The sequence below is a fragment of the Atractosteus spatula genome, chromosome 26, assembly GCF_055471065.1.
Source record: "Atractosteus spatula isolate fAtrSpa1 chromosome 26, fAtrSpa1.hap1, whole genome shotgun sequence".
Lineage (NCBI taxonomy): Eukaryota > Metazoa > Chordata > Actinopteri > Semionotiformes > Lepisosteidae > Atractosteus > Atractosteus spatula.
Genome location: NC_142731.1, coordinates 2,157,562 through 2,261,209, shown reverse-complemented (window position 1 = coordinate 2,261,209; position 103,648 = coordinate 2,157,562). Strand labels below are relative to the sequence as shown.

The following is a 103,648-nucleotide window of genomic DNA, read 5'->3' as shown; positions in this document are numbered from 1 at the left end:
CTTAAACTGCAGTCTGTGTTTCCATAATCCTTTATTTAGCATTATTTAGCAACAGAAAGAAAGAATTGCAAATCTGTCCATTTTCATTCCAGGCACCTTTCGGAATTATATTCATTTGGCTAATGTTAATTGAAATGTTCTCATGGAAATGAACATTGGACTATTATCATGGACCATTGATTGTATCGACCCTAAGGACTGAAATACCCCTCCAAGGAGCCAATTGCAGACCCCTAGTCCAAGCAGAGTGCGCTCCGAGAGCCTACAACCTTCTCCCCCTCTCCCCCTCTCCCCGTCACGCCACAGCCCCGTCCCCCCGCTCTGCCCAGATGAACGGGGGGAAGGCGGTGAGTCAGTGGGGCTCTGCTGGCTCGGTGACAGGCGGTCTCCTGTGTGCGCTCCACTTCAAAGCCCGCTGAAACCTGACTAGCTCCTTGTAAACAGTGTCGGCTGGCCTGGAGGCCCGTTTCCTGAGCTCCCTCCGCTTAATAGCAGGCTTGTTTGGTTTTTCAATGGAGCAGGGAGAGATGGTGGGGACTGGAGTTTCAGGAGACAGCTGGGGGCTGAGCTGAAGGAGAAGGGGTGATGTGAGGGTGTTGAAGAAAATTCTCAGATCTTTTTAGCTTCTTTAACCAGGGAAGCAGAATACTGTTTTTTTTTTCAGAAAGCTCCAGAAAAAAAGTCTGAGAATCTGTAAAGACACTAAGCAAGGGTTTACCTGATTTTTGACTCATCCAGCTAATCTGAAATGGACCTTCATTGTTTTTTGATATTCCCTATACAGTATTAATTAATATATGTACAGTATGTCACAAGTAATTGTCTACCTGTATTTTACATTAAAAACCCTCAATTGTAAAATCTACTTAAGTCTAATTATATCATTTTATTATACCATGAAGCAGGTTAGCTAAAATTTGCATGTCTGTCTTATAAGATTTTACTGTTATTGAGTTGTTTATTACTGTTATGAAGTTCTTGGCTGACAGAAAATTAGATGATTTAGGTTGCAAAAGGCAGATTCACTCATATGTACCATTGTTAGTCATGAAAGGTTAGTTAATAAAATGAAGCCAAAAACATTTAATTCAAAAATCCTTTTATTTTGGATGGAGTGATACATTTCTTGTGATGTATACATTACACTAGTGGGGTTGCTTCTGAAAGTTTTTTTTTCCTTCTTCTTTACAGATACTATATCATTGCCTTTGAAAATATTTGAGAGAAAGTGACCAGATTGATTGCTGACCTCAAAGGAGTGTTGTACAAATGGAATAAACATTTTTAGTCTAGCAACTAATAAGATAAGTCAAATGGCCACTTCTTTCTTGTAACACTTCTAATTTTTTAGCAATATTCATCTATCCACTTTACATGAGCATCCTACATATCCTTTAAACAAGTGTTCAATACACACATTATAAATTAAATGATAAAAAAATTCAGTCAATCTAAATTAGAGCTCTGTCATCCTAATATGCCTTGTGGAAATTGAATCAGAAGCTGAAACAGGACACTGAAAATAGCATTCAGTTTTTAATGATATATTTAGTTGAGTTCTGTTTAGTTTTCTTTTCTCTGAGTATTAAAGAATACCCACATGGACACAATTGTTTCCTCAGCTTTTGCAGACAGCGTGTTGTTATTTGTATTGTTTTCTGCTTCTTTCTCTCTGTCAACTGCCTGGCAATCAGACAGGATATCCAGAATCTTCCGGCCTCTAATGTCCTCAACGTGTATTGCTTCCGCCAGGGGAAGAAGACCAGTCAGTGCTCAGGGTCAGACTGTGTGCCAGGCAGCATGGGTAGCAAGGAGATGTTTTGTAAACTCATCAGCTTCAACTTCAAGCCAGTGATAATCTGGTTGGCAGTCAAACTGGAAAGTTTCTGGTGCGTCTTGTCACCCTCTTGAAGCTTGAGGGAATGATGGAGTCCTCAAGCTTCAAGAGATGGAGCCCTGATGGTATTCCAACCAAATATACTGGTGCTGCTGTAGAGGACATCTCACAGGGTTAGAATTTTAGACAGACATCCAGGAGGTTTTCTTTCAGTTTACTGTTCTAAGAATATTTTGCAATATCTCTTTCTGCAGATGGTTATCATTCAAGGTGTGTATTTCTTTTTGGTTTTCAGCAATGACAAGTCAGCTCAAGATAAACATGATCAATTGAATCCCTCAAAGTAGCAACTGTATTTGTGCATTTAATGTTAATTTGTCATGTTGTTCTTTGCATTTTAGGTTTTTAGCATTTTAGGTGTCCAAGATTCACTTACTCTCCTAGCATAGTGTTTAATTCAGTAATGTTTCATATAGTTTGGATAATGGAACTCAAGACACTCTTCAAAGGCATTAAAGAGAAAGAATATATCAAAACAGCGCAGAATGCAAATATATACAGTAATTCCTTTGAAGGACTGAACTGTTCTATACATTTTTTATTCCCATTATTTTGCAACGGACTACTTTTTTGATATGACTAAACAACTGCAAAGTCTCAAGCACAGTAAGACAAGGTAAACAGCACAGACTCATAAGAAATGCGCTTGGACAGTGGTCCACACACTTCGTATTGTGACAAGGTGTGAGGTCTTGTGTGAAAGAGAACAGCCAGCTGTTCTGCTGTGGCTGAGTTGCAGCTGGAAAAAGAATAATTAGCTCTATTTTTGCACAATGAGCAAAGTGCACTTTTTCTTGGAGAAAGCCTCTATAAACCCAGCTATGAATACGGCACCCACAGACTCTAGAGCTGCTCGGCAGTTGCACTGACCTACTCTGACAGCCGAAGAGCAAATATTATCAAACCTCAGTGCTCCCTGTCTGGGATAAGGATTTTTTGTCAAGCGGTTGGGAAGGGTAATTGCTGGCGAGCTTTGAGCTGTGTGCCACTTTGAGCAAACAAGTTCTGCTTCTAAGGCAGAAATTGGCACAGTCCCGAGAACACTGCAACAGATTCCCAGCTGGCCATCAAAATGTGAAAACCTTGACAGAACAGCATGTTGGACCTGTTTCTGTAGACTTACTGGTAGATCAGTTCATTCCTTTGGCCACAGAATATGGCCATGTCAAGCCTAAAGCAGCCAGTCTGTATTTTCACAGCCCATTGCCATTATGCTACTGAAAAAGTGTCATTAGCACTGTTGTGGCAGCATCCATCACACTCCCACTGTACTTCAGATGCAAGAGGATGGATTCATTTTTTAAATCAGGCCAGAAAGAGAGATTCCTGGATTTTGATGTTCCCAATGAGGAGACTGATCAGGTTTTTATCAGGAAGCACTCTGTGTGTGCAGAGCTCTGTTTTCAGGAGAGTGAGAAGTGACACATCTCAGAGTGCAGCGCCTGCCCTGCAGTCACACACTGCAGCCCCACTGCCTGCTCCAAACCCCAGCCTGCTCATTATGGTACGTCTTTCAGGGCTGGGCACGATTTGCTGAGGTCTGGGCACACCCTTTTAATGACCCAACCATGAGCTCAAATCTCTCAATTATCTTGAGAACTCGTTTATGTCTTTCAAGGTTTCCTGTTATTTCCGTTTTATGTCCAGTCTAGTGCGTTCTGCCCAGCGCACTGTGCTTTCTGCTGAGACATGCCAAGCTAATATAACAGCCCTGAAGGAAAAAAAAACATATTTTGTATATCCGGCCAGCAATATCCGTTTTGAGCACATTGTAAGCAATTTAGGACTAATTCTGTACTATTTGGTTCGGCTTATGTTTGGTATACTGTTAAACTATTATTATCATCACTGTAACTACTCTTACATATGGTAATCAGCTGTATAAAGAAAGACATTCAAAGGAAAGGACCCACTTCATTCATCTCCACATATCTGGATGATGCGTGGCAGCTATTCTGTGCCAGCAGCCCCATCACACAGCTGATCAGGAAAAGAAATGAGGTATTACTTCTCCGCTGGATACAAGGGGGCACATTTCAGAAGGGCAGACTGAACAAGCTTGAAGTGAAGTTTAGTCAGGACCATGGGTGACACCCCTACTGTACCAGGACATCTTTACTGACCAAGTATGCTGTACCTCAGTTAAACATGTCATTCAACAGCCAGTACCTACGATGGAACAGTGTCTGCAGTCACCAGGTTGGTTTGGAATTTCTGGTCCAGAGGGATGAGTGTCATCAACCGATCCACCAGGACCACTTCTACCAACAGCCTCATTGTTCCTACATGTCTAGCATCCCAGTGCTGAACAAGTCCAGATCTGGCTGCTTTCAGGATTCAGTGGATTCTGGTTGGCTGATGGATCTGCTTTTCCTTGACTAACTGCTTGATAAGACAAATGTCAGACACTACAGAGCTCTCTACAATTACAGAGGCAAGTGAGCAGAAGGGTACAAGCTTATGCACTGTCCTAAATAATAGAGAATGTTCCCCTTGAAAGTAGTCAGAATAGACCAGCACGTGACATGTCCCATGATGTATGAGGTCTATAAAATAGTTCCAGACCAGACCAGGCACTTTTCTTATTATGTTCTGCAAGGGGGAGGAAGGTATATGTAAGTAACCTAACAAGAAGAATGATTCTTGGTTGAAGCAAAGGCAAATGCAGACATGGCTTGGCTGTTAGTTAAAACAGCTGCTGTTTACAGGTAGTTATTGGCACCAAAAGGAAACACAACTGAAGCCAATGAACTCCTTCCTTGCAGAACATCATGAGCTGCATCTGTAGGAGATGCACTTTTGTTTGACTGGTGGAGTGTCCTGCTTTATGAATAGTCTCTATTCTTTGGGCTATGGCAGTAGATTTGGTGATCGCTGTAGTACCGCATTTTTGCAAACAGCCATGGCTCAGTTTTTGGTTGCATCCTCCCCATTCCTTCTCAACGTCAGCCATTGAAATCGTCATCAGCAGCTCAAGACCGGGCTGCAGAAAGCACACTGGAGCATTGTTCTAGCAATGGAATGGAAATGTACTGGTACAGGAGAGGGGAAGGGGGAAGGAGGAGGGGGAGACGTGATGTTCGCTCGACAGTTGCTTCTCTCCCCTTTTAATTTTGCTTTATAATCACTTCCATCTGTGTGCTGTGTTAGAGCCCTGCTGGTGGAAGTTCTCAGAGGCGAACATGACTCACTCACAGGCAGTTTCAGAATGAGCTTAGCTTTTTCTTCCAGGCCCCACTCACTCCAGCCTACCTTTCCTGTGGTAAAAAAGGACGAAAGGCTTCGGTAAGTCAGGACTGAGCGGGCTCAGAGTCCGTTTGCCTTCAGAAGGCTCTCCATATCAAAATGTTTGGTTTAGCTGCTCAGGGTGGTATTAAATTATGGACATACACTGCATATAAGGTCACATGCTTCCACTAATTGACCTCTCATCCACCTCTGTGCCTTCCAACACAGAAATAGTTGTCACAGCATGGACACCAGTTACTTGCCACCACCCGCTACATAAGATGAGACTGCATGTACATTTGGATGTGTATGCTAGCTTCCTGATCACTATAAATCTTCTTTTTTTACAATCTGCTATTCGGCCATTCTGTTTTATAATCTCACTCAATATTTCCAGATGTTTTTAAATGTGTGTTACACTGTTTTTTCTTGACCTTGTGATATATAGTAGTGTATTACCTTACAGGTAACTAGACTATTATGCTTAATACTGCCCTATGTACTGTACTCTAATCTATTTCCAGTCATCTCCAGTCATATAGCTGGTTCCAAATGTATTAATGCCCTTGAAAAATCATTTGAAAATCCTGAAACCTGAGAATCAGTTTTAAAGATAACAAGATGCGAGTGATCATTCAGTATTTTTGCAGATATAAAAACCTAAAATATTGTAAAATGCAGCAAAAACCAACCTGATTACAATAATTATATATTTTTCTAAATACAAAATTCAGACTTATGACCTCCCAGCAGGGCAGTGCGTAATTTGTCTACCTTTGACTTTGATAATGTAGATGTGACACTAATATACCACAATACCACAAATTTGCTGCTGGACTGAGGTCTGAAGATTGAGATGGCCAGTCAAGATTGCTAGTCTTATACTCCTGTAACCATTTGTCAATTGAAATTAGCATAAGAAACCAGGTATTAGGATAAAATATCCCAATAATCTTGGAAATTCAACAATTTCCAAATTTGCCCTTTGATGTAAGTTAGTCTCCAAAACTACTGTTCAGACCATATTTTTAAGCAAAATTGAAATCCTAGATGATGTTATGGTTGAGATTGGGATGTTCAACTTCTTGTAAATTTTATGGCAAAGATCCAACTTGTGGGAGCTAATAACCTTTATCCTGAGGCCTTCTGACAATTCTCTCACATGTCATTAATCATGATTAATAACACTGACTGGATTCCTACACAAAACGCCCTTTTATAGCTTGTGGCAACCACATTTACTTACAGAAGGTCCCAAAACTGAAAGGTCCCATCTCTGGCATATAGGGGTTTCACCCTTTGAATTGTTTAAAGCAAGTGACGAAATTCTTTTCTCTTGGTATCTCAGATTGGCTATATGAATGCTAAATGCCAACTAATGGCACATATTAGGTGAGAATAAATATTTAATTTGCACCCAAATTCTTCTTATAATTATAATTGGGCAATGTTCATGGAACAAAACACATTCTGGACATTCAAGCGCAATGGTTCTTTCAGGACATTACATTAGGAATGAATTATAAGTGAGTGCCACCTTCTGGTCGAGCAAAACCCACACCCTCAAGCTCAGGAGAGAGTATTTACGGCTGAAATAATCCATGATAATGGGGTCATGTTGAGCCTGAAAATTCAGATCTGACTGGAAGGTTGTGGGATGAAGCTCGTGGCGCTGACACTGCTAAAGGTATTCCAGTCCACACAGCAGCATAAATGGGTGATTACACTGCTGGTGGTAAATCTGCAAAAGACAGGCATCCTATCAAGGAATGACACCCACAACCCCAAACTCCTTGATGAGCCTCTGAGCTTGAGTATTCTCCTTTTTCACCAATACCTGTTCTAATAATTTTCATCAACAGTAAAGATGGTTGTATTAGTTAACATACAAGCCTACGAACAGTATTATCACATTTACAGTAAGTGTGGTGAGTGTGGGCACTGATATACAGGTTTGGACTACGACCAAGCCAGAAAACGATGAGGTCAATTTTCTCTCCACCCCATAAAAATCTATTCTGGAATCCCTGCTGTAAACTACTGACAGCCACAGTAGTGTGTGCTGGTGTAAGGATTTTTTTTTACAACTTTCCTCTTTTGGCCAGTGAATCATTCTTCTTGGTTTCTTGGTGTTATGGGATAAAAAACGCTGTCAGCTGTCCTTCAGAGAAAAAAAGTGCTAAACACAATCTCGCTCCTGGCTGTAGCGTGTGTTTTTATGCAGTTCTAGTTCCTCAAAGCTGTGTTATTTTGCTGCTTGTTCTGAAGGGCTGTATTGAGCTGATTTTCTCCAAGTCTGCTTTTTGCTGGGCTGGAGACCAGAGACAACTATGAGAGGGGTCAGAGGTCAGAGGCCAGCCGACATGCTACATTCTTCCAGGCGCCTGCGAAGACAGAGGGGGGCTATGGGGGCTCGTAAAAACATGAAATGTATGTTTGTCTTCTTAAACGCTGCTTAGAGTGAAGAGGACAGGGAAACCCAGAGACCTGTTGATGTTTTCCATGATTTGCAACACTTTTTCTTATCAATGACACCTTACAATTTACAACATGTTTTCATTACTGAAAACAGCTTTCCATCATCTACTGATACCCAAGATTTAAAACTCCTGGGAACGATTTCAGAAACTCAGAGTCAATTAAGCACATCATACTGTAGCCTGGACAACTTATAAGAATAACTCTAATAGCAGAAATATAAATTTTATACAAATTATTCCAGCAAAGCCAAATCTAGCACATGAAAAATAGACTATATTAAAATATCAGTTTCTACTTCATACTTGAAGCAGAGAATTGTAGAACAAAACATAACATAGTAAGTGCTATATTTATAAAAGTACTATATTTAAATGTTTTAACTACTGATAAAAACGCAGAACTAGTAGAATTAATGTAACAAATGACAGCTTATCTTTTTCTGAATCACCTTCATTAAAAACAGCAGCAATAATTAACAGAAACACTTCATCAAACACTAGCATCTGTAAGAACAAAACAAGAAGCAGTTTTGCTAGATCTACTGTATCCTGAACAGAATTTTTCAAAGTATCTCCAGCTGACATGTTGCACATGCATTAGTTACAAGCACTGCAGGTTTCTAATAACCACCTCAGTAACATAATCAGGTTATCCACAAACTGTGGTGCTAGGCTAGTAGTGTTTTTCCTTGGGTGGTCTGTAATTCACCATTTGGGACATGGGTCAGGAGCCTCACAGTTTGGCTTTATGGAACTGTACCTCCTGATGATGAGGGTGTCTAAACTAAGGAGAAAGAGTCCTTCCTGTCACCTGTTCTCTCTTAGCCTGGCCCCCCTGGCAGTGCTGTAGGTGCAGTATTAATACAGACCATTTGGGGGAAATGAACCAGACTGCACAAACTGTGAAAGAGCCTCTCTTCCTCTGGTAGGAAGTGAGCAATCTGCCCTCCTTCACTGCCAGAACCATTCCTTGGAGATGACTAACCATACTGGAGAAACAATCCTACTTGTTTTGCCAAGGGACAGCTGTGTCTGCCCACTTTTCAAGAGCCTTCACTGCAAGTCGAAGTGGCTAACCACTCTCTTTCATTTAAGCTTTGAAAAGCACTTCCTTTAAAGGATTTCAAATGAAAACATCATTTCTGCATATACAATTCAAACGCAAACCTTAAAGTTACTGAGACATTTAAAACCACAAATCATGAAGTGTTAGGGGTTGGCCTTTTTGTACCAGTACTGCAATATGTTGGCAATTCCAGTATTTTCTGTTCCACTCCTCTCCGTTTTGGCTTTCAAGATGACTGGTGAAAACGTTGAAGTTGCCCAGCAACAGCTGTGTTAATGCTGTATATGTATTGTGTCATCCACGAGACCTAAATCATATCTCCTCCCATGCTTTTAAATCTATAACCTTTCTTATGCATAGCAGACCGATAAAAAAACTGCCATTTTAAATGTGGTAACTAAGTATCCCAGCAGACATTTATGAAATGTTTTCACAAGTCCGAGTCAGTAGAAGTAAATTTCTTTTCACACCCTGATTAGACTTCTGTATGGGTGCAGCCTGACGTCATGCAGATATTGGCTGAGCTTTTTCACACCCCACAGGTTCAATGTAGGGTCACAGAAGCAAATACGCCTAAACAAAGAGCAGATGCAATAACATTTCATGCTCATTGCCACTGCCAATTCTTTTGATGACAATATCTACACTGAATGTGAAATCTGTGTGATTCTGCTCCCACCAGGCTGTAAACAACATTCTGGAGGATCTATCTGTTACAGATGCATCCACCCAAATAGGTTTGTTGTTGAATTTTCAAATGCCAACAAGAGCTGACAAACAGTAACAACATGCAATAATAATAATAATAATAATAATAATAATAATAATAATAATAATAATGAGTCACAACAGCAGTGTATAACATCAGAGAGATCTCATTTTCACCTTTCACTTTTCACTCTCTGGTTTCTTCACTTGCTGGTTTCTTGGGTTCTGACAAATCACCACTAATTATGGCATTACAGTATCAATATCTATAAACAGCAAAAAGCATTGACATTACCCTTTGCAAAGCACTGGTTTGCAAACCTAAAAAACTGAAAATATGAAGGATTGTACCACAGGAATTTTCAGATGACTTAAACCATTTGAAATGTGTGAATTGTGCACAAAACACCACAGAGAACTCCAATTTCTCATTTATTTCTGTCATTGAATATCAAATCAAAAAGGTGAATAATGAATAGTACCCATGACCAGTTTTCAGAGAATCATTGGTTTGTACTTGACTTATGCTGAAGGTGCTGAAGGTAAATGTTAAAACATCTTTAACATTCACCTATTTATCTAGAGCATTTCTGTAAAGTTTGATTAACCCACCTTATATAAAACTGGTACAGCAGACGAGCTTCAGATTTGAGAATCTTTGAGATTTTAAGCCAAGGCCCTACTGTGTACTTGCAAAAGTAGTGCATAATTCACCCCTATCACAGGTCTCCTACTTCAGGCTGAAAGAGCCAAAATATACTCATAGTATGTTGACTGAGGTGTAGAAGGCCAACAAGGTGTCCATGGAATGATTCATAGAACCCCATTTGTTGGCAGAGATGTTATTTAGGTTTGCCTTGATAAACTTATGATTTCTCAGCAAGTTTGTACTTTAACTGTGGATGTACTATATGTTGCCATGGTTTAAACAGGCTTTCACTATTCCCTACATCGGTGGATCATGCAAGTATCATGAAATACCATGAAAAATGATCAAGGAACACTTACTAATGTAATCATGGCATCCATAATCATGGTACTGATCCCATTATCCAATAAAATAAGGCACAATGAAATTATGTTAGAAGAAAAGGAATCCACCTCTAAGTTACTGAGTCTTTTTCCACACTGATCTATCAGTTAGATTCAATGATGACACTCGAGTACAAATCAAGAAACAGTCAAACAGTTAAAATAGTGGTTGTAAATTCAAGAATAACTTCCAATTAAACAGACATGAAGTTATAACATGATACATGATGACACTGCAGCCTCAAAAGCAATAGGTTGGTCTCTTGTCTTGAAAACTGGAAGAGAATGTTGTTTCACAGGGTGCATGTGTGTGTGTGCATACAGTACGTGTGTTACATGTATGTGTATGTGTATGTGAGTGTGTGTGTGTGCATGTGTGTTACAATTACAGTATGTGTATGTGCAGGTGTGTATGTTTTAGTTTGCTTGATAGTCCAGGCCTACATGACGTCATAGCTCCCTCTTCTGAGGATACTATGAAGCAGACACACGCCCAGCACAACTCCCAAAATCTGGAAAACAAACCAGCAAAAATGTGTCACGAGCCCTTCTGCACTAACCTTAAACTTGCAGGTTGTATAATAAATAATGCTCTGGTAAACACAGAGAGACTAAGGCACTATTCAGGCCTGGGAAAACACATGCACTTTAAATGTTATTAAAAGAAGTGGAAAAAAAACAATGGAAGGTAATGAATTTGAGTTCTTGGTCTGCATAGCGCCTACCAATCAAAAGAGCACGATTGTCCAAAATACCTTCCTTTCATTTGCAACTGTTGTTATTTTCTCATGCCCTAATGATTTTTTGTTGGTTTTCCCTTTGCCTACCCAATTCTACCCAACCTAACTCTGGTGTCAGGCTAGTTCATGATCACAAACAGGACAATTGGCCAAAGGCAGTGAATGGCAAAACCCAGACTGACCACTCTAGGTAAACTCTAGGCTACAGGCTGTATTCTGCATGGTTATATTGATGAGTTAATGAGACATTCCTTTAGCATTGCTGGGAATTGGAATCGACATACTGCTTTCCATCCTGAATATCTTAAAACACTTTCAGTTCAAACATGATGTAAAATGTGAGGTTTTTACCTCAACAAGCCCAAGTGCAATGCATGCTGCTCCAATCCACACCAGGTTCTTCTTTAAGAACTCTTTGATTGACTTCACACAACCCTGGAATTAATCAATAAAACAAGTCCATCTTTTAATAGAATCAATAAATACATTCTACAACGGCCAAAAAAATAATAAGACAGATGTTTTATTGAAGCTCAGCCTTACTTCATTTAAGTAACTGGGTGCTAAACAGGGAACAAAAAAGATAAGATAAAATCTAGATGGCTGAACAAAACTCATAAAACTTAGTGTTATGTAGAAAAACATCACCTGGTTTTGTTGTTCCTGTAAGCTCCATGAGGTTTATCTCAACACCAATTTCTTTCCTCGTCTCATTAATTCTGATCAAGTTTTGTCTGCTTTTGCAACAGTTAAGCTAATAACCTGGTTGGAATGAAAACACTGGGAGCTTTAAGAATCAGGGGTAGAAATTCGTGGGGAATGACCTTTAGGTAGATGTTGTCGCTCGTAATGATGTGCCCGCAGTCCTCAGACTCCAGGCGGCAGCAGGAATCAGGCACAGCATGGTGGTTCTTCCAGCCTTCACTCACAAACCAGTCAGTGTAGTTCTCGGCCCCGCAGCAGTGGAACTGGAAGAGCCACACCGCCACACACAAGAGTAAACACACTCTAGAAATGCAGGGGAGATATCCAGCCCATAACAAAAAATATCACGGAATGGACATGATTCTCACAAGTCCTGACAACTGTACTTTCTACAAATTCCAGATTGCCATCAAGCTGCTTATTCCTGGCAAGGGTCTCCACTAGCTGCCCAGAACTTAAGGGAGAAGAACTATACCCTGCCCTGTACAGGAACTGCAACATACACATTAACATAGCGAGAAAATAGTGTCCATCACAGAGTTTTTTCCATGTAATGCTAGTTCCCATTTATATTGGGAGGAAAATCCTATTTATATTTGGTGGATTGGGTTAGAAATTCTATTTCATACTGGGTGGAATGGAGAAATTGAGGTAAAGTACCTCAACCAAGGTACAACAGCACTATTTACTGTACAGTAGAGACATGAACCCTCAGCCCACCAGTTGTGAGTCAAGGGAATCACCTGGTTTACCCCTGTTCTTACACAATGAGCACAAAAGATCTGATTGTTGGAAACAGTGTCATAGTTTTAATTTAATCTTATGTTATTTTTTTCTTTCATTCATCTACGCATCACCTTATGGTTTTATAAGAATGAATACAGTATTTTCACTACAGATTGGTTGCCTCAGATGTACTAATATTTGTATAACACTTTCAAATGGCCAAGAGGATGCAAGCCAGTCACATGGCTTTACAGAACTGCAGTTCTGTAACATACGATTAGTGTTTAAGTGTAGCTCAATTAAATCAAACATCAAAACATATTAAGCCTTCCATTTCTTAAGGAGTGTTTTGCTGAAGAACACAGAAAACAAAAATCCTATTTTGCGACTGATTTCTTTTAGTTGTGCAGTGCTTCACAGGTATCACCGTAACATAACCGCACCTGGTCCTGGATGTCATCTATGATGGCTCTGTCCCGAATGTCATACTTTTTAATCACCTCCTTGGCTTTCTTTGTGATCTTGCTCTCTACCTGTAGAGGATGAGAGAGAAGGAACAATATTAAATAACAGTGCTGGGAAGGCCCAGGTTACTCTTACAAGCTGCTCAGAGTCTTGGTTAATCTAAAAATTTAGAGTCTGTGACACCCAGATCATTTCAAGATGGATGGGAATGATATGAAGTGCTTCCTCAATTCAGGATTCATCCTTCCATTTTCTAACTGCTTCTACCAATTCAGGGTCATAGCGTGAGTGAGCAACAGGTGCAAGACAGGGTACACTGTGGGTGGGACTCCATTCCATCACAGGGAGACAGACAGAGACACATGCACACTCACACTAAGGCCACCTAGGGCCAACCCACACAAACATGTGGCAAATAAGAAAACTCCACACAGATAGCACACTGGTCTGAGATTAAGCCCTGGACCCCAGTGCTGTGAGGCAGAAATGCTAACCACTGCGCCACCATGCCACCCTCAATACACGATTAATTTCATAAACATCTTTTCATTTTTGAGTTATTTAATTGCTGTGGTGATAACATTTCTGCAGTTTCCTCATTTAAAATAGATTTCAAATAATACAATATTAGGTCTTTTAATAAACAGAAACCATAAACAATTCAAGAGCCTAATATCTCTCCTCCATAGTGTGCCCTTGTAATTCTTTCCAAACTTTGAAAAAAACATTTTGAAGTACCGGAAGGAAACATTTTTTAACAAGTGTTCTGTTATGTTCACATGTTCTGTTCCCTGATCTTTGGAAATAGGTACTTGATTCAGCTTTATAAATTCAGCTTTATAAATTAAGCTGTATAAATTCAGCCGTATACAGCTTTATAAAACTCCTCGGTTAGGCCTCCTCTCAGATTTTACAGTGCTTTTTGCAAGGTACTGTATACAGTACAACAACGAACAATTACAATGAGTAGCTTGTGTTTTTCCTGTCTCACTCTGTTTTATCCTAATATCCACATTAAAAATCAGCCTCTGGAGTGAACAGATGTTAGACTGTAAACTGCAGAGCATTTCCTTATTTTTCTAACTAAACCTTCAACTGAAGGGCAGGCAGGAGAGGTGACACCAGACTTTCCTCTGCACTCTGTCTTACCTTGGCTCTGAAGACGTAAAAGAGAATGCCTGCTACAATCTCCAGGGTCAGTATCAGGATGAGAATGCCTGTGAACTACAGAGGTAAGAGGATGAGCCTACACAATGATGACATTTATTTAGGCTGGGAAACAATTCATTCAAATTTAAGCAGCACATAAATCTCAGAGAATTAAGTATCTGTATGCATGCTGTAAAGAACATAATTTTCACCTCTTATGAAAGACATGATGAATGTTGTCAAAAGGTATTTTAATTTCTTGTTGCAGCAGACAACACTGACAATAGAAGAACACATCCATCATATATAGTTTGATATTCACCTACAGTTCATGTACTTTTATGTTGGGTGGTAAAGATAAATTAGCTTTGGTGTGTTTGAATCAATTTTACTGTCATTCTATAAAACGTCTGTCTCTTTACTGTCACATTTATAAGCAGAAATGATTTGTCAAATGTCTCTCCATCTCCTGTGATACCCTCAACCTCTGGTTCATGTGTTTACTGTTCTTGTGCAATCTATTTTTTAAATTCAGGAAATTAATAGTTTTCCTAACTGGTTCAGAAAAACAAAACAACAAAGAAATTAATGCTTTGAATTTATAACAACTGTTGGACTCCTCCAGAAACAGAACAACTCAGTCTGGTCTGTACGAATTCCCATCTAGTTTTTATGGTTATCCCTGACCTCAGTCACTGCTCCTGAGAGCTCCACAGACTCATTTACTGGGTTCGGACTTGAGAAAATCAAGAGAAGTTGCTCTCTCTCAACAGGAAGTTAATCCATAGGAATAACACCGGAAAAACTTGGCTCTCCCAAGATTGAGGTAAGAGGATCCTCTTACTGGAATGTGAGCTCAGTGGGTGTGTTTCACACAAAAAAAGTCATAACAGATGCCATATTTCTATGGTATTTTAAGATCATATCAGTATAAGACAGTATATCAGCACACCGTGAATACAAGATAAAGAGCTGCGGTGCAAATTGAAACACATACATCTCACCTTGTACAGCTGTATGATCCATTTCACTTTGTACACATTGCAGGTTCTTATTTAAACCAGGGGCTGGAGTCAATAACTGAAGTTTGCTTGAACACACGTTTGAAGTTAAAATCACATTAAACACTCCGTGTGTGTTTGCTTTCCTCGTGCCTTTGTATATTTTGTACAAGAGCTTGCGACTTATTATAGGTGAGCTAGACCCAAGTCCTGTGCAAGAGCTTGGGGTTTACCTCTTTAACTCCAAATAAGTGAAATCTGAAATCCCTGCCACATGCGGGACTTTCATAAGGCAGTCAGTCAGATGCTCCAGTCCTCCAGTCCTCCAGACCCCCAGTCCACTACTCACCAGCCCCAGCAGGATGCTGCTGTCCAACCATGCGCCCAGGCAGCCCAGGGAGGCGGTGATGGAGATGGCCACGCCCACCACGATGAGGAGCACAGCAATGTGAGAGAGCCCGCCCCCCGTGAAGGACTCAAACTCATTGTAGGAGGTGCGAGATATTGCCCCCACTATGATCAGGGTGATGCCCGACACCTGAAGCAAACAACAGGAACCTCCATAAGCCATAGAGAGCAGACGGTGGGATTCCCAAACACATGGCAAATACACTTTCCCAAATTAGGATTCATACCTGCAATTCTCCTCTTCACACTTAAAATATCTGCAGTCAAAGACTGTGCCATTCAAAGATGTCTTCCCCAGGGAACTGCTGTTGTTTAGGAGCACACTATTATACTTTGCCCTTCAGTTCCCTCCAGACAAACAAGTAAAAGGAAACAATACGAGGGCTTTTGCTTATGGTGACACAACAAGCAGAAATAATTATGTCGCAGAAAGCACTTCCTAGATTTATTAATGATTTGTGGAAGAGACCGAAGAGTCTACAAGGAAATTATCACAGCCCTCATCCTGAAACATTCTTGCACTGTAGAAAATAACTCTTGTCCTGGAGTTCACTGTGAAATGACATATTTTTCTATTTCTGTCCGGAAAAGGAATAAAAACACTTTTTATTGACTCATACCACACACTAGTCACTAGTCAATCTTCCTGTTGAGTTCAAGAAAAAACACTTATTATACTTTCATTTATAAAAGGAGCCACATATTTGGTGTGGAGAGCTCTTTTAAAATAATATATGCTGTCTTTCAAAGCTTTTTGCTCAAGTGCACAACATATATAAATAGATATATAAACAGATATTTCTGCTTTCTTTATCAACAGTCTCTTCTTAAATTTGTGCTTTGGAGTTTTGAATTACTGTGTTGAGAACGTTTCAGCGGAGCAGATTGCGTTACAAATCCCTCGGTGCACGGATACTGATTTTCTTAGAGGGAAACCATGAGCAAACTCACCCAGAACACACCGTTGAAGACGAGGAACAGACACCCGAGACAGCCCAGTTTCTTAACCATATCGTCACACTGTTTGGAAGAACACAATCATGCGGTATTTAAGATATTCAGAGGGGAAGCACATTGCTGCCGTCAGTTAAAAAAATCCCCGAATTAACTCGTAATAACAGGATAGTTTTCTCTTTATTACGGGATAGTAAATTATCTCGTAATTGCGAGATAGCAACTATCATTAGTGTGCATGAACAGCCTTTTACATTGTGCAATAAAACAACACCTGGATAGCTACCGATAGCTCAGCTACAACTGTGGGCTTAGTGTTGATAGTGTCCAGCGCCGCAGAATGTGCACGGATGTACTTTCCACTGGGGTTTATTAATAATAAAATCTTACAATTTGTACCTAATATGAACAACACTTCAACCATGTGGACACTCACGTGTATCCTTAAACAAAGAATGAGTGTACCGTGGAATTCCACTACTTAAAACCGAAAGTCAACGAGTGATGCAGGTATTATATGACAATGGTGCTATTGTGTGATGATCGTAAAAGTACAAGAGAATTTACCATCTCGTAATTACGAGATCATTTTCTCATAATTACGAGATAACTCAGGGTTTTTTTCCCCTTGATGGGAAAAATGCGCTTCCCTACCATGGATCCAAAACAACTTACATTTCAAACAACAGGTGTCATTTTAAAATTATGCAATGCCGTCGTTAAATCGCAGAAGAAGTACACGGCAGGAAAAAAAGGCGTTCTAATTCCTGGTCTGACAGACTAAAGGAATTATTATGTTTATCTAGGTGCACAGAAGACTACAGGAAAATGTGATTAGGGTTTTCAAAATTTTGAAAGGGCACCTACTAAGTCAGTTCAAAGACCCCAAGACACAATAAGAAATGACGTTTAGGAGCATTCAGGACATAAAACAGGATCCGGTTCTTTACAGAGTTCTGCAGGTGTAAAACGAACTGACAAACTTTGTTATAGGGTCCTTTAATAAATGACTTGATGGAGTTCCTAGGACATTAAAGTATTAGTAAAAACTCAAGCAAAATATCACCGTCTTTTATTTGTAAAATGTCCTATGTTAATAAAGTCAACAAAAAGCTAGAGGAAACATTTCATTAAAAGCTACTGTAGTAGCAGTGACTACATCCTCAAAGAACAAACCGTCTAAAATAATATGGTATTCAAAGCACTGCTATCTTGTCCAAAAAAAACAAAACACTAATTCCACATAAAAACTAACTCTGCAAAGATTGATGGTATAATCTATAGACCTAAAAAAATAATTTCACACCCAAGAAAAGAACCAGAATTCTTCAACCCATGTAGGAACCTTCGATTACAAAACGAGAGAAGTAACAAGGTTAAAAGCTTGGCTGGAAGGAAAACTCGCGGCCAGTGGACTGTCCAACATCCGTAGCGCCTGCTGTACAGTAGAGCCTACCTTTGTAGTTAGCGAGTTCGCATAGTGCAAGCATACAGAACTTCCCATGCAACAGACATTTACAACAGAAGCTTGGTCATTACAGTATTCCGTTCTGGAACGTATGCTGAAACCTCTATGAGAATTTGTTAAAGAATATTACCCCCTATCATCATGAGCATTTAAATAAAGTACACAGAGATTTGCTTAACATCACTTGTGAACAACTACAGGCAATTTCGTGGTTTTCTGTCCAGCAGTTCACGACTGTTATAGATCAGGTCGTCTCTTTTTTCTGTTTCTAGCGATTCACCTTCCAAACCTATTTGCCATTCAAGCGAGCTCCTGTGTCTTCAGTTTTGAATCGACCTATGCTGGAGTTTCTGAAAAGATTATGAAGTATGCAGATATTGTATTTATTTGTATTTATTCATTGCCAATACCCTTTATGGGTTCAAAGGGCGCAACGAAATCGATTGATTTTTTAACTTCCAAGATCAGATCCCTGCACATGACATAACCTACCGTTGCAAAGGAACAAGTAATAGGTTTATTCCCTGCTGAAAAAAAGAAGAAAGAGAACACAACGTTTCGGCCGTGGAGCCTTCTTCAGGTGTCACCTGAAGAAGGCTCCACGGCCGAAACGTTGTGTTCTCTTTCTTCTTTTTTTCAGCAGGGAATAAACCTATTACTTGTTCCTTTGCAACCTACGCATGCTGACGCAGCTACCCACCTGAACTACTATAACCTACCGTTGACTAGCTGATCAGGTCATTTATGAATACAGAAATTTTAAAATTACTCGATAAACACAATATAAAAAAATAATAACCTTTGTCAGAAATATTCATTTTACCTCGTGTTTTGCTTAACAACTTCTAAAATACCCGTCTTTCGGAAAGCAAGTCTTCTCCGCTAAGACATCCTCCGATTGGCAGCTACATTCCTGTTCAATTGTGTTTTTCTAAAAGCCAAATTAGAATACGGTTCTGCTGCGCTGAAAAGTTCTGTCTCATCGGTCCTAATATGCAAAGACGCAGACTACAGTTCTCTGCATGAAGCCCACAGTCGCGCCATGCTTTGCTTATCGTCGCTGGACCGGTGGAGTAGATATTGTTGGACAAAGACCTTGTTCACAGCAAGGCACAGAAGCCGTTCTCTTTTTTCAGCCACGCATAGACACACCACAAAAACAATTTCATCCCGAAAAGTCCGCCCAAATGAAGGTGTAGGTATGGTCTCGGTTTTGCTTGTTTTTTCATTGGTTCTCGTTTTTCGCAGTGTGAATTTTGCAGTTTACTTTTTTTTTAAGCAACCTGCCATGATTATTTTTTATGTGAGACCGCTATGTTTAGTATGATCATATGAATATGAACAAAACGGTCTCTCCTAAACTGTGGCTTAATCTCGATACCTATAGGTCAGTTTGGGAACACTGCGACGGAGCAAGAGAAATACAATTCACAAATATTTAAAACATTTACCATCTTTTCAGATCACCCAGACCTTGTAATTTGCACACATTAAGGCAATTTCAGCAAAAGACTGACTTCTGCCCCTGCCTCCGTCACCGACGCACTCGATGTCACAATAATCCGAAAATGTGACGTCACAGTGGTCTGCGGGTGCGTCGTCAGCGTTTAGCAATTTAAACGCTGGCGAGAGGAGATTGTGCTTTCGATCATAGAAGCGAAGCAGCAGACTGAGGGGAAAGAAAAGAAGGAGGTGCAAGAGGAGGAAAGCCGGTGGCCTCGGCTCCGGACTCCGGGCTTAGTCGTCATTCCTTAGAAATATTTTCTCGCTTCTTAAAACAACTTCGGAAATAGTAACACAATGACTCGACACAGTCGTCCCAAATAATGGAGGAAAGCTCTTCAGGAGGTTGGCAGTTTATTATTGTTAGGTTAACAGCATTAATAGTAATAGTACTAAGATTAGACAGACTAGACAGTAGAAGTAATCCAGGGTTTTCCTTACTCGTATTTGCAATATGTGTGAAAACGTTTGCACGCAACTGATACTGATTTTCTAACTGTAGTAACTCAGTTTAAAAAATCTGATCTAATTGTGTTGCTTAATAACGTCGTGTTTGGCTAAAGCTTATTAATGTGTAAAAATCCTTCTCTGCAGGCTTCTGGAAACTTCTTTCCTGTCTGTGTTGCAGCAACCACTCTCCAAAACATGCGTATGAACGTAAAGAAAAACTGTTCATACTGCTTGGGTCAAATATAAGTAAAAGTTTTTTACTGATTTCTCAATTTAAAATAATTAGAGCCTCATTAATAGTTGTCGTCTTCTTCAAATACACATATTCCTATGCAGCCATTGTTTCGTAATTCAAAATCATAAACTTTGTGGGAATTTTTAAACATTTGACTGGTTCATCGTGTGTAGGCAGCTGAATGAGCTGCTGGAAGTGAACCTGTACAAGACTGTGCATCAGGCTATTGCCAATAGGCGTCAGAGCAGTGCGCCACATAGTTTTGCTTCCCTGTCCTGCCTCCTTGCATTTGGTACCAACAAGATTTTCTTTTCAAAGTACGTTCTAGTCTGTAATTACAGTCAAGCAAAAGTCACAACCAACAATAAATGAACAGCTCTGTGTTCCTGGACTGTGGTCCTGGACAGCACTGTTTACAGGATTATTAGATGGTAACATTTTTAGAACTGAGAAAAGAGTTACATAGATCCTGTATGTCTGGACAATGTCTCCAATGGTATTTGGTGAGTGACAAAGCAGAAATCCACAGCAAGATCTTCCTGAAGGCCAGAGCTGAGGAACACTGTAATACCTGCAATCAAGAAATGAAATGAAAGGAGATCATGCAAGCTGCTCTTTCAATAACAACTCTTTCTGTTCTCTCTCTCTGTCCAGATCGTCTCGGTCTGATCCTCAGTGTTCAGTGTGCTTCAGTGCTTTTTGTTCTGGAGAGTGAACTTGCAGCCACCTTCCCCTTTGCCTGACCTGCCTCTCCCAGCTCTGACTGAAGAGTTAAGGCGCATGGTGCAGAAAGCAATGCAGAAGCCATTCATGAAAGAGGAGCCTCTGGCCCTCGAGACGCTAGACAGCCAGACAGAAAGTCCCAGTGAGCCCAGAGAGCGAGTGAGGCTGGATAGACAGTCAGAGCAGAAACTGGACATGGACAAAGGGAACAAGGAGGACAGCGAGGAGCAGACCAGTGGGAAAAAGGTAAACATTTACAGAGGGCTCGAGTGCAGTGGTGACCAGCCATCCGGGCAGTGCTGCAATCGTTCTCTCTCCTCTTTGGCCATCAGTGCCATTTATAAGAGCATCATCCTCCGTCTCCACTGGGGTGAATTATAACTGTGACCCAGTGCCTCAAATCCATAAGCTACAGAAAACAACTTTGCTGCCCCCCCCACCACACACACAAAATCTATTTAATTTTTAAGCAAGTGGAAGGCACACATGTTTTAAGTTTTCTTTTCCACTCCTAGAATTCGTCTCTTGTTAGATACAAACTTTTGCACCTTAAACCCTTAGTTCCTTAAATCCATGTGTGTTCGTTTAGACCAGAAGTGAATTTCTGCTTTTCTTTCAACCCTGTTAGGAGCTATACATACAGTATGTTGTAGTTAGACAATTGAAACAAAAGACACCATTCTCAAACAGATCTTACTGGTCCACCTTATCATTTAAATCCTTACAGGACAGCTGGGTGACAACCCTGAAGTTGGGCACCTGGTCTTTCAAAATGGCCTTGGGCTTTGACAGAAAAGTCCACAAAATTAAAGGAGAACAACAGAGCAGCTGTCCAGAAGCCACAACTAGTGCTGAACCCGGCTCTCTCATTGTAAGTTACGCTGAAGAAGATGAGAGTCAGGAGAGGGGTGAGTCAGTCTGCACAGCAGAGGCTACACACGCAGCAGAAACCACTCAAGACAGTCCTCTGGAGCATCCAGGCAGCAAGCAACAGGGTGACAGAGATGATAAGAAGCCTGCTGTTCAGCTGATCACGAAGAAGACTGTGTCTGCAAAGGGGAAGAGAGATGAGAAAAAGGAAGTAGATACTGCTGGTAAAGCCCCCAAGGCCATGGGAAGCAAGGCAATAAGGAAGAGCACAGATAAAACCAGTCCCAACAAGCCAGTGCAGCCATGCACAGAAAAACCCACTGCACCCGTGAGAACAGTGATAGTAGAGACAGAAGCACCCAGACCCCAGGACAGAGCCAAGCCCTGTCCTGAAGACATCTCAGAGAGCAAGAAGGCACCCAAACCCCAGCAGAGTGCAAAGCCCAGGCTTGAAGAGGACTCGGAGAGCATGGCACACGAGCCCCAGGAGAGAGCCAAATCAATGCCTGAAGAGATCCTGGAAAGAACAACAGCTGCTAAACCCCGGCAGTGTGTCATGCCCAAACCTGAAGAGGTCTCGCAGAAAAAGAAGGCTGCCAAACCTGGCCAGGAGCAGCGCCCGGAGCCCCAAGTTCTTGGAGAAGCTCCTACCATCCAGACGTCATCGGCAACAAATCCAGAGGATAAAGAGGAAGAAATGCATGCAAAGTGAGTAAGAGAGATTCATAGAGGGCAATGCTGTAATGATCTGAGCAGTAATATTGCATGTAGGATCTCTTTTATGTATTGCATGCTGCATGGTGTGTTTTTGGGGCCGAGTCTCAGTTGATGATGGCTTCAGTTATCTGGTTCTTTGCCTTGACTGTGTCAGATAAAGCACTTTCTGAAATGCCTTTCAAGATCCGATCAGAGTGGGAAGAGAGGTGAGGAAAGATGTACGTGTCACACACTAGTGAAGATCACAGGTGAAGCACCATACAGGAAGCTTGCACTACTGTCATTCCCCGTCCTACTACAGCAGTGTCGTTTCATTCTGCTAAAGTCTGGTGTTTCAATTAGAACAGGCTAGCCTGTGGTGAGGGTAGTCTAATCAGTATGATGTCCTTAGGGAGATGTCCCGTTTTGTCACAGAAGACTGGGCAGCTGTAGGGAAGGAAGAGTCGCTCACTGAGCCACAAATCCAAGGTGAGTTAAGGCAGCCCGGCCCTGTGCCTGCAGGCATATGATCACGGACTACTTATTTACTTTATTTCTCGTAATTACGACTTTATATCTCACAATTGCAACTTAAAAATCTCAGAATTACAACTTTATATCTCGCAATTGCGACTTTATATCTCAGAATTGCGACTTTATATCTCAGAATTGCGACTTTACTGTATATCTCAGAATTGCAACTTAAAACCTCAGAAGTACAAATTAAAATCTCAGAATTGCGACTTTATATTTCACAATTGTGACTTTTTATCTCACATTTGCGACTTCGAAATAGCCCCAGTTTCATTGTCTGTCCTTTTGTTATTGTAACGGATTCGGGTTCTAGGGCTTGTGCCCTCGGTGCTCCCACCCTAGTTCATGCCTAACTGCATGGGCTCGAACCCAGGTCTTTGGGTATAATAAATATTAAGTCGTAATTCTGAGTTTTTAAGTCACAATTGTGAGATATGTCGCAATTGCGAGATATAAACTCGGAATTCTGAGATATACAGTCGCAATTGCGAGATACCATAGCGCGTTTTGGTTTTACTCTCTGGCGGAAACGGGCTTCCATAGCTTAAATCAGTCAACAGTCCATAGGGTATCATGGTTTTTAGATGATACAATTTTTTTTAAAGCTTGTACTCAGTGAAACATCAATAGTTGGGACGTGTAGCTCTTTTGCATCTTGATTTCCATGTGTGGCTTATAAAAGCCTCAGTATTCAGCAGGCCATTGGAATGTCACAGTCTGATCTGATACGGGCCCCCCTGGTGTAATTGTTTTCACAGTACTCTGCAGGTGTTAGTTCAGAGCATCAGTAATACATCTATATACAAATCAATATTGATGTGAACGGCTGTAGTGCTGAGCTCTGATGGTGGCACACTGCTTATGCATTTGTTTGTGGACCCGGCTCTATACAGTTTGAATCTTACTTTTACTTTGCTTTTAACTCAAATTAATTTTTCATTTGTATTAGGTTAATGTGGAAATCTTTCATTGTGAATACTGATAACCTATCGTTACTGATTGCATTTGCTGACTGTATGGGAATATTAGAATATTATTAAATTATTAGAAGGAGACCATTTTTATAGACGTTCATTTTGTTAGCTTTTTCCATGGATGTTAGGCTCCTATGACTAGTTGTGATTGTCAGTGAAGAGCTCTTGCTGGTGTGCATGTCAATTTACCATCCATAATGCTTATCTATGGTCAGCAACAGCTGTTCCTCTCCTCTGGGTGTGTCCACAGCCTTCCAGGAGGTGTTTGAGCTGTTCACAAAGAACGAGGACGGCTACATCGACGGATCTGGTCTGAGGTCCACTCTGAGTGCTGTGGGCATTAACATCAGCAATGATGTGATGGACTTGGCATTGAAGAGGGCAGATTATGATGGTAAGATCTCAGTCTTAGTGGATTTAACCATAAATGTTAACCTGAAAACCTGATAGCAGAAATTCAGTAAAACAGGACTTGATCGATACAGATGTTACAGGAATGGTAAATCAATAAAACTGTTGGAGCTGACCTGGACTCCCTTCCTGTACTTGCATATCAAAGCCTTCATTGCCCAGTGCAATGAAAGAAAGGATTCTTACACTGGTGCAAACTACTTTTGCACCATGCACAGCTCTTTGTAATCACAAGAAAATGCACACATGCTTGAAAATGCCTTAAACTGTTCCTTAATGCCTTAAACCTTTAAACTATAAAACAGGCAATTAGATGACGTTGTTTGCAAAATGTAGAAGGTGGCCTTCCGGGACTTTTTGTTCCAAAGTCCATATAGGTTCCCATTTAAATCGGCTGCTGTGAAAGGGAACAGTGCGTATAACAGCAATGCTTTCATTGAGTGCAGGGGATGGAGAGGTGGGCTTCCAAGACTTTCTGACAGCCATGACGAATGACAGGAGGTTTTCCAAGTGTATGAAAGGTAAATGTCAGCACACCCAGACTAGAGCACTGCTGGTCCTGGGGACCCACATTCTTCATGGTTTTCATTGCAAATGGTCCATCGGTCCATTTTCAACCACTTCTTCCAATTCAGGGTCGCAGGGGAGCCAGATCCTGTCCCAGCAAGCAATGGGCACAAGGCAGGGGTTACACCTTGGACAGGACACCAATCCATCGCAGTGCAGACAGACACACAAACACAGACACTCCCACCAGGGCCAATTTACTCAGAGGCCAGAAGTGAGAGAAGCTTAAGTTACTTCTGGAATGCAATAGTTAAAATCATCCTCCTACGTGGTTAGGAAGTGCAAACAACTAAATAAACCCACAGCACAGAACATGGATGAGACAGTTTCTTTTCCTTGAAGTTCATTCTCCAAGCTCTTTCTGTGGGTGTTAGACTCCAGCGTAGACATTTTTAATTTGGGGGGAACTGTAGACTTGAACAATCTACGAGTGATTAAATCGATACAAGTATGGAGGGAGTAAGTACTATCAGCGACAATTTCAATTTAAGCAGCTGTCCTGAGCAGGACTGATGGTGCTGTTGTCTTGTGTTGTCTGTATGCTTGTCCAGCGGAGGCTCATGCCAGCAGCCATGCTGAGGATGTGGCTGACACCGTGTTCTTCAGAACGCTCACCAAGATGCTGGGAGTAGGTACCCTTCCCTACAAGCACACAGGAGAGATCGTGAGGTGAGACTATTGGTTGTATCTCTTACATTTTTTTTGTTTCTGACATTATTACACAGTGTTTCAATCTTTAGCATATGCAAATCTGGCATTATGGCCTTTATAGCAAAAGCATCCAATTCAGTACAGTTCAGTTTATTGTCCTATGAACAAGTGTAATTAAATGTTTATTTGCATTTATGCTCCAATACAAGGACATTAAGAAAACACCAAAAACATAACATAACATAAGAGTAGGAGGTGTGCTCCTACTCTGTCCTGTTCCTAGTTTCCCTGTGTTTTGCTTGTCCTTCCAGTGTGTCTTTGTGTGGGGCTATATATTTCCGGGTCACCCTTTTCTCCTTGCTCAGCATTGAGGGTTTGGATGTCTTGAGACCCGCCTACCACCAGGTTGTCTCCTCCCCGGCCTGAGGGCATAGGTTTCTACCTGACTTCATCTGACCTGCTGAGCCCGGGCTAACTCCCGTTTTGCAACTACGCATAGGGTCTTTTTTGCCCTCCTGGCCATTCTACGGCTTTCCCTTTCTGACATTTACTGACTAATCTATTATTGGACATTCAGTCAATCGCACGTGACACTGCAGCATGAATATTTACCAAGAAGTTACCTGTAAAGTGGTTAATTTGGTATAAAATATATCAACAAAAAGAACTTTCTGAAAAAAATCTGATAAGCTATAAAACTGTACAGTATTTTGCTGGCATTATTGTCATGCTACTCACTAGTCACTTCACAATTCTGTAGTCCTGGAATTGCTGTGCTAGTTGCTAGCATGGACTTGCAAGGCTGCTTTCTGTCCTGCAGGTACTATCACAAGAAGTACTCAAGGAGACTCAGGCGCAAGGTGACTAAGCATGACGGCAACCATCTTATTGGGTACTATACCAAAGGAGCCTGCCTGCTGGGATTGTCCGGAAAGCAGCTCCTGAAATATTTAGTGCCACTGGGTGAGTTAAAGCACCTTCACATGTCTGCAGTGTACCAGCGTGTCTCCAGTGTTCCGGTATTGTTTTTCTTTTTCCAGTAAATATTTGTAGAATAAATATAGTCCTGCATTTTCCATGTCCTCTTGGACGACTATAATTGTCTGCTACATCAAATTCAGGGTCTGTCCTGGCAAGCAAAGGGCACAGGACACCAGTCCATCGCAGGGCACACACACAGACACCAACACTCACACCAAGGACAGTCTTCCCAAAAGCCCATTAACCTACCAGAATGTCTTTGGACTGTGGGAGGAAACCGTAGCATACAGAGGAAAATCACACAAACACTGAGAGCACAAATTCCACGCATGTAGCACCCCAAGTCCGGAATGAAACCCAAGCACTGTGAGGCAGCAATGCTAACTGCTGTGCCACTGTGGTGCTTAATCCCCATTCATTTTACAAGAAATAATAACCGTTAAAAATGGGACCTTAACCCTGTTATTATCATTCCTAATTATTAATCATAATAATTTCCCAGGTGCATAATAACAGGGATTCTAAACCACCTGGTAATAAATGCAGAGCTTTAATACCACTTCATACTGCAGCTTGAATGTGAATGTATAGAGCAGCTGTTCATACTGAATAAACGCTGAATGAAGAAAGTCCCGCCTCAGCATTGCAGCATGTTGTATAGCAGGCTCTTTATTACCAGCCTCAAAGCTGTTACAGAAAGCAGCAGCAACTTCATGTGTCGAGGAAATGAAAATATGGATGTTACTCCCTTGTGATTAAAACTACTGTCTTTCATTTACTCAGTATGAATGGCATTTAACAGTACTAAGTGAGGGCTTTGGCCCACAAAGACAACCTCACTCTTTCATTTTCTTTTTATTCCTCCTACTTATGGAATGTATTTGGAATTAATATGGACTGGAATTTTTTCCACAAATGCTGCTGCCCAGACGTCTCCACTGTTGGTTTTGGAGGGCTTGTGTTTGTAGCTTTTCATTCCAGCTCAGATATTGATGTTCTAAATCAAGTCATTAGCGGCTTAATTCTGCCAATTTAATAACTTCTTCCAACTCTTTAGGCACCAGTGCTGTAAAGAATCAGCTGATCAGCTGATGCCATGATCCAGGCTTGAACCAGCAATATCTGCATCCTGTTTGAGCCACTCAAGAGACTTCAAGCCATTGTTTTTCAGTATTGCAAATGCTCTCTATAGAAAGTTTCTGTTTGTGTTTTCTTTGTGTAGATATCTTTTCTGTGCTTGTAGAATTAGGTAGCTGCGTTGCTGTGGTTTAATGGAATTGACAGGCCTGTGACTCTAAAGCCTGTCCTCTACTCTCTCTGCCAGACAAGACAGACAGCCCCTATTCCAAGATGCCCAGTCTCAACAAGGAGTCATGTGTTCCAAAGCCAAGGCTCTCTGGATTCTCCAAACGCAAACCCTTCAAGTTTCCGGCTCAAAGCAGGCAGCTGACAACCCAACAATGCAAACTCATGGTGAGGACCAGCCCTTGATTACTGGAAAACAGGTACACAGGGATTTTCAAGGCTCATTTTGGTACAGAGCAAAGTTTTGGGCCCCGTTTTCAGATGAGTGTGTGAAGGTGTGAAGTGCATTGCAGGCTTCCATAAAACCTTGACTGACATATAAATCTATAGGCAAGTATGAGTAACTCCTGGTAATAATAATTACCTGCACTTGTATAACACTCTTTATCCAAGGGTTTCATAATATTTCACACATAGGAGACAACCTACTTCATCCAATGAACAATACAATGAGGTGCAGCACCCATGTCAGTGATGGGGTGATGTAGGACAGCTGTTCTACATCAGCAGCACCATTGCACAACAGATAAAGTGTGAAAGTGAGAAATCACGTCACCTAGATTTAACAGATCTGAAGTGGATTTAAACCAGGACACTAAGGTTAAGACCTGTACTCTTCTGATCACTGCCATGGAATCCTTAATAACCAAGCAGTCAGGACTTTGGTTCAACTTCTCATCAATAGAACGGCACCTTCTGGAGCACAGTGTGCCCTGTCACAGCTGATTCGATTTGCCAAAAACTCCGCCACCTACTGCTCTACAAAGTTATTAATAAATAAATCCACCACAATGGTAGAGTTCCCCCCTTTTCATTACAACCCAGATCTTAACTGTGCAATCGACATAGTTATTTGGATAAGATCAGTGACATGTTTTTTAAGCTTTAAGCAGTAGGTAATGAGAAAGCACACCTCTAGGATCCCTGACATATAAATATATACACATATTTCACTCCTGCACAGTTTCTACATTTCCAGTATCAGATTTTTGCAGATCATTTCAGAAAGGTAGAAAAAGCCTTGAAAATCCTCCTCTTTAATATACTGGGAAAATCAGATCATGGCTCGATTTATTAACAAAATAACTGAGATGTACCAGTAATAGTACACATTGATCCAGTTAGTAATGTCTGCACCAAGCAGGAGGTAAATGAAATAACTAGAACGGGGTTACCAGGTGGTACCTGAGGGTGAGGATGAGGACAGGGCTGTGCAAAAAGGGAAATTAAATTCTGCAAGATCACCCCTTGACCAGGTTTTACACTGTAGGTCTCTTTAATCTATTACCTGTTGAAGACCCGAGAAAGACGGTGACAGTGACATTAATGTTTTGTTGCAATTCAGAGTCCTCAACAATAATCATACTGAACATCGCATTGTATAAATTAGCTATGAATAATTTAATTCTTAATATATTAAAGTACACCCATTTATGCATTTACCCCATAGGTGAAAATAACTATAAAGTATTTGATAATCAATGATAAAGGACCTGAGATTACATTTCTGCATACAGTAATCTGCTACTGTGTGACTTATGAGGCCATTTTTACCCATTATTGTTCATGGTGCAATGGGAGTGTTTCCACATAGACCTCCAAGTGGATCTGTGGAACCACAATGAGCAATGCATCAGTGATGTCAGTAGAAATACTGCTACACATGGAAAGCATGACTCATGAGGGTACAGTAAGAAGAGTGAGTTTTTAATTTAGTAGTGTGGTATTATTCAGAGGTCATATTATAATGTAATGGTCTGAAAATTCTGAGAGGTCTCTTTTCCAAAAAAAAAACAAACCCTCAAGCTATACTGAAAGCGAATCTCCTTTCACCTGTTCTTTAAAGACTGTCCCGAGTGTCTCAACCACAGAGCCTTGGCTCTGAGTGCAGGTTGAGCTTTGTGATCCAGACATGACAAGTTCAAGACAGGATTATTTCACTGGCACTGATCCCCCAGGTAGCAGTGAACACTTGGCTCAGCTCCACCAGTGGGATGGGGTGGCTTGGGACAACTCAGATCAAAACACTGACCCCTGAGACTTTCCAGGCATGTGCAGACTCAGGGTGATATTACCAAAGGGACAGGTCTCTTTCATGGCTATAGAACGTGAAGCCTGTAACAGACAAGTGTGTCAATGGGCCGGCAGGGCACTGGTGCCTATCTGCTCTGCTGCAGCCCCGAATGAGACTGTTACTGTGAGCCAAGATGTAACATCTCGCTTGACAATTCCAAATAAAGTCTCAAATTTATTCTGAGCTGCTCTGTAGCAGACAGCGTATCATAGGCTTTTAGTAAAATGTTGTCTTCAATTATAAATATGATGAACCAAAGTCCCTTTAGCCGTTTCCTAATGAATGTACAGCAGTAAGTGCTGTGCACAGTATGAATGACAGAGGGCAGCATTGCTTAGACTGACACACACCCCTGGTGTAGAATCGGGCTGGGGAATTAATCACCCCTGTGTTTTCTATGATTGGTTTTCTATGATTCTACTGTATGAAGTATGATTGATTGAAGATACTTGGATAGTGACAGACACATTTATATTACCCTACCAGTTACACTACCCTATCAAATAGACTCTGAGTAAGCAACTGGATGCAGGTATTTATAGTATATTCTAGGTATCAATTCAGATTTGGCAAATCAAGCTTATATGGTATATTCTGCCTGAAAGGCTGCTGGCTCTGCCACTGAAATTTAGGTATCTCAGACCTTTGCAATCATTAACATATTTAATTTAAAATTTTAAAGTTGACATGCTTCTCTACCGAAATATTAGAGAATAATATGTTTCACTGGAGTGACCCTTCCTCTCCAAAGCATGTGGTCTGTCCCATGACCCAGCAGACCAGGCTTTTTTCTCAGTGTCCTGTGGGAAAGCTATTGGTGATCTGGTTAATACTTGAGTTCAGACAGCCTGAATAACTACCAGACTGTTTCCTGCACTTCATGCACAGATGTGTCAAATGCTGTTGATTGTGCTATTCATTGCAAATATAATTGACACTGGATTGACCTGCTATTAGGAGTATTCCCTAATATGACAGAGCAATTGATAGACTATTACTGGAAATATAGTGTCTCAGGACTTTGTAATATCCTAGCACTACCTTTTCTCCAGGTCACAGGTAAGCACCCTGGGGTGGAGACCAAGCAGATGATCACCCCAGTGAAGATCAAAGTCAAACTCTCAGCTGAAGAAAGAGCCAACATGGACTTCAGCATGATTTATGACGTACGACAAAAGGTACAACACAGAGGTTCAGCCCAGACAGGATGTTCAAGTATGGGGACGTCATTAGTAAGTCATGACTGGGATTCTGTTAGTGGAAGCTCAAAATCAGTCATGCATTACCAAGGTTGGCCCTGACACAAGGGATCGGGGTGTCCTTGGTATGACCCCTGTGACCTCTGAAGTAATGCACATAAACTGCAGTTTTATGTGCTGTTACAGAGAGAGCTGCATCCCTCCTACACTCAACTGTAGGCGCTTTGGAGCTCATGTGAAAAATGGAGGGTGACCTGGCAGAGCATTTTTGTCAGAAGGAGCACAGTCACATCTTGGCCCTGCTAGTAAGATGCTCACGGCAATGAACTGATTGACCACTACCCATCCATCCATTTTCTAACCACCCCTTCCCATTCTGTGTCACAAGGGAGTCTGGGCATATCCTGGCAAACAATGGGAGCACAGCAGGATGCACCCAGGATGGGACGCCAGTCCATTGCAGGGCACACACAGACAGACACACACTCTCACCAGGGCCAATTTACCCAGAGGCCAATTAACCAATATGTCTTTGGACTCTGGGAGGAAACTTCCACACAGGTTCGCCCTAGGTTTGGAATTGAACCCAGGGCCCCAGTGCTGCGAGGCAGCAATGCTGACCACTGTGCCGCACAGATTGACCACTAGCTTTTATTTAACCAAATTTTTGTTTTCAGTTTTTGTAAACAAAACATAAACACATTGTAACAAATACATAGGGTAGAAAAAAATGGGTTCAGATGAAAGACAAAAAGAGAGGGATGAGGCTGTACAGTACTTGTTGAAAAAAGTAATTGACTGAATACAGGCACTGTGCTGTATAGCAACGCTTGTCTCCATAAGAACAAATCCTGAAAATGAATGCAACCAGGTGCAGTTCATTTGTGTTTCAGTCTCCACCCAGCTTTGCAAGTATTTTTTTTTTGCAATAGTTTGACTCACTAGCAAAAAGACAGTGTCCCTGAAGACCAACTGTGAGCAGTTTTTTTTCTTAAACCAGCACAGTGGTGCATACACTTTATAGGCAAGTTGAAAATGTATTGACTGTGTGCTGGGGGTACGCTCAATTTTATATTGTCCCAGATCCCATCTCAATCATTGAACATTCTGTTGGCTATTTTAATTTGGAAAGTGCAAGCACAAATTAAAGTATTTCAAATGGAAAAAAAATCGACAACATAGGCACGTGATGTTCTGTTTTCAAAGGGAGGAGCAAAAACTCAGTTTTCAGTCTTCACGTGTACACATGGATGTTATAAAAGATAGCCAGCATTTCACTTTTAAATCTGAAGGTGCTGAGAAAGAAACATAGCCTTTTAAGTGTTCTACGTTCAGACACCCAAACATGAAAGCTAAAGAGTCCTGAATGAGAGGACTCAAACTACCTCACCACACAGAGGGTGCTAAATAGTTCCTGCAGGGGTCTTCTCAGTGAGGTATTTCTGGACCATAAACCTGCTGTTAAATAAAGCTGGGTGACCTCACTAAAAAAAGAACTAACATAACTTGTCTTCTGCAGGTGCTTGACATGCTTAGCTGTCAAGCCATCCAAATGTCTGATGGGCCAGAATGTTTAATGTTTGCAGACTTAAAACCCTTTTTTTCATGTCTTTAGAACCTTAACGCTGAGCCTCCGTAAACATCCCGCATGACTCCTGCAAATATCCTGCAGAATAAATTCAAAAATCTTGCAGGATTTGTCTAAATGTATTTTGCAGCTTTTTTTATTCAATTAAATACAGAATACTTTATTCATCCCTGGTTGGGGGGGGGAATTTAAGACAGGAATACCAATACTTTAGACAAGTGTTCTGTGTGTTGGTGTGGCTTATGATGGTCTGTCTGTGTGTGCAGACAAAAGAAGGCCTAGACTCTTACCTGAAGACCCTGGTCCAGAGCAAACATGGGGACACCTGGCAGTACTGGGGGAAGCTCGGGGTCCGATTCTCCCCAGAGAGCCTGGCCAACTTCCACGAGACCTTCTCCACTTACACCTGGAGCTGGACCGGGTACCGCAACCTGCTGCAGCCCCGAGATTTGCAGAGGGGCGGGGAGTTCTTCCCCTCCTACACCCAGCCTCTTGACACCCCACACTCCTCTCCTGCCCTCCCTGGGCTCCTGACAGATTCCCACTGACCTCTCTGAGCCCCTTTCACTTTAGTATCCCGTTTGGTCTCCTTTTAATAAAGACATTCCTCTCAGTTGAAAGTGATCCAGTTGTCACGTCAGTCATTTGTCTGCTGAACGGACCAGAGATTTCTGTAGCCGCTGTAGCAGTCAGGCCTCCATACACTTAACTTGAGCTCGAACCCTAGCAGCAGGTATACAGACCATGGAGCCATGGTTATGGGCATATTTGTGGAGGCTTTTCTGGTAGTCCTTTTGCCAGCTTTGGGTTAGTGCTTTCTTGTGGCGTTAGTGATGGTAGGTATGTATTTAAAATAACATTAGAGCTTCATTTCCACATGTACCCTGCCTTGTGCCTGTTGCTTCCTGGGATAGACTCTGTCTCCCCTTCCACCCTGAAATGGCTGAAGCGTTTAGAAAATGAATGTAGTGTAGAGGTTTGCATGTATTTTTGGCACTAAGGTTTATCTTTAGCACTTTAAAACATCAATCTTGAAAACATTTGCATCTGAGGCTGTGCTAAACTGTTATTAACAACAGTCCAGGACTCAGACTTACTGACTTACTGTGGGTTGTGATCTAACATACTGTAGGTCTTCGTAGTCGTATTAAGCAATCTTGTTGAAGAATCGTCACAAATCCAGTCTTTACAATTTCAGACTTTCTTTTGTTTTAATACAGAGTAAGCTTCATGTACATTAGCGACAAGGCAAAGGCTTTAACGGCCTGATAAGAGGTCTTCAGGTGACAAAAAGTAGAAAGATAAATAGTAAAAAAAACTTTTGAACTAGAAAAAGATAGGGAGTATGTAAACTGAGCTGAGCTGGCCTGTCATCTCGGGCACAGGCACAGATACAAATTCATTCAGATCCGTGAAGATGTCGGGAATATAAGAGTCCATTGTACAAAAATCCAAACAAGTTTGGAGAACACTATTCGGATTGTTTGGCTTTTGTCTGTCCAGGAATTGTTCAGATGCCCGCTCTGAAGAATGACTGCGGAGCCCGGCCTCTTTAATGACATTATTTTATTCACTTAGAACTGCAGCGGCTGTGCCTTTGTGTGGATACAGGTGTGGTTGAGACGACACTCTCCGCTCTCGCCGAAACTGTGAGTATGATGCGGGTTGTTTTGTACTTGCAGCTGGGAGAATAATATCGTTATCAACCACCTTCAGCAGTGAATTCTGCCCGTGTCTTCACAATGTGAGTACAGCCTCGTGGGAGATTCTGTGTGGACCTGCGTTGCGGTCCGGTTTGTGTCCATTCATGAGATCAATTTCACCTGCAGAACTGAGGTCAATTCAACATCTGAGGCAGGGGGCAATAGAATCTGACGCGTAGTGTGTGTTTTGTAAGAAGACGCAACAAGTTACAGATCCGATCATCATGTGCAGGTCGAATTTGCTTAAATGTTTCAGCTTCTCTGATCTTTTGGTGAGTAATTTGAAAAGATGCAGTCCGAGACCTTAGGAATCGGATCAAGAGACCATTTCTATTTGCCTTGAGTAAAGCCTTGAATTGCTTTTCTAAGATTTGTGAAGTGAAACAAAAAATGTGTTTTCTTCTTTCGGACGATGTAGTGAAAATCTAATCAACGGCTTGGATGAATTAACTTGACGTCATTTATAAATCAGTCATAATATTTAGACATCTCTACCTAAATTAACCTAACAGGCTTGTTGAGTTGCGTAAAGAATGTATTGCCTTGTATTGCCTTGTACCAATCTACAAAGTAGTGCTGTAAGTCATTTTTTAATGTTTTTGAAAAAGACTTTTCAGATTTAGTTGTGTTGTGACCTTTGTTTTTGGACTTTAGTGTTTAGTATCTTTAGTGCAATTTGTATGACTTTTTTTCACCACCACTGATTTAGAGCAAAGCTGTTTAGTGGCAGTACCATGAAGTGCACCATGTTTACATCATGTTAGTGACAAATTGCCAGTTAAAGTATGAAGAATAGTGACATTTTCTTAATTGACCTGTATATCGCAGTGCAGTTTGTGAATTGGCAGGCAGCTCCTTTAATGTTAATTTTATCCAAATGAAAGCCTTAATCTCCATGTAGGGATAGCAGACTGTAAAAGAAAGGAAATTCAGCCTTTGACAAAAGCAATGAAACTGGTAAATCCAGCCTGACTGTTACATCACTGTCACTCTATTCCTGTCCCCACCTTGGCTACAGAATAAGAGAAAGATGCTCCTTTCTTTACTTTACTTCTTTTTCAGGTCACTTGAAAATTCCACTTTAAAGGCAGTTTCACAAGGCGTCTGAAGCTGCTGGCAGGAAGAATGTTGTACACTGCTTTGCAGGCCCAGTGCCTCTGTATTTAATGTTGAATATTGAGTAACAAAAAGCAGGGACCTTTGACAAAAAATAAAGAATAACAAAAAAAAACAAACAGGTAGCAAACAAGAGACGAAGGAACCCATTCCACTCATCAGCTGCAGGTCAGCTGTTGATTACAAACACTCTTCTTTAGAGGTTTGTTCATAAGGTTATGTAATGAGGCTTGAAATCAAAAGGTAGTTTTTTTGCAAAAGGTCATTGATGTCTGTAACAATGCACCCAGCAGAACTGTTGAAGCACTATCCTTTGAATCATGGATTGATGTAGTGTGCATAGATGCTCAATATGCCAAAGGGATCAAATTTCAGTATTTGACTAGGTGAGAACACACTAACCAACTATAAGCTCACTAACCCCGCTGGGGCCTGGCCGGATGTCTTTGGATGTGGCGGGTCTAAATTCAAACCCGTTTTGTACGCCAGGAGTCAACAGGAGTGGGATTCGTCAAGGGAATCTTGGCTCGACTTTTGGACAAACAGCATCTGCTGAGGTTTGCTCTCCTCCTGCACTGAATCAAGTCGAGTGATGAGAGGCTTGTATGTTAGAGGAACTTGCGTACAGTAGCTGAATCTTTGTGTTTACGTCTGAGTCACGGACAATGATTTGATTGCCAGTTATTGACTCTGTCATATACTGTTGAAAAGTCGGAAGTTGTTCCTGCCATTTCTTGATTGATGCCAGGATGTTAGTTTCAATTACATAGCTGTGGTTCTTTTCAGTTTCAAATGCACCCTCCCTCAGCTTCGACTTGTGATCTTTGTTTTGTGTTTTACTGTAGAGGTCCGTTTTCATTGTGTTGGCCTTATTGATGATTTCGAAGACTTTGCTTTTTGTGCTTTTCTCTGTACACCACAGTAAATGTTTAACAAATATCGGTTTATTGAAGAAAAACAATTACTATAAATCCATCCATCCAGTCTCAATATTCAGTTACTACAAGATAGGAATCCGCTATAAAGATTTATTCCTAGGGTGTTCTGGAGCAGTGAGGCTGTATGAAGTGTGAATTTAAAGAGTTATACTCTTACAGACTATATGTTTCTTGTACTTTCAAATATGTTCATTTATACTTTAATCAAATTCAACACGGACATACCACATTTGTGACAATGCAATTTTATGATGACCACAGATCACAACAGAAAAGGAAAAAAGACAGAGAAAATATGATGAATAAAAGAAGGGGCATAATTTTAATACATTTTATTGGGTAAAAAGCAGGGTGTGTCTGTGCGCAGGTGCAGCACAGGTGATTGTCAGAAACTCTGGTTGGCCGGCCTGCAGAATCTGGGTGTTTGTGCTCTTTATGGAAAGTTCTTTTACAGAAAAGCGTGCAAAAACCTATTCAAGCTCACACAGGAGATGCAATAAAGGTTTTCTGCTTTGTCACAAATGTGTCACTCTTACTTGTTTGCCCGCTTTTTAAATTCTTTGAAACACATGTGAGCATTTGACAATTGGCTTTCTGTAAGTGAATGTGCACCGCACTCATTGGATGAGCTCCCATTAGCCATTTCGAGATGATTCTAGTCTAATTTGAGATTTTATTAAAAGAATTAGTTACAGTGCATCACATGATTACAAATTGAAGCTAGGAAGAGAAATGAAAACCACAAAATGATTTTGTAGCCCACCCAAGAACTGAAGCTGTAAATCCCTGTGTGAAATCATTGGTATTTTAAAGCCTGGGGCAATGTCTTTAATTAGTCCAATTAAGTGGATCAGTTTAACTATTCTCCATAGGCCTGGAGCCATAGCTGCTGATCTTCTTGGTCACATCTTTTCCTGACCAGGACCAGGAACCTAAGTTTCAGCCATACTCGTTGACTTGTTCTTAACAGTCTGAACCAGGGGTCCCAATGTGGGTCTTGTGTCTGTAGGCTTTCATACACCTCAGTTGTTCACAGCCTAAGTTATAAGCAGAGATTAATAAACTCATTATTATCTTAACACCTTCTCTCCCCTATTCAGATGTTGTAGCTCTACCCAAATCTAGGAGCAAGATTGCAGACCTTTGATTTAAATAGAAGCAGCAACAAAGTGTCCAGCAGAACATCACGGTACCCTATCAGTAGTGTGAGAAAGAACATGAAGAAACGGTGGACATAATTTAAATAAAGAGAATACATGTTTTGTGGAACAATTTGCAATCCAATCTTGCCCAAAGTCATTTTCCTACAAGCTGATCGCTGATAGTGGTGAGTTGGGGCTGGACTCACCACAGTTCAAGTCAGAGCTGACTTTGACACGCTGGTATCTAGTCAAATGTAATTGCCAAATAAAGGCATGTATTTAAATAAAGGTATAGGTTTCATAGAGCATACATGTTTCATTCAAATCATCCATAGTACTGCACAAAATAGGTGTTTATCATTTAATATATATGTTAAAAAGACACTAATGGTCGCTTCATTTGCCTTTCCTAAAAAAGAGAATCTTTTCAGTCTTTTTTGCTTTTCAGTAAGTTAGTTGCTTTCTCTTTAAACACTTCACTTGGAAAATGGATACTATGGTTAAAAAGCTACATCACATGAGCTGGTAGTAGCTGACGTACTTTGTAATTTTGTAATCAGCCTAAAGAGGTTGGATTGAGAACCAGGTCTGTCATTTTTTCAAATTCAGCTATGCTTTTGTGCAAGATTTTATTGATGATGACATAAAAGATCAACAAGAGGAAAAAGTCTTTGGGGTTTTTTGCATCAGTTTACATTCCTGAAAGATAAATAATATTGAAACCTTCTCAGGTAAGTTCTCAAAGGTGCCTAGTGCAATGATTTCAAACAGCTCACCGTGGCTCATAATTTTCAGCACTAACTGGTTTAGGAGTGAAGAAATGCTGTATTTTTAATTTTATATCTAATCTAAATTTTCTTCTAGTGGGTTTCACTTTATATACTTTGTATAAAGTAGTCATATTCTAATGATTTTCAACTACAACATTATTTTACTATCATAAAGACTTCAATACCCTATTAGAGATATTAATTTCTTTAAGATAGCAAATCTATAAATACTTTAACACCTTCTGGAGCAGGCAGACAAGGATTGGTACCCTGTATATATTAAACTATGTATTTCACAAGATCTGTTTGAAATAATTGCCGAGATGAACACATTGCCTGGTGAAAAATACATTTAACCAAAAACTACTGTGAAAAACCTTTCAGATAGACAGTAGAGTGTCAACATGTACAGTATGTCTACAAATGGATAGTTCTGGTTGCCTTTGTTTTGGTCTCTGCTGTCTCTGTTCTTCTGTCCTGAGTCCTTGTGTCCTTCAAAGTAGGGTTTACTTTATTCCCAATACAGCCAAACCCAGGCCTTACACTCAGTACTCTGGTTTTCAGCTGGAGTGCTCGGTTAGAGGGCTGCACTCGTAGGGCATCAGCCCAATAATGATAAAAACCATGGGCACAGGACAGCTCTTTAAATGCGTTATAAAGGAAATTATTTTTTAACATCTCGCCCCTTACAGATTAAAAATTGTGTTGCACAATGCAATAGATTTGATTTTATTTATTTGATTAATATTTCATTTATTTTCAATCTGTTGTTTTTAATGTTTAACAGTGGCTGATAGTTTTAAATTTGCTTCTCACTTGCTGTTAAGAGATTTGCACTGTCTCTCCCTGGTCAGATAAGCGGTACTGATGAGTTCAATCTCGCAATCAGACAGATGAGTGATTGGCTGCTGTCCCAACACTGATTGATTACAATTCTCCTGTTACTGATTGATGACCACGGTCCTTGCGTCAATTAACATGTTTGTTATGGTCTTGTACTACAGTTTACTGTGTATTTAACTAAGGTACAGTGTGCAGACTCGATAGGCTCACGTCGGGAGGCCCGAGTTATCCAGTGACAGAGCCTAATTGCATGCTCCCCATCTCTTCCCAGCAAAGTCCCAGGGCTTAGACGATGTCAGGGGTCAGGAGGGGTCAGAGACCAGCCTGCCGGTCTGAAGCTCCCTTCTTTCTGCTGCCACCCCAAAACTCGGCAGTCCACCAAGGAGACACAGCAACGTTCTATGTGAAGGTGAGCAGAGACCGTGCTGGACATTAAGAAATTGTTGTGCCTCTCTTCCCTCTCTGCCCAAGGCTAGGAAATGTGAGAAAACAGGCTCAGAAAGAGCTGTTTTAATTCAGATTGCAACATTAGAGTCATGGCCAAAAATATAACCAAACGTCTAAAAACAATGTATGCAGTATGCGTGTTTCTAGCTCGTTGTGGAATTACAGTTGCAGGAACTGCGTACGTGTATCAACACTCTGTATCTGGAAAAAAATGGTTATCAACAAGGTTATTAAAGGAAGATTTGTCGCTTGTTAAGTATTCTTATTGTTCCAAGACACAACTTCGAAATGAGTGATTTATACAGTACAAATTATACAGTGACCATTCTTCTGTCTGTCTCTTTCTACATTCTCAGTAATTACCGAGGTTGAAATAAGAAATTCTTACTTGTCAGAACCACAATAACTGATTTTTTATTTATCCTACTAAAAGATGCTCTTCATCCAGGAGTCACAGGTATCTATTGCTACAGCTGTCACGCATTCCGCACGCGCTCACAAACGCCGTGACATTCCCACGCTCACGCCGCAACATCTTCCCATCGCCTTTCACTCCCGTCACTACTTTAACCCTCCTCTTTCCCCTGCCCATCGCTCACTATTTGGGATTCTCCCTGGAGCGTCTTAGTGTGCATACCTTTCTTCCATAGCTGGTTCCATTCCTTACTTCCTGGCTCTCGCACGTTTCTGCCTTTGCGCTTTTGGATTGTTTGCCTCGCTGTGTTGTCTCCTCCCGGTATTGACTATCGCCTGCCCTTTGGATTTCGGATATTAGGACTTGTGCTTCTTTTTTGGTAGCCTTTTCTATGTGGATTTCCTATTGCTACTCGGGGAAATAAGCCTACTTGGACCCACAGGGTCCTTTTTTTTTAATTGCTGAGTGTTAGGAGGAATATATTGGTCCCACAGATCTGTTGCAGAGTCCAGATCTAATACTGGACCTGTTCCCATCCAGAGTTGGGTTCCATGTGAAGGGTCTGTTTCTGTGTCCCCTGGGATACTGGCAGTGATAGTATCCATCAAAGCAAGGCAGAGGCAGAGCTAGGGGAGCTGCAGAACAGGCTAGGCTTCACAAAAATAGAATGACTTGGTGTTAAATACTGGCACACAGCCACCCTCAAAGCCTGTGTTCCTAACTTGTTAGACTCGAACCCTGGTCCTGATGCGTGTAATCCAGTTAGTCTCATAGGTCATCTTATATTGGTTTCTTTTTATATTAGAGTCAGCTGAAAGTAATTGATCAATTAAACAAGTAATTTCCTTTAGTTACAAGAATTCTGGTCCTTGATGGTTGAAACATATTATGATTTATGTTCAATTGATCTAAATCATCATTTAGAACAATTGCCATCATCAATATCTGACCTTCCTTGATTTAGGAAGTCATCTGTTGAACTAATCACATCTAATTTGTTCTATGAGATGGGTGATTTAATGTTTATCACTAGGCTGTACTGCTCAGGAACAGAGGACCCCTCTTCTTACTTCTGACACTTACAGTGGCTACCAAAAGTATACAGAATCGGAGTCCAGCTCTGTTTGAAAGTAACTTTTGTATGAACTGGCAGTCAGTAAATTATTTGGTTACTCTCAATCGCATGTCATTGCTGTCCTTTTCTGTTGTGAGCATTTAAAAAGCTATAGCGTAAAGGGGAGGAGGTAGATCTGGCCCAGGGAGAATGGACCATGTGGCAGAAATAGAAGGAAGAACAGCAGCCAAGTGTGTCGGCGTGTCTGTAAACTGTATATCTCTTAGGCAGTCAAGTCAAAAGGATTATAGCAGAAACATGATTAAGGTTTTTAGTTGTTAGTATGTAGGAATGTGTGAGGGGGTGTTTGTCTACTTTCTGCACCTTTCTCTTAAGAATATTTAAAAAATACATTGGTCTAAACATTGTGGTTTGCGCATGGCACTGACTGGTCTGGGTCTGGGATTTGAGTCCTGCCAGTGAGGAGTGCACAGATCCCTCCTAACCCGTGACAGGAGTAGCTCTGGTCTCTCTTACCTTCCATGACTCCAACAGGATTTATAGTACTAAACCAAACACATTTGCAGTTGTTGGTTTTCCCAGCCTGTTGTTTCTGCTCCTCGGGGCTCAAATCACATTAATCAAAGTTCGAGTGGGCATACTTTTATAAAGCAGCCTGATTGTGCCTGTCTCGGCCTTGGCACATTGTTCTGCTCATCTGACAGCCTTGTGACTGTGAGAGCAGCAGCCTCGAATGAAAGTGTGCAGTTCCTTTGGTGTACACAAGGGGGCGCCCAGGTGTGGATTTACTCACTGTTGCTTGGGCATCCATCAAAAAGCAGTTGTAACTTCCAGTTTCCCTTGTTTCCTGTGCCCCGGTCGGTTTGTTTAAGGTTCTAATTATTTGCCTTCGATTTCTCTTTAAACTGTCAAATATGGACACATTTTCATATTGCTCTAAAAGGTTTGTGCTGTTGAAAATCTTCAAAGCCAAAAAAGAGGAAAAAGACAAAACTTGAAAGTTCCCACTGTGGTAAAGTGATATAAGAGAAAAATACAAATTATACATAAGATTATGGTTGTTGAGTCTTCACTAGTACAGCCTTTCTTTCTTTTCTTTGTAACCATTGTGAAAGCCTGGTTTACGATGCAGAGGATGTCTTTGATCATCAAAGGGGAATAGCACACAAACAGTCACGTTATGATTCCAGCATGAATGAGAAAGCACTGGCCAGTGTATTTTTTTTTTAAATCAGGAATGATACACTTTGACACAAGACCACAGAAGGTTTTTAAAATTAACCCCAGGAGCTCCCTTTAGTTCTGCCCTGGATGAGGAGAGGGTGTTTTCAGAACATGGGAAAGTCCAGGAGGACTGGTGAGTGATCTTGTCTAAGCTTTTTAAATGTCAAGTCAACATCGACCCTCTGTACCCCGTGTGTGTCTGGGACACAGGTGAAAGGAGACCCTGATCCCACGGTGCTCTGGTACCGAGATGGGGAGCCTGTATCTGAGGGAGGGTGCTTCCACTTCCAGCGGATGGGCGAAGGGGTCTATGTGTTCACGGTCACGGATGTCAACTCTGAGAGCGCCGGCCGATACCTCTGCCACATCACCAACTGCGCTGGCACCGAGCAGACCACCGTCCGGCTGGAGCTCAGAGGTGAGCTGGTACACAGGGGGAGGGCAGAGAGCAGGGATCTCCACCCCTGCCCCCGTCCTGCAGGCTTCGTAGGGAACCATTAGATCACCAGTTCCGGAGAAGTGGAATAATTCCAGTGTGAGCAATTAGGCAGACTGTGAATGAAGTAATTGAGAGATCATCCATCCATCCATCCATTTTCTAATAATTTCATCCAGTGCAGGGTTGTGGGGATCCGGAGCCTATCCCAGCAAGCAGTGGCCTCAAGGCAGGGTACATCCTGTACAGGACCTCAGTACATCACAGGGCAGACACACAAACACTCACACACTCACATCAGGGACAGTTTTCAATTTTCCAAGTAACCTACCAGGATGTCCTTGGATTGTGGGAGAACACCAGAGCATCCAGAGGAAACCCACATGAACGCAGCGAGAACATTCAAACTCCACACAGACAGGAGCCCAGGTCCAGAACTGAACCCAGGGTCCCTGCGCTGTGAGGCAGCAATGCTCAACTATTTCTCTCTTTTATTTAACTATTGTTTGTTTCTTTTTAGACCAGCTGAGGCTGCCAGGAGGGAGTCAGAGTAGCCTAAAGTAAGTAAAATCCTTATATGAAGCAGGAGGGGGAATCAGTGCTTAGCAAATGGATCTACACCTATTCATTTCCTCACCACCCCTCTGTCAGTCTGTATATTACATTTGTATTAAGTATATGTATTTTGAGTACTTTAACAAATTCATCTTAAATTAAACCAATTTTAAACAAAAGACTAATTCTCAGAAGTGTTTCCATGCTCATTATCTTCTAGAATTTCGATACTCTGACCAAGATCTTTCTTCTCAAGAAAAGTGCTAAACACTAAAGTACACTAACACTATAGCACAATTTTATATACTTTGAATATGTATTGCTTTTATAATTTATAAACAAGAATTACACTTGGAGTGTTACTGATTTACTGAAAGTTACTGAAAGTAATTTGATTATTTCTCCTGTTTGGTATCTGAATTGACTAATTTTCTTTCCAGATGAAAACTACAGATGCAATAGAATGATTTAGTAAATATCTTTAAGTGTAACATATATATGTGTGAGCATTTCAGTATAAAATCTAAAAAGTTTTTTATCTCTTGTCTGAATTGCTGCAGTGTTTTGGTCCTGTTTTTATCGTTAACAGCGGGTGTGAAAATGTTTTACTTTAGAGTACTGTAATATCCAGGAAAAAACAATTCTACAAAACATTTTTCTGGGCTTAGTTCGTTAATCGGTTTAGATTCCCAAGGCGTTAGTACCATATATGCCCTGGGAATCTGTCGTGTCTGTGAAACATCCTCTAAGGATTCCTGGAAATTGTGCTCAGATTGTTTCACTTGTTTTTGAGTGCATATTGAATAACCGTTTCCCAAATAAGCATATAAAATAAAGCCAACTACACCCATTTCATTTAACCTTAGTGGGAACATTCATGAGTAATCACAAATGTTTGTGTTTGTTGGTGTTTTGAACACAATCAGGAAAAATGCGCACGGTAAAATAATGGCAGTGTTTACATTAGGCCTAATCTACATTACCTCTGCAGAAGGAGGAAATCTTGGGGAAAAAAATATTACAGGGCGTCGAATCCTGCATCCACAGAGCCGTGTGACTATGCGTTTTCATTCCACTACAGATTAACTCATTCCTGTCTAAAATGGACCAGTTTCACAGCTGGTCCCAGCTCTTCCATTACCAGTGCTTAAAGCACCTCGATAACCAGCAGACGCAACATCCCTGCAGGGCATGGAGTGGACACCCCTGCAATAACAGGAAATCAGTCATTGGCGTCTATCTTATTACATCCCATACTGACAGAGACCTTGTGAGTCACCAAGTTTGACTCGCAGATCTTTCTTGTTTGCCTGTTCATAATGTATTGATGAGAAGGCCCCATCCAGAAATTTATTGAAGATTCCCACATTTTGATATATACCACTAAAATCCTTTTTTGTGATTTTCTTTTTGGTAGATGTGTCCCAGGTCGTGATGGCATGTATATATTTGTACATCATCTTTGTTGCCTCTAAAGTATTTGCAAACAGCAGTCTCTGAATAACCCCCACTAGCACTGTCACGACTGTTTCCTAAACAATACACAACATGATAGACCAACACCATCATTGCAGAATCCTTTGCAACTGTTGGTGCAAATTACGTTAAAGCCATGAGATTATTTAGTACAGTTCATAACGAGATTTACATTCAGCTAAGAGCAGATCTCCAGGTAAGAGGAAGTCAGGTGAAAATGTATAATGTTTTGTGTAATGTTTATGAGGTATGAGGGTGTTTTTTTTTACAATCATTCAAGTAAAACATTTCTTTAATTGAGCACTTTATTTAATTGATCAATAACTTAGAAATATTTCCTATCTTTCCTGAATAGGAGGTTAGGATCCTCTGCTCTAAAATCTGCAGCAGCCAATTTCATCCAAGTCACAGCACCAAAGTAGTTTCACAGCCAGAGCCTGAAATCAAGCTGCTTTCTCAGACCCACCACTGAATGGATCATCAGACCTGTCCATTGCCACAGGAAGTTGAAATACTCTTCAGAATCAACATGGAGCAGTAGTTTAGAGGCACCACTGGCATAGGCTCCTATTAAGTGTATCAGCAGATTGATTTGTTCATACTTTTATGTTTCCATCCCATTTTGCATTGGTCTGCAAATAGAGCTCATTGTGTGCCCCAAGTGCACAACTGCTAGAAAATAACCATAGATACCTTACCCTCACATCCACCCATCGACTTCCTAATACACCCTGGACACAGACCACGGCCAGTTACTTCAGAAGTCAATTAACTTACTAGCATGTCTTTGGACTGTGGAAGGAAACCGGAGCCTCCAGAGAACACCCACATAAATCCGGGGAGAACATAGAACCCCCCACACACCCGGCACCCCAGGAATTGAGCCAGGGCCCCAGCACTGCAAGGCTGCCCCATGCTTCCCCTCCCTTACTGTAACACGTGCTGCGATATTCCGAGGTGATGCGATGCTGGAATGGCAGGAAGTTCCACACGGGAGCACACATCCTGTCTGGGAATTGCTGTCTGTGTAAGTGATTACCGTCCTCTCCGTGTGTCCACAGGCGGGTCCGCAGCTGGGGGGAGAGCCACCCGCGCTTTGTCACCAAGCCCTGCAGCCAGACTGTGAGGGCGGGCGAGACCGTCAGCTTCCGGACCAGGGTCACCGGGCGGCCCGCGCCCCTGGTCACCTGGCTCAAGGTGTCTGCCTGTCGGTGCCGTCCGCGAAAGACATTGTGCAGAAGGACAACAAGTAAAATCAGAATGAGCTCAACACATGAATAAACGTTAAGAAAAGAACATTGCTTTCCTATTGAAAACAGCAGCACACCTGTGTATGTACTATATACAATATAGGATTCCGTTCACACTCTAAAATCAAAATATTCATCTTGCCACTTACAACCAGGCAGCTGCAAGGGCAAACAGGAGAAAACAGTGTGGGTGGGAAAGACCACCATGGAGTGTGGGCTGTGAGGAGGCAAGATTACAAAATGAACCAGGCCAAGGTTAGCAAGTTAGCCTGGGAAACGGCAAACCTTAGAACAAGGACAACACCACAGGAAACCGTCAGATCCCCTACTTGTGTTTGAAAAATGTTAGCTGCTCATTTAGCAGATTATTATCAGAGCCCGAATGAGTAGAATAGAGCATTAAGATGGATGCTTGGCCTCTGGCCAGAGGTTATTTGTCCAGGGTGGCATGTAATAGTTAACATATTCCATTAATGACAGTTCTGGGCTCCAGAGACATTTAAGAATAAAAACCATTTGTTTTTAACGCACCAAAAATAAAATGTTCTCTTTATAGGAATGAGGTGCTCATTTCATCTCAAACAGAGTGCACCAGATTTGATTTCAGGCTGGGGTGTTTTCTGTGGGGAGTTTGAGTGGTCTTCCTGTCTTTGTGCAAGTTTTTTTTGGGAGCTCAGCCTTCAAAAGTCACGCTGGTTGGGTTGATCTGTCTGTGTGTCCATATACTGTGAAGGACCTGTATCCCACCTAGGACCCAGTTTCAACTTGCATGCTATGTTTTAAAGATAGCTACAGTTCTCCACCAGTAAAAAGCAGCTTTCTGAAACTGGATGAATCTCATAGGAAGTCACAGGCTGTGTTGAAGTGTGCAACACTGATCACTTTACCAGATGTTTACAGAGGGGAATTATATTGGTTCTGCACAGCTTATCATCATTTATGAGCCTGATTTGGCAGTCTAATAGAGTTTTAAAGCAATGTGATTATGACTTAAGTATTGTGTTGTATACAATACAATACAATACAAGAACCTTTTATTGTTTTAGGTTTGTATGAATCTTGCAGTTCAGACGTAATTGTATTAACTACAACACTGCAAAATTATATACAGTATATTGCAATATTTCTTGAATAAGCATTTAATATTTCTGTTATTAATATTGCAAACAACTGTAGCAGGATTATGTCAATGGTAAAGGAATCATAACTGAAAAGTGCAGAGGTGAATAATAAATGTTATCCACACTTTTACTGCTGTCAGTTGTGTTCCAATTAGGACTTCAAAGTGGAGCCCAAACAAAATTTGAGCTGGCAGTGTTGTCAGTGAGAGCTGTGTCAGTCCTCCATCTGCTACATCTGTGGGTGCTGGAGCTATGTGCTTGCAGTGTGAAGGAAGCAGATGTTCTGACAGGGCATGTTTAAGGGGTTGTAAAAGGAAACAATTAAAATGATTTCCTGATTTTGAATGATTCTGATAATTGATTAATCTATTGGTCATTCAAACAATTAATAAATACATATAACAGAATGTCTAATTAGAGCACAACAGGTCACATTATTTTTAAATGCATGAAAGGTGATATATTGTTATACTGTACAAGTATTTTAAATATTGTGTAATGAATGTGGTCTGTTGGAATAATATGAGGCTCAGAGACAGATGACTAGCATGGCTGTTTCCAGTACTTGTGTAATTCAAGGGTTCAGTGCACATTCAATGATTTGGCTCTTACCCCTACACTAGTAAGTACATGGACCACAAAATAACTTCCCTTCATTGTTCTCAGTCACGTAGTGCAGTTGCCGTCCCCTAAATATGGGAACAGTTCACATTTCTGAGGATTTCTTAAACCCCCCCTTTCTAGCCTTTCCTGTTTTGAATTCCTGCCCAATTGCTTGGTATGTAACAAGCCTATATCTGATAGCTCGGAGGCCATATCTCATGGACGAGGGTTTTAGAGGAGGTGGGCGAACGAAGGGGACTGAGACAGATTGAAACAAGCAGGGAGCTGAAAGGACAGGGGAGCCTGATGCACTCACAGCCTTTGGGATTTTACTCTATATGTTCAGAAATGGCCACGTATGAACAATAAAGCCTTTTACTAGATTTACTGGGTGTGAAAAATGGAGCACGGGGCTCTGTTCAAACGTTGGGGAGGAAAGCTTTTGCAGTGTCCTCAGTCATCATGAGTTGGTTCCAGAATCAAGCCAGGTTCATGAATGTTTGGTTATACAGAAACTTGGGAGAAAGTTCTCTTCCAAATTTTAAATACACATATTTCTAACACGAATAAAGGAATCATATAGATATCAAATGGTAAACAAATGGAAAAATAATTCTATTTGTCATCAGTAGTTTTATTTACGTATGGAAAGGTTGAAGATGGAATCAAAATTAGGAACAATCTGTTACAAAAAGTACAATGCCAGTGCAGCACTGATGTGAAATTGCACCTTGGACAGTTATAAAAAACCTTTCCTTACAAGCCAGTTGTTAGGGTTGGAATATTTGTTAAGACGAGCAAAAGCACAGCAGAGAATTGTTGAGATCAATCGGTAAAACAGGGACATGGATAAAATGCAACAAAGCAGCAACTGGCATACAGTAAGCTTGCTGTAAATCTGAATTGCTCAGGTACAAAACTTGATGTACCTGTAAGATTCAGCAGAAATATCAATAGCCATTAGCATTTGTGTTCGAGTTCAGACTGAGTGCTGTAGTGCACTCGTTGTTCAGACACATGCCGTCTCGTGACTGTGTCTCTCCTCTTTGCAGGACTCTGGGCCACTGGATGCCAGCACCACAGCCCAGGATTTCCACTTGGCTGGGTACTATGTGCTGGAGCTGCGGAAGGCAAGCAGCAAGGACGAGGGCGTTTACACCTGTGTGCTGACCAACCTGGCCGGGCAGACTAGTGCCAGCGCTCAGCTAACCGTCAGAGGTGATTGCCGCCAACACAGCCTGCTCCCTCTGCGTCAATGTACTTTGCACCCCGTTACGCAATGACCCGTTATTGCAGGGCACACACGGTCACAAACACACACACTCACACCAAGGTCAGTCTTCTCAGAAGCCACTTAAGGTATACAAACACACGGAGAAGGCCCCAGCGGTGCGATGCAGCAATGTTAACCACTGTGCCATCTGCTAGAACAATATGTTGACTGAAATTCTGAAGTGGTCACTGCACCACTAAGGATGATCATTATCAGAGCAGAGCTCTTTCTGCAGTGTCTCAGGCATGCACGCCTAAGCTTCAACAGACTTCTGCAAAGGCAGAGGCTTTGTTTTGTATTTCTGTGTTTAGCACGTTCAAGCATGCTTTAACAGTACTGGAGATTCCCACCTGTTTGTACTATTGGTCCAGGTTTCACATCCATAAGTGACCCTGTCATACCACAGTAATTTTCTAAAGTAATTTTCCATGTTTCCGATTTCAATTAGTGCTTCCGTCTCAAGCATGTTGCAATCCGGCAGTGTGCTTTAGTGATTAGGAGTAAAACCATCCTTTCAGTAAGCTTTATGCCTTGCAAGTACTGACAGAGATAAAGCAAATATCACTGGGCCATTATTTTGAAAATAAAACTGCAGTTGGCTAATTAGCATATAGAAGTTCGAGTAGCTGTGTCAGCATGCATAGGCTGCATAAGAACAGGTACTGTAAAGGTTTGAAGAAGTCTCTACAGCTGGAATGTTATATTTCTTTTCCTTTCAGCATGGAATAAACCTAATTAGCATATACATACTGTATATATCAGTAATCACAGTGATCCCATTTATAAATTGTCTTTTGAGTAAATACTTCAATGCTAAAACTACAGCCTCTGGAAAATATAGCTGTAATCTGTAATACTGTACATCTGATCTTTGGCATGTCAAACATTTGATGACACCATTATGTTGATGTTATAATATAAATGTTAGCTTTTGTAATTTGCAGTACAGTAACTTGTAACTAAGTGTCCTGAATAATACCGGCAACCTTAATGAATGTCCCCGTGTCAGCAACCTCTAACAAATCGCAGCATCAAACTGAATCTCAGAAACAAATATTTAAATAGTATGCTAAGAAATTCAGGAGTGGAATCACTTAAATAGTGATGCTTACATGTGATGAGTCAATCGCACAGACAAGATTTGAACTATGAGCCTTGCAGGACACAGGACCTCACAGTTTTCAGTGTCCCTGTGCCATACCTGCTCTCACCAAAGGCCTCGGCATTCCATCAGGACCTCTCCATTACCACCCGTTGTGGTGGAAGATCCGTCCCACCCGCGCGCATGCAACTCTGGGCTCTTTATAATCCCCTTTTGCATTGCCTGGGAGCTCAGTCATAGGAATTAATTGCTTGTCTCATTGTTCTCATTGTGCTCTGATCGTGTTTGCTTGACCTAGGATTCCCGGATTTCCCCTGCACTGGTTGCCGAGTGTCCCTGGCCTTGGACTTGCTTGTACTCCTTGAGTTCTGTCTACAGGTCTCCCTTTGGTACTTTAGTCTGTGCTTTCCTGTTTCAACCCTCTGCCTGCCTTCGGATTGCGGTTCGGGACTTTGTTTTGTTTTCACCTGCTTCTCTCTCACCCTTGCTGCTGATCACCTGCTGCTGGTGCTTCTCCCCTGACAGAGTTCTCGCCATTGCTTGCATCTGGATCCAGCCTTTAGTCTCTGATTGCTGCATCATAATGTAAGTACAATGATATTACACCCTGTGAAGCTGCTCCTGCTCTAACAATCTGCCCTTCTCATGATCTTTTCAGATCCCAGCCCTCCAGCCAGCCCAGCCCTCAACTGTACCAGAAAACAGTAAGTACACTACACAGTTGTGCATAGTTTGTTAAGCCATAAAAAACTGCTGAAGATTTCTAAATGGGTTTCAAATGCAGGAAATTATGAAATGTTTACCAGCACTTGAAGTGGAATTTGATAGCATAACTGAATTTGTCTCTGATCATGACAGTTACATCATCGAGGCATTCAATGGCATTCTTCAAGGCCTGTTGCCATTCTGGAAGATTTGTCTTACAGTCCTCTCACATATTAATGGCGTGTCCCTTGCCATTAATATCTGGGACAATTACTTACTGAAAGCAGGCTGTACCACAAGGCTGTACCACAAAGCTGCCACTTGAACCATATACACATGTTGAGTCATTTGCTGTTCTCCTGCTGTATTTTACTTAGTCTTTCTAGAAAAGGAAGTAAACATATTTCCACCAAATCATGTGGTATTTAAGGAGCTCCAGAAAGTACTATAAAGTAGTGTGAAACTTAGTGTTTTAAACCTCAGGTCTTCTTGACTGTGACGCATGGCAAGAGACTGGTGGATTTGATACAGGGGTTTGCAACCAGTAAAGTTAGAATCCACCAAATACACAATAAGCCCATATAAGAATGAAAACATACATCCTGAGCATAGGTACAAGAGGTCCTCAGATATCCCAGTGAACATTGTGATAAAGTCTTCATAAAGTTTATGAAAAATCACCTATTTCACCTATTCCTAATCAGTTTTACAACCCAGTCTAATGTAAAAAGAAACCACCCTTTACTCAATTAGCTCATGTCTTTCTGAAGGCAGTGAGCATAATTGACCCACAAAAAGTGTCTAGCTTTGATGTGAAAGCCCCACTCTTAGTTCCTGAACCAGTGATATGGAAAGGAAAATAGGAGTGGAATCTTTGAATGAATTTTGGTTTAAAACATAAGAATTTTCCATAATTTAACTTGAAAAGATGGAAAGGAGAAATCTCTTTAATATAATTTTAAAATTATCTTCTATTTACAAATAATATATTTATTATTTATGATTTGTGAAATACTATTGAATCGCATATGTTACAAACAACTGGATGTCTGATTAAATACCTCAACAAATATGTGCACCACTCTGGTAATCAAGGTGCAAATGCATGTCATTTGTAGTAAAAGTATAACTAATCAGATGATTTCAGTAAGACAAATTGAGATTGTAATTCAGTGCTTAATTGTAAACTGGTGTCTTAATGATGCAACTGTATTGATCTCCTGGAACTCACATATAGGTTACAGAGCCAAGTCATGGTAAACATTGTGACACATTGATAACTTTTATACTAATGCATTGTTAATGGCTCTACTTGATTTTGTAAATAAGTAATATATGACTTATATATATATACAGAAATGTGCAATGTGAGTAAATGTGCAATGTCATGATGAAGAAAGATAAGATTACTATAGGACTTTAGTTTGATCTCTTTTCAGTTTTGTTAGCTGATAAAGCAGAAAAGCAATATGATTAAAATTGATTTGACTTCTTGTCAGTCTGTCAGTATAGAAATACTCAAAATAATATAGCTCAAAATCTCATTTAAAAATTATTTTATCTAAAGGGGTCAGCATCTTATAAATTGAACTGTGCAATGGGACATAAACGATCAACATGGATTCGAAAGGAGATTATGCATTATTTAAAAAAAATATTACAAATACCCAGTAGATCACACCTCCTGGATTTTTTTGTAGTTCTAAACAAGCTTGGGGGAAGACTGCATAGATATGCTGATGATGCTAACCTTAAAGTCACATAGTTTAAATATGGGAAAGACATCTAGAACACATTCAGGTTATCTGGGTGATGGAGCAGCTGATTCAATAAAAGAATCTCTTTTAAAGTACAGGCTGTTGGAATGCTTGTCTGTTCTATACCATGGTAGCTGGCAAGCCATCTAGATAAACTCTTTTATACGAAGAGATCTGTGAGATTTGCCTTTGTCTGCTACAGTGGTTAGGAATGTGGGTTTAGGGTATATTTTAAAGGTCACTTAGATCTTAATCCTAGCTGGAAGCTGTGGAGTCTTTCTTTCAGCCAGGGCTTGATTGAAATGGTTTTCTCCTCTGTAATCCTTTAAAACCCACTGATAAGAGAAAACACAACACAACAGGAGGCTTACCCATGTGTGAAAACACAAACAAATGTGAAGATCTGAGTGGATGAAGAATGTTCTAAAAATGTGCAAGAGCTGTATCGCGTACTGTACATGAGCAACTAAGAAACACGTAGAGAAATAAGCATTGTGCTAATTATTCAGTTCTATTTGTTAAAATAACCAAGGAATTTTGTTTGCTAAGAGCCCAGGAAAGGGTGAGAGGTGGTCATTGGAGTTATCAAACTTGTTTGGTTACTTATAAAAATGACATCAGTCATATCTTGAAGGTTCCTGAGAATCAGCTTCAGCCTCAAGGTTTTTTAGCTATGAAATGCCTCCTGTTCTGAGTTAAAAATGTACTTTGTTATTTGCAGATGTGTGCAGGTGCTTTTGTTTCACTGAAAGTATGAGGTAATCCATTGAGTTGATTTGTCAATACCTTTCAGGGCTTTGAATAGTTGTATCGCCTTGTAATGTCCTCTATTGAAGACTCCTCTAATGAGTGGTGTGCTTTATGTTGCCTGTGGACGACATTCTCTTTAGACTTATTATTCTGGGTGATCTTATTTAAACTCTTTTTAGGACAGAGATGTTCTTTTCTTAGTGTAGCGACCACAATTGTGCAGTCTACTCAGTGAGGTCTAACTAATGTATTGTATGATGCTAATCCCTTAAGCACTTTCAATATGACACACCCCAGGACCAGGTATATTAGACTCTCTTCCTTTGAAAAAATAAAATTTCTGTGGAGTTTGCAATGTTTTTCCAGTGTTTGTGTGCTCTGGTTTCCTCCCATAGTTCGAAGACATAATGGGACGTTAATTTTCATCTGTAAAATCGGTTCTGGTGTGAGTATCTGCCCTGGGAGTCCCATCCAGGGTGTATCCCTCCATGTGCCTGTTTTTCCCAGGATAGGCTCTGCACCACGGGGACCATGAATTGGAAAAGGAGTTATCGAAAGTGATGTGATGATGAATATTTTTCTTTGTATTTTCAAAAACATGAAAAGACACATTCTTTGACCCCAAGGCCCTATCCTCCACCTACAGAATGTTTTATTTTTTGTGAATGTAATGATGTTTGGATGAATTACAAAGAGACCTTTTTTCTTCCCTTTTCATCTGTTCATTTGTGAACTTATTCAGTGATATCACATGAGGCATCCCCTACATTCATGTTTTAAACCTTTACCATGAAGTACGGAGCTCCAGTAAGACCAAACTTGAGGTGCATTTGAGGATCATAAATGTGGGATCTTGGTTCCAGATTGCACTTAAACTGGAGCATGTTTATATGATCTTAGTCCTTAAAAGGTTAGAGTTAGATTACGTTTTTATTGATCCCATATTGTTGGCTGTTTTTATTGTGTCTTCAAGTTGTCTTGATTAGAAGATGACAATGAGTGTCAATCGTCATTGTGAGCAGTGTATATGAGTCAATATAAACTCCTAAGCTCCTCTTACAGGTTGTTTGTTCTAGGTCAGTGGCACTCATGTGTTATTTATACAGGATAATTTACTGTCTGCATGTCTTACTTTGGACCTGTCTACATTAAATGTGGTCATGTATATGCTCAGTTTTAAACAGTTTTTTTATTTCCTTAAGTGCTTGTGTTTCTTTGACAGTTCCTAAAAATAAGTTGATTTTCCTGACTGAAACCTTTGCCATACCAATACAAATAATTTTCCAGTTTCACACTATTTAATCTAATTAGTAACTTTCCATATAATAAAGCTAAGACTTACTGGTCTACAGTTGCCTACTCCCCCTTTCGGTAGACAGGTACATTTGTACTATAACTCCTCATTCACTCCTCAAAACTCCTTTTCTGAATGACCATTTGACCCCTGAAAGCTCCTAATGACACCAGTTACCAGTATGTAGCAGTAAACAGACAATTTTCATTGAGCTTTCTACTCATTAGGCCCTCAGGTACCTTATAAAGAAATGTGAGCCTCACGCTCGTTAGTGCAGGATTCAACACAGCTTGTGAATACGTTGAAATGTTAGCGCATGACTGATCAATCGTGTTTAATAATGATGCAATTAAAGCAAATCCTTCTGAGGACAGAACATACATTTACAGATAAAACAATGGCATATTGAAAAGTTTGGAGTCTACTAAAAGGGCTTCATAATTAAAGCAGGGGGTCTTGCCTTCCGTTAGTTTTACTGGTGTGTAATCAGGATATCCTGATCCAGATCCAGACACAAACACGCATATTCTTCACAAAGCAGCAACAATACTTAAGATGTGAGGAGGGTGATTTCCAAAGCAGATTTTCCTCTCTGCCATCTGACAGTAACTCGAAATGTATTAAATAAATGATTACATTTACTTATTAAATCACTGAATAAAATGGAACAAATAGTAAAAAAATATATATTTGGAAGCCATTGTGTGGTTAAACTTCTACTAAACTTCTATCAATTAAATGCTTAGTTCCAATGCCGAAAAAATGTTAATTAAACACCACCCAACCCCAGCAGCGCTTCATTAACTTAGCTCGATAAGGCATCCTGGTTCACATACGAAAGATTTTTATAGAATAAAAAAACATTAGGCTTTATGTTTCTTTTTAGCTGTGCATCGTGCTTTAAGCACCAATAGTGAATTCACAATTAATTTAATTAAGCGCTTTGAGAAGCCACCATTAAAGGCGCTATATAAGTTTATTATTATTATTTGTTATTAATAGTTTAAGCCAGCAAACTCAGTGCTTTCAGACCTGCCACTGAGTGATTTGAATTGGCATTCTTTCCATAATTAAATAGCACACACTGCAGCTACTGTAGTTAACCAGGCTTGCCTGCAGCACTATTTTTGGACTTGATTGTGGGATCAATAAATTAGGAGCGGGTGCACCTTTGAAATAGTTTTACAGGTTTTGTATGCTGTGTTATGAACTCCTCATGAAAACAGGGGAGAGAAACTTCTCAGTATTAACAACAGTTTCCCAGCTATCCCCTTGTAGAGCGGTGTGTGTTTCTCTTTCAAAAACCAAGAGACCTTGACTGAGAAACATAAACATTACATCAACACCCTTATTTAAGAGCTGCGCCCCTGACAGGGTTGTGTGTGATTAATGGTCTGCACTGCCGAGCAGAAGGGAAGTGGGGTTTGTAAAGGAATTCCGTGTAAAATTGCCGGAAGGCTTTAACCGAATATCAAAGTTATACCCACTATTTCATAGCCTTTCCCAATTGGAATTCAGTACACTGTTCCTGGAAATCATTACCTTTTCCAGGAGGGAGTGCAATAACCTTGTCTTCCTTGCATTCCTTACCCATGACCTACTGTATAGTGTTCAATATGACTCCTGCCCCCTAGACGTAAACTCAGGAATGGTGTGAATGAACTGATGTCTTAAACGTCAGTGTGAACCTTGTAATCTTTAGCTTGTTAAACCTAAAACTCTGCTTTACCCTTTTAAATTTGCGTATCATTCTCTTTTAAATAACATCTCCAGCTGTTTGTAGTGTGTACTCACAGTTGACAACAGTCATTCTTATATCTCACTTTTCCAACTACAATATATGTAACTCTACAGGCAAAAACGAGAACTGCTGAACAAGGTTCAGTGTCAAGCCTGTCCTGTAGCATGCTTCAAGCACTGTGGTGCATTAGAGGAGAAACAGCACCAATTCAAGAAACATTGCGTCTCTTATCGACATCACTGCAAGTCTGCAGGTGTTCAAGAAGTCTCTGGAGTCACTGTTGTACCAAAAGACCACAGAGCTCAGCCAGTGCTCTGAAGAGGGTCTGTATCATTGAGGCACTGAGCGACTCTGCCTCTACAATGCTTTTATCATGCTTTCCATCTAGAATTGACATTGTTTTCAGTGTAATTTTTGCTATGCTCCTATACTAAATACTTTATTAGAATAAAGTATTCAAAGACCATGATTTTCTGTAGTTCAGGAAACTAATATAACATGGCTCTTGAATGTCTTTATCACGATGCACTGGAGAGATCAGATTCAGCATTTTGTAAATGGCTAAGGGCTCTGGTGTTTCAAAATAAGTCTTGGTTTATGATAGGTTCATGTGGAATAAAGACAATCGCACAAAACAATATGAACATATTACATTAGTATAACATGCTTGCTCTAACTGTAAACTGTTACCCTACTTGAATAAGTTTCAGGGCACTGATTTTATATAAACTGCTTTCATCTGTTTAGGGAGATGTTACATTCTAAATGTGAAAAGCTAACAAAATCATTTCTTTGACCATCACAACAATACAGGCAGCTTTTGTATTACTGTTTTAACAGCCTGTGTAATTATCTACTCCTGCAGGAATTTTGCATGCAGTTACCAGTTACCAGTGACTCCATCCTGGGAAAGACTTTGCTCTTTACATTTGTCACTAAATTAAAAACAAATATATGGTAATCATAAGTGAGTGAGATGTTGAGCTTTTCTTGATTCTAGCAGCAGTATTATATTGGTGTTTTATTTCAGTTACTCATAGGAACACTATACATGTTTTACAAACTGGCTTGCAGAACTAGTGAAGAAACATTTCTGAGAATTGTTTATATGTTTTCATCAAAATGGTAGTATTACAGTTTGAGAGACTGAGCAGGAGTGAACCTGTCTCAGAAATGCACTAGTTCCATGTTGTCAATATATACTTTTTGGCACCCTGCTAGTTGTTGTTAAGTTGTAGTTATTAAGCAATGAAATTGGTACCCAGGTTTGAAATTTGAAAACCTATCCCTGAATCAACAGCAATTTCAAATGCCCTGTCCTGAGAGACCGTGAACAGCCTGCTGCATTCCAGTGTGTGACTGAAGGTGCTTCACTCACTGGCTGGGGAGATCAGAGGCCTCTGTTTATAGCCTTGTTTTCAAATGCAGCGTCTGGTTATGAGACCTTCTGGCTGTTTCCTGGGCAACCTCCTCTGAGGGCAGCTAGGATAAATCCCAGCACACCTGAGGGAGACACAAGACAGACGGTCCCTGGAGTGTGTGAAAGAAAACAGAGATTGCCGAATCTCCTGTCCCAATAAAGGCTTATTTCTGATCTACCTCCATCACAGCTCTTTGTCTAAAAGACAAAGCCTTAGGAGGCTTGTGTTTTTTACACAATATTCATTAATTAATCAATTAATTCAACATATTTGTATCTAACACAAATTCCATATAATAAGCCATCCTGTAATGGTCATTCTTTAAGAGCGAAATAGAAGTGAATTATTATTAACAATATTAAAAATGTATCTCCAGATAAAATCACCAGTACTGGAAAGCATATCACTTTTCTCTGTGTGAAAAAAATGTTGTTTTCTGACTAAAATACTGTTTTCGCTACTGCATTTACTAGATATAGACAGACCTTTTCCTGGATTTAGTTTCTGTGAAACCAAAGATAGAATGCTAGTGAATGCCACTGAATCGGTTTTGAATGAATTCATAATTCTTTCTTGATATCGTGTTGCAATGAGAAGTGTGATGCCAGTGACATATTTAACAGATAACCGGCTTAGAGGAAGGAGTCTGCCCACAACTCCTCATTCTTGTGCTACAAAAACAAGTCTCCAGCATCTCTGTACTGTATGTTGTTTTCTACTCTGACAAGCATATTGTCCTCACATACCTTACTTGCATTCATAAAGGAGCTGTTTTGCAAGACATATGAGATTCCTCAAGAGCTTAAAGGCTGGTCTGTGTGGAATGCTCCACACAATGCACAGACCTCATAAGAAAGCATGAAGCTTTCAGAAATCTGGACCAGTACTTCAAGGCACCAAAGACTGTGAAGCTGAGTGTTTTTCAGGTAAAGGCGTGACTTCATGAAAGAAGCAATAGGCTGCAACAGAAGATTTGTTTCCAGTTGTGCAGAGATCGAAAGTAATCAAAATGTAATTCCAAGAAAAAAACATTGTTACATAAAACGTCCAAAGCAATGTCAACTGTAATTAGTAATTGATAAATTATAACCCTTCCCCTGCACGATGAGTAACATGCAGCACAAAACTCTCTCACATTATGAAATATATTCAACGTTCATAGTATACATCTGTGTAACTCATATTATACAAAGTATTATAAAATGTGCACGTATGTAAAAAAAAATCCATTGTAAGGGGGACTGTGTGCAAGACGATTTAAAAGGAAGCATTCCTGACAGCCTTCAGTCCTGCTTTGTCATCCAAATCTTTACGCACCCTGGGACTTCAAGATTCAAAATGACACCTTCCAAAGGAATTTGACGTTTTACAGAAAAAGATCCAAAAATGCGAAGAAAAAAAAGAAAAAGCACAGAACACTGCATCCCTCATTGCAATCAGGTGTCAGCTCCACACAGATAATTCCCCGCAAATATATTTTGCCACGGTAACAATTCGCCGCTGGACCTTGATCTTAGTTGCTGCGCTCTTAACAGCGGGCGTTTTCCTCATGCTGAGCGAATAGTTTTGGAGCAGTTGCAAATGCATCCTAAGTGTATGGAGTTCATGGGGATTGGGTATGTTCTCTCCACCCCCAGCAAACCCGGTGTCGCCGTGCTGCGGCTCGGCTCTTTCTGCCCCACGGACCTCGGTAAACATGCAGCTTCCTGTCACAGTGAAGAGCGCGACTAGTGTGACCGACAGTGTGAAGCGCTGCTGAGAATCTTGTGTCTGAAGGGGGGATCGGGAAGCGTGCAATAGGAGGGGTGGCGGGGGGAGGGAGAGAGACTGTATAACTGTCGCTCTCTTCGCTTTAGAGAGCCAGTGCCTTTCTCAGGCGGTTATGAGCAAAGACGGTCCAAAAATGAGCTATGTGTCCACTTTAAGGATTAACCTGAAGCCCCCAGAAGACAAAGGGATACCGAGAGCCTTTGGCAACGGAACTCCAGCCACGACTGTCTCCAGGAAAACCCGAACGGACGGCTCTTCTGCAGCAGGTAGGACCGTGCGCGGCGCTGGTTAGGTGAGGATGGAGCGAGCTGGCAGCCGGTCAGTGTTACGCGCGGTAGTGCTTCGGAACAGCAGCACGACTTCTGCGCTGGATTTGCAGGTCCATGGTGTCAAACTGCTGCAATTTCGTGTTTACTTTAGTTTTTGTCCACTTTTGCATGGGTAGTCTATAAAATGCAACCTCAATTTTTTTTTTAACCAGAAGGAATATTTTGCTTTAAGCATTATACATACTGTATTACTGAAATTCTGCGCACTGTCCTGGTTCTTCTTTAAATACGACGTACTGTATGGTTCAAAGTGCTGAAAAAAGTTAACTGCTTTCACTTTCATTTTTCAATCTTTAAATAGAAGTTTTCATTTAGTTTAAATAGAGTGCTTGAAATATTATTTTCTTTAACAGTTGTTCGCCGACAATTTACAGAAAACGTTAATACAGTTGTTATTCATATTGCGTATAGCATACATACAATATTGAGAGCTTTAATAAAGAATATCAATTCAATGTTTAGCTTTGAACATGTACTAGGAATTACTTTAAATGAATGAATGACACATCGAACTCCTACCGTTAGGCATTTCTTAATTTTCTAGTATACTGATATCTGAGATATTAATCAAGATTGAACTTTCTGCCTGCAATGGCTTCTTTATGTTTAGCAAGTCAAACACCTATAACCCTTAGCTCTTGTCTTTGAATGTACAGTTTTTAGAAACGAGTTCTTTCTGTGAGCTGAGGGAATTTGCGAAAGTACCAGAGTCGCTACAAAACTAGCACCAGTGTTCTCTAAACATAGATGAGCCTATGAACAGAGTGTGATGCTGCCGCAAAATGTTAAAACTGAGATGATATGACTTACTAACATAAAACTAAAAAGAAAAAACTATAAAGAAAAAAGGGACTGTACCTAGGGAGTAATTAAACATAATTTATTCTCCAAACATTTCCTCATACTTAGATATTTCAGATCAAGAGGATCTTAAATAATTTGCTTTATGAATCTGAAACAAACCCTTCGTCACCAACCATTAACCTGTTCCAAGAAAATCATGTAAATTTTTGAAGGCTCTAGAAAAACATGTGCCTAGTTTTATTTCCTGTTTAAATGTTGCTTTTGCAAGTGGTTAATTATTATTGATGAAGACTGTGTTGCCAAAATTTTGAGGCATTATTTTAGTTACTGGTGTGCTGAATTCAAGCAATGCCCAGATTGGACATCTCACATTACAAAATAATGATTATTTTTTTCTCTATGTTCATACAACACACCTGCTAATCAAAATTCAAAACACACGATGGTATTTCTTGGAAGTGTGTGGACGATGTTATTATCTTCTTGGAATATGAAATTCTGTCCTGCGTCAGCATGTGCAGGCTGCAAAGAAGGCCCGAAGAAGACTCCACAGCCGAAATGTTGTGTTTCCTTTCTTCTCTTTTCCGCATGGAATAAACCTTTTACTTGTTCCAGCGCTCAGCATGGCTGTCTCGCAATGCTGGGGCCCTGGGTTCAATTCTGGGCCTGGGGTGCAGTCTGAGTGGAGTTTGTATGTTCTCCCCATGTCCGGGGGGCCAGGTGTGAGTGTGTGTGTAACTCTGTCTATGTGTGTCCTGCAGTGGACTGGCGTCCTGTCATCTTGCGCCCATTGTTTTCTGAGATAGGGTCTGGCTCCCCCACCCTGAACTGGATGAAGTGTTTAGAAAATGGATGGCTGGGTTTAAGGTTCCTGTAGTATTGCAAAGTGCTGCACTGGGGGCTTTGAGGGCTGGAGTTGGCTGTGTAATGTATTCTGAGGCACAAAATGAATACTCATATTTTTCCTTTTATTCCTTTCCAATTGTTTTGTTCTTTATACATTCAATTTTATAACCCCCAATCCTCATACAAATATACAGACCTCCCTTGAAATGTCTGCCTCCTTTGAAACTGCATGTCCCCATTGCAGAATCACAGAGTTAGGATATAGGACAGAGGACTGGTGCAGATCCCACTAATCTTCCAACATTAGAATATCCAAGACTCCCAGCAAGATTTAGGGATCTGATGTTCAGCAAACTGAGAAAATCTTCAATGGATTAAAACCCATCTACACCTGACTTCTCTGGCAATTTGTAACGTAGTCCTGGGAGAAACCCAATCACAGTTTACTAAACATACAGCCTGAATTAGAACCTGTGATATCTACAGTACTGGTCTGATCTGCACTCCAGACTGAGACCTGAACCTTCTGCAAACATGATTTTATATCCTCATGTCAGTCAATGCACATACTGTACATTCATAATGAGGTAACATGCAGAAAAAAAACGTGTTGCATCTAATATCTGAAATTGATTAAACCACTTAGAAATGGAAGATTTGATCACTTTCATCCCCACAAAGATGTATGTAAGCTGCTTTTATATCATTATAATCTAGAGTAAATATCAGGTCATTCTTTAGACCTATTATTATAAAGGTAAAATATAGGAGTCTGTGAGCATTAGTGGAAAGCTGGTCTATTGACTCTTGAGATTTACATAGAAAAAAATGTTTGTCCATGTCTTAAGCACTTGGCAACTTAAAGCCATCTGTAAACTTTAAAATATCACAATGCTCAGTAGCACCTCAGCACAGAAGGATTAGGTCTATGCTGCTTTTTAAAGTGTTTTTATCATGAGGGCTTCTGAGCATGTGGCAGTTTTATTACACACATGTTTTATTGACACATTTCAGCTGCCACACTTGCCTTTTCACAGCACCCAACAAACGTGTAGGATTTCTGCTAATGTGTTGAGCTGCATTTCAAAATGGGATTCAGTTTTCAGGGAGGCACGGTGGTGCAGTGGCGTCCCGTCCAGGGTGAGTCCTAGCCTGGACTAGGCTCTGGCTCCCCCACAACACTGTATTGGATGAAGGGGTTAGAAAGTGGAGAGGTGCATTAAAATGCTACGAATATGTTGGTTTGAACAACATTTGTTGTTCAAGAAATTTGAAAATTCTAATAATATAACCTTGAGTCTCATTTACAAAATAGTGAAATGGATGCAGGAATTTTGTTTATTACTTATTACGCCCAATATATAGCCGCCATTTGATGAATACTGCATTGTGTTTCATGTGCGGAGTAACATACTTACTGTTATTAGATTATCATGCAAACGTAAACAATCTGGTGATTGTTGAGACTTATTTGGAATCTTGGCACAGATACATGCCCTCACATTTAACATGTGACAGCTTTATTGCAACAAAGTATAGACTAGGTACATTATGATTCATCAAAGTGACTGGATTGATTTCCTAAGAAAAGAAAATGCTTCAGACAAAAACAAAACAAACAAAACATTTTCCATGGACGGTACACCTGGGATTCTTGTGGAATTGTGTAAGTTGTATGTGCACTGTAGGAATATGGAAAGTGACATGATTCCTGAATCCACAGTTGGTTTATCTCCTTTATAGGTTTCTTAAAGTGAAAGTGCTCTAGTTTCTCTAGAATCTTGGCACGGTCATTATGTTCTTTTGCCAGACTTTGATCTAACCAATACTTTACTCGGCAATCGTGCTGAAATACGTATTTGAACCTTGACTACAGATTAAAAATTAGTCCAGGATTCCCTGATCTCAATGCTTTAGAAACACATTTCAGCAGAGTTTCAAAATTGCTTCACACCTGAGGAGAAGAGGTAAATTCATTCCAGCTGTATTTGGACATGTTTATCTAATTTTCTCAGAAAAAACTATATAATTCTAAACTATAATTATTATGACCCTATGGAACCAGAGTGGCTAAAACCGTCTAATTTCAATTGAAGAGAATGGAGGATGTCCTTCTGCTGTGTTTCAGAATAGAAAATGAATTGTTGGATGCTTTTACTGAGCTTTTAAAGAGAAAATGTTTTTTTCCCTGCTTAGAGCACATTTTATGTATCAGATTGCAGAGCACAGAAATATGAATGGACCTCTTACAACTACAACTATCTGCTGAAAGCAGAGCAATGCAAAACTCTCTGCCATGGTTAATATTGTGCATTGTTGATACTGTACATAGTCTTGCAAATAACAAGATTCTCATTTTGCCTTTGGGGAAGGAAGTAAAAGTACCCGTATTGTTGGTACACAACTAAATAAACTTTGCTTAGTGTGGAATGAATGTTGCACAGAGGATCATTTTTGCAAATCATTAATGACCTCTTGTATGCCACAACTGAGGTTTTATCAAGATCAGAGTCAAATTAAGCACCAATATGTTTCAGGACTAAAATTGTTTATTGAATTGTTTAATGTTTGGAACTATCACGGTAAATATCCATGGTGTTCAGGTGAACGAAACTCCAGCATTTCTGGTTCTGTCACGTTATTTAAGCAGCTTTATTATGGTTAAGGGCCTACCCATTACACACTATAACACTATAACACTATTCCACTCTTTGGAGACTGTGTTACACTAATGACTTTTTACCAAATGTTTGAAAACAACAGAGCTGTGTAATCATCAGTGGTGTCTGTTGGGAATTTTTCCCCTATGAGGCAAAGGTGAAACTCCAGCAACGTAGCTCTTACTGGTGACGGCAGAATTTGTGATAAGGGAGAGGAAAAAAAAAACAGATTTATTAACTACTTCATTTCTGTAGAATAAACCCACCTTCTCTTTGCTTCACAGGCAAGTGTATTGCATTGTGGGGCTTTGGAGTTTAGCACAAGTAAGCTCAAAGATGTGCTGAAAGGCAGAAATCTACAACTCCTTCTCTTGAAGGAGTCCAGAATGGCTTAATTGCTAAGGTGTTTCATACAAACTCCATGCATATAGCAACACGGGTCCAGAACTGAACCCAGGACCCCAGCACTGCAAGGCAGCAGTGCTGACCACTGCTCCAGTGATGCTGACGTTTCATATTTTGTGTTACATAGCTGGACTATCTTAAATTGGTACTCTCGTAATCTAATCCTTTAATCAGTGCAAGCAAAAAATGTTTCATTTTTCAAGTAGAGTTGTGTTTACACAGTGCAGTGAATGGGTGTTGATCTGTAAGAGGAAAAAAGGCCACATGGAAAAAAGGTGAAGACACTGAAGAGATGTCAAGAGTGTAGCTCAAGAGCAGCTTTACTCTTGGGTTATTACTCATTCTCTATTTGTGTCACATCTGGTTTATTTTCCTTAGGTAGGAGCCTTGATCTGTGGTTTGGTTTCACGCGAACCATTATTTTTGTATGTGTGTTCATTGCTGATTTCAGTTTTCTGTGGCATGGCTATCAGCAGGAGAGACCATGCATTACTGTTATACTGCATCTTTGGTTTTCGTACTGTATTTCTTTTAACATTTCCCTCTGGAGACTCTTCCTTGTACCTCTGCTTTGAGAAAATGAGTGGCATCCTGGGAGCATCAAGATTTCAGTGACATAAAAGGTAATACCTATTCAATGTGTCACGCCCAGTTCACCTTGAGGGCGCTCCGCTTCTCTCCTGTTCCTAGTTCCCTGTGATTATTCATGTCTTTCTGGTGTGTCCTGTTTTGTAGCCTATTTACTTCCTGCTTCTGCTCTGCTCCTTCGCTCAGCATTGAGATTCGGACGTCCTGAAACCCGCCTAGCACCAGGTCGCCCCATGTCTGCTACCTTAGGGCATAGGTTTCTATACGGCATTTCCTGAACAGCTGAGCCCGGGCTAACCCCCGTCTCGCCGCTACGCATAGGGTCTTTTTTCGCTCTTGTGCCATTTCACGGTTCGTCCTCTCCCTCATCCGTGACACAATGCACATGATATATTAACTCACAGGTGTATCATCAGAAGAAGGAAACGCAGGTCCCTCACTAGAGTGTGCCAGTCAAAATTGCATCATATAAAATTGCACAGTAAATGAAGAAACAGCTGAAATAATTACTCCATGAGGTGCTTTTTTTATCCGTCCTTACAGGCCGGATCAGTTACATCTGCATCGTTTGATTGGCCCGGTAGAGGAAAACGCATTGTTATACTAAGAAAAGTGAAATAAGATCCTGAGAAATTTAGTTTAAACAGTATGAGTATGAGTATTATGTATGAGTATTGATACTGTATGAAATATACAGAGTTCTCTTCTTCACTAGAGAAGCTGATTAAAACGTGAAGCGGGTCAAATTGCTGCACAATGGAAATCTTTCATGTTTTGTGAACTAAGTTTCATTTCATGCTGAATAAAAGAGACTCATGATTTAAATTGGTTTCATAGGTTTGAAATTCTTTTGGTGTGCTAAATGTGACAGGGTTAATTTTCAAGGTTGTTTCCCTCAGAAACACATAATTGTTCCCCGCTTTCTGAATGAATACATATTTAAATTTGTTCAGGTGGGCAGCGGCGTCAGCATGCGTGGGCTGCAAAGGAACAAGTAAAAGTTTATTCCATGCTGAAAAGAGAAGAGAGAAAACGCGACGTTTCGGCTGTGGAGCCTTCTTCGGGTGTAAGAAAGATAGGGCAGTCAGCAAAGATAATATAGCATGGGAAAACACAAGCCAGGAGAGAAACTCAAAGTGCAGATGGATCATTTAGAATGGAAAGTGCTACAGTATATGAATGCAAAGAATCATCTACCAGGTTTCATTTACCCTAAAAAAATCTAGTGAACACAATATAATCTCTCAGCATTGAAATGAGAAGCCTCGGTGAAAATTCTGTTTTCGTTAGATCCTTGTTTGGACAGTACGTTTTCAGTTTATACAGTTTCGGAGAACAGCATGGGGCAAAATTGACTCGAGTGAAAGAAGCTGGCCTGTGTGAGCATTTTCTCTTGTTTATAAGCAGTACAGCCGTGGGGTTCATGTTGCCTGGAATGTAGTTTCAGCAAGTGGCAGCATGTTTAATCATTAGCAGGCGAAGACAGACAAAGGTTGGCATTTGACTATTTAAGGTCTTCTCATACCATATGAGTTCCATTTAAGTTTGCATCAATTAGTAATAAACATTCATTCCCAGGAAAGACTGAAAAAAACCAAGTAGTATGTTTTGGCTTGGCCATGTATGGTACATTGCTTTCTTTAAGCTGAGTACTTAAAGTCAAATATTTACTGTGCATTGTCATTTCACACTCCCCTGCACAATTATTCTGTTTTGAAGGTCTTGATTGTGGTTATTAACTGAACTGGTTAGTAAGACTGTAATGGCTGACCGAATTATGGACCACCTTTGCTCCTTAAATTTGGCACTTCTGATTATATGCTATGTGAACCTCCATTGATAATTCATGGCAGAATTCAATTTCAAGAGCCTAGAAACAAAGTCATGAGGCTAAAGGCAAACTCCCAGTCCATTCGGCTGGACTAGGTTTCTGTTAACATACAGTACAAGATTACATTGATTAAAGCAGCCCGTCCTTCCCATGATTCATCGCTTCACTTCCCTCATTGCTAGCAGGCCTGCGGTTGATTGTCCCTGTGGCCAGGTTGTTATGACCTCAGTTGGAATGGCATGATACAAGGAGAATTTCTGTTTCTTTGGAGACCTGTAAATAGCTCACTGGAATACATTTAGGTCTGGGATGCTATCTGCATCTTCTGTAATTTGGCAATAAAACAGAATTTGTTTTGCAATGCAGGACAGAGTGTTTCTCCACATTCTGCTGACAAGGCGTTGAGGTTCAGCCTCTTGAAACAGAAGCATGAGTTATAATCTTGTTTATATTAAAGCCAAGAACCAGAGTTCTAGGGAATACAGATACTGCCGTTTCTAACAAGTTGTGAAGAGGTACTGGGATTAGCAGGTTTCTTCGCTGGTGAGTGAAATCAGAGGGGCTATCACATGAAGAAATTGCGCTAAGTTATCCAATAGTCATTTTACCAGCTGTTATCATTTCGGCATGTGCAGCTAATGTGGAGTGATGAGTAAAGTGTGTCAGAGAGAAAGAGGGCTGTGCAGGTTTTCCGTAAATCCTTTGATTAGCTACTTTTCTTGTTGCTGGTCACTGCTGCCAGAGCCCATCCAGGAAGCACAGGGAATGTGATAGGACAGGGGGCACAGGAGTGCACTTGCCGTGGATGTCATAGACGGTAATCTATGACATGGCCATGGAGGACGGGACAGTCCGGTTTAACTAGCATGTCGCTGGGAGGAGGGGTGCTAACGTGGTGAGAAAATGCAAATTCCACACAGAACTAACCACCACCCCACTGCACCATAGTGCAGATTTCATATAGAGACCAGGAGTGCTCCACGTTAAAGTGTCAAACTATCTACCAGTGGAGCAGCTAACCATGAACTTGTCCGGTGAAGGATTCAATAACCCTATTTTCAGCTGTGCTCAGAGTTCAGACATGCAGTTCAACTCCAGCATCTTTGTGAAAATCCAGTGTGAACAGATTATAATCTTAAAGCATACTGTAGTGTCGGGTTCCTACAAAGCTTCCTTCCTCTATTCTTTTACCTCATCAGTCCCTGCCTGCATCTCACATACAGTACGCAGAGATCTGGGTTTCTTGAGCTGCCTTGTGTTCCGTCTTGTTAGAACATGCGATGTCTTCTGAAATTAAGATGCTGTAATTGAACAAATATTTTAAATATAGGCAAGTTTCAATTGTCCTGTTTTACTGATGACCCTGCATTAAATTGAAAAGGTACCCACAATGAAAATGAAATCGTTTTCATCAAGATGGAGTGTATTTTTTAAAAATATGCAACATAGTGTAATGTTAGTTTTAATAATATTTTATAGAGGTTTATAGAGAGTTAAATCCAGCAAATGCATCAGGAAGCAATGTACATCTACTTAAAACTTGATCAAAAATATTTAACCTTTGCCCTCCTGGAACTTATTAGGCATGGAGGACGGTTCTCTTTGGTCTGTCTGAATAAAGGTTTGGTGTTTAGAAGTAAGCAGTGTTAAAATGTAAGCTTTATTTTAGCTTCAAGAACAAATTAAAAAACAAATTCCAGCCCAGTTATCAATATTCTTCCAAACACTGTCAAGGGGGCTGTGCTCCAGAAATTAACTTTGTGTTTTTCATCTGAAGTCCAGTTAATGACTATACTGGGTTCACAATCTTAGGTTTCACTGTGCTGGAATGAGTGCAGGCCACCAACATCTTTTATCATCATTAGCAGACTTCAGCTCATTAAGGAGAGTAAAAGGCTGTTGTTGGGGTTAATGATCTGGGTGCTTACAGCCTAATAAGTAGTTTCTCTTCTGCTCCCCTTTCCCAGATCAAAGATAGCTAATTAATGAACTATAAAAGCTGTTTGTGTTGTGTGAACTGACCATATATGGCTGAAAAAGTCTGTTCACTTGTTCCTGGAAAGTTTCAGGGAGGTTTTTCAAACTGTCTCTATTTTTTCACAATACCCATCCTTGGAACACATTGTAGCTTTGTAATTGTCATTGGCTGCTTGCGGTTTCCCTTGCAGTCAATGCAGTTTTTATTAATGTTCTCCTGTTTGATAAAGTCAGATTTAGCATATGTAGTATAATGAGTGAGATTAATGAGACTGATTCTGTGAGCTGCTGTGGTTGCTGTAAACGTTACAGAGGGAAAATGTAGTGGGTTCTCTGCTACAGAAACATAACTCGAAAAGCCTCTCAAGAACGTCTCAAAGGCCACTTGGTGTGGCTGGAATGGTGCTCTCTTTGGATCTTTTGTATGAGGTCTCAGAGATGTGAAGTGCTGTTCAAATGTAGGGTCTGACTGTATGCAGTAAACTTCTGTGTCATACTGCTGCAAAAATTTAGATAAACTCATTAGAGAAACACACATCTCAGAGCTAAATATGGAGACTCTAAAATTTACTCTAAAAAGGTAAAAAATCAGGCTTTATTGCCTGTTTTGCTTATGCTGGTTATTAAGCATTAATCATCTCAATTGTATTTGTATTATTGCAGTGCTTGTCTTTGTCTTGCTTCATATCTATGTATATATTTGTCTGAACGGAAAAAAGTGTTGCTTCTGGAAAACATGTTTTGCATGGATGAAGAGGAAGAGAAATCCAGAGAGGCATTCGTCAGCGTCACACAGGATTAGGCTCTCACCCTTCAGTGATGGGCTTCAGAGCACAGTCCAGTGTTGACTGCTTCCTCAGAAGATTTTCTCTTTGTTTGCTTCCAGATGTGTTCCTGGAAGAAGAATTTTCTCTGGAAAATTTAGTGTGCAGGAAAAATAATGATCAACAAAACAGAAGCAGGGCACATATAAAAGTGCATACTTGGCTATGGGAAACAGTCTCAAGGAAGATGGGAAATTTAGCATGGTAATTTTCTCTCACGCAGTGATGTTTTGATTACTCTTATTACTGCTGAAATTCAGGAAGGGATTTGTAGACATGTCTGTAGATGGTCATAATAAGCCCCACAGTAAGGAGTGTGTCCCAAGGAATTTGTTCTTTTCTAGTTGTATATCCTTAGTGCCACAAAATCCTTTGGGAACTTTTTGCTATTCATGAGGGAAATTGGAAATGTCCCTAGACATAAATTCCATTATCCAGCTTCTTTCTCAATTGCTTAAACTTTGTCTTTGATGAGACTCACTTGTTTTCCTCTCCTCTGTGGGCAGTTTACTGTCCACCAATGGCATGCCCAGAATCCTGAACTCAACAATAAAATATAGCAAGAGCGAAAAAAACAACATTTATTTAATGTAGTATATGCCAGGCATATTTTGGCTGAAGGATTCAGTAATATCTTTAGTAAATTACTGCAGGAAATATTTGAACATTTCACTGCTTTTTATTCAGTGTTTCGGTTACTGTTTGAGAGCCTGGTTCTATTTGGCATAACAGTTTCTCACTTTTGACATTATTATTATTATTTCTGCACAGAAAAGGACCCTAATAAAATTGCTTACTTTTAACTGTTTAATTATCCAGAACAATGAGGGCTTAACAATTTAAAAATATACCACTCATCTTTTAAACTTAAGAATATGGTTCATTGCATTAAATGCTTGCAAATTAAATATTTACAGAGGGAAAAGAAAATCCCTTTCTGATGCATGCACTCTGGTTGGAATTTGAGTCAGTATCAAACCAATAGCAGGAAAATCCTCCCCGAAGAACAAAGCAGACCAAGGATCAAATCTGCAGGTGGTAACATTCCACCTGTTTATCAACTATTCTATATGTACTGTAGGCAAGGTGTAGTCACTCTAACCATTACGTAACACCTTTACTCCTTTGTACTGGTTTATTTTGAGTATTCAGTGGCCTAGTTCCCTGGTGCTGGACTGTAGCAATGAGAGATTTCAGTTGAAATCTGGACTTGCTAGTTGTCCTTCCTGAGACACGTATGCTATACAGTGAGTAGAAACATGGTGGAGTTGTTAGGGCTCTAGACTATAAACAGGAATCTTATGGATGTGAAACCTACAGTATGTAAGAGTCTGCTGTTACCCTTGAGCATTTACTGGAGCAGTATGTACGTCATGTGGCAAACATTATGGAAGGAAATTTCACATGATAAGAGCACAGACATTAAAGTTGTCACTGTGCAGCAGACCCTGAGGAACATTCTTGAAAGGTATACCATTTGCAGTGAAGGAGATCGAGGAGGAAAAGCACCACTCTTCAAAAGTCAGTTGAAGCTTCTGAGCTTAAATTTTCAACATGATGAGAGAGACAATCCAGCAGAGAGCTTGAGACTGAGCTTGCTTTAAGGCCAATTTTTAATGATTGGTTAAATGAGATGCATATTGGTGTTTGGAAGCGTTTTGCCGAGAAGATATGAAACAATTTCATATCTTTGCACAGCACATGTCCATATACACAAATACTCACCCTTGTACTGCTTTACACACAGACACAGAACATTTCAGCAAGACCATGCAGCAGCTCTCACAGCTCAGATATTTCTGGGTTATTTAATCAAACATTGCCTCTGTACGTCTTGGGAGCTCAATTCATACCATTCCATTAAAACATTGCTTCTGAAAACAAGCGCAACCAATTATGAACAGCAATTTGAGTTGACAGGAAGTGGTAACTTTGACTGCTTTCTCAGAAAGACCTTGTTTTTCTTCTGGAGAGGCTGAGTAGTCACTATCAAAGTCAAAGAGTATTTATTGTAAGGAGGGAATGGTCTATCACCAAGTCGAAGACACAAGTGGAAATTAAACGTAGGTTTATTAAGGACAGAAAACTGCTATTTGTTTATAAAAAATCATAGTTCTATGATTAATAACTGTACAACTACTGTACCTTGTTAGCAAACTGACAGCCTAGGTTTGATGTAATTCTTCAATTAAGATGCTACTAGCATTGAATAATTGGCCAACTGGGTTATCTAGGTTTCACTGTTTGCCTAGTTTTTTTTTTATTCAACAGGAATTAGCTGGTTGCTCCATACACAGAAAGATTCTTCTTGTTGTGTTGAGCTGGTGTGACAGGTGATGAGTAGGTGGATGTGACAGATAATTTAACTTCTTGGTTTTTATGTAGAATTTAACATTTTGAAGATAATTGGCTTGACTAAGCACGCTGGCTCTTGATAATGTTTCTGCTTTGCCCTAATTCCTTTTAAGAGCTCATTTTTGAAGCCCAAAAATTACCTTAAGAAAACATCCATTTCCCAACTTTTCACTTTTTTCCAGCTGCCAGTTTGCAGTTTGGTAGAGGAAGGGAGTTTATTTTCTTATCAAGTCTTTCAATTCATTAAGCTTTTGTAATCTTAATTGTCTGGTTTGTTTCAGTCCTAAAACTACAGCTGGCTCCCTATTTACAATTATCAGGAGAGCCTTTGTTGTGCGTTGTTTCATAAGTATAAGAGATTACTAATTAATGTTAACATGTTATGAATGTTTTCCATTTGGAGAAGTCTTGGCTTGTCAGAGTAGGGCTATAATATTTCAGCAGTTGATGAGTTGGATGTATGTGCCCAACTTTCAGTACTCCATTGTACAGTTTTTACAATACAGTGATTTGAAGTACTTTGTTTTTTGCATATGTAGGGCATAAAGCATGCACCATTTAGAATAATGGTGAGACCATGAAAATCCAGAAAGATATCATGATAAATCTTTGTGGGGAAAGCCAAGAGATACACTCTGAGAGGTTTTAGACACTTTGATTATTTCTTTTTACTTATCCGTTACATAGAGCTATAGTGTTAACAGGTCACCAATTAAAACTGCAGACAGTTTTGGTTCTGAAGGAAATGAAGAACTGGAGGTACTTAAAAAAAGCAAAAACCATCTGTTAGGAATTAAGTATTAAATAAGAGCTAGAAAACACGGGAGGTTGCAAAGGCCATCATTTTGAAACATTGATCTTCTTGCATTGAGCACTCTCAGAAGCAGTCCTTGTTGCCTCTGTCTCTGTAAACATTCACACTTCATGTTTATCACAACTTCATGTTAAGCACAAAAGTACCTTGATGATTGTGAGAAACGATGGTTCCCAGTTTTGTGATAATTGTACCCATGATGAAAAACCACAACATTCTATTTGGATCACCTAGGTTATCATTGTAAGTGATAACGAGCAAACAGTTCGATCAGAAGTTTCAGTTAGCCAAAATGATCAAGAGCTTATTTAGATAGTCACATGGGGTTCCCAAGAGCAGGCCTGAGAAAGCCAGCTCTAACAGACAGCTGTTTCCTCCTCTCACCTCCACAGAGGACAGAGGCTCTGATCGTACCCGCTGGGAGGCCCCTGTGTTCACTCAGCCCCTGAAAGACTGCTCTGTGGATGAGGGCTGTGACATCAGGCTCAGAGGTGTTATCACAGGAAGTCAGCCCCTGCGTATATCCTGGCTGCACAATGGTGAGTATGCGTTTTACTGTGATGATGGCTCTGATTTGCAGTGTGGGACATCATGCACCATTCATTCAGAAATTGACCTGCACTCGCCACATGAAAATGAAAGAAATGGCCGAAAAGTGAGGAAGGGCTTAAAGGGTCTTTGGGTTTCCATTCCAGTGCAGCTCCTAATGAGATAACCCAGCTCGTTACTGGCTACACTGAACAGCAACAGCTTCTCCAGGCTGCTTTAAAGAGATCTTGAAAAGGTCTGCAGACATATTGGCTCTCCAGGACCAGCACCGGACACCCCTGTACACACTACTACAAGATTTATACTGGATGAGGATTCTGTGTGTGAGCTCTTCCAAATAGTCATTTGTTGTTCAGATGTTTAGAAGAAAAAAAAGACTGAAACACTCTCAACTGCACTGTCCTCCAGCCGTCTCAGGTTGGGGTCCCAAGCTTTTTCCTGGTTCTGCATCCCCCCCTCCCATCCCCACCTGATCCCGTCCCACTTCAGAGCACTAACGCTGTTTGTGTGGCCTCCTCCTTCCAGGCAAGGCTGTGCGTTTCGGGCATGCCTCTTTCCAGGGTGGGGTGGCACAACTGGAAGTGCATGACTGTCTGCCCGAGGACGCTGGCGCCTACACCTGTGTGGCAGAGAACAAAGAGGGCAAGACCTCCAGCAGCGCAGCCGTCTGTGTCAGAGGTACTGAGCAGCAGGCATGGGGGGTCGTCTGCAACTGCAGATCCTGCAACTCCATTTGAGCTGGAGTTGCAGGCTCGTTCTTTAAAGTTGAGCTCGTTCTTTAAACGAAGCATCTACACCACTAGTGAGGAGCAATCAATGGCCAGTAGTCATATTAACAGAGAATATACAACTTATTAAATTCAACTTGTTTCAGGTACAGGGGATTCATGCTTACACATGCAACTACACACATTTTTGGAAAATGTTTGGAAAGAGCTGAAGTGTTCCAGTATACCAAGCCGAAATTCAGTTAACAATTTGCAAAACAGCCCCACAAAACTGGCGTTTTTCCTCCACGTGAACTGCAGCAGTTGCTACAAACATTCACCATCACATAATCGAGACAGTTGTCTTTCAAAATTCATGTGTTGACTGTGTCTGTGCACGTGTGTGCAGTTACTGTATCTGTACGTAGTTTTCACACTGATCATGTTGTGATCTGTCCATGGAAAAAATCTTTGAAACGTGGTCTGTCACTTGTAGATGAGGTGTGGTTGGGGTCTTCTTCTTCTCTAAAGTTTGCAGAGTCTTACATTAGTTGAAACGCCGTGACATTTAGGAACCACTGCATTAAAGAGGGTATCATATCCTGCAGTGACCACAATGGTTCTGTGTTGTTGTTTCTGCTAGGTTAGGTGCTATTCTGCTGTTTCCCTTTGAGGGGGTGTGGTCTGGCATGGTAACTAGTCCATCCAGTGAAATTTGATGAAAGCTTCCCTCTGAAACTTTTTTTGCCAAGAAACAATTGCTTACTGTATGTACACATAACCAAAATATTCTTATTCTGCTTATGAAATTTGGCTTGACAAGTGTATTTTGTTATGAGCATGCTGCCGTTGCATAAATACAAGCCTGTAGTATTTTATGCATTAGGTTTATGGTAAATCCTGGATTTTTTTACATCTGTATTTAGAACTTTATTTTACAATATATCAGTTTACAGTCAAGTATAAGTGCAGAACATTCCATTTTGTATAATGAAAGTATTAGTGGGTGCACATTATCTTGGATAAAGACATCTAACATGTGTGTCAAAACAATAAAAACAATAGCAACATTAAGCAAGACAGGATGTGGATTCCATTTTAGAAAACATTGAATTAGTTGAGAGAACATAAAATGACCTTATCGGCAAACTGACTAAAAAAAAGATAATAATCATTACTGAAATATTTCTGGTCTGTGTGATGTACAGTACCACAGAAATGGAACCTGTCGAGTCTTGTCTGCTCCGCACAGATTTCGAAACCATCTGCAGGAACCGCAGCCCAAAGAAATGCCTTCCTGTCTTGAACTGCATCCCCAAGACGGAAACAGCTGTGCCCCCCATGGCTGAAGAAAGCAATGGGATCAACAGGCATGGAAAGCCCTTCTGCACAGAGAGCTGGGGATCAAGGCAGGGGGAAGGTACATGATGTCTAATGACAGGCACTGTGTCAGCTTTGCCATGGGGACATATGGCTGCAGGAATTTCAGTAACTCTTGTCATTAATGTCATAATGCCATAATTTACCCAATTATCTTCACTGGAGAGGTGCAGAGCTGCAGGCTTTATGTGAATTCATAGACCTCAAACACTGGAAATTAAAGTCAATTAAGTCTTTAAAAGATCAGGTGGGAAGCAAACCAGAAAGGTCTGCTGGACCAATTTTCTCAACTTAATACTTTTACAGTGAAATTTTAAATCTATGCAACACACTATCTCTAGTTGTATAGAGTTGCTACGCCTAATTCCAGGACACATTTAGAATAAATAGGTTTTTGCAGGTATCTGGAGACTTAATGAAACATATAGGAATGGACATTTATACCTATGCTGAACTGATACTGTTGCTTTATTACCAAGAAAATCTAGTCATCTTTGATTAAATTAAATTTTCAAATGTGTAATAATAATACATTATATTAATCAATCAACCCCCAAGCACATTAAAGAACATTACATTAGATGATCTCAAGAGACTTTGAAAAGTACATTTTTAGGCTAGACATAGAAGTGCCCAATATGGGTGAATCTCTGATTTCTTTTGGGATGGTCTCTCAAAGTCCTGTTCACAGCAATAAAGGCCCTACTGCTCACAGCATTTAGACCAGGAATCCCCAGTCCTGATCCAGGAGGGCCAGTGTATCTGCACATTTTCCAGGTGTGTTTAAAGCTAAAAAAACCGACTGATAAAATTCATCCAATAATGCAAAAAAATTAGCTGATTAAGCTCATTAAGATTCCACTTTGAGTCCACTTTTCACACACTGGCCTTGATTCAGACAAATTCCTTGCAGGTTTTCTAGGTCTCTTTAAAGTACCAACACCTGAAAAACTGCGAAAATTGGTTGAATTCTATGCTGATTTAGGTCATTAACAACAAAAGCCTGCAGACACAAGGGTCTGCAGCCATCCGTGATCAGGATTGGACACCTGTAATTTAGCCAGAAAGGTGATAAATCTGTCCTGCCTGAACGTGTTTAGTTTAGGGTCTCAAAATTCCAGTCTTCTGTGTCTGGAATCCAAAAGGTTTTCAATATCTCCTGAAGCTATTAATACTGGGTCACCTGATAGAGGGCTGGAGTTGGGATCCTCTAGTGTAGCTGACCTGGGACTAGTTGGTAAATGTCTGAGCCTTAGAACTGGGATGTCAGTTCCTTAATTAATTAGCTAATTAGAGTCTCCATTCTTGATATTTTTCATACTAAAACAATCTTCCATTATTAAAAAAGGTCCCTGTAGCACCAACAAAACACATGATTACTCCCGGACCTCTCCTCAAATCAGGGGAAAAAAGGGACTGGAGACTGAGAAAATTCCAAATTACTTTCAAACTGCAAAATAGTGTCCTCGTATTTACAGTTTGAGTACTAGGAAATAACTGTGACTGTCTGTTACAGAAACCAAAGCCCAACCCTCATCTCTGTGTAAAGGTTGCAGCTGTGAAAATCAAACCCTTGAACAAACATGAGGCCGTCTGACTTCAGCCACTCAACAAACAACCTTAACCTTGATTCTGAAGGCCCGCCCCTTTCTGCTCTCAGCAGTCTGTTTGCTGTTGTCTTTGTAGGTCCAGTCGCTCCGAAGAGAAGAGCCTTCTCAGGAACAGGTAACTGAGACTGGGGGTTAGACAGTAATGTCATTTGGTTTACCGTTAAAGATTCTGTCTGTTGTGTCTGTTGCTTTTTATCTTTTACACCCCAGCGAGACTTTGTGTTGCCAAATTGAGAGGTCAGTCTCTTTGGCCAGGTGTGCATGGTTAAAAAGAGAACTGTTGGCTGGCTTGTTTTCATTCTTGATGTTACTGTTCCTGAATTGAATCAATTTACTTTAGCTTTGTTATTTCTGTTTTCAGCTTTGAGACTATTGTGTACTTTAAAAATGTATCTCTAAAGGCTCTAATGTCTCTGAAAACACTTGACATTGAACAAATTAAGAAATAAATAATATGAATTTTAAAGACAATGGGATCCCACAACCACAACTGTAAAGCCCCAGAATGATTCAAAAGTTCATTTCTCTGCTTTGTTTGCAATATATACAGTATACTATAGGTTTGGTTCCCATTTTAATAATTATTTCATTGCTACTAAATGTTAACGAGTACCTCAATTAGCATTTTTGTTCTAAAGGTTTCACCAGTTAAATTACCTTTACAGAAAATGACCTGTTTGTGAATGGATTTAAACTTGATAATTTCTTCTAGCTTGTACTGACAGTGATTGCATATATGTAGTTTCACTTTTGGTTTTAATGAATGAGGTTGAGTGGAATATTTGCTAGCAAAACCAATTTCACATCAATTTTCAGTTAAACCACAAGGCTGAGCATAGAAAATTGCAGATTTAGCTGCAAAGTTTACCATTTCCCTACCATGGCAATTGAATTTTCTATGACATTGTCAGTAACAAATTGGGATGTAGATTAGAAAACAATTGTATATAATATTTTCTAGCAATAAAAGGTGATGAACATGATTATCTGTTTTATAAATAGCAGGTCTGCATCTCATTTAAATTGATGGAGAAGACAGTAAAGGTTTGATTTATTCTGAAAACTGTAAGGAAGTTTTACTTTTGCTAGTGTAAATAAAAACTTAATTTGTACTGTAGCTATTATTTGTCTTTACATGCGAAAACCATAGAAATATCACCAAGTGAAACTGTAATAATAGATAGTGGCCTTGATTGCTTATTCATTTTGTCAGAATATCTACTATAGGGAGTGTTTGTACTGATTCAGTATTTTCAAGGAAAAGGAAGTAAGGAACAATTAGTAGAGACAATGTTAAAGGAACTGCAATTGTAGTATATTTTGGAAACACGTGGATAGAGTCCAAAACAATTCAGGAAAGCCAATCTTAAAGGAGCAAAATGGAACTAGAATGGGATAGAATGGATTTGTTGGTAGTAAAGTTAGAATGACAAGACAGAAAAAGAAATATTAAGAAGCTATAATGAGTTTTCATTTATACAAAAGCAGAACAACAGTAAAGGAATTGATTTGTCAGTGATTAAAAAACATGGGAAATTATGTATAACATTAATGGGACTGATGTATTAAAACATGTCATTAATGTGTTCACCAAGGGAAGCACAGACAACAAGCCTCAGGCTTAGGAATGACAAAGTTCCATATTAAATAATATTACTAAATGTAAAGCAGAAGTGAGTTTAGTAGAAGCACTTCTTATACAACTCCAGGACCTAATGGCATTATACCAATTGTACTTAAAGAAACAGGAAAGGTTGCTCATTGATCATTAACAAAACTTTCGTTTTGTTAAAAAATCTTTTGAATCGGGGGTAGTACCCACAGACTAGAAAACTGCTAATGTACTGTAGTATTCGTCAATAACTGGGGTAACAGAACCAAACAAAGCAATTATAGACCAAAAAATCATATTTCTGTTACATGCAAGGTTGATGGAAACAGTTAAACTAGAGTATCACCTAGCAATATGGTAACATCATTAATTTAAAAAGGTCTTGCTTAACTAAGTTGTAACTGGAAATGATGCAAACGGCATATAAAATTTATGAATCCAGAAGTTCTTTGATAAAGTTTGTCAGTAAAGTTTAATTCTCAAATTGCAGGAAGTGCATTCTAGATAATGCATGTAGTTTTAGGAGTTTAGTAGGAAGCAGAGGTTATAGATAAATGCTCAAGTTGTGATAATTTAATTAGTGGAGTACCTCAAGGATCTGTGTTAGGGCATCTAATCTATATACTGTATGCCTCTATGATCTAACTTACATTCTGGTATAGCTGTCAAACTAGACAATCAGATGATCCCAAACTAAGAATTAGAAACCTATAGTGTCATAGATAAATGTTAAAAATATTTAGACCACATTCAGGACTGAGCAGGTATTGCATGAAGGAAGCAAAAACATAAACTACAAATCTGAAATGCTGATTTTTTAGAGACTATGCATGAGAGAGACTTTTGAGACTTCTGTCATGTCATCTTCCAGGAGATGCAGTTAATAAGCAATAAAAAGTCTATGAAGAGCTGGGACTAAGATCCTACTATCTTTGAAGAGTATGCTGAGCACAGAATTTTATTTGGAAAGGTTTTGCTCTTAGCTCTCTGTTTTCAGGAGGCTGTATAATATTAATATCCTGAACTAGTTGTCAAACAGGTATGTTTGGAAAATAACCTTGACTTGCTCTAAATAAAGAGTCCCAAAACAGGATCTGCAGTGCTGTGTGGTAAAAGTGGTTTATGGCAACTTTAAGGTGAAATGTGGTAACTGCAAACTGGGAATATTTTGGAAGAAAACAAGTTCAACCATCAACTGAATTCCAGCACAGTAAAAGGTCAGAAAGACCATGCACAAAGCATGCTTCACAGTCTATTGAACTCGGAGATCAAATGTTTTTCTTTTTCAGCCAATGGATTTCTGAAAATGAGTATTGATCTTGTATTGAATTCTGTTGCATTTTGTAAATTAGGTTTTGTATGAAATTGTGTTTTAATCAGCTAGGAAAGAGTCTCGGAGGGAGTCATCTCCTGTAAGTAAGCCTTATGAGTGTAAGTGTGGCTCTGCCCTCCAGTCACTGGCCTTCAGCTTTGCAGGCAGGTGTTGCTGAAACTCGGTCAACCCCTGTTCTCCCTCTCAGCGCTGCCCGTGCAGATCGTGGACTGTCCAGAGCAGGTGGAAGTCCAGGTGGGAGAGCGAGCCGAGCTCCAGTGCACATACCGCTGCAGCCCCCCCGTCGCTGCCTGCTGGATTCACAACAAGCAACAGGTAGCGAGCATTACCGCCGACCTCTAGATGGGCTCGGAGGGGCAAGGCAACAGTTATGGCTGGGCTTCGTCATACTCTTTAACTACAGGTCTCGGTCAATGTGAGGTTAAACCACACATGAGAAAACAGCTGGCTGTCATCTTCTGCGTTGAGGGTAGATTATGAAAGAGGCTGTAAGATTGTACTTTTGAGAAGAAAAACATGGGTTAGGGCTTGGTTCTGCAATGTTTATGCAACCACTTCTTCAGTTATCTTTACACTGTGTCCTTTAAATTCTGGAACTGATAAAGTGATTCACTAATTATACTTATTCAAAATGCATACAGGGTGCATACATTACCGATTTACCCACACTTTCTCTCTATTGGTTTAGTTATTACTACTTAATATGGTTGTTCCTGGAAGATAAGCTGTACTTCCAGCTTTTTGTTTAGCACTTTTGTCATTTTATGAAATTCATATTTGTATGATTGTTTTCCTGGTACTTGTATGCACTGTAAACCTTGCATGTACTGGAAACTGCAAAGGGTGAAGGCATCTGCTAAGCAGATTCATCATTTTGTGGTGCTCTGTTCTGTCCCTGTCTCAGGTGGCTGAGGGACCTCGGACCCGTGTGGAAACCAGCGATAAGAGCAGCAGGCTGGCGATATCGGAGGCTCGCCCAGAAGACGCGGGCAGCTACACCGTGCTGGTGCATGACTTCCAAGGCTCCGCCCATCGCAGCCTCACGCTCACCGTCATCGGTAAGAGGCAAGGGCCTGAACCTCCGGGGCAGGAGTGCTGGGAACTCTGATCCTCTAGAGAGACACGCGGTCTTCTGCAGATCACACTGACCCAGTCCCTTGATTTGGCACTTCCTGTATCTCTGGAAGACGTGTTTTAAAGGACATAAAGCATTTATACTTTTAGAATCCATAATTGAAGTAAAACAAAACAGGAGACTGAGGAGTCCTTGACTAAGTGTAGCCTGGTCAATTCTTCTGACTAAGTAATCTCTCTTCACCTCTCTTGACTTCACACCACCTGAGTGTCGATACTGCTTCTCTCCTGCTCCCGCCTCCTCTCCACTCATGGCTTTTGTTCTTTATCTACTGCTGGTTTTCCTCTCTCCCCACACCTGAAGAAGACTCCACAGTTGAAACGTTGTACCTTTTCTTCTCTTTTCAGCATGGAATAAACCTTTACTTGTTCCCTTGCAGCCTACAGTATGCATGTTGACTCAGCTACCTACTTGACCTAAGTGTAGCATACTGTATGCAGCTAGATACAAACTTGAGAAGAACTGACCCTCGGTCACCTCGCATAACCCAAATCACACAGCCCAGACAAGCATCAGACCCACATTCCACATTCATGACTGTGCTGTTTCCACTGGGGATCTATTTGCCCTGTCACTGGTTCTGTTCCAGATCGGCCGCAGCCCCCGGCGGGAAGGCCCTTCATCTCCCAGCTCTCCCTGACCTCCCTGGTCCTCTCCTGGTCTGGGCCCTGCTACGACGGGGGCAGTGCGGTCACGGGCTACGTGGTGGAGGTGAAGCAGGTGGGCCCTGGGAAGTGTGGGGACTGGACTGAGGTGACAGACCGCTGCAAGAGCACCTCCTACAGGGTGCGGTCGGGACTGCAGACTCTGCAGGAGTATCGCTTCCGGGTGAGAGCCATCAACGCCGTGGGAATCAGCCAGCCGTCCCAGGAGTCCGACACGGTGAAAATGGACAGCGAGGAAGGTAGCTGATGTCGTAGTGGGCCTGGGATTGAGTGATTAGCCCTGTTTTTCTGAGTGTGATGGAGTCAAGCACGTGATTTGTATGTCGGTGAATTTAGATGTTTGTGTCCCAGTAAGGTCTGGGTTGAATCTCTGTGGGATGTGTCTCTTATGTTTACAGTATGAGTATGGTGGGTGCCTCAAAGAGGGAGTAAGACCACTTAAAAAATGTTATGAATTTGGTTCCTCTTTCCAGTTTGGTTTCAGTAAGCTTGTTCTCCTTAACATTGATGCTGCGAAAGATTTATATTAACAGAATCGGGTTTGTTTTCAAATCCATTTAATCTAAGATGCTTCCAAATAGTCAAGCACAAGATTAATTAAAAAGTTTGCCCTTTCAAGGCAAGGTATGAAAACATATTGGTGGTTTAGTTAATTTCTGCAGAAACTGTTCAGAAGAGAAAACTGACAATCCTGCAGACTATTAACAGTGACCTAATTGTCTCAGTTTTAGGGGAGCCGCAAGAGGAGGAGGAACCCCAGTCCTACGTACACGTCACTATCAACACCACCCAGAATGTCACAGACCAGTACAACAAGCTGGAGAAGCTGGGAGTGTGAGTGTCACCTTGCACTGCACTTGCCTGTGTCTTTACAAGGCCTTGAGAAGCTAAGCCATTAATGAAAATGTTTTAGGCTCAATTGGTTAACTCTCCAGGGTTAGAAACATAAGATACCTGAATGTTTCTATTTCTTAACTTGGTATGTTCCTATGTTTATCTGAGTTGTGAAGCAAACCGTTTTTAAAGTGCAAAGAGAACTGAGGGCTCTATAACTGTTAGAATTCTTTATGGCAACAAATGAAACCTAGAGTGTATTGTAAAAAGAGAAACTGCATGTGTTTTTTAAACTAGCCCTTTGACATTTTCCTTTATAAAGCAGATTTATTTCTGGACTAGCTGGATAGCACTAAAATGTGCAGTATAATGTTAAAAAGTAAAGGATTTCATAAATGAAAACTGGCATGTGCATGCAGAAGATAATCCTGATTAAGAGTCAAATTAAAGAGGGTCTTTAAGCCAAGCTGCAAAAGCAGTTACACATCAAAATAATGGACACAGAGGCAAGATATTCCTCAGCCCTATACAGAAAGGTCACCTGTAGTCCACAGTCTAGGTTTATACTATTTCAGCTCAGCGTAAATATAATAAATAACCCTTAAAATTTTATATAACGTTTTTCTGGATACTCCACTTGAAGCGCTTTGCAGCTAGTGGGGACTCCCCTTCACCACCACCAATGTGCAGCCCCCCCTGGATGATATAATGGAAGCCATTGTGCGCCAGTTCGCTCCCCACAAATCAGCTATCAATGGGGAGGATATTAGCGTGATGAAGCCATAAAAATTGGGGATTATTAGGAGGCCATGATTGGTAAAGACCAGAGTGAACTTTGGCCAGGACACTGTTGTAAGACCCCTACTCTTTTTGAGAAACACCCTGGGATTTTTAATGACTACAGAGAGCCAAGGTGTCACTTTTATGTCTCGACTGAAGGATTATGAAGGGACATTAAGACCCACACAGAAAGCAGGGTGAGCTCCCCCTTGCTGGTCCCACTAACACCTCTTCCAGTACCAACCTTAGTTTTCCCTTCCAGGTACTTGCCAGACTCACCTGCTGAGCTTCAGTGGGCTGCCAGTTGTAAGCTGCAGGGTGATACAGCTGCTGGCAAATGCTCTGTAGTCTGAGGACTTGAACCTGGTCTCTCACCAACCGCTGACCAGCAACCTACAATATGAGCCACAGTGCCACCGAAAAATAAAATAGTAAAAAGCAGTAGTAAAAAATTAAAAATAGCGTGACATCGATCATGAACCTGAATGTAAGAGAGAGGAAATTTGTAAGCATTCCATATTAAAACCAGGAACGTAAAGTCAACTAAATCTGGCGTAATGAAACTGAGATGGGAGATGTAGATTTGGCAACCCATCTAAAAACAGGCTGTTATTTTTATAAATAATACCAAGTTGAAATGGCCAATTTTATTGTTGCAGCCCAAAGGACAAAGCAATTATAGATTCTGAAAGAGATTAAAGCATGGGTTTATTTCTCAACATCTGGCAGCAATTTTATGCTGTTGACAGCGTGACGTCTAGCCGGTGTTGGGTTGATTACAGGCTGTGGCCTGCTGATCTTGTTGATGCTGTGGGGATGTGGTGTAATGCATAAACTCAGTCAAGTTTTCCACTGGTCTAATACAACTGCTTTAGCTAGAATGTCTTTTCTGCACCTGTTGGAACATGGTGGAGTCAACAGTGATGACGAGCGGCATTTCCGATATAGTTCAGTAATTTGGATAATTTACTGATTATTGGCTTATTAAGATTGACTTTTATGTGGAGACTTTTGACTGGGATGCTGATATGGTGAAATTTAGATTTTATGTAAAAGGCATTAGTTTAATAAGACTTTCACAATGAGCGGTTTCTGATTACTGGGAGAGTGTTATCTCTATAAAAGCTGTTATATTTCCCACCAGCCTTCATTTAACAGCTCCTCTACATTGCCCTGAAATTCCCATTGACAACCATATAAAAGAAAGTCACACGATCCCTATTATTTTTATATGATACAACCACACATATGGGCCCTGCTGCTCTATGAAGTGAGTATGTAAATGTCGCAGCAGTTTGTCACTTGCACTTGAGTCAAACGTCTACTGGTTACAGACTTTCCACCCTGACCTTTAGTGAGTGGGAGGACTTGACAGACAGGGAAGACAAAATATCTCCTCTTCACACTCCAGCAGAGTAACAGTGGGGGTTTTGCTGCAAAGGAATGTTCTCCTTTCACTATTAATATGGTATTTTAAACTCGAGGAAGAAGTCCTTTTTTGTACCTGTTCTGTTAATGTTTTTCTTGTTTCACAACAAATGCAAATTTATGCTGGATATCAGCTGTGTGCATCAGGATAAGTGAACAAGGCATACAGTAAATCTCTAGAACACTTGAAGGACCTTCATTAGGTATAGTGCAAGTATAAAGAGCAAGTAATTTACAATTTATTTAAACTGCAAGGCAAACACATGCTATTGTCAGTAAATTAGAAGCTTCTGACATGCTTAGCTCACTTAGTCAGTAGCTCCATATTATCTCCATCTCACATAGTGGCACATAGTTTGTAAAACTAGGCCAAAACGTCTGTTTGAGATGTATTAAAGGAAGCAAATCCTTTGACTATCAAGGATACTGGGGGGGGGGAGACCAGGAACTGAGTTGTAAAAGTACTGTAGGAGGAGGTGAGTTACTGACTGTCTTTTGCAGGGGAAAATTTGGCCAGGTGTTCAAGATGATGCACAAGGAGACGAACCAAGTGTGTGCTGCAAAGTTCTACAAGGCACGCACCTCCAAGGAGAAAGCAGCCGCCCGGAGGGAGATCGAGTTGATGAACTGTCTCCACCACCCCAAGCTGGTGCGGTGCCTGGCTGCCTTCGAGACCCGCAGTGAAATCGTCATGGTGATGGAGTAGTGAGTACCGAGGGTGAACAGTGTGGGTGGGAGATATGCTTGCTTTTGACAGCCAAGTGAATGGATTGAGTGTTAATTTTGGTGTAACGATCCTCTTTGAAACTTTAAATGTCCGCCATACAGAAAACCTATGTCAATGCTGGATCTGTATAAATGTTTTATGCTAGATTATGACTGCTACACTCCCTGACATTCCTTGTCCTCTTCAGCAGTGAGTTCTACAAAAGGGCCCCAGTGCATTTCTTTTTGGCTTTTATTACATTTTAATCTTGAATTACTTCAACCTTTTTGCTAAATTAGTAATGAGAACTACCAATTCTTGAATATCTACAAAAATAGATTACATTCATCTTGGAGTCTCATAATTTTCCATTATCCAGTCTGGGTGGTGTCTGATGAGCAGTCTCATGTAATGTTGGAGGCTGCCAGTGTCTCTGGAACAGGCTCTGGTTCTGACCACGAGTGGTCGTGATGCCTGTCTCTGCAGCATTGCTGGAGGGGAGCTCTTCGAGCACATCGTGGATGATAACTTTGAGCACACTGAGCCCACCAGTGTGTGCTACATGAAGCAGATCCTGGAGGGGATCCAGTACATGCACCGGCAGAACATCGTGCACCTGGACCTCAAGCCAGAGAACATTGTGTGCGTCAACACCACCGGCACCCTCGTCAAGATCATCGACTTCGGTCTTGCTGACAAGCTGGGTGAGTGGTGGCACAGCCTTGGGATTGTGGGTTTTGTTTTCGTGAGGGTCACCAGCCTGGGCTTTGAGGGCCACAGCTATCTTCAGGAGATGAACTAAGACCAAGCTCTTCATTGCTGAACTCTCCGATTTCAAACAATGTCCAATGCAAAATGCGGCCATCAGAGTTTCTTATATTTCTTAGTCTGTTTCTACCTGTTTCTACCTCTGTTGGCTACCTTTTGACCTTAGAATTCCACTGAGAGTAAACTTGGTCTGATTAGGTAAAAAGGCAGCTACATATGGTAATGTTGAAATCAAACAGATCCACTCTATTAGTTTGTGCTTAAACATAATGATGAACCTCATACATAACACTCTTATAAGGGAGAGGTCTGGTAGAGGGCATTCTAATGCAGATTTTGTGTTCATCACAGAGTATCTTAGTTTACAATAACCCACCATAACATGGGTAGTTTCAGCAATGTTGCGTCAAGATATTATTCACGTTCGATGATGTAAATGAGTTGCAAAACCCTTTAAAGATTTTACAGGATTAGGACCCCCGCAGGCAATAACAGGCCCAAATCCTGTTAATTCCATGGCTTTCAACCAAAGAGAGGGAAAGGCTGTTTGGTTTCAATGTTAAAAATATAGAGTGAACTGTCAAGATTTAAACAAGACTCATTTAAGTGAGGCCTTCAGAGGAGAAGACAGGAGGGATGCCACCCAAGAATCCACTTGACAAAGTTCTGGACTGTTTTGTTAATTTACAGTCCTGTTGCAGTCATGTTTAGGCAGTTAGTCAGCAATAAATCAATTCAGAGAATGCAAAGCTACAGTATGTACTCTCCCTTACACTAATTTGAAACAATCTGAGATGTAATGCTTACTATGCGTTGCAATGTTTGAGTGTTGCAGAAGTTGTTTTTCACAGTTTTTGATTCAGGTTAGTTAGGACTACACTTTGATTATGTAAAGAGACCACTACTTGCACAGTTCCGAATGACCTCTGTTCTCTAAGCTAACAAATGTGAGTACTGATAGAAATTTGGCACCTGTCATTAAGCCAGTTCATTTAGTGTCATGTGAACTCCCTCATCAGTGTAGTCCTGAAATCCACCCTGTAGGTTCTTAAAGTCCAAACCCGTTGCCGAACTGTTCCAGTCATTCTTCATATGTAGTCCATGGGAATTCAATACTCATTGCCCTTAAGCAGTGCCCTCATTGCGCTGAAGAATGCTTCAGGTTGTTTTATTAGCTCCTTCAACTTCTCTGTCATTTGAGCTGTATCTGAAATATGTCACCATCTCGGTTCCCACAGCCCATATTGTGAATTGTCGCACGACTTTGGAAGAACCCGGGTAGACTCATCCACATTAATCCCTCATGCTTCTGGTTTACTGTAATGTACAGTAAATTCCTACGAAAGGCCCCACTTCAAAGCCTCTTAATCTGGACATTTTTTCGGTTCCCGGTTTCATGGGCTTTTCAGCTGGTCACTTGGCTTTTTCTTGACAGGGTCACGCCTTGTTGCAAGATCTGAGGAGGATCTTGATATTTGGCTTAATCCACCATTTAGAATTTCGTGACCCTACGCAAAGTGTCTTTAGAGAGCAGGAAATTCACACGCTGTCCTGACAGCTCTTTGCCTCCAAGCAATCTGACATCCTGAAAAAACATGACCAACTTTAAGCAACTTGGCAGTGTTTTATGATAATCATGCTAGTTTCTTAGAGTTTGATTGTAAATAACGTACAATTTTCTAAAAAAAAAAGCTACTGACTGAAGCCTGTAACTAAATTTGAAGCATCTGACATGCTTAGCTCATTTATATGGCAAAGGCAGTGCTGTTTGATAAGTATTTCTTGCCAACACATTACAGAATCCTTTTTTTTTTCAAAACTCCTCTTCTGTAGTTCAAGCAAACAACTTTGTTGTGCAATAGTCATGCTGTTTCTAATTCCCTCTTTGTGAGTTTTTAAGAATTCTGGAAGCCTTAATGTGGGCGTCAGATGATTTTCATAAAGGTGTCATTGTTTCAGATGTTCTGTGTCCAGCACTCAGTTTTTTTTCTTGTGATCTTGACAGGCAAGTTGTTTGTATAGGGGTGTACTGTATGTTGTATCCTAAGGAAACATCCATCCAATTAAATGTTCAAGGTGGAGCTTGCTGACTGGTGATCCAACCCTTAAAATTAAATGTGTCTGGTTGAGCCACTGTTTCACAGCCATACATTGACACAAGGCTGTTTGTTATTATCATCTTGTCACTATAATTTTCTCACAGGAGTAACATTACTGTATCAGCATTACTCTCCTTTATCTATTCTCAAGTTAGTGAACTACAGTTTTCATAAAATAAAGGTTTCCTTTGGTTGCTTAGGAAGATAAAACAGATTTTTTCTTGTTGGGGTGGAGGTGTTCAGTTATTAAGACCATCACAGAGAGTTGATCCAGTTTGAAGTTATTTACAGAACGAATACCTGCTGAATGAGACATCCCAGCTAGGGTGGTCAAGTGATGAAATTTATGTGTGTGCTGGAATATATATTTCCTTTTAGTAATAATGGAAAAATTGCACTCCACTCCAAATAAGTGGATGAAGTTTTTTCTGCCCATCAAAAGTGAGCAGACCGGATCTACCTGCAAATGCCATCTGTTCTATGTAGGTTTACTTTGTCAAATAATCAATTATCCTAATACCTTACTTGGATTTTTTTAATGCTGTAGGACACAACATTGTTAAACCTAGTTGCTGATATCTGGTCTGTAGTTTTGACTGCAAAAATTAAGTTTACATGACTGGAATTCACTTTTACGCCAATATTGATAAAGAGGCCTGGTTAATTGAAAGAATCGACTGTGGAAAAACTATTCTGACACTTTGAGGTGCTGACCATAGTAGTTGGGCCTTTTCATTCCATCCACTCTTCAATATTCTTGACTTGAATGGGGGCCTCCCTCAGCCTTCTCCTCTGCCTGGTCCTGTTCCTTCAGGCTCTCAGGCTGTCCTGACCTTCCTGTAGCCCCATCAAAGCAAAGGGTTCCAGACCACCTGCTGTTGTATTGAGAATTTTGTGCCTCAGGTGACCTTTGCCCTTTGTCTTGTCCTGACTGTTACTTCATGGTGTCTCAGCCCCTCAGTGTCATGTGACACTAATGTGGTTTAGGAATGTAAACAGAAAAGACAGACTCTGTTGACTGGCTGGAGATAAAGGACAACACCTCTCCAGTTGCTGATCTCTTGCTGATACTGGAGTAAGAATGCAACCAGTTTTCTGTGCACTTGACTTCTGTGCACTTGACTTTCCCCCTGCAAGTAGTGCATTTGTGTTAATTATGTGGAAGGTACTCTTTTTGTGAGTGATACAAGGGCAAATTGCAAACAAGGACACCATGGTATCTTGTTAATTATGACCCCCTTGTTGCAGTGGTTTTTCTACAAGGGTGGAGAGAGATTAGGAATGCAGTATTTTGTATTTGGTTTTTCAGAAAGCAGAAGCGGTAAATGGTAGATGACCTGAGATGGTAGGAACGCCACTGCAATCTGCAGCTCTTCAGTTGCCTTCACTTGAAATGACTTTTCCTTCTTTCAGATCCTAAAACTCCATTAAAGGTGATGCATGGCACGCCAGAGTTCGTGGCTCCGGAGGTGATCAGCTTTGAGCCAGTGGCTCTGGCAACAGACATGTGGAGCATCGGGGTCATCTGCTACATCCTGTAGGTCTTGCAGGCCTAAGCTCTGCTACGTATTCTTGTTCCTGCAATGTGATAGCTTGGCTGGTTCCTAATCGGGGTGCTGGAGGCCCACACACTTGTTTATCAAGCTGTTACTCAATTGAACCTTTATTCCACTTAATAGAATTTCTTTGAACTGTTTGACCGTCAGCTCTGAAATATTTTGGAGGTTGCCTTTCATTTAAACTATTTCATTTAATTAGACAATAAGCGCCAAAATTTATAAGCAAACAAATCTGCGAATATGCCAATAAGGCAACTTGTTAGCTTATCTAAAGCTTCGGTTGGGTAGTTAAGCTCAGCTGGCATGAAAACCATCAGGTGTGTGAGCTACAAGGACCAGGACTGGGAACTTCTGCTTTAAAGTGTCAGTTTCTAAAACATTGGAACATTACATATTCCCATAGTTCTCTAACTGTGACTTAGCTGTTGCTTTTTCTTTTCACTCTTCACCATCCTGAAAAGACTGATTTAAGTTGGAGGCTTGCTAGACTCACTTTCAAGGCGCTCATGTAAGCAGTTCATTGCAAGGTCTCTACCATCATACAATATCACTCACGGCTGTTGGAGAAATATTTATGAATGGGCAGCAGCTTTTTTGGAATGTGGCTGATGCAAGTGCTTCTGGCACAAGGAGGTGTGGAGGAGCTGTGTGAGAGTGTGTGGTGGACTTGGTTTCCCAGTTTAAAAACCTACCAATGCAAGGAGACTTATCAGAACTATTACTTGCACAGAGCAATGATGCTAGAGCCCTGATTTTTTATCTTTATTAATTGTTGCTAGATAGACTGGATACTAAGCGTGTTGTCATTTGTGAATCTGAACACTATTTCACAGTGCTGAAAGCCAGGTAGATGTCTGAAATGCCACTTCTGCTAACTTGAGTAGGTGTGGTCTTCCACAACTTTGCCCATCGGCATTGGAAGGCATGTGTAAATTACTCACCTAAAATCATTACATATTATTATAAACCGGAGCATAATAGCAGTATTAAAAGATAGATTGACATTTACACACCAATCCAAAGGCAGATTTCTGCTGTTAACTTTTTTTCATATAAATCACTAGATTTATAATTAGTCACTTCCAGTCAGCCTTATCACCAGATTGCTGCGATGAGGCTAGACTGAGCAATTTAAAAATTCAGTTATCAGCTCTAAATAGGTGTGCAGACTGTGTAGTGCAGACATTAAAGATGGACAAGTCTGGTCTGCTTTCCTAGGCTCCCATCTTCTGGCCATTCTCTGTAAGTGCACTTTTCTAGTCCAGTCCCCAGTTCCATTGCTGGGGGCTGTGGCCTGTATCTGGTGGCTCAACTGTGTACTGAAGTTAGTGATAGTGGTCTGGCTTTCATTCTTTTTTCCAGACTGTCTGCACAGATACTATATTTAGCTCTTGGTTTTACCTGGAGCTCATGCAGTTGACAGGCACAGTTATGCCCTGAGAGCATGTAAAGAGCACGTACGGAGCATGTAAAGAGTGAATGTACTGTACTTAACACTTTTTCTCTTTCCCCTCTCTCCTCCCTCTGCACAGACTGAGTGGTGAGTCTCCATTCCAGGGGAACACTGATACAGAAACACTGGCCCTGGTGACGGCAGCAGTGTGGGAGTTTGATGAGGAGAGTTTTGATGAAATCACAGACCTGGCCAAAGATTTCATCAGCAGGCTTCTCAAGAAAGACATGAGGTCAGCCCACAAGCACTTCTGCTCCTTACCACACCAGCTCAGCATCCTTTTTCCCAGTACAGAAAGGAGAAACGTTGATGTAGCTCCTGAAATGTTCTGCACATTCTTTTCAAGATTCAGTTCAGTATAACTGAACTTTGTAAATGCTCACGATGATGGGGGTAGATGAGCATCCCAAAATTATCCGATCAAAATCGATACTGAGACCCAACCATCACTTGCAAATTTAAAACCTGTTGCTTAATGGCTTTATAGTCAAAGGAAGATGGTCATTGATTCAAGTAGTTCTGAAATTATTGGTAGGTTTCTTTCAGTTTCCAATTGACTAATATACAAAACAACAGTTTCCCTAAATTATCCTGTGGTTCCTGAAGCCAGGAGTTACTGTGCTGCTGAGGAAGAATTCAATTCAATTCTAATTCAACCATTAAAAAGTCATTTAAAATCCTTCACTGTTTTAGTTTGACCTGAAATTCCAATGAAAACTCTGTATACAGCTGTGTATCCCAAGGATTCCATTGATGAATGTCAATAGACTAGAAGTTAAATGGGTATTCTAATATTTGAAGTACTCGTGCAAGTAGAAGACATTACTATATTTGGGGATATATGGATAAAAAACTGCTAATTGGTTTTAAAGGCAGATGGTGGAGAAAAGCACCAGTAAATGAAAAGCCATGCAGGCTCCTCTGATGGAGAGGAAAATAATTCTTCTCAGACTGGACGAAGATAACCGTGACATGCAAAAGGGGTCATTTTCAATTGATTTAAGAACCAATCCTACAATTATAATTAGGGTGACCAATCCATATGCGTAATGGCAGGAAATATCGCTGAAACCTTATTGTAGCACTGAAGCTCTCTTTGATGTTGCCAGAAAGGGAGATCCTTACAGCCTCTGCTCTACACCCTCCCTTCCCACAGGCGCCGTATGTCCTGTGAACAGGCTCTGGCCCACCCTTGGATGGCCGCATTCACTTCGGTAGACCCCCGCTCCACCAAGAGCCTCTCCAAGGAGAAGATGAAGAAGTTCCTGGCCAAGCAGAAGTGGAAGGTATTGTATCTGGTGGTGCTGGTGGTGGGAAGGATTTCTCTCTCGTCCTTCTCAGTCCGTGACTCAGCAGGCAGTGCTTAGACACACTCAACAGAGATCGTCTTCTCTATATATATAAAATATTTGTATCTCTATATAAAATGTTTTTTGTGGCTGGTGGCTTACAAAGTTTTTTGTTCACTGTTGCTTCTGTTAGTTTTAATTTCCAGTTGAGCTTTGCCACTTAATTGAAATCTTATCATGTCTAAGTGATGGTGACTTTTTACAGCCCTGGTGTTACAGGTTCGAGCTTGTGCCATATCACTAGAGTATGACCAGGAATCCCCAAGCTTTACAGCACAATTTGCATTGCACTGCCTGAGTAGGGTGTGTGCCGATCACATGCCTTCTCAGTTTAGGGGAATATAGCAATCCTGGGGAGCTTTCCGCTATGTGACCTTTTTAGTGTTTTCTGTGTCATCTTTCCCACAATCAGTGGTCCTCTAAGGCACCATCTATTGAGTCACAAGGATGAATTTCTATCGTTGCGGAGGATCTATAGGTCTGGATTCTGCACCCGTGGCACCTGTGATATGGTTGTAGCTGTGCATCAGTGATATGCGGCCTTTGCTCTGAGCCAGGGTTAGATTGCTGTCTCTCAGGCATACTTCCCAAAAGGCTACCCCCCACCCCCTGTTGGACAGTTAAATCCTAGTGAGTGTAACAGGTTCACGTACCGTAACTCTTAATGGTAGGTGGGTAAGGAAGCCTGTCTCATGCATCTCTTCTGGTCTCTCAGAAAACAGGAAAGGCTCTGTTGGCCCTGAAGAGGATGGCGCATCTCTCCAGCAGGGCAGACAGCCCTGAGTCCCCCAGCAGTCCTGCTGACCGAGAAAGTAAGACAGGCTTTGCCAAAACTCTCCGTTTTCACCTTCACGCACACATGGTCGTATTCTTATATTATTAGGGGGAAGCCAATTGATTCCTATTCTATTTTTCTTTGCTGTTTTAAGCTCCATCCAAATAATAAGCTTCTTCAAAAAGCTCAATATAGAATTAGATTTTCAGCCCCTTGAATGAAGATAACACTATGAATGAAGCCTACAGTTTCTACATACTGGTTTTGTTTGGTAGCAGTTTGACATAAGTAAATTCAAAATAATTTTTAAGAATTATTGAATGATTTGTCTTGTTGCAAAACATTTCAGTCCCCCCTTGTCATTGTTAGAAGAGAAATGAACTTTACCGTGCTCCCCTGCTCTTCTAGAAGTGGCCCTGAGCCCAGAGGAGGAGCTGGCCCTGCTGTCCTTGAAAGAGAACTTGCGCTGTGAGCCTCAGTTTGCCACTCTACTGAGGGATGTCGCTGAGCCTCGGGGTTCGACAGCCCATCTGAGCTGCAATATCATAGGTAGTACTGCTGTCTGCCTTGGCCACGTCCGTCCGTCATGGCTTCAAAGCTGCACAGGCCAGAGCTAACTGAGCTGCAACCATTGGTTAGAATGTGCTGAGCTCAGCTTTGCTGAGTCATTTCCCACAGTTTGACTTTTTTTTTAACTAAATAGGTCGTAGTAGAATTTGCCATCTCTCAGCCTAATTGTTTAAGCCGTTCTTTAGTTAGTAATGAAGTAAGATGTGAAGACGGGGTTAATTTTAAGTCCTTTCTGCATGAAGATTAGACTTCTAAACAACAAGCTGGAGTTTATGGCAGGAAAGGGGGTTAACTGATAAGGATTCCAGATGCAAGCTAGGAACCCCCTGGGGGTGTAATCTTAAACTGACCATTTGGCCAGGATCTCTTAACTGGCCAAATACCATGACCCCCCTCTTTACCATAAGAACGAATAACGTCAGAGCAGCAAGGAAGGACTATATAAACCTAAAGTTTGTACCGGCACTTTGAACAATACTTCGGTTTTGTTGTTTCTTGCGGGAAACAAGACTTCGGCTTTATTGTTCCTTGCATGCTATAAACACATCTGTTTAACTTCATCTCGGGATCCAGAACCTTATTCTTTCTGTTACAACAGTAAGAAAAATTGTGCAAACTAATTAGGACTTGTTAAATTGTGGTGCTGTCCTATGAAAGTGGAAGAAAATACTGCTCTGTATGAAAGCTATGGGATTTCCTCCTGCCTTGAGATAAAACATTTTGCAAGAGATGTAAATTCTAAATTCCATGTGTGGAAAGCAGTAGAAAATGTTTAGACTGAAGTCTGTTTTTGCGGTGTCTTTGATATAGGTTGCAGAGACTGTAACATCTTATAAACTGTTCAAAATAAAGACTGGAATTGCAGTGTTTTACAAAAGTGACATACTGTATAGGCAGAACCTGACACTTTTATTCAGACGTTGAAACAGTTTTGCCAAGTGAGGCCCATAGCAGGCTCTTTTTGGCTGAAGTGGAGCTGAGGATCTGATGCCCTGTTGGCTACTCTCTAACGCATCTCCACCTTCCTCATAGGGTATCCTGACCCAGAAGTGTTGTGGCATCATGACAAGGATCCAATTAAAGAAACATCGCGTGTCCAGATTAATTACACGGAGAACGGACAGTGCTCCCTTATCATATCTAATATCCAGCCAGAGGACTCGGGGGTTTATTCCTGCAAAGCTACTAACAGCCTGGGGACAGCACAGTCTTCAGCAACACTGACCATCTCCTAGAGGGGCTTCAGGAGGTAGATGGGAGAGAGTCCAGGCTGTTGTAGGGAAGGACACTTCAAGAAGGGCCAGAGGGGAGTGAACAAGCACCCACTCGACCGTATTTTAGAAGTAAGCAGTGAGGCTCCAAGCACTCGTGCTATTGTAGCCCACTCTACAGCTCTTGAAATACTGCGCCCTGGTACTTTCTTGACTTTCTTTCCATGGTTAACGTTCAGATAACGTCTCTTGCTAGTTAAAGGTTGAGATTCATCTTGCAGTGTTTTTCCGAACGTCTCTCCTGTTATACGTTTTTTGGCTTGGGGAGTGCACATGGTCGTTTACTTTTGACCTCTTTCAAATGAATGTAAAAAAAAAGACTTTGACTTTTCTGTTCCCTGTGGGTGCTTACTCATGGTTATATTAAGGGAAATCTGGCTTAATACTGAGCTTAATACCCTCTACCCCACAGCCATCACCTCCCTCTCAAAACATGGACACTTTAACTAAAGCTGTACTCAAAGCTTCGCTGCAATGCATTTTTAGTAACCAGTAATACCATTATATACATAGCACTTTGGCCACAATTCTTAAAACACAAACCAAAGAGTTATTCAAAGACAAGGGCATTTTAAAAAGTCTGTTATGTTTGATTGAATGAAATTTCATAAAGAAACATGGCTGACAGAATATGGAGGTTTCCCAAAGACCAGAAACCCTGGTGTGTGGTCCAAAGTGTGGTCTTGGCAATACTGCATGAAAAGATTTCTTATTGTGCATTTAAATGTAACATCCCACTCAGATACTGCTTGATCCTGAACGGTTGTATGATATTGTACCTTCAAGCTTTGTTTACAAATAGCAAAACAAATGTATTATACATCCTTAGCTAATGGAATGTTTTACACTGGTGGTAATTGTTCAGAATATTTAGATGTCAAATAAAAATATTCTGAAATGAAATTTGTAACAGTTGGGTCCTATTTACAAAATGCATTCTCAGCCAAATTTTAAAATTCTATGGAACTTATGTATTCTCCAGTACACCTGTTAATCTCACAAAATGGATTCCTTATTTCCACTGGCTAACAGATGGCATTTAAAATCTGATACAAAAACTTAATACAAAATCCCCCCCCCATCCATTTCAGTACCTGGTTAGGGGTGGTGATGTGTCAAGCCTAACCCAGCAGACACAGACTGCAAAGCAGGACTGCAGCCTGAATGGGGCGACATTTATTGCTCAGTTGCCAAAAGTTTAACAATTACCTCTTTCAATAAAACTTGACTATTTTGACAAAGCGCAATTCCAGAATCCATATGCAAGGGGCTGTTAATACTTTCCAGTATAATGCACTGAATACAGATGTTTCAATAGCATGTCATTCACACATGATGCACTGAATGTTCTATTTCAGCAGGGAAGCATTTAAACCTGGTTTACATTCCTGATGCTGGAGATTCCTAACTCAAGTTGCCTTAAATCACCTCAGTTTCTAAAGATTGGGCTTGCAGTACTTGTGAACTACAGATTGAATATGGTTCAGTTCTCAAGAGTGTAAGCTCTCTCTGTGTTTTCTGTACAAAAGATTGAAATGACCTAGTTTAACAGATCGTTGGCTTTATTTGAGCACAGATATGGGGTACTATAGCTCAACGTGAAAATTCAAAGCCATCAAGTTTCCGTTATACCAAGACTAGTAGTTGATTTATTGCTGACCTGCTGTCCTGTATATAAAGCCCCTGGTTTAAGGTGATGGTTTCGCAGTCTCTTTCTTGTTTGGTGACAGTAGGGTGTTCTAGCAGTAGCCCAAACTCAGGCCTTATTACACTGGTATCATCATGTCCAGCCTCTGCTAGTTCACCTTACTTAACTGTACCTTCTGGTTCCAAGATTTATCTTTCTAATTACTTTGACTTCAGTCAGTTTGGGTTTTAATGTTAGAGTCCCTAATCTGCCTGGGCATTGTCATTGCTGGTGCATCCTCACCCTACATGTTTTCAGGTGGCTGGAAGCACAGCCGCACCTAGAGGGAAAACCATGGGCCCCATTTCAGCTGAGGGAGCCAAGACAGACCAGGACTGCCTGCGCTTACTGGCATCCCCGGTGGCTTCGGGGGAGTATCGCGTGGGGCGCTCCATACCTCTGGAAGAGCGTGCTGAGGCCGCGGAGCGGAGGATATGCCAGCCATTACAGGCTGCAGCTGTGAAATGGGCTTCCTTCCCAGCGTTCTGGGGGCTGTGCCAGGCTGATGCCTGCCTTGGAGTGAGCCCACATGGTACCATTTCACCACCCAAGGCAGGAGCCCACGGGGCCACGCAGCCTTGTGGAGCAAACAGTGAGGAATTGCGCTAGATATCTGTGTGACGCCTTCGAGATTTTGCCATTGGATTTGCTGGCTACTTTGGTGAGGACACCACTGTTCAGGAGGAAGATAGCTTTGTTGTTTAAACCCTTGAAAATTCATGGAAAATGTGAATTAGCTTTAGCTTAGGAGGGTAATCATAAATGGGGAAATTTTAAGCCAATACAAAACAACTTAATAAAAAACCAATTGATTTATGAGGAAACAATATGAATTAACCACTAGAGGGCAGTATGATGCAGCTTAGAATAAAGTTGAATAGAAATCGCAATTCTGTTTTCGAGAAGCAATTTATTCTGACGTTTAATTTCATTAACTCATTTTAAATAAGGTTAATTTCCATTGCTATTAAACAAACTGGTTTTTGTATTTGAGTTTGTAGTGATCTTTTCTGCCCAGAAATTGCTTAAAATGTAACAGTGATTGTTTAAAACTTTGACAAAGTATGTAACTGTATCTCTAATACAATGACCTTTTAAAAATATACTTATTCCACAGGATACTCAAAAATGTGCTTATACAGTACTGTGTATTTGATAGATGTCGTTTTAACTGCTTGTGGGATGTGTTTCTAGAAGTTGGCTTCTGTATTAATATTTCTAAACAGCACAATGAAGTAATATCCCCTTGGTGAAAACTGGTCATTTTGTCATCCCACAGGAGATTAATCATTTTAACTCAATAGAGCAAGACAGCAGTACTTTTAGACTACTAGAGCTAGTGTTACAGTTTAACAAGACCTTAAATATAAACCCCATTAAAGTAGCAAATCGTCTGAAATAAGCTTCTTGGAAATGGTGTGTGAGGCTGTGGTTCTGCTGGTTTAGTGAAGGGCTGTGGTTTACTTGATGAAGAGGGAAAAAAATGAAATTTTATTTTTACAGTCTGTAACAGCGCTGCTGTTGCACTCAAACTCTCCAGAGCCACCAGGCTGCTGGTTTTCTGAATTGTGAGTTCATCACATAATTTAGTAGACAATTGGCATGGTGAAAGTGAATTGTTAAAGGTGGTGGGTGGGATACTCTTTTTGTATCTCAGGCTAAAAGCATATAAAGATGTACAGTATGAGACATATGAAGCGCACCGCATTGTGGCCAAGGAAGATTAGACCAGAGAAATGCTGCTTAGAAGTTGAACATACAACTCGTGTGAACTGTTGATGATCCTTTAAAAAAGGGAGTGGGCTTTGACACAGGACAGAAAATCCAGGGGTAACTAGAAAATGAAGAACCTATTATTTCAGCATCCAAAAAAGGAAGATGTGGGCATATGTTCTCATCATGTTTTTAAATATGTAAATCTACAACATGTACAGTACATGCCCCATTTAAAACTGAAGTGTTTAACAGTTAAAGCAAATTGTTTCTTGTACGGTAATAACATTTTGTATGGCTGAATCCTGAGCATACTTGGCTTGGGGAAGGAAACCAGTTTCTAAAAGTCAATTGTAAAAATCTCAACGTAATGATCCAGCATAAAATAACATTGATTTATATAAAAGAAAACTGAGGATTTAGAGGAATATGTAAAAGGAATATTTTAAATCACGGATACAGCCCAGTGGCTGATTCAGAACAAGCACAGCTCAGAAGTCAACTCTTTCTCATGTAAACTTAATTTATCCTTTTTATTTAGAGATGTATATATTGAGGTTGAAGAAAATTGCTGTGGGTGCCATTTAATTTGAAATATGGTTTTATATGGTTAATTTTTTCCTAGTTCATTCAAGCAGATATCAGTTGCCATCAGAGGTTAATATCAAGACCAATTTCTTTCGCATACCTTAGTGGGTGTAAGGCAGGGGGTATCAACATACAGCTCATGATTTATTTAAATCCGCCTTCCAGGGAAATCTCATTACTATGATTCCTTCAAGTCCTGAAAGTACAGTCAGGATGTAAAAGCACACAGAGCTCTTATTGTCAAAGAAGCCAGTTTTAAAAAGTAGAACAATGTTTACTGTATAAAGCATCTTTTAGATAATTAATCTCGAAGCACACAAAAATAAATGTTAAAATGTTACTCAAGATTGCTCAGTCTTTTTTCTTGTTAGAGCAGCAGTCTCTGTGCTTTACACTTATCTTTTTTTGTCTTGGTTCAGAATTCTCTGCAGTTTAACATCAAGATGCCCTGTCCTCAAGCACACCAGTTATCTAGCATCAATAGGTACAAGCAGCTAAATTTGTGCTTAAGGAACAGAGGAGCTAGTCTACGTACTGCATAATAAATCTTAAATTGGATCCTGAGAGACTGACCCTTCATTTTCTGGAAAGTTGCTGCAAAAGTTTTGAAATGTATGAAATGTGACCACCGGACACTCATACCACAGTGTTGATTACATTATCATTCAGCTGTTCTTTCTAGCTTGCTAAATGCCCATTCCCCTGTTGTGAGTGATTTCCATATGCAGTCTGTAAAGCACAATTATGCAAAAGTCAGAGTTCTGATACTGTAGTTGCCCACAAAGTAAACCGCTTTTTGATGGTTTATGGGCAATAATTGTCATACATCTCAACAATTTTATTATGGTCTACATGTCTTTAAGACAGCACCACTGTGTAAAGGTATCTCTTGCTCTTATGTTGTGCTATTGCAGTATTTCAGGGTGTGACAGGTGGTGGCTGTGCTCTTTGCTAGTTCTGCAAGTCAACACGAAAGCATTGTCTGCTATTTATAGTGCCCTTCTGCTTCTCACCAGCAGCGTATCTCTGGTTCTTTTTAAACCATTCTTTTAAATGAGCCTATTTAGCTTCAGAGGGCTACACCTTCAGCATGTCTCTTATTTTAGCATCTGAAATGAAAGCCTTCAGCTAAAGCACTGCATTCAGATCACCTACACAGGGACAGCAGAAAAGCTTCTTTGCTTTGTCTTGTCAAAGGTGACAAGGCAGAATTGTTAAATTTCGATTGTACACTACCTGTTGTATACAAAGGGCTGTTCTCTTATGAAATCCTAAAACTTGAATAAATGATTGATGTACATCCCTTGCCTTTATGTGTTTAGCACTAACAGAATATAATTCATCAGGGGCCTGCTCCCTCCTCATAATTCAAATGAATCCTAGATTTGTTATCCATCTTATCAGGAGTAACAGAGAATGTAAAGAATCTGGATTATTTTGTACTTATATCGCATTAAAGTGCACAGAGTCTTTGTATTGTATTAATGAGCTATTGGCTGTGATATGCATTCAGGTCGTGCCTCTTATATAACTGCACCTCTTACTCTTTTCAAGAAGCACAGAACTGTGTGTATTCAATTTAAACATTTGTTTTGTGTCAGTAAGAATGCTATTCGTCAGTTATTAGATATTATCATGATTTCCAAGGATTGTACAAATTTTAAACTGCTATTTGCCAATGGTCTTATTTTCTGGTTGTTGCTAGTTCAAGCACCCCAGTACTGAGAATGTCTTAAGTCAGTGTCTTAAGATTAAATGTAGGTGGAATTTATATTTGATTCAGAGCTTCTTAGGCAAGGGACTTTAAGAAAATAAAACTATTGCAACAAAGTTTACAGTTCTTACAAACAATTCTAATTCTAACATAAAATTGTCCATTATCAATCGTTTTATTTTGGCAAATGGTCGTTAAGGCTGGATTTGAAATCAGGACGGTCTGCTTTTGCTTTCATTCTAACTGAACTGTAAGCCATAGTCAAGTAATGGTGCCTTTACTTTAACTGATGGTTTTCTTAATTTGATCTTTGGTTTTTTAGCACTTAAATATTTAGAGTGCTCAGGGTGCTTATAAAATACTTTACTTGAATTATACTAACGTTCTAGGAGAGGTAAACAATGAAAATGTGCTCATTATACAAATCTTTTTTTCCGCCTAAGAGTTAAATTAAGTCTCTAGGATTCCTGCTGGGAAGCCTGGTTCTAAGATTCATGAAGATGAAGCTGGAAATCCTGGTTTCAGTGCTAAAGGAATCAACCAGCATGTTGTAATCAAAATTGTTCTTAAAATGCAATGCATAGACCGTTAATGTAGTTTTATATATTTATACAGATCGGTTGAGTAATGATTCCCAACTATTTAGAAATGCAAAACAGCATTTCTCATAAGAACCTGTAGCCTAATAGCGGACTATATGCAGTATATACTAGATTGCAGTTGAAGAATGTGGTGACATGGATGACTGTGGGATACAATAGTCAGAGGACAACAATCTTTTAGAAATGTTCTAAATGTTAACTAAGACATCGAAATAATGCTTCCAATATGACATGGAAACATTTTAGGTGATTGCTGTATGCACTTTCAAGATTGTATCAAAAGCATTTTTGTTCTGGAATACTTTAAGAAAGCTTGTTAAAATTTGCCTGCATGGAGCTTTTGTTAGCTCTTTGTTGAAGCTCACTCTGCACATTTTCATATTAGGGGCTATTTGCATTTTGAGGAGTTTGCCACTGCTTGTTTATTCAAATCGCTGGTACCTGTTGCATGACAGAGCAAGGCTTGTGGGCGATTTATCTGTTCTGGGCTGGTCTTTTCTGAGGACCCTAGGAAACACGGCAGAGATACCATACAGGCTGTTCATTTTTTACCAGTTAACCCATGGAAATGTAAGGGCTGTAAAACATGATATGCACGCTTAACAGTGCCAGGGGCAAACAGTGGTGGCCGTTTCTGGTGTGTGTTATGGCTGTGTTTAGTACACAGGTGTGCATGGAGAAGCATGTCATGGCTGAGGGATAACAAACCTGCTGCTTGTGTTGGTATAAATGGCCATAATGTCCTGCCTCATTAACGTTCCATTGTTTTGCATTTCTTTGTGTTAACTGGTAAAGGCAAAGCTCTACATCGGCAGACATACAGTTGCTGTTGCCTGTGTACTTGCAGTTTTCAAATTATGCTGGATGTGTCAATGCCAGTTAAAGGCACTTTTTGGGGGTGTTAGTTCTAAGTGTGGTCAGCGTGGGGCTCAGTGGTCAGCCTTAGTTGTGGGATATTTACAGTATTTTCTGTATATTGTTATTTAATATATTGTTTTCCTTTCAGATTCATGAGCAGCAGCCCAGAAGCCCATGCCAATTAGTGAAGTTAAGTGTCATGTTTTGTCCTTATAATCCAGATTCTCAACTTTCTAAATGTCAGAGGCTGTGGAAAATTAACTGCTGTTCAGATTGTGTGTGAAAATACCTTTTTCAATATTTGCATGTAACAGTGGTTTAGAATATAATATCATTACAGTATTTCTCTTCTAACAGTTGTTGAGGGCCTGTTATGCACAGCACAATTTCCAGGTGGAGACCCCTGTAGAGACCCCTAAGCGTTAAATGTGCCCCCATAGTGGGCCATGATCGCCTTTATATTTGTGATCCCCAGTTTATTGCGTATTTTATCATCTCAATCAGGGTTTTCTTTCTACACATTTCACCATTATGTACGAGTTGCCATGTAAATCTCTCGTGAGATGAGGAAACCGATAAGGCTTCCACTGTATAGCTGGCTGATTTGTGCCATGTTTTTTTTTAGGCTACATACTCATCTATAGTGACACCAGGGGCCTGAAATCTTGAGCTTGTTACTCTGTTTTGAGTAAATTTGCATAAAGAGTTGACAAAGGTAAAATTATATCAAGTGTATTATGACAGTGTCATCCTTA

The 103,648-nt window shown here is 40.5% G+C and overlaps 4 protein-coding genes across 5 annotated transcripts; 3 read left to right on the top strand and 1 right to left on the bottom strand.

Moving 5' to 3' along the window:
• Positions 1 to 10,851: 10,851 nt before the first annotated feature.
• Positions 10,852 to 19,525, bottom strand: LOC148814587 (CD63 antigen-like). Its single transcript, XM_088906488.1, has 8 exons — positions 19,479 to 19,525; positions 16,557 to 16,625; positions 15,547 to 15,735; positions 14,197 to 14,271; positions 13,026 to 13,115; positions 11,976 to 12,119; positions 11,503 to 11,586; positions 10,852 to 10,923 (listed from the first exon to the last, which is right to left on the bottom strand). The coding sequence occupies exons 1-8, from the start codon at positions 19,479 to 19,481 to the stop codon at positions 10,852 to 10,854; spliced, it is 726 nt and encodes a 241-aa protein (XP_088762614.1). The 5' UTR covers positions 19,482 to 19,525.
• A 1,608-nt stretch (positions 19,526 to 21,133) lies between these two features.
• Positions 21,134 to 36,833, top strand: LOC148814586 (uncharacterized). The gene is made up of 10 exons (XM_088906172.1): positions 21,134 to 21,184; positions 21,666 to 22,516; positions 22,917 to 22,993; positions 24,263 to 24,406; positions 24,870 to 24,944; positions 25,542 to 25,659; positions 26,462 to 26,604; positions 27,947 to 28,095; positions 31,054 to 31,179; positions 33,055 to 36,833. Exons 1-10 carry the CDS (start codon positions 21,134 to 21,136, stop codon positions 33,334 to 33,336), a joined length of 2,016 nt encoding a protein of 671 aa, XP_088762298.1. The 3' UTR covers positions 33,337 to 36,833.
• On the top strand, positions 34,519 to 59,704 carry LOC148814585 (myosin light chain kinase, smooth muscle-like). Its single transcript, XM_088905946.1, has 7 exons — positions 34,519 to 34,532; positions 39,572 to 39,709; positions 42,672 to 42,879; positions 43,418 to 43,457; positions 45,990 to 46,125; positions 48,955 to 49,120; positions 59,583 to 59,704. Exons 2-7 carry the CDS (start codon positions 39,593 to 39,595, stop codon positions 59,702 to 59,704), a joined length of 789 nt encoding a protein of 262 aa, XP_088762072.1. The 5' UTR covers positions 34,519 to 34,532; positions 39,572 to 39,592.
• mylk5 (myosin, light chain kinase 5) lies at positions 59,483 to 96,634 on the top strand. 2 transcript variants are annotated; one of them, XM_088906170.1, is made up of 17 exons: positions 59,483 to 59,981; positions 73,541 to 73,687; positions 74,223 to 74,375; positions 75,657 to 75,824; positions 77,471 to 77,509; positions 80,527 to 80,654; positions 81,244 to 81,397; positions 82,064 to 82,378; positions 82,865 to 82,973; positions 85,683 to 85,886; positions 86,374 to 86,591; positions 90,168 to 90,291; positions 91,846 to 91,998; positions 92,923 to 93,052; positions 93,831 to 93,927; positions 94,299 to 94,439; positions 95,493 to 96,634. In XM_088906170.1, exons 1-17 carry the CDS (start codon positions 59,828 to 59,830, stop codon positions 95,693 to 95,695), a joined length of 2,637 nt encoding a protein of 878 aa, XP_088762296.1. In that variant the 5' UTR covers positions 59,483 to 59,827; the 3' UTR covers positions 95,696 to 96,634. The 2 variants fall into 2 exon arrangements, with proteins under 2 accessions (XP_088762296.1, XP_088762297.1); XM_088906171.1 differs by lacking the exon at positions 59,483 to 59,981 and adding an exon at positions 70,169 to 70,183.
• The last annotated feature ends 7,014 nt before the right edge of the window (positions 96,635 to 103,648 follow it).

Excerpts from the sequence above, each read along its gene's own strand:
- LOC148814587 (XM_088906488.1), bottom strand. Across the intron at positions 12,120-13,025 it reads TAGATGACATCCAGGACCAG|TTCCACTGCTGCGGGGCCGA; the intron begins GTGCGGTTATGT and ends TGGCTCTTCCAG. Across the intron at positions 11,587-11,975 it reads GCGACAACATCTACCTAAAG|GGTTGTGTGAAGTCAATCAA; the intron begins GTCATTCCCCAC and ends GATTAATTCCAG.
- mylk5 (XM_088906170.1), top strand. The coding sequence starts at position 59,828 with ATGAGCAAAGACGGTCCAAAAATGAGCTATGTGTCCACTTTAAGGATT. Across the intron at positions 81,398-82,063 it reads CCTCACGCTCACCGTCATCG|ATCGGCCGCAGCCCCCGGCG; the intron begins GTAAGAGGCAAG and ends GTTCTGTTCCAG. Across the intron at positions 93,053-93,830 it reads TGGCCAAGCAGAAGTGGAAG|AAAACAGGAAAGGCTCTGTT; the intron begins GTATTGTATCTG and ends CTGGTCTCTCAG.
- LOC148814586 (XM_088906172.1), top strand. The coding sequence starts at position 21,134 with ATGGACAAAGGGAACAAGGAGGACAGCGAGGAGCAGACCAGTGGGAAA. Across the intron at positions 22,517-22,916 it reads GAGGAAGAAATGCATGCAAA|GGAGATGTCCCGTTTTGTCA; the intron begins GTGAGTAAGAGA and ends TGATGTCCTTAG. Across the intron at positions 22,994-24,262 it reads CACTGAGCCACAAATCCAAG|CCTTCCAGGAGGTGTTTGAG; the intron begins GTGAGTTAAGGC and ends GTGTGTCCACAG.
- LOC148814585 (XM_088905946.1), top strand. The coding sequence starts at position 39,593 with ATGTCAGGGGTCAGGAGGGGTCAGAGACCAGCCTGCCGGTCTGAAGCT. Across the intron at positions 39,710-42,671 it reads CAGCAACGTTCTATGTGAAG|GTGAAAGGAGACCCTGATCC; the intron begins GTGAGCAGAGAC and ends TCTGGGACACAG. Across the intron at positions 42,880-43,417 it reads CGTCCGGCTGGAGCTCAGAG|ACCAGCTGAGGCTGCCAGGA; the intron begins GTGAGCTGGTAC and ends GTTTCTTTTTAG.